Source organism: Eleutherodactylus coqui, chromosome 4, assembly GCF_035609145.1.
Source record: "Eleutherodactylus coqui strain aEleCoq1 chromosome 4, aEleCoq1.hap1, whole genome shotgun sequence".
In the NCBI taxonomy this organism is placed as follows: Eukaryota; Metazoa; Chordata; class Amphibia; order Anura; family Eleutherodactylidae; genus Eleutherodactylus; species Eleutherodactylus coqui.
The window spans coordinates 209,009,431-209,114,291 of record NC_089840.1 but is presented as its reverse complement, the minus strand read 5'-3'; the positions used below and the strand labels follow the sequence as shown (position 1 = coordinate 209,114,291).

The window sequence follows — 104,861 nt, the reverse complement described above, 5'->3', positions numbered from 1 at the left end:
CACCTGGTTTGCTACGCCTACTGAGGACAGGTCTTCAGAGGGGGAGGCAAGTGCAGCAGCAGGGCAGGTTGGAAGAGCCAGTGCGGTGGCCAGTGGTAGAGGCAGGGCCAGACCGAATAATCCACCAACTGTTTCCCAAAGCGCCCCCTCGCGCCATGCCACCCTGCAGAGGCCGAGGTGCTCAAAGGTCTGGCAGTTTTTCACTGAGAGTGCAGACGACCGACGAACAGTGGTGTGCAACCTTTGTCGCGCCAAGATCAGCCGGGGAGCCACCACCACCAGCCTCACTACCACCAGCATGCGCAGACATATGATGGCCAAGCACCCCACAAGGTGGGACGAAGGCCGTTCACTGCCTCCGGTTTGCACCACTGCCTCTCCCCCTGTGCCCCAACCTGCCACTGAGATCCAACCCCCCTCTCAGGACACAGGCACTACCGTCTCCTGGCCTGCACCCACACCCTCACCTCCACTGTCCTCGGCCCCATCCACCAATGTCTGTCAGCGCACCGTCCAGCCGTCGCTAGCGCAAGTGTTGGAGCGCAAGCGCAAGTACGCCGCCACGCACCCGCACGCTCAAGCGTTAAACGTGCACATAGCCAAATTTATCAGCCTGGAGATGCTGCCGTATATGGTTGTGGAAACGGAGGCTTTCAAAGGTATGATGGCGGCGGCCCCGCGCTACTCAGTTCCCAGTCGCCACTACTTTTCCCGATGTGCCGTCCCAGCCCTGCACGACCACGTCTCCCGCAACATTGTACGCGCCCTCACCAACGCGGTTACTGCCAAGGTCCACTTAACAACGGACACGTGGACAAGCACAGGCGGGCAGGGCCACTATATCTCCCTGATGGCACATTGGGTGAATTTAGTGGAGGCTGGGACAGAGTCAGAGCCTGGGACCGCTCACGTCCTACCCACCCCCAGAATTGCGGGCCCCAGCTCGGTGGTGGTATCTGCGGCGGTGTATGCTTCCTCCACTAAACCACCCTCCTCCTCCTCCTCATACGCAACCTCTGTCTCTCAATCAAGATGTGTCAGTAGCAGCACGTCGCCAGCAGTCGGTGTCGCGCGGCACGGCAGCACAGCGGTGGGCAAGCGTCAGCAGGCCGTGCTGAAACTACTCAGCTTAGGAGAGAAGAGGCACACGGCCCACGAACTGCTGCAAGGTCTGACAGAGCAGACTGACCGCTGGCTTGCGCCGCTGAGCCTCCAACCGGGCATGGTCGTGTGTGACAACGGCCGTAACCTGGTGGCGGCTCTGCAGCTCGGCAGCCTCACGCACGTGCCATGCCTGGCCCACGTCTTTAATTTGGTTGCTCAGCGCTTTCTGAAAAGCTACCCACGCTTGTCAGACCTGCTCATAAAGGTGCGCCGACTCTGCGCACATTTCCGCAAGTCCCACACGGACGCTGCCATCCTGCGCACCCTGCAACATCGGTTTCATCTGCCAGTGCACCGACTGCTGTGCGACGTGCCCACACGGTGGAACTCTACGCTCCACATGTTGGCCAGGCTCTATGAGCAGCGTAGAGCTATAGTGGAATACCAACTCCAACATGGGCGGCGCAGTGGGAGTCAGCCTCCTCAATTCTTTACAGAAGAGTGGGCCTGGTTGGCAGACATCTGCCAGGTCCTTGGAAACTTTGAGGAGTCTACCCAGATGGTGAGCGGCGATGCTGCAATCATTAGCGTCACCATTCCTCTGCTATGCCTCTTGAGAAGTTCCCTGAAAAGCATAAAGGCAGACACTTTGCGCTCGGAAACAGAGGCGGGGGAAGACAGTATGTCGCTGGATAGTCAGAGCACCCTCCTGTCTATATCTCAGCGCATTGAGGAGGAGGAGGAGGAGCATGAGGAGGAGGAGGAGGAGGGGGAAGAGACAGCTTGGCCCACTGCTGAGGGTACCCATGCTGCTTGCCTGTCATTCTTTCAGCGTGTTTGGACTGAGGAGGAGGAGGAGGAGGAGGATCCTGAAAGTGATCTTCCTAGTGAGGACAGCCATGTGTTGTGTACAGGTACCCTGGCACACATGGCTGACTTCATGTTAGGATGCCTTTCTCGTGACCCTCGCGTTACACGCATTCTGGCCACTACGGATTACTGGGTGTACACACTGCTCGACCCACGGTATAAGGAGAACCTTTTCACTTTTCATACGCGAAGAGGAAAGGGGTTCGAGAGTGATGCTATACCACAGGACCCTGGCGGACAAACTGATGGTAAAATTCCCATCCGACAGCGCTAGTGGCCGAAGGCGCAGTTCCGAGGGCCAGGTAGCAGGGGAGGCGCGGAGATCAGGCAGCATGTACAGCACAGCAGGGGAACACTCTCTAAGGCCTTTGACAGCTTTCTGGCTCCCCAGCAAGATTGTGTCACCGCTCCCCAGTCAAGGCTGAGTCGGCGGGAGCACTGTAAAAGGATGGTGAGGGAGTATGTAGCCGATCGCACGACCGTCCTCCGTGACGCCTCTGCCCCCTACAACTACTGGGTGTCGAAGCTGGACACGTGGCCTGAACTCGCGCTGTATGCCCTGGAGGTGCTTGCTTGTCCTGCGGCTAGCGTCTTGTCAGAGAGGGTGTTTAGTGCAGCTGGGGGAATCATCACAGATAAGCGTACCCGCCTGTCAACCGACAGTGCCGACAGGCTTACACTCATCAAGATGAACAAAGCCTGGATTTCCCCAGACTTCTCTTCTCCACCAGCGGACAGCAGCGATACCTAAACAATACGTAGGCTGCACCCGCGGATGGAAGCATTGTTCTCTATCACCATCAAAAACGTGGACCTTTTAGCTTCATCAATCTGTGTATAATATTCATCCTCCTCCTCCTGCTCCTCCTCCTGAAACCTGACGTAATCACGTCGAACGGGCAATTTTTCTTAGGCCCACAAGGCTCAGTCATATAATTTTTGTAAACAATGTTTATACGTTTCAATGCTCATTAAAGTGTTGAAACTTGCACCTGAACCAATTTTTATTTTAACTGGGCTGCCTCCAGGCCTAGTTACAAATTAAGCCACATTAACCAAAGCAATTAATGGGTTTTAACTGGCCTCTTGGTTGGGCATGGGCAATTTTTCTGACGTACATTAGTACTGTTGGTACACTAATTTTTTGGGGCCCTCGCCTACAGTGTAATCCAATTAATTTTTTGCCCACCTGCATTAAAGCTGACGTTACATCAGCTGTGCTGGGCACTGCAATGGGATATATTTATGTACCGCCGGTGGCTTCCTGGCACCCACCCATGCTGTCGGTCCACACGGAGTTGTAACTGCATGTGTCCACTTCTAAAGAACCCCAGTCTGACTGGAGCATGCAGTGTGGGCCGAAGCCCACCTGCATTAAACATGACATTACCTCAGCTGTGATGGGCACTGCAATGGGATATATTTATGTACCGTCGGTGGGTTCCAGGGAGCCACCCATGCTGTCGGTCCACACGGAGTTGTAACTGCATGTGTCCACTTCTAAAGAACCCCAGTCTGACTGGGGTATGCAGTGTGCGCCGAAGCCCACCTGCATTAAACATGACATTACCTCAGCTGTGCTGGGCAATGCAATGGGATTTATTTATGTACTGCCTGTGGCTTCCTGGGACCCTCCCATGCTGTCGGTCCACACGGACTTCACAATAGGGAGTTGTACCTGCCTGTGTCTACTTATAAAGAACCCCAGTCTGACTGGGGCATGCAGTGTGGGCCGAAGCCCACCTGCATTAAACATGACATTACCTCAGCTGTGATGGGCAATGCAATGGTATATATTTATGTACCGCCGGTGGCTTCCTGGCACCCACCCATGCTGTCAGTCCACAGGGACTTCACAATAGGGAGTTGTACCTGCCTGTGTCTATGAATTAAAAACCCCGGTCAGGTTGGGGCATGCAGTGTGGGCCGAAGCCCACCTGCATTTAATCTGACGTTAGCTCTGCTGTCCAGGGCACTGCAATGGGATACATTTATGTACAGCCGGTGGGTTCCAGGGAGCCACCCATGCTGTGGGTGCACACGGAATTCCCATTGCGGAGTTGTACCTGCCTGTGACTATTTATAAAAAACCGCGGTCTGACTGGGGCATGCAGACACCTTGACAGAATGAATAGTGTGTGGCACATAGGTTCCCCATTGCTATGCCCACGTGTGCAGCTCCTGATGGTGGTGGCACAGGATTATATTTCTCATTGCTTCTGTACAGCATTGTGGGCTATCGCCCCGCCCCTTTTAAAGAGGGTCGCTGCCTAGCCATGCCAACCCTCTGCAGTGTGTGCCTGCGGTTCCTCCTCATGGCAGACGCACTTATAAATAGACATGAGGGTGGTGTGGCATAAGGGCAGCTGAAGGCTGGGCAGGGACACTTTGGTGTGCGCTGTGGACACTGGGTCGTGCGCGGGGGGGGGGGGGGTTGGGCAGCATGTAACCCAGGAGAAGTGGCAGCGGAGTGTCATGCAGGCAGTGATTGTGCTTTGTTGGAGGTAGTGTGGTGCTTAGCTAAGGTATGCATTGCTAATGAGGGCTTTTCAGAAGTAAAAATTGTTGGGAGGGGGGGCCCACTCTTGCCGCTATTGTGGCTTAATAGTGGGACCTGGGAACTTGAGATGCAGCCCAACATGTAGCCCCTCGCCTGCCCTGTCCGTTGCTGTGTCGTTCCCATCACTTTCTTGAATTGCCCAGATTTTCACAAATGGAAACCTTAGCGAGCATTGGCGATATACAAAAATGCTCGGGTCGCCCATTGACTTCAATGGGGTTCGTTACTCAAAACGAACCCTCGAGCATCGCGAAAATTTCGTCCCGAGTAACGAGCACCCGAGCATTTTGGTGCTCGCTCATCTCTAGGAAAAAAGCAAAAAAGCTCCGTCACTAAGGGGTTAAACTGTCTAGTCTAACTTTATACCACCTATTAGTTGGCACAGACACATTTAAGCCATGCCTTCTTTTTCACAAAGCTATGTCTCTTTGTCAGATGCAGCTAAAAAAAAGTCTCCAAAAGTGTCTAAAACGCATGACAATTCTAACATTGACTTGCAGGAATGCTGCCTTCCAATAAGTGGCACTGCAGAGGTATTGTTCCATTTCCCCTCTTTAAGTAGAGGAGCATGGATGGCCTTATAAGTCTCCTCCCACACCTTCTGGGCGCTCTCCTTAAAGAGAAACAATACCCTACCTAAAACACATGATAAATGGTGCAAAGCATGCAATACAGTTTTCTGGTGCAAAAAAAAGCCCTCACACAGTTCCACTAATGAGAAATATCACATCAAAAAAGTTATGAGTCTCAGAACACAAAGCAATAAAAAAAAATCTTTTAAATTTAACAGTAGAAAAATAGCAAAATCTATATAAATTTGTTATAACTAGAGATGAGCGAGCGTACTCGTCCAAGCTTAATGCTCGTCGAGTATTAGGGTACTTGAGATGCTTGTTACTCGAGGCGAGCACCACGCGATGTTCGAGTCAATTCCATTTCCTTCCCTGAAAGTTTTGCGCCATTTTCTGGCCAATAGAAACGCAGGGAAGGCATTACAACTTCCTCCTGTGACGTTCCAGCCCTATCCCACCCCCTTGCAGTGAGTGGCTGGCGAGATCAAGTGACCCCCGAGTATTTAAAGTGGGGCCGCCCACGGCTCGCCACAGTCACACACTGGGAGAGATCAGGGACAGTGCTGGTGCTGCTATAGGGAAAGTGTTAGTGTAGGATCCTGTGTACAAGAACCCCAACGGTCCTTCTTAGGGCCACATCTGACCATGTGCATTACTGTTATGGCTGCTGGTAGCAGTTTTGCAAATTTATTTATTTTTTTGTATATCGGGCGTGCAACCCCATTACAGCTATAGCGTTCTCAGGCTGCAGTCTGTACTACATAGTATAGGGACAGCGTTGCTGACATAGGGAGAGTGGTAGTGTAGGATCCTGTGTACAAGAACCCCAATGGTCCTTCCTAGAATATGAGAAAAACGAAAAAAGATCCAGCGCTCCAGAGAGACTTTTCTGACTCAATTAATCAAAGGCTCCTTGAATATCCATAAATACTTTTATTGAAAATATGTCCAAATGTGTCCGACGCGTTTCGTCGCATAACAGCGACTTTTTCAAGTGCATGGTCCTTCTTAGGGCTACCTGTGACTGTGTGCATTTTACAGGTTCTCTGATGGGAGTTGTAGTCCATCACTATTGCATAGCTAGGCCGGTTTGCAGCCTTCCATATAATTTTTTTCTGGCTGCAGTTAGCATTACATAACCACTGTCAGCCTTCAACAGTACGCCAATAATTACAACATTTTTTACACCGCTGTGTCTGCCGTCAACTTCACGCACAGCGTACGGCGACAGCCCCTGATAGAGGGAAAGTCATATACACGCTATATAGGCGGTATTCTTTTTCAAAAAATTTTTTAAATAAAAGCTCCTTCTTACTGCTACCTGTGACCGTGTGCATTCTACAGGTTGTCAGATGGGAGTTGTAGTCCATCACTATTGCACTTAGGCCTGTTTGCGGCCATCCTGACTTTTTTTTTTATGCCTGAAGTTTGCCTTACTAGACTGCTCTCAGTGACAAAGTCTACGCACATAATTCCAAGATTATTTACACCGGGCTGTGTCTGCAGTGAATTAGAGATGCACAGCGTACGGCCACAGCGACTGATAGAGGGAAAGTGAAATGATATACACAGTATTTAGCCTGTATTCTTTGACCAAAAAAAACAAAAAGCACCTCAGTTGGGCTACCTTTGACTGTTTAAATTTCACTGGGTGTCTGATGGGAGTTGTAGTCCATCACTATTGCACTTAGGCCTGTTTGCGGCCTTCCTGACTATTGTTTTCTGCTTGGAGTTTGCTTTACTAGACTGCTCTCAGCGACAAAGTCTACGCACATAATTCCAAGATTATTTACACCGGCCTGTGTCTGCAGTGAATTTGACGCTCAGCGTACGGCCAACACAGATACTTATAGAGGGAAAGTGATATACACAGTATATAGCCTGTCTTCTTTTTCAAAAAAAACCCCAAAAAGCTCCTTCGTTGGGCTACCTCTGACCGTCTGCATTTTACTGGGTGCCTGGTGGGAGTTTTGGTGCATCAGTATTGCCTTGCTAGGCCTGTTTGCGGCCTTTCTTCCATTCTTTTCTGCCTGTAGTTAGCGTTACGATTCCGCTCTCTGTGTGAAAGTGTACGCATATAATTGCATAATTATTTACAGCGGTCTGTGTCTGCTCTATTCTTAATCCACCATGCTGCGGGGTAGGGGTAGGGGTCAAGGATGTGGATGCGGGCGAGGATGCGGAGTTCCAAATGAGGGTGTGGGCAGAGGCCGAGTTCCTGGTCCAGGTGTATCCCAGCCGGCTGCTGCGGGATTAGTAGAGAGGCAAGTTTCTGGGGTCCCCAGCTTCATATCACAATTTTTGGGCCCATGTGGTAGACCTTTATTGCAAACAGAGCAGTGTGAGCAGGTCCTGTTGTGGATTGCAGAAAATGCATCCAGCAATGTATCGGGCACCCAGTCTTCTACGCAGTGCACTGCTGAAACTCTGAATCCTCTGGCTGCTGCTCTTTCTTCCTCACAGCCTATACTGCTGCTGCCCATATTGTGTGGGCTGAGGCCTATGTCCCGGGGGAAGTGCAAGTACGCCAGGTTGGGGCTGTGGAGCTTTTTCCTGCTAATCCAGTCATTGAAGCGGGGAAAGGAAAGCTAACTGATTTAATGAGCCCGTCGCAGATGAACTAGCATCGAAGTCCGCTTCATGCCTATGATTGCTGAAGCTGTTGGCCCAGGCCTATGTCGTCGGCGTGGTGCAAGTCTGCCATGTTTGGCCGCTCTGATTTACTTATTGTTCATGTCTTGGGTTGCCTAGGACCCACCTATGCTGTTTGTGCACACTTAGTTCCCATCGCGGTGTTTGACCTGTCTGGCACAAAGACACTGACTGACTTGGGTAGGGGGCAGAGTGCAGATGGCTTTCCCCTTGCAGTGTCGATTGAGCTATGCGACACCTAGACAAAATGAATACTGTGTGGACACATGGATTCCCCATTGCTATGTAACTCATGCCCACGTTTGCAGCTCCTGACAGAGGTGGCACAGGATTGGAATGAAGATCCAATGTCAATTTCTCATCAAATCTTTACAGCATTGTGTTCTCTACAGCATTGTGGGCTATCGCCCCGCCCCTTTTAAAGAGGGTCGCTACCTGGCCCTGCCAACCCTCTGCAGTGTGTGCCTCTGGTTCCTCCTCATGGCAGACGCACTTATAAATAGACATGAGGGTGGTGTGGCAGGAGGGCAGCTGAAGGCTGCACAGGGACACTTTTGTAGAACATAGCTGTTTGTATCAAGGGTGCATATCGGTACACTGAATGATCCCTACATTAGGAACACTTACTCAATATTGGGCTGGTCCACATTTGTGGGCAATCATAGCTTTCAAATTACAGGGAACAGATTCCACAAGGTGGCAAACATTCTCCACAGTCAACTCAACCCATGCCCGCTGCAGTAGCTCCGTCAGTTGATGCACATTTTGCGAATTAGTGGGAGCAGATCTCACAGCCCTTACTAGTATATCCCAAAACATGTTCAATGAGGTAACAGTCCAGTGAGTTTGGGGGCCAAGACAGTGTGGAGAATTCATTGTCATGTTCCTCCAACCACTCCCTAGTGATCTGAGCTCGATGACACGTCTCGTTGTCTTATAACAGGGCCCTGTAGCATTCATCATTCAAAGATTGTGGTATGTTGACCAATGGTACTAGCCAGGAGACCGCTTCCCAGACCATGATACTGCTACCACAAGCCTGTTGAATCCCAATGGTACACCCACGGGATACGACTTTAGGCTGTTTATGCCAGATGTGGACCTAACTATCCATATGGTTCAGCAGAAAATAAGACTCATTACTCCAAATAACCCCCTGCTATGTGTCCAAGGTCCATTGACATCTTACCTGGGCCCATGCAAAGCATTGTTGATGCACGGGGTCACTAGGAGCACACTTGTGAGTCTTCGGCTGTTGAACCCCAGTCAATGCAAAGTACATTATATGGTCATTGTGAAAATTTATATAAGTTACCCACTGTTGGACTGCTGGCTCAGTTGGTCCACTGTGACAGGTCGTTGCTGAGATACCAGATGTCTCGCCGATGCTTGCCTCTAGGATCAACCACATGCGGCCTGCCTGTCGTTTTGTTATCTTCTGTTGGATGTTTGTCCATGGTTCAATCAGTCTTAATACCGTGGTTTGGGAACAGCCAACAACTGCAACTGTTTCAGAAATATTAACACCACACCTGTAGGCACCAACAATCATTACTGTCAGATGTTGCCTTCTATTGCACAGAGAGGTCAGCACATTATCTGAGAACAGATCAGGACACAGATGCCATGCGGTACTGCAATACTGATCACAAGCTGTCACGTGCCAGCTGGGGCTAAGTGTGGGGCTGTACCTGGGTCTCCCCTCCCACTCATCGGGGGCCAGTCGCTCACCGAAGGGACAAAAGGTTTCAACAAGGATTTGTGGAAAACCCTATGCACTTTCCACGTGGCTGGCAGCTCAAGTTCGTAAGCGAGTGGGTTAATTACCCGCGTGATGGTAAAAGGACCTACAAAGCGCGGCGCAAGCTTTAAGGACGGGACCTTCAGTCTTAGGTTCCTGGCGGACAGATACACCTTCTGACCCACCTTGTAAGGTTCAGAAACTGAGAGGCTTCTCCCACTGCGCAGCTGCATGCGAGACCCCACTACTTCTAGATTCTTTTGCACTCCCTTCCATACCCCCTGCAGCACATCGTTGGTGACATCAGCTGCAGGACAGGCAGACAGGGTAGGAAGAGAAGTCAGAACACAGGGATGCCCTTGTGATTCTGGCAAGTCGGTAACAAAATCCACCGAAAGGTGCGACCGGGGGCGCGATGGCACAGGCAATGGTCGCAGGGGATCCTCCAGACGCCGCCTGCGACTCTTGCCGCGAGCGCAAACAGAGCACCCCCTTACGAAATCACATATCTGATGAGACATGCCAGGCCACCAGTAGAGCCTGGAGCAGAGATCCAGCGTCCCTTGCACTCCCGGATGACCCGCGAAAACTGACGAGTGGGACTCTTCAATAACTGTGAGACGTAACGATTCAGGCACAAACCATCTGCCCTCGGGACCCCCTGGTGGAGCGTCTTGCTGAGCACTCTGAAGGCGGGGACTGAGCGCAGTATCTACTGAGCCGAGAGGAAGGGGAGCAAGATGGCTATGGCAGGATGGTCCCCAATGAGTCAGTTCCCGGGTGGTCCAATTGAATTGGGGGATGTGCAACGCCAACCACGGCATCCCTAGTACCATGTCTACCGACATTTTCTCCATCACCAGGAATGATAGATCTTCCGAGTGGAGACCCCCCACCGTGAACTGTAACACTGGGGTCCTCCATCGTACCAAGCCCATAGCAAGAGGGGTAGCATCAATGCTAGTAAACCCGAATTGGCGTCTTCAGCGCCACAAATTCAGCCATCAGGGGTCTAACGAAACGCATGCTTATCAGGTTAGCGGCTGCTCCGGAATCAATAAACGCCTGCCCTGGGCGGGAAAAGTTCCGGAATCTAACCTGACAAGGTACCAGAAGTTTAGGAAGTACCTGTAGTCCTAGGCGATCCTCCCTGCAATCGCCTAGGACTTGGAGTCTTTCCGCCGGTTCAGACTGTGGGCGCTGAGGCCTCAGGGGGCAGGTTATCACCCGATGTCCAGCTTTCCCGCAGTAGAGGCAGAGATGATGCAATAAACGAAAACGGCGACGCTCCTTGGGGTCCAGCGGGTCCACCTCCATAGGCTCGGGAACAGAGACTGGTAATGAAGAAGGGGGAACAGGACAAACAACCTCCCGCTCTCTACGGGCCTGTCTATCTTGCTTCCCAGCCCTGAGCCTCCTATCCACCTTCACCGCTAGCTCCATAGCCTCCTTTAAGGACCCGGGAATGGGATGGGAAATTAACAGGTTTTTAACCGTGTCCGAGAGGCCCTGCAGAAAAACGTCTTTCAGAGCGCTATCGTTCCATGCAGTATCACCCGCATAGCGTCTGAAGTTGGAGCAATAATCCTCCACACAAAGCAACCCCTGATGCAATGCCAACAGCCGAGAAACCGCCAACCCCGCTCGGTCCGGTTCGTTGAAGATACCCCGAGTTCCAGAAAAAATGCGTCCACGGACTGCAGGCAGGGGGAACCCTCAGGGATGGAAAAAGCCCCGCAGCAGGGACATCATCAGCCCGACCCTCTGAGCCTCCGACCCGGAAGAACGGGGACGCATCCAAAAAAACAAGCGACACGCCTGTTGGAAAACGAAAAACTTGTTCCTCTCCCCCGAGAACACCTCGGGAAGAGGGCACTTGGGTTCGGGACTGGTTGAGGTGTCCGGCCCCTGCGACAACCCCCGCTGCTCCTGGGCCGCCATTCGAGTGGATAAATCCTGGACCAGGGCTTGCAGCTGGGTTGCGAGGGAGCTGATCGCCTTCATGGAAAACAGTTTTAAGGGCCAGTTATTATGTTATGGCACTCTGACCCCCTGAGCGCCAGGTGGGGTGCCCTGAATTTCCCGCACCCCACTGTCCCTGCCTACTTGCCTCGACCCTGGCTAACCCCAGGCGGACAACTGGATGGCAGTCCCTACCCTGGCTAGGGACCTGGCGACTACACAAGATGGAACTACCTAACAGGGGGCAGAGTGCCGACAAAGGAGGCAGATGGAGATACCAACAGAAAATGCTGAGCTAAGACAAAGCTTGGGAAGGGAACTGACTAGCAACCTAGCAAGCTGACTGAGGAGAACCAACAGACAGGACAGACTAGCAGCTAACAGAACCAATAACTGGCCGTGAGCTCAGGTCACTGCCAGCCTTATAAACAAAAGACTCCACCCAGGGGCGGAGAGTGGGAGGAGCCAACTCCCCAACTCAAGCACAAGAGAGAGGAAGGAATACGGGCGGACCCGCCTACGCCGCCGCACACCGGCCGCCCCACGTCCCCAGGAGAGCCCTGACGTCACAGCTCCAGGATGCCGGAGCGGCGCGCGCTGACCGTGGGACCCCGCGCCGCACTGCATGGTAACAGATACTAGGTTATCAAAGGTGAGTTGGGGGCTTAAGGTTTCTAAAGACGGCAGATAGACTAAAACCTAGAGTCTAATCTGGTTCCTCCTTGGAACCTAAACTGGGCTCTTTCAGCACTTTCAGATCCTCCTTTCAAACCTCTAGATTCAATATCAATTAGGTATTTAACTCTTGAAACTGTCTTTCTAGTGGCCATCATTACAGTTCATAGAGTTAGTGAACTTCAGGCCTTGTCAGTCCAACAACCATTTTGTAGAATCAGAAAATAAGATCATGTTCAAATACGACCTCTCCTTTTTATAGTTGTGTGGTATCACAACTTCACAGATCCCAGGGTATAGTAGTTCTTTCTTCTCTGATAATCCAAAGAATGACAAGGAGTGAACCTTCCATTGCCTGGATATCAGAAGGTCTGTCTTAAGGCCCATTTAGATGGGACGAGTTTCGGACAAACGATGGCTGACACTTGTCCCGGCACATACTAGCCCTCGTGCTGCTGCACGGGAGCTAGTATCGCTGGCTCACAGCAGGGCCGCTGGAGAAGATTTCTCTTCTTGCTCTCCCTCGCCCCTCTTCATTGACTCAACATAACGGCCGTTCAGTACTGAACGGCTGCTGTTTACACTGAACAATGATCGTTCAGCTCATCGTCCATGGTTTATGCTGCATAAACGATGGACGATGAGCTGAACAATCAACATTCAGTGTAAATAGCAGCCATTCAGTACTGAACAGCCACTATGTTAAGTCAATGGAGAGGGGAGCGTGAGGAGAGAAATCTTCTCCAGCCTCCCCGGCCCCTTGCTGGCTGCTCTGTGAGTGAGCCAGCAATACTAGCTCCGGTACGGAGTGAGCATATGGGTCTCTCTAAATGGGCCTTTACAGTATATCAGTTCCACAAGACAGTGGAGGAAAGATAAGAGTTTGTTTCTTCAGTTCCTGGGGGTAACAAAGGGAAGAAAGCGGCAAAGAGCTCTATATCTATGTTCAATCTTTTTTATTGAAGATATTTTAATTTTCAATAAACAAACAAGTCAGGTCTCGCAGGACCACATAAAATCAAGAAATATATATAAAAATAAATTACGAAAACATAACTGACCGAGCTCAGACTTTGTGCGAAAATAAAATTTTCTTTGCCTATCTTTTCACGTGGTTTGTTAATACTTCAAATGATCTCCTAAGAATTAACCATATCCATGCAGGCTTATCTTCATTGATAACGTATATTGGTCTAGGCTCCAAGACGAATGAAGAAAAAAAAAAAACACAAGAAAAGAAAAGGAAGAAGAAGGAAAAAGAGAACAGGGGGTGGGAAGGAGAGGGAGGGAACATATAAGGTATCCCAGCAAGGAGATGTCAACCCTCTGGCCCCCGGAATCCAGCAACCAGAGATGAAATAGTTTGAGATTAGAAAGAAAAAATAATTAATTGCGTAGAATAACGGAAGGAAAGATTGACTTGTGGGCAAGGGAAGAGCTCTAGATCTATGTGGATCCATTCACCCATGACAGAGGCTTATAAAGCTCTTAACAAACCAGCCCCAGAGGGACTCAAAGCCCATTCCACCAGGGCAATATCTGTTTCTTGGGCAGAGTAGGCCTCTGCATCCATAGACCAAATATGCAGGGCTGCGGTGTGAAGAAGACTACATACCTTTATTAAGCATTACAGGTTAGATGTTCTGGCAGACAAGGACTTAGCCTTTGAACGCAAAGTCCTGTCTGAGGTAGTCCCGCCCTAGATTTTTGGTTTCGCTGGCATGTCTCAGGTGTTGCTGTCATGGAGACAATAGGGAAAAGTTAGATTAGACTTACCAGTAATCCTTTTTTCGGGTAGTCTCCACAACAGCACCCATATATTCCCCCCCCCCCCCCCTCCATATTTCATTTTTTGGCTTTTCGCAGCTAGTTAAGCATAGTTATTTTAGTTTCAAATTAAGTTCCTACCTCCTAACGGTTCGTTGCTATTACTGGGGAAAGAGGGACCTTTGACACATCTCAGTGTGCTCCTGTCCTATCAGATCATTTCAGCTGGTGCTGTCGTGGAGATTACTGGTAAATCGAATCTAACTTTCAGCATAGTAATGCAAGATATTTCTACATAAACATATGAATAATGCAGAAACATTGTATCCGGCACTTGTGACAAATGTAACGAATGCCCGCTAGTCCAGTGAATAGGCAATTTCCCCCCGAGGTTGTTTAGGTAGTAGTGTACTACTGCTGTCATTAGCTAATAAACCAGATCAATCACCTTTCAGTGATAGTCATCAGGCAGCCTGAAGGCTCTGTACTTCATAGGGCTTTCAAGCACTTGACAGATGACAGTGCTTGCTAAAATAGGTAGGAGGATGGATTGCATGTGCTTACATGAAACAATCAAGAGAAAAGGCAAAGGATTGTACAAACAATGGGACCAGCCCTCCGGATAGATTTATGATGCTTGTACATCCATTGAGAGTATAACTACAACTCTGGGAAGAACACCCGCAGGTATCGGCTAATTTACTGCACCACTCGTGCAACTTAATACCATTTTGTAGAGAAGTTTATAAGAAAAATGAGTCCCCAAACCTTTGGAATTACCTAGATTTCTGCGTAAATAACCAATAAAATGTGGTCTGATTGTTATATAAGTTCCAACTGAAATCCCAATCTAATTAAGGCCCCTTTACACTGAATGATAGATGTTCTGATTACACTAATTATTGCTTAGTGTAAATGCTGGCAACAACTGAACGATGAATGATTCGTTCGTCATTCAGTTTCTGCAGGCCTAAAAGTCAAATGATGATCGGCCTGTATAAACAGTTCATATACGAACAATGGCCTGTTTACTGTGAATGAAACTTCAGCCCGCCCCACCTCAATTCAGCAAGTGATGCTCGCTTCTGTGTGAAAGCACAGGCAATTATTGATGGCACAACCGCCATCCCGTGTAAAAGGACCTCTTTAGGACGAGCCAATTATCATTTGAACAAGCGAATAACGTCATCGTTAGCTCGTTCGCTCTCGTGCAGCTTGATTAGACAGGCAGATACATCGTTGGCTCATTCAAAGCAGAATCGCTCAGAATCATTTAGTTTTTCACATTTGCCATATAAGTTAATGAGAGAGTGAATGAGCACTATTTAAACCGAATAAGTGAATGAGTCAATGATGGATTTTATACCTGCGTAAAATGAATGATGAATGAAAAGTGAATGATTCTCATTGGTCGTTCACTTGCTGGCTCGTAGACTGAACAATTATAGTTCGCTTTCGCTTGTTTGAACGATTTTTTTTAACAATAGTCATTCAGTTAAAAAGACTCTTACTAGTAACACACAAACTGTTCTACCATTCATGTCTTTTTTTGTGCACACTGTGTAAACATCTACAGTGTAGGGAGAAAAAATATGTGAACCCTTCAATTTAATTAACTGTAGATTCCACTTCAGCAGCAATCACCCCCACAGTACCATTTCCTGTAACTGCAAAATGTTGAGAAGGATCTGGCAAGAATAAGGTATATGTGACTTGTGCAACTGCTATGGGTGCCAGCCACCAGCTTACAAGGAATTTGGGGTGCAGTCGATCGCCTCTCTTTCATTCTTTCGGCCAGACGAGCCTCCTCCATGTAGCATGCAGTAGCTACATGAATCACCCTCCTTCTAGTTTTGTGAGGCGCACTATTACATTATGGCGTATTATTACCTAAATGAAGGCACTTTTATATTATGGAGGCACGAAGGGGTACTATTTACTTGTGGAAGCACTATAACTGTGGGCAGTAAATGGCAAATAGTCACCAAGTGGACACTAGAAAGAAGGGCAGTAAAGAAGCAATGAGTGGCAATGCAGCACAAGGAGCACTGAACATAAGGACACTCCAGGAGCAATAAATTGCAAATTGTCACTGAATTCAGTGCTTTCTTATTGCCCTTTTTCTAGATATTGCCTTTTAAGCCTTGTTCACATCACATTATTGACCTGCGCTTTGCATGTACGACGGGAAAAGCTCCCAAAGTACATGGTAAGTATATTCATAGGTCTTAATTCACCCAAGGGAGGCCAAAAGAATCATTCTTTCTATTGTATGGCATAACATTGTAGACTTTGCTATTTCATAGAAAGAGTCCCCTATAAATAAAGAATGTCATCTTAATGGTTAAAAGGAAGAGGGTTCCCTCTGTCAGCCCATCAACGCCCACAGCAAAACGATCGCTTAGTTCTACTACTGTTTTTATGTTATGCGCTTTGTTCTGATGCTGTATTTAAGTTATGACTTTTGTTCTGGTACTGGATATATGTTCTGAGGTTGGTTTCTACTGTATATATGTTACAAGTTGGGTTCTGGTGCTGTATTTCTGTTATGAGCTTGCATCTGGTTATTTGTTTCTGTTATGAGCTTGGTTCTGGTACCATATTTATTCACTGCGCAATACCGGTGTGGGTATGCTACCATCTTGCTGCTTCCTGCACAAGTAGACTACAGGCAGACTACTCATCAGAACAATATGTATATAGTTTTGTTCTCATGAAGGGGAGGGGGTGAAAAAAAATTGCACGTGGGGTGCTATCTAACATAAGGTCGGCCCTACGGAGGAATTCTTTAGTTGATTTACTTCTGTGCTTTGGGTCATTGTCTTGTTGCATCACCCAATATCTCTTTAGCTTCAGGTCATGTTGCCCTTACATTCTCCTGTATAATGCTTTGATACATCTTAGAATTTATTGTTTCTTTAGTGATTGCAAAGTGTCCAGAGCCCAAGGCATCAGAGCAGCCACAAATCATGATGCTCCATTTACTGTGCTTCTGAGTTACCTTGAGGTTTTGGTGTTGGTGTGCAGTGCTTTGTTTTTTTTTTGAAAATCAGGGCTACCATCCCACCTAAATTGATGACCAAATCACCAGAGCCACCAGGATAGCCAGGAATCAACTACTCCAATACACAGAGAAAGAGAAAAATGGACGTGTGCCTCTAGTATTGACCTACAATTCACAGCTAGAGGTACTAAGGAAACTGTAAAGAAATGCCATCATACCCTACACAAGGATGACCGTCTGAAAACCATATTTCTGAATCCTCCCCTTCTGTGTTACAGGCAACCTCCAAATTTGAGGAACTTTATAATCAGGAGTGCATTACCCTCTGACACACAAAAAGGAACTTATCCCTGCAATGTAAGGAGCTGCAAGACCTGCTCACATGTACTGACTGCGGACAGGACACAAATCCCCAACACACAGCAGGACTATAAGATCCCGGGGATATTCACATGTTCCACTCCCAATATTGTGTACCTGATCCTGTGCAGTGAATGTCCTTTTGGGGGGCTTTATATTGGAGAAACAGGCCAAAAACTGAGAGCCAGGATGAGATCTCATAACTACTCAATTAGAGAGGGAAAGACTGGATTACCTGTGGCAAAACATTTTTGTGGTCACGGACACAACATAGAGCAGATGAGAATTATCATAGTGAAGGGCAACTTCATGCAGCAGCATCACAGAAGAATTTGGGAGTATAAATTTATGGCCATTTTTGATACCCTCAATAATGGAATGAACCTCATAGTGGGGTTCTTGCATCAGTGGAAAATATGAAAGGTCTGAAGGAGGTCAAGAGGGGTGTCCTTAAGGAGAGCACCCACCAGGTGTGTGGAGACACCTGGGGGGGGTGAGTGGGTTGGGGGATGGCATTGTTTCTCTACAAGGAGAGCCCCCAAAAGGGGTGCTATTCCCAATCCTTGTTTTACAGACTTGGTAAAAATTCATACATTGATTTGAAGGAATGCTGCCATCCAATAGGTGGCGCTGAAGAGGTAATCTTCCAGTGTTCCATCTTCCTTGTTTGCAAGTCTGAGGGAGCGATCTTATATTCCTTGTCACTGGACTTTCCCTCATTAGTAAGGGACAGGAATCCTTCCATCATTGCCAGGAAAGGTGCAATTTGTTAGTGGAAATGCTGAGAGTTATTGCAGTTTTAAAAGGACACAATCCTGTGTCCGTTCTGAGGCGTGGTGCTTTAGTCCGCCGAGCGGACATAACAGTTGGGCTTTTGTCTTATCTGTACATTAAACATTTTCTAGAAAACATTGTTGAACATCCATATGGTCTCATTCCACTTGAGACAATCTGCAATGGGGATTTTATGGACAGTAGTGGCTTCCTTCATGATGTCCTTCCATAAACACCATTCTTGTTCAGGTTTTTTGTAATAATGGACACATGACAGATGTTTTTGCAGTTTTTAGAGTCTTCCTTAGGTCTTTTGCTATTACCTTTGGGTCTTTTTACACCTTTTCCTATTATGAACCTAACAAGATGACCACTCCTAGGAAGAGTAGCATCAATCCTGCATCTTTCTACATTTGTAAATAATTTGTCTAACCATGGATTGATGTACACTGAGTTCTTTAGTAATGCTTTTGTAGCTTTTTCTAGCTTCATGCATCTCTGTAAAACATCTTCCGAGGACTTGCGAGAGTGCTTTGAATCCACGCATGGTGCACACTAACCAGTCTTTCTTGAGAAAAGATGTCAGCAATTAGGCTTTCTGTGCCTTTATTTAATGGGGAAAAGCACATGTAAAACCAGACCTCCAATCTCATCTCCTTAATTGAAACACCAATTAGCACTTGGAGCCACCATTAGCATAGAGGTTCACTTACTTTTTCTCTATACACTATAGATGTTTACTGAATGTGTTTAATAAAAGACATGAATGGAACACAACTGTTTGTGCATCATTAGTTTAGCTAGAACCTGACAAAATGTCACAAAATGAAACCATTCATTTCAATGGTTTCATTTTGACTAGCGTGTTTCTTGCGCAATATTACTATGCACGAGAAAAGATAGGGCAGGACCTATCTTTCTGCCTTTTTTTTAACATTGTGCAATATTTAAACAGTAAAAAAACCAAACTTTTCACGGGTTCATGTGCAAAGACGCTCCGTAGCAGTGAGCGTATTTGCACATGCGCAAGTGTGTTTAAGCCCTTACTTGAATGACTTAAAGTTGATTCTTCCTTGCTGCAGTATGCCCCACCCATGCTCTTATGTCTGCTCACGCCCTCTGTTACTTCTGATGGGAGACCCTTATACACACAATTGACCGTACTTGGAATAGGTTCCAGAGTTTAAGGGTTTGTATACTACAAGTCCTTTTAGATGAGCCTTTTCTTGTTCGAATGAGCAAGTAACGCCACTTCTAGCTCATTGGCGCTTGTGCAGCCTGTTTAGACAGGCAGAGGCATCGTTGGCTCATTCAAAGTAGCATCAATAAGTATCGTTCAGTCGTTCACATTCGCTGTATAGGTGACTGACAAGGCCTGAACGAGTGTTGTTTAAACCATGATAAGTGAATGAACCAACAATGGTTTTTATGCTGCATAAAATGAAAAGCGAATGATTCTCATTCATCGCTCAGTTGTTGGCTCGTGTTTAGAATGTTATCGTTGAACGATTTTTTGAATGATCATTCCATCTAAAGGCACATGATGTCTAGCATCCAAATGTATAGGACATTTGGGAAGGGAAGTTTGAGTATTTTTTTTGCTTGTTTTTAAAGTATACTATGTGTTTATAAAGTGTTATCAATCAATATATGATCATACCTTATAAACCATCCCACTCATTCCTTGCTGTTGCATGCTACATAGTCTAGCTGTGGTATGTGCTTCCGACAAGGATCTTATGTTATGTAGCGCTCCTATTCACGTGTTGGATACCCGTACTGAACATGGCAGTGAGAGGGGGTCCTCGCTGCAGCCACGTCACAAGCTCTCGTTCTCCCTGTCCCATACTTTGCACAGAGGGCTAAATTAAAATAAAACATAGATAATATATGCTTGTGCAGTTTTACATTTTGGTCTGCAAATGTGGGTTTTTATATAAATGGTTCTATTCAAAACTATCAAATTTTAATAAATAAAGAAAACAGAATTTTTGGTGTTTTTATTTTTAATTTATTGCAACCATGATGTGTTTCTGTATACTTGCTGATGTAACACTTCAAATCCCAGCGTGTGATTTACGGTGTTAATTTGTGAGGGTTCATGAAAATTCAAATAAAACAGCAAATGTAAGTTATGATGTCATTAGTAAAAGTGTTTGTGATAGAGTGCAGTTAGAAGAGCTGTTTGACCAAGTATTATTCTAGTAGACCACGTGAATAATTTAGAAGGTGCAAAGGTGAATTCACTGCGACGTGATACAAAAGAACCAAAAGTAAACACCGAACCTGTCAGAAAGTGATGGAAAAGCTAATGCAGGGAACACACACAAAAGAAAATACAGTCCGCATCCAAACTAAATAAACAAGTGACGAGCAGGAGGAGTAGAAATGTTCCCAGCTTCTCTACTTCTACTGTACTTGGTCCACTGATCTGGTCTAGGAGGCCATGGTCTTTCATGGAGGAGGATCACACTCAGGGTTCCTTTAAGGCGTGGTGACAATGTATTAGGCACACGGGTTTTGCGAATGTAATACGATGTACCAATCTGCCATAGGCTCCCATATTGCCACTCACACATACTGCGCACAATAAAGATCGCAGCGTGTTCTATCTCAGATTCTTGTTGATTATTGTTTAGTCTAAATGCATGACCCAAGTGAACGATGAACTTTAAATTAATTTGTCCTTCAGTTTTTGCATACATAAAAACCTAACAACAATCGGCCCGTGTAAACAGGCAGTTGTTCAGCTATCAATGGCTGCCTGTCTACTGCAAGAGGAGGCAGGCAGGCCAGGATGATCCCCGGCGCTTTCCACCTCCATTCACTGAACAATAATTGTTCCAGCCTAAAAGCACAGGAGCGATCATCACTGGGATGGCATCTGCACTTGACAGACTATTCCATAGAAAGATGCAAAACAATCCAATTGCAGGAATACAGCTTTTTGTGGAAAAACTTGCTTTTTATTTTCTTGTGGTGCTTGAATAATACAGAGAACGCGTTTCGGTTATGAAACCTTGTTCACCTCTGACTAACAAATGCATAATGCAGACCTTAAAAAGGTTTAGTGAAAATAAGTGAATTAAAAACACATGTGCAATTAACCCATGGCAATCTGTTACTTCAATTACCAGAGCTCGTTCCTCCTGCAGGAACTTGCCCTGATCATTTTATATATGCATGACACATTATATGGTATATAAGAATAGCATATTCATATACATATACTGAGCGCTCCGCTGAAAAGAGTAGAGTATGAAAACAATACATCATTGTTATAGAAACAAAAGGAAAATAACCTTTCTGACAGCAATATTAAATCAAGACACAAATTATTAGTATGGAATGTTATTACCAGCGATATATAGTAATCCATAACGCTACACCATACATGTATGGTGTAGCGTTATGGATTACTATATATCGCTGGTAATAACATTCCATACTAATAATTTGTGTCTTGATTTAATATTGCTGTCAGAAAGGTTATTTTCCTTTTGTTTCTATAACAATGATGTATTGTTTTCATACTCTACTCTTTTCAGCGGAGCGCTCAGTATATGTATATGAATATGCTATTCTTATATACCATATAATGTGTCATGCATATATAAAATGATCAGGGCAAGTTCCTGCAGGAGGAACGAGCTCTGGTAATTGAAGTAACAGATTGCCATGGGTTAATTGCACATGTGTTTTTAATTCACTTATTTTCACTAAACCTTTTTAAGGTCTGCATTATGCATTTGTTAGTCAGAGGTGAACAAGGTTTCATAACCGAAACGCGTTCTCTGTATTATTCAAGCACCACAAGAAAATAAAAAGCAAGTTTTTCCACAAAAAGCTGTATTCCTGCAATTGGATTGTTTTGCGTCTGTCAGAGCCAGAAGTAGCTGGATGGCAATCAGCTTGTGAGTATACTTGCTAGCGGAACTGAGGTGTGCAGCACATGAAGACAAGGTGGGACTTTTTATTTATTCCATAGAAAAACATCCTTAGGGCTCCTGTCCACGAACATATAGGTAAAACGCTGCTGGTCTTCCCGCAACGTTTTACCAATGTTTGTAAACACCGGCTTTTCAGGGAGAGACTGCATATACCTGCGAGTGTGCTATGCATGCCCTCGTATCCCATACACATGGACAAGTGCAGTGTGACTCTTTTTTTTTTATTTACGCTTCATGCACTGCCTATACCAATGTACAGGGCTCACGCTGCATTATACACAGAGAAATAGAGCTTTCTGCGATCAATTTCTTGTGTGTATGCATACACAGTTTCTAAATACACATGTGCATGTGCAGCAGCTGGGGCCGGACCTTTGGATGGAGAAAACAGCAGGGATGCAAGATGGTGCGAATTCACGATGGCACTACTGTCTCCTCCCGGTACCTCCGGCTACATGCAGGGGAATACAATTAGCAAAACCGTGCTACTGAACTCTTGGTACTTATCGTTTCACGTGACGCCAGTGCCTCATCACCCGAGTTGAATAAATGAGTCCACAGTCAAAGATGTAGTTTTAAACAGGAGGCACACGGTTTTCTTTTACTCACAAATTCCACCTTTGATTTTCCAAAAACAACATACGACAGACAGTCTTAGGTACAACACTTTGGTAATTAAAAGTCACTCTTCTCCTGTAGTACAGTCATCATCAGTGTCAGTTATCTGATGGTAGAACTCTTGAGGGAACACTCTGGTAACGGAAGGCAAACACTTATTCCTCATTCACCACTCATTACAGCCCTGAACTCGCTTCTCTAGCAGCATTCTTGTGGTGCAGTTGCTTACGTGAAACTTGTCCTCCAACCTACAATAGTGGAGTCAGTCCCTTCCCTCCAACAATACAGGATATGGTCTCTGAGCTCCATTCCCTGGAGGGCATACTTGCCATTGAAATTGGGAAAAAGGGCCCAGGCAGCAGCAGCAGAGCCACCTGCTCACATGTCCTCCTCCCCCGACTACATCTAACGGCTAATCGCACCACTCAGAGCAGGATAGGGAGACAGACACACCAACACCACCAAGCATGGTGACACTAACATTAACACAGTACATAGACCACAATACACACAAAAACAAAGACAATCCAACTGGGGTAGACAAACACCACCTAGAGGTACCCTAACTATAGGCCACCACACATGGATTAATGAAAGTCCATTGACTTTCATTGATTCTATTCACTATGATTATCCGGCCCTGCAACGCACGCGTAATACACAGTGAAAACACGGTCGTGGACATGAGCCCTTAGGCTGATCCAAAATCTAAAAATGAGTGGGTGGCCTAGTTTCCGCATTGCTATAAATACACCACATGTAGAGGCATTTATCATCTGCTAGTACATATTTTGCTCGAGATTATGTGGTTTTAGGTCTGTGGTTTCTCACCATTGTTCATTACGTCTAGAAGTCTTTCTTGTGGAAAATCCAGTTCCTTGCGGTAGTTGTAGAATTGCCTCATCAGTGGATTTTATGACTGCATGAGATTATCCATTGTGTGGATTTGTGATCTGAATACCACCATATATGTTTATCCCTAGAGCCACAAAGCCATTTCCTTTACCTGATTGTGCTTTTAAGGACTTTCTCACCATCTTCTATGGAGCATTCCTGAAAGATAAAATTGCATTCGCTTGCCCTTTTCCTGATCTTTTTATCACTCAGGCACCATTAGAGGTGATAGTTTTGGTGGAGTCACTATGTTACTGAAATTTGGAGAAAAGAACTTGCTCTTACTAGATGGAAAAGCCATGTTTAAAGAAAGCAGATTTATAAAATGGCCTGCAGCAGAATCGGTGCTTCTTAGGCCGGCTGTCCACGGGTGATGCAGTATCCTGCGGCGAATCTCCGCCGGCCAGCCCTATCTAATAGATAGGCTGACTGCGGAGAATTGGGGCAATTCGCAGCACGCTGTGAATCGCCCGCTGCAGGCGGAGAATCGCAATGATTCTCCGCTCGTGGACAGGTGCTGACGCTTTCCATAGCAATGCTATAGGAAGCGTCGGCCGGCGTGATTCGCTGGCGGTTTACCACCGGCAAATAAACTGCCGTGGACAGGGGGCCTTACTGAAGTAGGAGGAACTTTATAAAGTTACACTACACCTAAAAAAAGTATCAGTTACTTTTTAAGTGGGGAGAAAAGGGAAAAAATGCAATTGCACCATCTTTGGTGGGTTTAGTTTTTACAGCATTGACGGAGCTGTAAAAATGACATATGATCGTTGTTCTGTGGGTCAGTATGATTACAGTGATACCAAATTTATATAGGTTTTTAATGTTTTTTTATTTTGAAAAAGTAAATAAAAGTTTTTCTTAAACAAAAATTGCTTTCCTTCGCCATATTCTGAGACCCGTCACTTAAATTTTTTTCATTGACAGGGCTGCATGATGACTTGTTTTTTTGATACGTAAGCTGTAGTGAAAAAGATTGGTAGATGGAATTCGAGAAGGTTCCAGACTTATGTTCGACCAGAGTTAGTTGAGTGATTTAGGATATAAAAAAAAAAAAAAAAAATTTATATATTCCGTAGAATTTTAAATAACTGAAGTGGGGGTGGGGGATTACTATGGGAAATGATACGTGATTTCTATCCTTTTACAGGTCAGGAGGTACCGGCGCTGGTTTGGATCCTTGGACACTCGTATGTGTACTGGGCAGCGGAGCGTACCAAGGTCCGACCAAATGGCAGGCAGTTGGGATTTAGGAGGGAGGTAGCGGTGCTCCGGTGGTTGGGGATCAGGGGCATGAAATGGTGCCAAGTTTTAAAGGAGGTTGAGAGGTTTGGGCGCGTAGACAGGTGCCCGGACATACTGGTATTACACGTGGGGGGCAATGACCTGGGAAGTTGCCCTGCTCGGGAATTGAGGCGGGATATCCAATACGATTTCCTGCGACTGAGAAAACTTTACCCAAACATGATCATCGTTTGGTCTGAGATCATCCCACGGAAGCAGTAGTGATTTGCCAGGTCATTGATAGCCGTTAACAGGGCTAGAGTAAAAATCAATAGGCACATTTCGGCATTTGTAGCACGGAACGGGGGGGTCTGCGTGCGGCACACGGAGTTAGAGAAGGGGGTTGGAGAGTATTGGGCGGATGATGGTATACACCTGAATGATGTAGGTGTTGACATTTGGGCTGTGGGGGTGCAAGAAGGAATTGAAAGGGCGCTGGTATTGTTGGGGGCGGCGCAGGCTAAGGTTTAAGCCGTGCTTGCTGTGGCGGGTGGGGGGGTCCTTGGAGTCGGTGGAAATTGTGTAGGGGGGGAGTTGGGTGGGCATGGTCCTACCTGTTAAGACTCCCTCCTCTGTAATCGGTGTAGTATCTGGTGCAGGGACTTGGCTGGTAGTGGGGGGCAGTAGACCCTCCGCCGGCTGTAAGCCCCAAGTGTGGTAGCCACCTAAGGGCGGCTTGCGTTGTCCCTGAGCCTGTCTACGGCTGTGGGGCAGCGTGTATTTGGTTTGAGTGTGGTAGCACCAGATTGTGTGACTCTAAGGACTCCCCCCTCGTTATTTCATAATGATTGTGTTTTTTCTGTTAAAAAGGCTGCTGTGGCCAATAAATTATCCAAAAGAAAAAGGTGTTTGTCCTTATTGGGAAGGGTACAAGAAGAGGGGCATTCTGGTCTCCAGGCGTCATGAAAATGATCCAAGTCTCCACTTTATTGTTAAGGGCTAATTCCCACGAGCAGATTTCCGCCGCGTATCACGCAGCGGAAATCCGTCACATTGCCCAGCAGCTATTAGGTTCTATTGAACCTAATAGCACAATGCTCATAGTGCGGAATTCCACCGTGGAATTCCGCATCGTGAAATCATACATACTTACCCGTGGCATTTTCTATTTTGCCGCTGGTGTCGCGCGTGGATGGCTTCCATTGCAGTCAATGGAAGCCGTCTGTCACGCTATCTTTTCCGCTGTAAGCACAGCGGAAGATAGAGCGAAACCGCTTCCCCACCTACCGCCAGCCGCGTCACATGACACTGCCGGCACGTCATGCGCTCTACTGCGCATGCGCATGGGTCTCTGGGGAGGATGCCGTGACAGGCTCCGCTGCGGTATTCCACTTGCGGAGCACGGCACGGCCGTGGGCACTAGGCCTAAGACGCCTTACATTATTAATCGTCAGTAGAGATAAGTGAGCACACTCGTCCGAGCTTGATGCTCGCTCGAGTATTAGGGTGCTTGAGATGAACACCACACGGTAACTCACAGCACCTTAGGTCACACAAGGAGAGCCTGGGATTGAGCCTGACCCTGGGTCCGCTCATGTGCTTCCCACACAGAGTATTGCTGCATTGTGGAGATGTGTAGAAGTGCTCGCACCTGAGTCCCCTTTATGCCTACTTTTTCGGCTCCTGACAATTTTTGTGATGGAGGTGGCACAAGATTGGAGTGATGATGGGCCTGTGGAACTTTTTCCTGGCTAATCCAGTCTTTGGAGCGGTGAAAGAAAACGTAACTGATTTATTGAGACCTTCACAGGTGTACTAGCATCAAAGTCCGCTTCATGCCTGCGATTGCGGAGGGTGTGGGCTGAAGCCTATGTCCTCGGCACAGTGAAAGTCTGCCATGTTTGGGCACTCTGATTTCTTCATGGTTCATGTCTTGGGTTGCCTAGGACCCACCTATGCTGTGGGTGCACACAGACTTCCCATAGCGGTGTTTGACCTGTCTGACACAAAGACACTGACTGAGTTGGGTAGGGGGCATTGTGCAGATAGCTTTCCCCTTGCGGTGTCGATTGAGCTATCCGACACCAACACAAAATGAATAGTGTGTGGGCACATAGATTCCCCATTGCTATGTAACTCGCGGCACCTTGGGTCACACAAGATGGAGGCTGGGAACGAGCTTGACCTTGGGCCCACTTATGTGCTTCCCACACTGAGTATTGCTGCATTGTGGAGATGTGTAAAAGTGCTGGCACCTGAGTCCCCTTTATGGCCACGTTTGCAGCTCCTGACGGAGGTGGCACAGGATTGGAATGAAGACCGCGCCATTTCAAAGAGGGTCGCTGCCTGGCCCTGCCAACCCTCTGCAGTGTGTGCATCCGGTTACTGCTCATCCAGTACGCACTTATTAATAGACATGAGGGTGGTGTAGCTATGAAGCGAGCGTGTGGCATGAGGGCAGCTGAAGGCTGCGCAGGGAAACTTTTGTGTGTGCTGTGGACGTAGGGTCGTGCAGGGGGTTGGGCAGCATGTAACCCAGGAGAAGAGGCAGCGGTGTCACCCGCAGGCAGTGATTGCCCTTGGTTGCAGATAGTGTGGTGCTTAGCTAAGGTGTGCCTTGCTAATGAGGGTTTGTCCAAATTAACAATTGTTGGGGGGGGGGGCAGACTATTGCCCCTATTGTGGCTTAATAGTGGGACCGGGGAGCCTGAGATGCAGCCCTGCATGCTGCCCCTGCCCTGCCCTATCCCTTTCTGTGGGGTTCGTTACTCGAAACGAGCTCTCGAGCATCGCGAAAAGTTCGACTTGAGCAACGAGCACCCAAGCATTTCGGTGCTCGCTCATCTCTAGGTACAATCCATTTAATAAACTGAATGCTATGTGAGGCTGCAATTATCCCCAATGAAATCTAGTTTATGGGACCCCAGATATTCTGCTGTACCCACTCTAGTAACCAACGGTCTATGAAAACTGCTTCATCTAAATGGGCCAGAAGTCTTAGAAGAATATGTATGGCCTGTATATATTATATCTTTACTGTCAAAAAGGTTTTTTTTTATTGTTTTAAAGAAAGTTTTGGATTTATCCTAAACTGACATTAAACGTTTTACTAAAAGAGTATATGACACTTCCAATATCGATCAGTAAAAATGTATTAAAAGCTGTTTGTTCAATCCTGGCCAGCAGGATTCTGGCTTTGCTGGAGAGAGGCCTGTGATGAGGGTCAGAAACGCTATCTTTTCTCCTTAGGGAGAGCACCTAGACGTTGAGTGAGGAAGCTTAAAAAGCCATTCATGCACTTTAGAGTAATATACAGATAAGGGAGCTAACTCAAACCCTCCACAGTACCACCTATTTCTTCAAATTAACGTTAGACTCTTTATACAAGCCTTGTAACAATAACCAGGAATTGAAAGCAAAGACAGCGTCCTGTGAAGGGGATTGGATCTTTGTGGCAGATAGTGGTGTTACCCGGAGGCGGTGAATGGCCTTCGTCCCACCTTGTGGGGTGCTTGGCCATCACATGCCTGCACATGCTGGTGGTGGTGAGGCTGGTAGTGGTGGCTCCCCGGCTGATCTTGGTGCGGCACACGTTGCACACCACTGTTTGTCGGTCGTCCGTGCTCTCACTGAAAAACCTCCACACCTTTGAACATCTAGCCCTCTGCACAGAGGCTTGCCGCGAGGGGGCGCTGTGGGAAACAGTTGGGGGATTCTTTGCTGCACACATAGGACGGTATAGCTGCAATGATCTGCAGTGGGCCAGGAAATATTTGCGTACTATTTAGCGATGAGAGTGAGCCCTCTGCCTAAGTCATTGCACACATATAACGGTATAGCTGCAATGATCTGCAGTGTCCCCGGAAATATTAGAGTACTATTTAGCGATGAGAGTGTGCCCTCTGCCTAAGGCACTGCACACATAGAATGGTATAGCTGCAATGATCTGCAGTGGGCCAGGAAATATTAGAGTACTATTTAGCGATGAGAGTGTGCCCTCTGCCTAAGGCACTGCACACATAGGACGGTATAGCTGCAATGATCTGGAGTGGGCCAGGAAATATTTGCGTACCATTTAGCGATGAGAGTGAGCCCCCTGCCTAAGGCACTGCACACATAGGGCGGTATAGCTGCAATGATCTGCAGTGTCCCAGGAAATATTAGAGTACTGTTTCGCGGTGTGACCTCTGCCTAATGCACTGCAGACTGAGAGCTGTAATGCTCTGCAGAGATATATATATATATATATATATATATATATATTAAAAAAAGGTGCACTACTGCTCCCAGCCAGCCACAACTGTAATGCACACGATGGGGAGTAGCCCTAAGAAGGACCGTTGGGGTTCTTGAAGACAGGATCCTACTCAAACACGTTCCCTATATAAGCAGCTCTTTCCCTCAACTCTGCCTAATGCACTGCAGAAGGAGAGCTGTAATGCCCTGCAGAGAGATATATATTTAAAAAGAAAATTGGTGCACTACTGCTCCCAGCCAGCCACAACTATAATGCACACAATAAGGAGTAGCCCTAAGAAGGACCCTTGGGGTTCTTGACGACAGGATCCTACTCTAAGGCCTCATGTCCACGGGCAAAAGAAGAATTAAAATCTGCAGCGCATTTTAACTCTTCTCCCGCACGCGGATCTGCACCCCATAGGGATGCATTGACCACCCGCGGGAAGATAAATACCCGTGGATGGTCAATAAAAGTGATTTTAAAAAAAATGGAGCATGAAAAAATCTGGACCATGCTCCATTTTCGTGCGGGTCTCCTGCGGGGACGGCTCCCGCGGGCTTCTATTGAAGCCTATGGAAGCCGTCTGGATCCGCGGGAGTCCTAAAATAGGAATTTAAAAGAATTAACTCACCCGCAGCGGACCGGGAAGGTCTTCTCTTCCTCACGGCCGGATCTTTCTTGCTTCGGCTCGGCGGATGTGCCCGGGGCATGCGCGCGACGTGCCGCCGGCGTGACGAGTTCATCCGCCGGCCGAAAAAGAAGATCCGGCCGTGAGGAAGAGAAGACCTTCCCGGCCCGCTGCAGGTGAGTTAATTCTTTTAAATTCCTATTTTCAGCGCTCATGTCTGCGGGGCAGGAGGGACCTGCTGCAGATTCTCCATGGAGAATCCGTAGCGGGCCTGATTTTCCCCGTGGACATGAGGCCTTACACTTTCCCCATATCAGCTGCAGTACTTTCCCTAACCACTGCCAGCATGCGTCTGAGACAAGCCGTGGGCGGGACCATTTTAAGTACTCGGCGGTCACCTGATCGACCCAGCCACTCACTGCTGTTGGCAGGCAGAGGGCTGGCACGTCACAGCAGGAAGTGGTAATGCCTTCCCCGCATGTTTATTGGCTAGAAAATGGCGCTAAACATGCAGGGAAGGGAAATGGAATTGACTCGAGTACCGCGTGGTGTTCGTCTCGAGTAACGAGCATCTCGAGCACCCTAATACTCAGATGAGTGTGCTCGCTCATCTCTACTCGTCAGTCTGTTTCCTGTTTTTATACAAAACCTCTTCGTCTTCTGTACTTGGTTACTCTTCCTGTCCCAACCTTCAGCTTTCAGGTAGTATGTTGTGTAGACTGGAGGACACACAATGTTAGTGACCCTAGAATAGAGACTGAACCCCCATAACACTTGTCATGTAATGTGAGACAGGATTTGGCATTATGGGTGGAGTGATATGTTCTCTGTTCTCTGTATGTGGAGTCCACCAGAGTTTCTGTCCCTCAGCAGCTGCCACCATGTCTTTAGGAGATGATACACATCTTTATGTATGCAGGATAAGTCTATTTGTACTTCTGGAACACTAATCAGCAGCAATCGCTCTCATTATGGCCAGCACATAAGACGATAAAAAACAAACATCACAATATCTATATTTTTAATGTCTTTATTGAAATAGCAATAAGCAACATTGTAATAAAACATTACCGGCCCTTTAATAAATAATAGAAGGCTCTCAGAGACTCTAATGTCAGCCCGGTGGAGACCACAGAACTTGCTGCGCCCGTTCACACCATTGTTCTGAGATGAGAATCCCTGGACCCCGAGATCCAGAGGAAGGCGAAGAAAACCCCCGGAAAGTCATCAGGGGAAAAAAAATTCCTTCCTGACCCCAGATGTGGCGATCGGATATCACCCCGGATCTAATCTGTCCTGCTGCCTATTGCTGTATCTGTATATTATTATAAGCTCAGGATCCTGTAAAGAAAGCGACATGTTATACAACCTGCTCCTAAGAGCTTACAATCTAGTGTACAATAGAAACTCTGCTCTTAAGAGCTTACAGACTAATATGCAGTAGAAACTCTAGTCCTAAAAGTTTACAATCTAAGGGCGCGCCCAGATGTCACACATCGTATAGCTGAGAAAGTGTGTACGAGGCCTCAGCACTAAGCAAGGAGTCGCATACTTGGATTCGTCCTCTTCAGGATGTCAGGCTGAAATGACACAAGGTGGTTCAGCATTAGAACTTTAACCAGCTGCACCAATTGTGACATCACATGATGTCTATGATGTCATCTGCTTGTCATGTCGCTGCTGTTGTGTATAAAGTTTGAAACATTAACCCTTAGTGACCCAGACTGTTTGTGCCTTAATGGCCAACTAGTTTTTCTATTTTTTTCATCATCGCATTCCAAGAGCCATAACTTTTAAATTTTTCAGTCGACACCGCAGTATGAGGACTTGTTTTTTGCAGGACAAGTTTCATTTTTAATGACATCATTTTTACATATGTATAATGTACTGTAGAACCTTTATTAATTATTTAGGGGGATTGGGGGTAAAACAGAGAATTCTGTCATTTAGTTTTTTGGATTTCATTTTTATAATATTTTACAAAATACATACCATGATAACATTATTCTCGGGGTCAGCACGATAGGGAGCCCAGTACTATGAATAAAGCATTATAGCTGGGGGCCATGTTACAGGTTTTGCATTGGGCCCCAGAAGCTTCGAGTTACGCCTCTAGTTGAGAAGAAAGAGATAAAAGGTAGAGAGTGGGCGGGGTTAGTCAGTCTAGGCCTGGAGCCTAGTCATGGAGTCAGCTGAGAAGACAGCCCAGAGATAGAGACCAGGGAGGAACCAGCCGAACATATACACTAGCCAGTGCGGTGGGAAGTAACATCTAAGTGTGAGTATGGAAACAAGTTATGCCGGAGAGTTAGCAGAAGAGAGAAAAGGAGAGGGAGAGAGGAGAAGTCAGAGAAGGAAAGGAAGCCATGTCAGCAATTAAGGGCCTAAGATACAGTCCAAAGCCAGGGAGGGAAGCTGGAAGCCTCAGTAAAGCGTACTAATCCCCTGAGCCAAATACAGAATTAATTCAATGTCTGCAAATGCAATTCAAATTCATCGCCTTCCTCAAGTAAATATGATCTAATCTGTGTAATTGCTGCAATGTCAAGTACTCTTTCAGAGCTCTCTCAGAGCCACCCTTGACAACCATCTTATTCCCCGCTGCTTTATCCTTATCGTTGGTCTGCACTTGATCTAGCTCACTGCAGATCATGCATATGGCAGTACACTGAGATTGTCCTGCTCCTTATAACTGAGCCTTGCGGCCTTCATATTCTGCCATAAAGGCTGTTAGGTGGCTTATGTACAGGAATATTCTCCCATAGTAGCAATACCAATGAAACCCAAGATATCTTTTTGTCAGATTTGTATGGAATACTTGGCCTCTTGACAAAACGTGATATACATGTAAGTCTTATGTGCACAAGGTGGAGTATTGAGTGGCTTGGGAGTGGAGTCCACTCTATACCCAGTGGTTATCAGATGTTTCATAGTGTTTACATGATCGCAGGGTGATGATGGCTTCCCATGGCAGCTTGGGGCCTAATGAATAACCATGGATTTCAGCAAATATCGGAAGCACAATATACTGTACATTTTATTGGACAAGCAACCAAAGGATCGCAAGTTTCCTGTGGGGACTGAAAATACAGTAAATATGAGTTTGATAAATACTACAAAAAATAAAAAAATCTTTTCCAAGATGTATTTATATAGTTTTTAAAATTCATTTATATATTGCATGCATATTCCACAGCGCTGGACAGATTGTCATCACTTACATTATGTTCTATCCCCATTTGGGCTCACAATCTACTTTCACCTATTAGTATGGCTTTGGAGAAAACCCACACAAACATGGGGAGAACATACAAACTCAATGCAGATGTTGACTTTGTTTTTGATTTGAACTTAAAGGGGTTTTCCATGGAAAATACTATTGATAACCTATCCTCAGGATAGGTCATCAATAGCTGATTGGCTGGGGTCTGTCGCTTGGGACCCTGACCAATCAGCTGAGTGGGTGCATGCTGTCAGCGCCGCAAATACACAGAGGTCGGAGTGGAAGCAGTGGAAGCAGCGGTGCCTGCAGTTACAAGCACCAGCCACTACACAGAGGTCGGAGCAGAGACTTCCACTGCTTCTGCTCCGACCTCTGTGTATTTGCAGTGCTGACAGCTCAGCTGATCGGTTGAGGTCTATCACTTAGGACCCCAGTCGATCAGCTATTGATGACCTATCCCGAGGATAGGTCATTAATAGTATTTTCCACGGAAAACTCCTTTAAGTCCCCAGCATTGCAAGACAATAGTGCTAACCACTAAGCCACCATGCTACCCAAAACATTGCCTTATTTATTTCACATGGTAATTGCAGTCAGAAGAAAAGGACACAATGCTAGAATTATGTTTTTTGGGTCACTCCATTGCCAAAAAAAGATTGAATAAAAAGCATTTAATACATTAGATGGCACATTAAATGGTACCATTGAAAAATACAACTCTTTCTGCAAAAAAAAGCGAGCTCTCAGCGACCTTTCACATGGGAGGTAATCTTCCACAACAGCATTGCACAATATGCCCTCTTTTAGAATATTCAGCACAATTGAAAATAGCAGAATCCTGTCTGCAATTCCGCATTAAAAACCACAGTTAGCGGTGCGGATATTGATGTGGAATTCAGGTATGGCATATTCTACAACGCTGTTAGCTACAAAAATATTTATTGTAATCTCATTTGTTAGGTCAACAGTAGAGATGAGCGAGCGTACTCGTTAAGGCAAATTACTCGAGCGAGTATCGCCATTTTCGAGTGCATGCCTGCTTGTCTGAAAAGATTCGGGGGCCGGCGGGGGTGAGCGGTGAGTTGCGGGAGTAAGCAGGGGGGAGCGGGGGTGGGGGGGAGATCTCCCCCCCCCCCGTACCCAACCGCCACCCTCGCCGGCCCCCGAATCTTTTTGGGCAAGCAGGCATGTACTCGAAAATGGCAATACTCGCTCGAGTAATTTGCCTTAACGAGTACACTCGCTCATCTCTAGTCAACAGCTTAAAGGGGTTGTCCCGCGCCGAAACGGTTTTTTTTTTAATTCAATAGGCCCCCCGTTCGGCGCGAGACAAACCCAATGCATGGGTTAAAAAAAAAAAAAAGTTTAGTACTTACCCAAATCCCCGCACTGCGGCGACTTCTTACTTACCTTACCAAGATGGCCGCCGGGATCTTCACCCACGATGCACCGCGGGTCTTCTCCCATGGTGCACCGTGGGCTCTGTGCGGTCCATTGCCGATTCCAGCCTCCTGATTGGCTGGAATCGGCACACGTGACGGGGCGGGGCTACGAGGACCAGCTCTCCGGCACAAGCGGCCCCATTCACCAGGGAGAAGACCGGACTGCGCAAGCGCGTCTAATCGGGCGATTAGACGCTGAAATTAGACGGCACCATGGAGACGAGGACGCTAGCAACGGAGCAGGTAAGTGAATAACTTCTGTATGGCTCATAATTAATGCACGATGTACATTACAAAGTGCATTAATATGGCCATACAGAAGTGTATAACCCCACTTGCTTTCGCGGGACAACCCCTTTAAGCAGCTTAGTTTGGTGGATCTCACATTACTGGGGTTCTATGCAGTGCGGAATAAATGGTGGCACGTCCTATCTTTTGGCATTCCTCAGAACGCATTGCCTATTGTTTTCAATGAGACAGTAAAACAGTGCGATGTGAGGTTTCCCGTTGAACAATGGGAAACACTTGAGGATCACTACTTCACAGAAATGATGGGACGTGCTTTAGCTAGAAAACCGTCTCGCTTTGACGTGAAAACGCACGTTGGCTAGCGCGATATCTGGCCGAGTTACTCAGCTCGATATCGTGCTCGCTCGTGTGTAGGTAGCCTTATGATGTGAAAAGGTCCTCGTATCTGTAACAACAAACTTGAACACATTGCAACATATTTATTAACGACCTTCCCCTTAATTTGCCTTCTCTAATAAAGTGTGTCGAGAGAATACCAGCTCAGTGATATGGATGCTTCTCAGGATATTCTTCGTCCTAATGAGCTGCTATAGCTATAATAAATGATTTGAGGAAGAAGAAAGAGACAGAACTGTAGACTTGCAGTCATTCCCTGCATCTGGATCCAGTAACACAGGAAATTAAAACCGCAAGAGTGTCATATTTAGAGGATACTTTACTCCGACCTGTTCACGTTTTTGTATCCTGTTAAAAGTTACTGTTTTTCTTTTTGCTCAAATTTACTGTGAAAATAGCATGTAACATTATAGAAAAATGCTGGCGTATTCTGTTCTGCCGAAGAAGATCCAGGTGGATTCTTTTCTTCACAGGGGCATCAGGATGCAATAGGATAGGTGTTGTGTTGTATGTTGTTTTAACCCTTAAAGACCAGGTGCTTTTTGGTTTTTTTGTTCTCATTTTTCCTTCACTGCATACGAAGAGCTCAATGTTGTGCTCCTGGGACCTGTAGTTCCATGGGTTTCCAGGAGCACACTGCTGCAGTTGTGGTTGATTTGGCTGGCTGATGAGTTCTCCAACCAAGCAGTCACCATCAGTCTTCTGCAAATAAATACCAGCCGCTCTTACTAGAGGGTGCTGGTCATTTTGCTATTTATCCATTTCCTTCTCAAATCTCTGGTGCTTGGGGCCATGTATTTTCTATTTTGGTGTAAGTTGCATGCATGAGGTTTTTGGGTGGAATTCCCTTGTTTGTTGATTTGAACAATGATGTGTTCAGTGTCTATTTACAAGTGTTCAGACTTTAGGTGTGAACAATGTCTTGTTCTGTGTCTGTATGCAGAGTTGATTTTCTGTGTGCTGATGTCTCTGTCTGTAGGTCAGTAGATGCCTGTTGTATTATTTCCCTTGTTTTGTGTTCCTGGCTGTTACCATCTAGGGTGAGCCAGGCCCCTACATACCAGTTTGGGGCCGTCTCTATTGGAACAATTGCTCCGTGTCTAGGCAGAGTTCTCCTTTTGTGGCTGTAAATAGTTGTCTTCTTAGGGCTCCCACACACTTGCGTTTGCGTTTTTTTGTTAACGCGATTGTCAATGGGACTTTCTAATGTTAAAAACACAATGCACCAAAAACGCAAGTTGCATTGTGTTGTGTTTTTAACATTAGAAAGTCCCATTGACAATGGCGTTAACTAAAAACGTAAGTGTTTGGGTGTCAGCAATGCTTTGTTTTTTCAGAATAATCTCGCATCGCATTGCTGCTGACTATGATAAAATTGCGAAGGCTGTCAACTGTCAGAAACAGCTACTAGCCGCCAGGTATTAAGTGTGCTTGGCTGACTAGGCCAGTTCATACAACCTCTTGCAGCCTATAATGGCTATAACCATCATAGGTTGTTAAAGGGTCAAGGTTACTTTTTTCTCTAAACTGGAAAAAACAAACCTGTACTTGCTAACAGGTTGCAAAAATGTGGTGTGAACCTATCATAACTGGAAAAGATTATTTTTCAGTTTCAAGAATACTATTTAGCAGTGATGGTGATTGGAGTTGTCACCATGATTGCTAAGCCCTGTGACTGCTAAAAGCAAGAACTGCAGGGAGCTGTGGAATTTCTAGGACCCTGCAGACCATGTAATGTTTCACAAAAGCAAAAATAGGAGCTGAAATTAAAGCTGCTGCTTAGGGGGAAGTAAGTAGGGAATAATACTTGATTATTTCCACAATGATGGATTGTACACTTATAGTGACTATGGTGGCTATTCTGAACTGACCAGAAACAGTATCTTTTATGTGATCATTAATCCCTATAGCAGCTTCTTTTCTGTAAGCAGAGTAGCTCTGTCTCGTGTAATATCTATTGACTTGGTGAGGCAAACATATTACCTGTAGGGTGATAAGCAAAACAGGTGACCTGTCTTCACGAAAATTTCCTGTCCCTAGGTTAGGCTATCAGTGTGTAATCTGTGGGGACCCTCAAGACCCCCACCAATGGGCAGAACAACTAACTAACACTGAGCTGTATATGTCCTTGTGGCTGGGTCCGGTACTTCAACTCAGACAAAGGTGTACAGCCATGAGTGGCCTTGTGTTGGATACCGCAGTGAATTTGCTACAAGCGCCACTTCTCTTTCTGCTGATCAGAGGGAAAATTAAGGCTTGGATTCCGCAATTCAAGTCCGCCCGTGGACATTGGGCCTAACTGTTGTATAAGACAGCCCCCCACACCATCACATCCACAGTGGGGGCATTGTGCAGCTCCACAGCAAAGGCAGGATTGAGGTGTTCACCCTGAGGTCTCCAGACATGAACATGGCCGTCGTCAGTACCCAAACTAAACTGGATTCGTCGCTAAGGACAACCCGGTTACACTCCATAGCGTCCATTTTCGTCATTCACAACACTGCAAACGAAAGCGGTGGTGGATGTGAAAGGCCGTACATGTGATGGGCGCCATAAAACCAAATGTCCTTCAGCCAAGTGCCTGGAAATGGTTCCGACAGACACAGTGGTCTGTAACGATGGCGCCCCCTGTCAGAATGTATTTATATCAGGTATTGCCCTTGATCCGGCCCTCACTGTTAGCTAATGGAGAGGGATCTTAAAAATAGGCTATTACTCTGGTTCCCAAATATGTCGCAAAGTATCTGAAAAGGAACTGACAGGAAAAATCAACATCACATTTACAAGCAAATTATACTGTAAGCGATTATATTGGTCGATCCTTGAAGAAGAATCATGGAAAAATCGCCGCATGTCCTGTTTTTATAAGGGCGGTTTCACATTTGCGCTCATGGTACCGCTCTCCTGCTCTGTTCGGGGGCAGGAAAGGGGAATCCGTGTGGTTGAATGTCTCCATCTCAGTACGGAATCGAACAGCGCTGAACAGACCCTGTTGACTATAATGGAGTCGGGTTAGTTTCCACTCAGCTACACGGCATTTAGCTGGAAGAAAAAGCGATTTTTCTTCTGGTATTTTAAGCCGGAACTGCAGCGGAGCCTCTGACCGGAGGTCCCGGCAAAGATGTTAAACCAGCCTAAGGTTACATCCATACGGGCGGGCGTGGCATCAGGCACATAAACTGGGCCCGATATGGCGCTCGTCAACATGTGCTTTACCTGTGGAGTCGAGGTGTTTTTAATGCAAAAACACAAGAGATGAGCGGGTATACTCGCTAAAGGCAATTGCTCGGGCGAGCATTGCCTTTAGCGAGTACCTGCCCGCTCGAGACTGAAGGTTCGGGTGCCGGCGCGGGGGAGCGGTGAGTAGTGGCTGTCAGCAGAAGGGAGCGATGGGGGGGGGGGGGGGGGGGGAGGGGGAGAGAGATCTCCCCTCCGTTCCTCCCCGCTCTCCCCCGCGGCTCCCTGCCCACCGCCGGCACCCGGACCTTCAGTCTTGAGCGGGCAGGTACTCGCTAAAGGCAATGCTCGCTCAAGCAATTGCCTTTAGCGAGTATACTCGCTCATCTCTAAAAAACACCTCACATCACATCCGTCGGAGGATGGGCAGGTGTTTCCCGTTGATTTCAATGGGAAACATCACATCGCAGTCGCACGGCGTGCTTGAATGTCCCAAGGAAAGCAATGGGCGATGCATTGTGAGGAACACGAAAAAATAGCACATGCGTCGATTTTTTTTTTTAACCTCGCATTATCACTGTGAGGGAAAACATCGCTCATGTGTATGACGCCATGTTCCTCCTGGCATTTGTACATATCGCAAGGCGCAAAACTTGTGCGAGATTCACGCTCCTGTGAATGTAACCTATTGTCTCGAGAAAAATCGCTCGTGTGAATTAACCCATTCAAGTGAGGAGGTTATTTAAGCAAACGAGGTTTGTCCATATTGGAATCGAAGAGAACCCGCACAGGAAATTGGCCAGTGTGAATCCACCCTGCTGGCCCTGTTGGTCGCCATCACACCTAGAGACAGATTTTAACCTGAAGCAATAATGACAGGTTGGTAAGTGGTTGGATATTCTTTATTTCAGCTCCCATGACACAGTAATGTGTTTGTACGTCGTGTATTACTGCAGGGTCTCTGCCCATCGCCCGGCTGCAGGGTGTCACCTCACGAGGGGCCGTATGGCGACCTCACTCCTTCCCACCATCACTTCACCTCACCACACACCAAGGTGCACAACTGTGCACCGCCCCCCGACCACCGCGGCTTCTCATTGGTGGCGGCGCAGGTGACTGGCAGGCTCGGCCCCGCCCCTCAGCGCTGCTTGCAGTAACCCGGGCAGCGGCATGTAATAGATGAGTTGTATGCAGTCCGTGCAGCATGTCCCGGGACAGGGGGGTCCAGCTGGCACCCTCCTCGCTGGCACTGGTGCTCTGCAGACTGGATGGCACAGGGACGGCGGACGAGGAGAAGGGCACTCAGGTCTTCCAGGACTTCCAGGCTGCAAATGCGAGGTGCTTCTGGAATAGGAGGCTGGTGCGGGCCGTGGCGGAGGTGTCCTTCCAGGGCTGGCTGGAGAGCTGGGTGCTGCTGGTCCAGGGCCAGAGTGCCAACCTGGAGGTGCTGCGAGATGCCTGGGTCAGGAGGGCACTGAGACCCCCGGGGGGCTTCCTCATCACTGCACTGGGTGAGTTATGGGGACACTGCAGTAAGTGCTCTTCCAAGTATTGCTGTGTATTACCAGTATGAAGATGTGGCTTATTGTACTGGTGGTACAGTAATCACTGGGACCACCTAAATCCACTACTACAATTTATTGTCTGTTCTCTATCAGGAGGGTCGCTGGTATTTGTACATTTTTTTCGTTATGAACGCTGGTTATGTATTTTTTGCGGCATGTTCCCTGTATGGCGCTCGTCACACTGGTTGCCCTTTACAATGGGGCATCTTATGGCAGATCAACATGGTGACTAAGAGTGAATATAACGGGGGCGGATCAGGTTCCCATCGTTTTGACGTTAGCGATCGCATACCATGCTATTTTTGTTGTGGTGGACCGCCTAATGGGGCGCAATAGCGCAAATGGGGCTAAATGGTGACTGAGCGGTGGACGGGTCTTTTTAGTTTCTTACGGGATTCGCATTCAGCACTTGGGAGGTCCGGTGGAAAAAAGAAAGAAATCCAAACCGTGATCGGGTTCAGAGCCGAAATATTGCAAAAGAATGTGAACCTGGTCTAATGTGCGTGCTGACGAATGAGATGAGTGGCGGCAATAGATCTTTGGCGCACTGGAACTTGTGTATGGTTAGATGATGGCTCAGCAGATAGCAGTCTAAGGGCTCCGGCACACTTGTGTTTTTCTTGCACGTTTTTTCATGCGATATCGCTGCGTTTTTTTCACGTGAATGTCAATGGGACTTTCTAATGTTAAAAACGCATGGCACAAAAATTGTAAAGCGCCAACTTGCGATGCGTTTTTAACATTAGAAAGTCCCATTGACAATCGCGTGAAATAAACGTGCAAGGAAAACGTAAGTGTGCCGGAGCCCTAAGGCCGGCTTCACATGAGCGTAAGCGCTACGTTTTGCACTATGACCGAAGCTTTTTTACATGCGTGTCGGCGTAATCCACTGTACTTTCTTCTTTTTCCAGCGGAATTATTGCACCGGTTTACAGATCTTTTTGTGTACTGCTCGCATCCCCCCCCCCCTTGAGTTCTATGGTCAGCACTCCATTTACTCTCAGTGGGGCTGTGGAGACACTGGAGCGGCACCCGTTGTGGGTATTTCCGTCAGCCCCGTTGAAATGAATGGAGTGCTGACCCCGTATGCTCAGCCCGCGCTCCCTTCGTGTGCTGATGTCCCTCTGGAGAAAGAAGTGATCTCCGGAGATCGGGGGGATCTCAGACCCTACTGATCAGCAGGTTATTCCCTATTCAATGTGAAGGGGATACCTTGTTATCTTGGTACAACCCCTTTAATGACCGCCTAAGAATATGTCCGCACGGGGCCGATTTGCTGTGGATATTTCGCACAGAAAATCTGTAGAGTTTACAGAAGGAGCAAAAAGGATGAGATTTTCAAAATCTTGTCCACACGCTGCGGGAAAAATCTACTGCGGAAATTGACATGCGGTGCGGAATTTAAAGTGGCAGTCCGGGCCTGGAGAAACAAAGATGGCCACTCCAGCCTCCCAGACTACCTGTGTATTAGTATACATCAGTAGTCTAAGGCCAGATTCAAACAAAGCTATTTGCACAGTGTATTCTGCACAAAAAATTTGCGCGCAATATGTAATGAATAGAATGCATTGATTTTAATGGGCTCATTCACGAAAGCGCATTTTGTTCGCACAAGAATATACGCACCATGCTCTATGTTCTTGTGCATGTGTATAGGGGGAAAAGCACATATTGAACTCGTTACACTTTTGCACATTTGCACATTTCATTGAATGCATGTTTTTTGGGGCATGCAAATGCGCACGGAAAAAAGTACAGTAAAACACGCACATGCAAATATACATCGCCCATTGTGCAGATGTGCACATAAACATGCTTGCGCCTGAGTGAGACCGGCATAAGACACTGCACCTGCTTTGATTGACCAGTCAGAGCAGCATATAGCGTCTTAGACTACCAGTGTGTACTAGGCACAGTGTGTACTAGATAGTTGGAAAGCTGGTTCGGCTATCTTTGGGGGGTTTTTTGGACTGGAGGGCTGCTTTAAATCCGCAGCATGTAAATGAAATCTCTGGATTTTCGGTGCGAATTCCATATCTTCAGATGAGGGGGTGAATTCCACAATAATATATATCAGGCTGTCATTCCCGCCCCCATATTGCGCTCCCCATCATGTAAAAACAGCCTTGCATCACTTCAGAGCAATTCAGTCCCAATCAAGTGCATGGCATTAAGCTGCAATACTAGGCAGAGCCACTATGAAATGAACAGTGCTGTGCCAGGTTTGCAGTGAAGAGACAGTACTCACTCCAGTGCCACAGCCTCTTCATACAGCTGATCAATATGAGTCCCGGGTTGCAGACCCCACTAATTTACTAGTGATCACCTACACTCATCGGGAGTGCTGGAAAACCCCTTTAATCATAATGAGCTCTGCCAGGGTTCCTGCGATTTTGCATAGCACTGCTCTCTTTAAATGGGTTATGTCCAGCTGGAGGTTCTGCCACAGATGCAGCCGAAAATACCAGAAGTAGGAGCGTTACATGCAGCACTTTTTCTTCCATCCAAAAGCTAGGCGGAAAGCAGATGAGACCTCATTATAGTCAATGGGGTTCATTTGGCACTATCCACTTCCGTCCAGAAACGGAGCCATTCAGCTGCGGGGATTCTTCTTTCCTGCTCCCCGAGCAGCGCAGGAAAGTGGAATCCTCAGTGCAGATGTGAAAGCACCCTGACAAAAGTGTGAACACAGCCGCACAGCACTGTGAAGTATAGCACTGTTTTTGCATCACTTTCCAAAGTTTGTAGAAAAAAAACAAACTACGATACAAAAAATAATACACAATACTGAAACATGAACACGTGCCGCCTGAATTACGTATACGCCTGCAGTCCGACTATGCCCATAATACTCGGGTAGCACTCACACTTTGTAAGACACTATGGCCTCCTGCACACGGGCGGAAATTCCATGGCGGGATTTCCCGTAGAATTTCCGCTCGTGGAAGCTGCCATAGGATTGCGTTAGCAAATGCAATCCTAGGCAGACGGCCGCGATTTGTCCGTGCGAAATCTCGCGCGGCAAACAAATCGCGGCATGCTCTATTTCTGTGTGGGGCTCGCAGAGCTGCCGGCTCCAGTCTGCGCATGTGCCCGCTGCCCGGCAGCCGGCACATCAAACAGCCAGAGCCGAGGAAGCAGGTGAGTGCTGCGCTGGTCCCTGTAGGGGCGCAGGACGGGTCCTGCTGCAAGAATTCTCACAGCCGGATCCGACCCGGCTGTCGGCAGGCGGCCTATTTGGGGGTCAGAGTTGTAAGTTAAGGGGGAGGGATTGTTTCTATAGCCTCATTCATGGGATATTGTCTGTAGACAAGCGAATGTAAACTGTCTCCTCCGCAGCTGTGCTCCCACAGACATGGAACCTGATAGTGTGTGTGTGTGTGTATATATGTATGTATGTATGTATGTATGTATGTATGTGTATATATATATATATATATATATATATATATATATATCATTCCTTTTAGACAAGCTGATTTATTATATGAATGGGTAAGTGACATCCCCGCTAGCTCCTTGGCTCTCATGCAGCCCGTTTATACAGGCGGATACATCATTGGCTCGTTCGAAGAGAATTGTTCAGTCCTTCACATTCGCAGTATTAGTGACTGAACGAGCGCTGTTTAAACCGAAGGATAAGCGAACGAGCTAACGATGGTTTTCATGCTTGTATAAAACAAAAAACGAGCAAAAAGTGAACTATTATCGTTCGATTGATGGCTCACGTTAAGGCTGAAGATATCATTCGCTTAAACAATAACCGTTCCGTCTATAAGCACCTTAAAGTGAACCGTTGGAGGGTCCTATAAGACAACATCGCTGTCTGCATGGAGCTGAGTAAGTTCTCTGATACAACAGTAAGGCGCCTACTAAGTAGCATTAAAGCCCCAGTCCTGCAGCGGCTCCACTCGCTAAGCTGTCAATTGTTGCTTGTTGTGTACACTGGATCTGCTACTTTGTATCGCCTGGCATTAGCAGGCAGGTTTCATACGGCCCTGAGCTGCATTGTACATATTCAGTGGAAGGAATGATTAATGTAGTACACAAGCTGCTCCTTCGTTTGTTCAGAGCTCAGAATGTATTCATGCAGTATGTGCCGTACTGATGGACAAATCTGAGTGTGACAAGCGCCGGACGTGGAGCCACGGGTGGCTGCTGCCAGACTGCCGATTTTATTATGTTGTAACCCATTTACACAGAGTTGTTGCCAACCTACGGGTGCTGAAATGATCTCACTACTTGGGATATTGAAATGGGAGCGCTGGAGATGTGCACAATCTTGGCTTCTGCTGCTCATACTTCAAGACGTGCCTGGGCTGAAATCTACGGAAATGATAGGGATCCCAGAGCTCAACCCCCCCAATAATCAGCAAGTTATCCCCCATTCTGTGCATGGGAAATAACATGATCCTGTGGGTGGGGGATAAGCTGCTGAGATTGAAATAACACTTTTAATGTTTGTTTGTACAAACGCTCGTTCCCAGTGGAAGCATGCCCTGTGATCGCCCAGCAAATGAGGAAACGCTCGCTTGTCAGTGATCAAATCTTAAGTGCAGGTATAAACAGGAATGTGCTGCCAACAATAATGAAACTGAATGTGCTCCTACAATCACACTAATGATCGTTCGGTCACATAGACTACCACTGATTGCTCTGCGTAAATGGAGCCAAACAAGCACCAGTTGACTTCCAATTGATATTGTCAGTCAGCTGCCAGTAATGGGTTTAAAAGGCTTATCCGGGCTTTAAATGCCGTAGGATGGGCCATTAATATCTGATCGGGACCCCCGGCGATCAGGTGATTGAAGGAGCTGCAGTGATTGTGCCAACACTGTGGCCTCTTCAGTTTTAACATCAGAATGCCTTTGTTATGTCTGAGTTAGGCGCAAAATATCTCGTTGGAACGGGACAGAATTATATTCTTAATAGAACACATATAGGCACGATATATTAACACTAAGAACAAAAATAGGAGTAACAAAACCAAAAAGTTGGGGAATGGGAAGTCTGACCCTAATTTACTAATGCAATGAGACCCTACCAAGATGTGGAGCACTCGACTTGATGAGGGTGACCCTACTTGTGGAACCTGGGGCAACCCTGACTCTCCTCAGTCAGAAAACATGATGGTTGCTGCAGAAAACAATGAGATATGATGTAGATGGAAACAAGCATACAATGAACCATATGAAATACAGTAGTCAGGAGATAGATGTCACAACACCCCAGAATATGCTTTACACCAAACAGACTTGTATGACAATGGAGTTAGACAGGAGTCCCCAACATCACCAGAAACATCTACAGACTAGAAGTATAACCGGCGTCCTCCATGAGGAGCGAGAATAAATGTGTACGGACAGCCACTGATTGGCTGGCTGAGATAATAGCCACCCAGCAGGCCAATCCATCCACACACTCACAGAAGTGCTCATGTTGGCGACCAGCGCTGAATTGACAATGAGCATGCGCTGGCATGTGGGTCACATGGGCTGGAGCTCATGGTGGGACGTCATTCCAATCCAGATCCAACACAGATTTCGATCTGTGAAAACCATATGGTTTTATAGTGGCTGTTCTGAGTATTGCAGGCTTGTCCCATGCAATGGCTGACTTTTCCTGTGTTTTCCATAGTGAGTGGAAAAAGCCACAGCCAGAGGCCTTTGGAGGCGGCTTCTATCTAGGAAGAACAAAACGGTTGAAGGTTGAAATTCTGATCCTTCTTTACCCCAACGACATTTGCTGGGGGCTAGTCAGGAGGTCCCCATATATATACTGTATTTAGTCGGTTCTGCCTAAATTGGCCGGTTCAGATAACTTTTCCCTCTTGTGGATGGGGGGCTTTTACATCAATGCAGCCATACACTTTTCAGTCCATATTGTTTCTAGCATACAAACTGGACATACATGTTCGAAGACACTGGACCAAGGGAAGAAAGATCTTGATCCCTGCCAGATGATGATGGTTTGTCATTGACGGTCCAAAATGATCATTTGTTGTTAAATTTAATTTGACAAATGATCATTTCGGTTGAAATTGTCCATTTTGATCAGTGTTAGGCCGGCTTCAAATGGGCAGATTCTAATTGCGGAATCCACACGGAGGATCCACAGCAAAACACAGCCATTGCAAAGCATGTAAATTCACTTTTTCGCTCACGCTTGCGGATACGAATTGCGTATTCCATGAGCAGAGGAAAAATTGCAGCATGCTCTATTTTGCTGCGGACATCAATGGAGGCGTTCTGAACCTACAGCTCATTCGCAATTAACATTGCGTATGGGCCACGGGTACCCGCGTCATCGCTAAGCAAGTGTGTGTTTGAAAAAAAATCTACTGCACATGACCGATGGCGAGCCGCTGCGGTCATACGCAATACAGAAACCACAGGTACGCAGGGTCATCGGCCGGGCTCGCAGTCGGATTCTGCTGCGTGCCTCCTGCATGTGGTATCCGATCTGCCCGTGTGCAGCCGGCCGAAGACTAATGTCTGTGATCACCTTAAAGTTGTATTCACACTGTGTTTGCAATGTATGTTTGGTGTAAGTTCGCAGCATATAAGTCAAGTGTATCCATAGGCCCCCAATCATCCGAAAAGAGTGTCGTTTGTCCTCAATTGGGTTGCTGGATGGAATCGTGCATTGGACTGCACTGTTCTATCCAGAGTCCTCCTGGAAAAGATGTATGCTGTGCGGTATATTTGTTTCCTTTCAGTGGAATTACATTATTTCTTTATTCTATAAGCTTGATTCAGTACATTTCGACCGACTCCGACCCCAGCAAAATGGGACTACGACTCCACCGCCATGCTGGAACATGTTAATCTCAGATCAGTTCCCAGAAGTTGTAGCCTTCAGTTTTTACATTGTCTGTAGATCAGCGCAGTAACCTGCGTCTCTACCCGCCTTCCAGCCTTTACGTGATGCAACACTGGATCTATTCAATGTAACCGCAATATATTGCCAACTGGAAGTAGATTCTGTATGAAAAATGTGTTTCTCGCAGCCTAAGAATCAATGCCTGTTCTAGAAGTGAGGTTATTAATTGGTGAGACATCTTGCAGTTTAAAACCCCCTCTCGCTGGATTGGAGGCAGGGCTGGAGAAATTCCCCGACCTTCACCTATGTGGATGTGATATCCTTCCTTTGTATCAAACCTTGTAAGATCTGAATGTAAGAGGGTGCTGTAAAGTGCCGACCTTTACTGCACTACAGAATATTCTGCAGCGTGCTGCGCAATATTCCATCCCGTGTGAAAACCCCATAAAGGTTGTCAGTGTGAATGGGCCTTTAATCGTGGATATAACAGACATCCATGTAAGCGCTCATTCACATGCGTGTAATACGCAGTGTGGAATCTATATGGATTTGCATTGGAAATGCATGCATGAAAAATAACAGGCAACATGTCCTATTTTGCTACGTATTCTGGACCATTTGCACGCTTGAAAAATGCTATTAATACGCATGCAAAAAACAAAAACGCAAGAAGGGTCGAATATACAGTGAATGCACAGTGTTTCAGTCCGTAAAAACACTGCTTATTCACGGACCAAAACTGCATTCATCTGTGTGAATAAGGCCTAATACTGCGGTCTATAAAGGCTCCTTTAGACTTGCGTATGTGTTTTTGCGCGTGCTTAAGCTCAACGCATTTGCAATGTGAACGAGGCGTTTCTGCGTGCGTATCAGCGTGTTTGACTGCACTTTTTGGGTTCTCGGGTCATTTTTACATGAGCATGGGCCACCCCCACCCCTCCCCCTCCCTGATTTAAAAGGGTATTTAGTCTAATGAGGTCCGATGCGTATTTTCCCCCTTTTGCGCTGTATTGCATTTGCGCACCCCCCTTAGACCTCTGTGGTATCCCATTGGCTATGAAGTTCCATCTTTACTGCTCTGCTGATGCAGCACAGGTTGGGTAATGAGACCCGGGAACAAGCTTTATCTGCTTGTAAGGTAATATCCTAGTGAGGATTGGCATCACAAGTACCTTGTAATGAGATGTATTCCGTTTCAGTGTGATTCTCCTCTGCTTAATACTAAACTGTCTTTGTTTATGTACTGCCAGAAGTGGCCCAAGACCACTTATAGAGGGTCAACATGACTGACATGACGCATCGCGCCTATGTGTTATCAGTTGGCTTTTCTTTATGATCATTCATTGCACGGGGGTTAGACTGAGCAAGGATTTAATTTGTGTTCTGTTTAAATTGTATTTTAGCACAGAAATCTGCACCAAGCCTGTTCACACCTTAATAACCAGGCCAAATTCTGGAAATCTGACATGTGTGACTTTAACGTACAATAACTCTGTAAAGGTTTTGCATATCCAAGTGATTCTGACAGTGTTTTTTTGCCACATATTGTGCTTCATTTAGGTTGTAAAAATAGAACAATAGAATTTGTGTATATTTATTAAAATGTAATCTTTATTGGATAATGGTGATCATGTGACCGGCAACCGCATACAGCGGTCCCCAGTGATATCTCTCTGCTCTCGGCTACACATGCTAGCTGGGAGCAGAGGGATTTTAAATTTCCCGTCATGCGAGCCCTTTTGGGCATGCGCCCAATATATGATGTCTGGCACACATTCGCAGAAGGCGACGTCGGGTCCGCAAGGGACCAGAACATCACGGAGGACGGAGGTGAGTATCATCAGCTCCCCGCATGTATTTGATCTATGAGGGGAGTTGAATCTTTAACTTTTATTTACTTTTTTTTACCCTATTATGCGATTGCCGGTATCTGGTGGATACTGGCGATCGCGTGACCAGGTGGTGGTTTTCTCACGGACCCCCATGACAGCTCCAGGTTGTTGGCTATCTCCAGTAACCAAGAGCATGGAGCTGTCACGTCCACAGCCCACGTGGCTTTAATCCCCAGAGCGAGCGTGTTTTTACGGCCCCGGGGATTCAAGCCCACTAAAGAAGCATGTAAAAAGTCTAAGGTTTGGTCATTAAGGGGTTAATACTCTCTCAAACTCCTGAAGCAGAGCTGAGTGGGTCACACTGCCCTGGAGCAAGTTTCCAGGTAGACAGCCAGGTGAAAGTGCGTGGCCGGGGAGGCAAATCAGAGGCCGCAGAGTCACATCCCACAAACTTCTGGCATCATGGCACCCAGGATAAGACCACTGAAGGTGACGCTGCAGCTTCTGATTAGCTGCAGCAGTTATGTTCTTCCGTCGGGCTATCTACCCAGACTCTAGCTCTGGGGCAGTGTGAGACGCTCAGCTTCAGGGATCCAAGAAGGGGTGGTATTATCTTTTTTTTTTTTTTATTTTATTATGGGCTCAGCTGCTAGAAAACTTTTTATACTAATGATAAAACCCTTTTAAGATGATAGGTTGCAAGATCAATCTGTTAGGATTAGCAGCATCTGCACTTGCTGCTGCATGTCTGGGATCTGCACTCGCTGCCTTTTGCCTAGGTCTGGCTGCTGGCAGACTCCCCGCCCCAATCAGCTGCTGGGGCGGGAGTTCTGACAGCATTTAAACGTGCCTGTTTCTCTCTAGCATTGCCAGTGTTAGTTTTGGATTTCCTGCTACACCAGCCTACTGCATACTTCTGTCTCCTGACTCCTGTTACTGACCTTCTGCCTTTGGACCTGACGTTGCCTTTGCCTGACCCTCTTGTACCGCGTACCCTCTTGTTGCTGACCCGGATTGCCTGACTCTCCTTGCTGTTGTTTGTTCCAGTCCCTGTCTGTTCGTTAGTCCCCGTGTCCCCCTTCCTTAGTGAGTGTAGGGACCGTCGCCCAGTTGTCGCCCTGGGCTTAGCCCAGGGGGGCAAGTAGGAAGGGACAGGGGTTGCGGGTATTTTCAGGGACCTCCAGTTTCCCGGACCCCGCGTCCTGACAGTAACACTGGCCGAACGGAAGTCGGTTCCCTACATCCGACCAGCAACCTTGAAACCCACTATGGAGGCTGTGGCAGCTTTAGCCAACCAGGTACAGACTCTGACGGACCTGTTCCAGGACCTGACTGCTCGCCTGCAGCTTCAGGAGCAGCGAGGGGCTTCTAATATGATGCAGCTCCCTGCCACTCCTGGTATGGTTTCTGAACCCCGAGCAACACCTCCTGACTTCTTTTCCGGTGAGAGAAGTCAGTTTTTTGTGTTCAGAGAAGGCTGCAAGCTTTATTTTGACCTCCGACCCCACACCTCTGGCACAGAGTACCAGAAGGTGGGTTTCGTGATAACTCGCCTGAGGGGAGAACCCCAAAATTGGGCCTTCTCCCTACCAGCTGACTCCCCCACCCGACTGTCACTAGACGCCTTTTTTGCTGCTTTGGGCCAGCTGTATGACGAACCCGACCGTGCTGCCTACGCTGTCGCCAAACTGTTGTGCCTACTTTTCCAGAAAGTTCTCCTCTACTGAGCGTAATTATGACGTAGGTAACCGGGAGTTACTAGCTATTAAATGGGCTTTTGAGGAATGGAGGCACGTCCTGCAAGGTACCCTCCATCAAATCACTGTACTTACAGACCACAAAAGCCTCATGTATCTAGACTCCGCCAAGAGGTTGAATGCTCGACAAGCCCGCTGGGCTGGGTTCTTTTCACGGTTCAATTTTGCAGTGACTTACAGAACTGGTTCAAAGAATGTTAAAGCAGATGCCTTGTCTAGGAGTTTTTGTACCCCGGAACCTGCAGAATCCACTGAATTTGCATTCAATATTCATGACAATTCGTCTTCCCAAGTTTCGCCGTTTCGCTGTAATTATGGTTTCCATCCTCGATTTGCACTCTCTACGCCTCCTGTTTCGAACACTCCACCCGCTAATACTGCTATTGATGAACTGTGCACAGTTTGGGCCCAGGTTCATAAGAACCTTCAGGGTTCCCATGAGAAGGTACTTAGGCAGTCTAATAAGAAACGCACTATCACTGCACCTTTTTTGGTTGGGGAGCAAGTTTTATTGTCTTCTAAGAATTTGAGACGGAAGGTTCCGTCTTTAAAACTTGCACCGCGGTTTATTGGTCCTTTTTCTATTTTGCAGGTTATTAACCCACTGGTTTATAGATTGTCTCTTCCGGGCTCTTGGAAGATTCATAATGTTTTTCATAAAAGCTTGCTAAAAAGATATGTGACTTCAGTTTTGCCCACCCGTGACCCGCCCTCTCCTACGCTGGTGCAAGGAGAATTTGAATTTGAGGTGGAAAGTACTGTTGACCCCAGGCGGGTTCGGCGCTCTATGCAGTATCTGGTCCACTGGAGAGGGTTTGGCCCTGATGGACGGACTTGGGTTCCTGCCAGAGATGTTCATGCCCCACGTCCGGTCCGATTATTCCACAGGGCCCTCCCTCTTAAGCCAGCTCTGGGTCTTGGGGGTCCAGTGTCCCCCCGTAGAAGGGGGGGTACTGTTAGGATTAGCAGCATCTGCACTTGCTGCTGCATGTCTGGGATCTGCACTCGCTGCCTTTTGCCTAGGTCTGGCTGCTGGCAGACTCCCCGCCCCAATCAGCTGCTGGGGCGGGAGTTCTGACAGCATTTAAACGTGCCTGTTTCTCTCTAGCATTGCCAGTGTTAGTTTTGGATTTCCTGCTACACCAGCCTACTGCATACTTCTGTCTCCTGACTCCTGTTACTGACCTTCTGCCTTTGGACCTGACGTTGCCTTTGCCTGACCCTCTTGTACCGCGTACCCTCTTGTTGCTGACCCGGATTGCCTGACTCTCCTTGCTGTTGTTTGTTCCAGTCCCTGTCTGTTCGTTAGTCCCCGTGTCCCCCTTCCTTAGTGAGTGTAGGGACCGTCGCCCAGTTGTCGCCCTGGGCTTAGCCCAGGGGGGCAAGTAGGAAGGGACAGGGGTTGCGGGTATTTTCAGGGACCTCCAGTTTCCCGGACCCCGCGTCCTGACACAATCCCTGCTTGGTTCAGGTAGCTGGCTCAAGGTTGACTCGGCCTTCCATCCTTCTGAGATTGGTAAAATGAGTACCCAGCTTGTTGGGGGGTAATAAATAAATTATCTGAAAGCGCTGTGGAATAAGCTAAACAAATAACAAGTCTCCCCCAACCCTCTTTTCTTCCACTTTCGTTTGTTTGAACGATTTTTGGAGCAATAATCGTTTCGTCCAAATGCACCTTTAAGCAGGGATGGGATTTACGCTGCATTCACACGAACGTATATCGGCTCGGTTTTCACGCCTAGCCGATATACGTCGTGCTCCTGTGCAGGGGGGAGGATGGAAGAGCCAAGAGCAGGAACTGAGCTCCCGCCCCCTCTCTGCCTCCTCTCCGCCCCTCTGCACTATTTGCAATGGGGAGAGGCGGAATAGGGCGGGGCTAATTCTCGCCACTAAGCCCCACCCGGCCCGCCTCTCCCCATTGCAAATAGTGCAGAGGGGCGGAGAGGAGGCAGAGAGGGGGCAGGAGCTCAGTTCCTGCTCCTGGCTCTTCCATACCCCCCCCCCCCCTGCACACGAGCACGACGTATATCGGCTCGGCGTGAAAACCAAGCCGATATATGTTCGTGTGAATGCAGCTTTAGAGATACTGTGTAGTTTTGAAAGTTGCTGAAAAACCACACTTTTTAGCAGTGTTTTAGGTATGTTTTCTTGAGAGATGGTGGTTATTTTCTTGTAAGGGTGCTCGGACATGCTGTGAACGATCCGTGGTAATTGCATTTCTGTCACCGCTAATTGCTGCGCTACACCTGGATTTGCTATTGTTTAAATTGGCAAGTCCGGGTGCAGTCCGGTAATTGGTGGTGAACCGTGCGTACCCCCCTCCATCACCCTTAGGGCCAGTATTGCACAGCGCTGTCATGATTTAGAGCTAATTGCCGGACTGCACTTGCAGGTTCAGCCCGGCAATTATTGGGAAGATGCCGCCGGCGGCCGCTAGTGCTTTTGTAATGCAACCCTTTTTAGGCACAGAATTCTGCAAATGTCTCCACAACTGTTTCCAATTGAAATTCTCAACAGGAACCAGTGGTAATAAATCCAATATTGAATGGCCGGGCTCATTAATTGTGTGCCTGTGATTAGAACGTGCTGTTGATGGGTGTGGACTCCTCGCTATTCATACGGGAACATTTTATATTGAATTAGTAACATAATCTGCTGGTTGTTCCTGTACGTTCAGGATAGAAAAGTCCAGCTGTCTCATTGTAGGATATGTACTTATAAAAAAGGTATTTGTCTCCTATCGTCGATTCTTACAATAGACCCTTGTAAACAAATATATTGCAAACTGAGGGAAGCAATGCTGCTAACTTGGGTTTTGTAGCTAGTAAACAGTGGGAGCTGTTCCTGCAATACCAACCCAGGCCACTGGAGGAGCTGTCTGCTTCCGGCGAACCTCCACTGACCAATAGTTCAGAGCTGGACCACCCATTTAACGTGAAGCGATAGCTACAGAGCCGTAGAAATGTTATGCCAGAAGCGTTAACTGTATTTTGAATTATTTATGATGGAAAACCATTTAAGGAGCTGACATAGGTTGTATGCACAGATCAATGTAACATGTCTTAAAGGGAACCTGTCACCCCCCTACAGCGTCATAAACTAAGATATGTTGCTGTTGGGGAAGTAACAGGGAGTCGGGTAATGTGTCTTTTTTCTGATCCCGAGAATGGGGGACCCGTGTCCCTATTTCTCAATGTAGGGTTGTTTTTGCCCTTGGCAGTGAATGGACTGCTGGCCGCGTATATGCTGCTGCAGCTCCATTTATTTCAATGGGGTTGACGTAAATGGCCAAGTACTCTATCTCTGTTGGCCTCATTGAAATGAACGGAGCTGCACATGCGGATCCAGCAGTCCATTCACTGCGATGATACAGTGATGGGAAGAAGCAACCCTGCATTGAGAAATAGGGGGTCACAGTTCACCCATTTTCGAGATCAAAAGGGGTCCCAACGGTTGGACACCCACTGATGGCATCTGTTTTGGATTGGTGAAAACTTTAACAAACTTCTAGTCTCCGGATTACGACTTTAACCACTTGTGCCGGTGCACCACTTCTTGCATCGGCGCGTGCGGACTGGCGTCTGTATTGGAATACTTCTAGGAGGATACAAATGAAACTGCGATACAGCAATGACTTGTCCCTGTGCACTGGAGGCATGGCCGGTGAACATTTTGGGCAGCTCCCCTCATTCAGTCGCCCTGGGAGTTTTGAGGAATGCAGTCCTTATAATTTAGGTCTGAAAATTGTACTGGATAAAGAAGTCTCAGACCGTCAATGTATAATTGTAAAAATATGCTAACCAAAGTGGTGACCTTCTTTTAAGAAGAGATTGACCTTGTACCAACATTCATCTCCGAGGGACGGCTGGAAGTGTAAATATAATTATCGTGATGTTAACATTTTATTTCCAGAAGCATTCCACTGAAGACCTGCCCGCCCCGAGATCATTCCAGGATGTCACAGGCCTCCTGCTTATTAAGCGGGATCTGTTTGCCTTCTACCATGTGGTTCGCTCTTTCACCGGGGGCCTCTATACATGGCTTATGCAATGCACATATCACAGATGTAGGAGCTGGGCTTCCCACTTACATCCAAACTTTGTGTCTTCACTGCATTCCCTTTGCAGGGCTTCATCTGTGAAGTTTGTCACTTTTGATGCTTCCGCTACAGGTTTAAGTAAGGAACGTTACATATAAGGTCCATGTGAAAATGTCTTAAGACACGCAGTAACAATGAAAGTCTTACAGCCCATTCTGGGAGGCGGGCTCTGATTATGATGAGGATGTACGCGCTATCTGTTCTTTCCACTTGCCAGCGAACGCTATATCTGCCTTTATTTATAAGCAGGTTGCACGAGCGAACTCGGTCATTGTTTTGTGTAAAAACATCCTTAGGCTGGTTTCACGCAGGGTGGATTTGCCGCAGAAATTCCGTTCGGAATTTCACTGCGGCACATCCGCCTACGGCCACTAATCCCGGGATTAGCCTGCCATGTGAACGAGATTTGTCAAAAATCTTGTCCACACGGGTCGGCCAATCCATCGCGGCAAAGCCAGGCTGCGGTGCGAATTTCCTGGCCGCATCATGTCAATTTTTTTTTTCTTTCCATTGCGGCTGCGCTGTTCTCTATGGGAGCGCTGGCCCCAACAGAAAGGCATGCGGCCAAGCTGCTCCAAAACCCGCGGCTAAGTTTGGAAATCTTGCGGTTTTTCGCTGTGGCCAAACCGCGAGATTTCTCTCGGGACCCTGCCTTCACACGGGTGAGAAAATTGTGCGAGGTTTGTGCGTTGCGATGTTTTATGCGGGAAACAAATTGTGGCCTATCCTATCTTTGGGCGTGCCCTTGCATCGCAATGCCCATTGTTTTCAATGGCGCCGGTGGCAGCATCGCACCACCTGCTAGGTGCATTCAAGTGCGATGTGATGCGAGGTTTCCCATTAAAAATGATTGCTACTTCCCCGAAGTGATGGAAGACTATTTTGACACAAAACGCCTCACATCCTCTGGGGAAATTGCATGTTGGGGAGCGTGATATCGGGCCATGATTCACGGCCCGATATCGCTCTCGCCCATATGAAGTTAGCCTTAGGTCGGTTTCACACGAGCACCAATCTGTTGCGGCTTTTGTGCGTTGTAACTTGCACAAATATAAACTCCATTCTTTTCAATGGCATCATACACATAAGCGATGTTTTCCTTCACAGTAATGCTGCGAGGAAACAAATTGTGGCGTGTCCTATGTTTTTTTTCCACCTAAGTTCCTTGCAACGCATCACCCATTGATTTAAGTGGGACCTTAAATGCATTGTGATGCAATGTTTCCCATTGAAGCCAATTTAAAACTCTTCCGATCCTCTATCGAGCGTGAAACTCATGTGAGAAGATTGGAATTCCACAGAAGCGATGTGAGGAACCTGAAAACCTCTGCGCATCCGCAGGTAAAATACATGTTGATGAGTGAAATATCAGGCCCAATTCCTCGAACCGACATGGCGCCCGCCCTTCTGTAGTTAGCCTTTGCTCTCGAGACAGGCGGATGCATCGCTGACTCGTTCAAACAAGAATCAGTCAGCCCCTTGTTTTGCGAATCGAGCGTCTGAATGATGGCCCGTTCGCTTATCGCTTGGTTTAAACACCAAATGATGATTTTTATGCCTGCACAAACTGAACAACGGGGATTCTCGTACATCATCCAGTCATTGGCTCACGTTTAGACATGAAGATTATCGTTCACTTTTGCTTGTTTTGAACGATAATTGTTCCATTGGGGTGGATTTTCACGCTGCGGTAACTTCGTGCTTCCAAAACCCTGCCCATCTGTGACAGCCGAACGCTGCATGATCTTGTGGATAACGTAGGCACCATTGGTTGCCGCGGATGGGCAGGACTTCAAATACACAAGGAATTTCACTATACTACAGTTACAAGAAAAAGTAAGCAAACCCTTTGGAATTACCTGGATTTTTGCATTACCTGCTAGTAAAATGTGGTCTGATTGTTACTAAGTCACAATTATAGACTAATACAATCTAAGTAAACTAATAACAGATAAACTGTTGTATCATTTATTGAGCACATTGGGTTAATATCTACAGGGCAGGGAGAAAATTGAAGTAAACCCTTGAATTTCAGCAGTATTTCTGCGATGCCTTGTGTGCACAGCCCTCTTCAGGTCATGCCTCAACATCTTGAAGGGATTAAGATCAGGACTCTGTTTTGCTGTTTCCAAAAAATAAATCACATCACAATTCATTAGTAGACAATGGGGCTTATTTATTATTCAAAATACAGCAGAATATCGTCTTGCATGTTCTTTCCGCCTTGTATGAAAATGGGCGTGGCCTACATTTCACCGAAGATTGTGCCAAATTGCACTAAAATTTTGGCACAATTTTTGGTATGAACAAAGCCAATTTATAGTTGGTCTAAACTTCTAGACATTGAGTGATAAGGCTGTGTTCACGCGGGTTGGATTTGCTGTGGAATTTCCGCGAGCATTGAAAGACATGCATTGTCGCTTTTTCATTTACACTCGTGGATACGAATTGCGTATTCCGCGAGCAGAAGAAAAAATTGCCGCATGCTCTATTTTGCCGTGGAATCTGCTCGGACGGCCTCCATTGATGTCAGTGGAGGCTGTCCGACTCGCAGCCCATAAGTAATTTACATTGCGTAGGGGCTGCAGATACCGGCGTAATCACTAAGCATCGGCCACGGGAAATACAAATAAGCAAAAAGAAAAAAAAACCCCTGTACTGTGCATGGTCGCCAGCGAGCCATTGCAGTTGTTTGCAATACAGCAATTTTTAATAGGTAGGGTTGCTGGCCGGGCTCATAGCCGGAATACGCTGCGGGCTTCCCACATGCGGAATCCAGTTCACCTGGCCTAAGTTTGCAGTGCCTAACTTTTAGACCGTACTAGTAATAAAGCCCTGCTTTTTTTCCCCAACATTTCACTCAGCGAACACATTTTATACTTGACTGAATTTTGTCCGAAAAACGTATCAACCTGACCCCCCCCTCCTCGCCCACCGTTCTCTTCCTCGCCCACCGTTCTCTTCCTCGCCCACCGTTCTCTTCCTCGCCCACCGTTCTCTTCCTCGCCCACCGTTCTCTTCCTCGCCCACCGTTCTCTTCCTCGCCCACCGTTCTCTTCCTCGCCCACCGTTCTCTTCCTCGCCCACCGTTCTCTTCCTCGCCCACCGTTCTCTTCCTTGCCCACCGTTCTCTTCCTAGGATCTCCTCTTACTAGGATGTATGGGCAATGAGGAGGGGGTTTAGCATGCAGCCACTGGTCCTACGGTATGTCAGCAGAACTGCTTCTAGTTGGCTCTAGACATTTAACAACTGCAGGCTGAAAGTTTTCACTTTCCACCAATCTATTTAAGAGCCTGTCAGCTGCTTTCAGCCTTATAAGCTACGTTTATGGGTTTATAGTAGCTGACCCGCTGTGTACGGGGATGTAAGTTTTATTCTCTCCTTCACTCACTGCTCAATGCATTCAGCAGCAGCTTTGAGCGCTCACACCGGGAGAACAATAGGGGAAGTAAGTATAAAACTTACACCCCGGACTCAGCAGGTCAGCTACTTTGAGCCCATAAGCTTAGCTTGTAGTAGCTGACAGAGTATGTTTAAATTGCCCATTCAAGTTGGCTGATCATGCATGCCAGTTTATACCAATACCAGCCTAATACATATGAATGCGTTAAATACTGACATGCCATACCTACATACCAGAAGTATTAATGGCAGTCCTGTTGACGCACCCGCCAGTCACTAGAATGATAGTGCACTCTGAGCGCTGTTCTCCTTGGGTTCCCGTCGGCAGTTCCTGCAGCATTTGAGTTAGCTGTGTTTGGGCTGCATGTGTTTCTTTTCTTCTTTTATTAGCCTGTTACCTTTTTTACCATTTGTTCTGATAATGTCTGGGATGTCCGATGTCAACAATCGGTGCCCTTTGGGTTTCTTGCCACGTCCACACCTCCTGCCGTTCTGGTCCTTGTATAATATAATGGAGATGCTTTTCCATATCTGACTTAATTCCTATTAATATTAATAACCTCAGCATATACACATGGAAATGTTGGATAATACACAACTGGCTCGGGTAGGCAGGGGGTCCCTCATGTTGTTCATGCAAGTAACTTGGTCCCCGAACATCCTTTTTATTTGTTCCCTTGTTAGTCTATAGCAGAGCCCATATTTTAATGTAATTGTGCTCATGTTATAACGTGTGTTATCTTTCCCTCCAGCTTCCAGTCATAGGAGTGAAGTTCTTGGTCAGCTTGGGACTCCGGTTTGTGATCTCCTAATTATGTGTTCCCTGAAGACTAGTTTAGTATGCGAGCTCGCTAGGAGCCGGTAACCAGATAGTGTATTTTTGTTTCCATTCTGTTTCACAGGCTTTTGGAACAAATCGTGTAGTCTTGGGTGAATTACATTAGCATCTATATAAAGTCAACCTAAACCCTCCCGAGTCAGGCAGGATTTCACAACTTTTTATCTTAGTTTTTTTTTTTTTTTTTATCTACAAATCTATATTTGGTTAGAGAAAGGAGTCCTGTTGTAATGTGTACACAACATTTCTCCACAAACTCCAAAAATTACCAGTAAACATTAGTCCTTGCCAAGTTTCTTTGGAAAAGTTCCTCTGTGTCTCACCCAGTTCTTCCATACTTCTAAATGGCACATCTCTTGTATTACTTAATAACATAGTTCACCCAAAAGTCTAATAAAGCTCCGTGAACATCATCTATATAGCAACTAGAATGGCAACTACACCTACTGGCCATAACATTGACATCACTTGCTTAATATTGTGTGGCTTCCCTTGGTGCCAGCAAAGCAGCTGTGAGCTGTAAAAACATGGACTGCGCAAGATTTCCGGTGGTGTCTGGCGCCAAGATGCTTGCAGAAAGTCTTGTAACTTGCAACATAGAGCTTTCATGGATTGAACGTGCAATGATGAGCCTTGGGCGACCCATGACTGGTGCACTGGTTGTTCTTCCTTGGACCTCTCTTGGTAGGTACTAACCACTGTATACCGGGAAGACCCTATAAGAACTACATTTTTGGAGACGTTCTGACCCAGTTTTTAGCCGACACATTTCGAGACTTGGTATTATAGGCAAAGTTCCAGTTGGGAACTTCGCCTGTAATACCAAGTGGGACCACTGCAGTGGGAACAGAGCTGTCTGCTTCCTGCACACATCAGCTCCATGCACGAGTGAACCGGCCCAGCAAATACTGATCATTAGGGGCTGAGGGCGGTGGACCCCTGATGATCTACTATTGGTGGCCATCATTTGTGTACTGTTGACAACCCATTAAAAGGGAAAATTAATTTCTCATAATCTTCTGATCATCCTTCTCCAGTATAATCTTATATGTAAAGCCAGATCAATTCCGCCTATGATTTCATACAGCATTGTCGTCAGACACCTTGATAAATGGGCCTGGGGCCGGCGTTTCCAGAGGGAAATAAACATTCATTTTCCATAAGCCAGCTATTTATTTTGTTACATGAGCAGATGTGTGGTGAAAAGGTGGAGAATGACTATTTTGTACATTAGATTCCATGTATGAATTGATCTCGGGGTCAGAAAGATAAATCTCTGGTTTAACTTCAAGTCGAAGCTCATTTGCATTTTCTTGGACTTCAAAGCGCTTGAGAAGAATTCTACTTTGTACAAGTGCTATAGGGTGTGGGGATCTGGCAGAAATGTCCATTTCCCCTGAGCAGTGTTTGGTGTATTCAGTTTCCGAGGGCCAAATCCTGCAGCAATTTATACCACGTTTACCCATGGGGCGCATTTCCTACAGGCTTTTAAAGAGAAGTGTCAAATTGTGTTTACCATAGGAGAGGGCTGGAACTTTTTTTTTGAATTGCTGCCATAGGGATCTGCTAATGGTATGGACCTCTGCTGTGCATATGCTAATAACCTCTTCCACTACTTGTTAAGGACGGATAACTTCCCCCAAAGGCTATGCTTCTACTTTATGTACTCCTTATGGAAGCCATCTGATCAGATCACGCAGTCTTGGTGCAAGTTACAGCCCGAGGGCTTCTGCACTAATGTAGCTAATAAAACGGGATAGAATTTTCTTGAGACCACTTTGTAACTAATTCTTTATCCAGTACGACGTCAGTGTTTTTATTATACATCATACACTAGAGGAATTGTAAAGTATGAGAAAGACTATAACAAAAGCTACAACAAAAATATATATAAAAAACAAAACATATATATATATTTCTGTTCACAGCTTATATATATTCCACAGCGCTGAACAGGTTATCACCATCAGTCCCAGCCTCTGTAGATCTTACACTCTCTAACATTTCTATTTAAAGGGAACCCGTCATGTCCCCTCAGCAGCATAAGTTATGGAGTTCTTAGGGGACGTGACAGGGAGCCGGGTGAGGTATTTTTATACTCATCCGTCCATTCCAGCGGTATCTCCCTCTGAAGTTTACACACGGCACAAAAATCTGACTTTTCAGAGTCCCGTGTGCGCACTCTATCATAGACTTTGGTAGGGGACCGCGAACAGGACTCTGAGAAGAGTCAGATTTTTGTGCCGACTTCAGAGGGGAACACCACTGGATTGCAGAAGCGGGAGGGGGGGGGGGGGAGTATAAAAACACCCCACTAGCTTCCTGTCGCGTGCCCTAACTTCACCGTTACTTATTTTATAGTGCTGTGGGGACATGACAGGTTACCTTTAAGACTCACTAGGGACAGTTACAAATGGTCCTTTTACACTGGCTGAGCTCTTTGACCGAAGTAATGAGCGATGACTGACACACATGTCGATCAGTACTCATTTATTTTTCTTTCAAGGTCCTGGGACCAAGAATCGACTTTTGGGGACAAATGATTAGTACTACAAATATTCATCCCCATAGGCCCTGTACACATGGGGAGCATTTTTATGCTTTCTCAAACTTAATGATAAGCTGATGGACGAGCATTGGCTGATCATTAGTCCATTTACATGGACTGATTGTTTGACAAACAAACTTTTGGAGGAACGCTTGGGCCCAATAATCAGCCCGTCTAATGCCGGTTTCAGGAAAATAGAATCTCCGCTGGTGAACGGTTCCATCTCTGAACGGAACCAAACAGCGCCAGGGGGATTCCATTGACTAGAACGCGGTGCACCAGCTTTTCCCCCACCTGCCCGACTTGTGGACCGAAGAAAAAGCGCTGCATGCAGCGCTTTATCTTCTGGTTTTTTCAGACGGATCTGTGAGGGAACCTCCGGCCCGAGATTCCGATGCAGATGTGAAACCGGCCTAAAGGATCTTTTGAAGGTAATTAACCTATCATCATGTTTTTTGAAGTGTGGAAGAACCCAGAGGAAATCCATGCAAAGATAATGTGAACATTCACACTTGGATACAAGATGTGATATGGGTGGGCATGGAGACTCTAGTACCCTGTTGTACTATCTCTAGCTTGGATACAGGATGTGATACGAGTGGGCATGGAGGCTCTAGTACCCTGTTGTACCATCTCTAGCTTGGATACAGGATGTGATATGGGTGAGCATGTAGGCTATAGTACCCTGTTGTACCGCCTCTATCTTGGATACAAGATGTGATATGGGTGGGCATGGAGGCTCTAGTACCCCATTGTACTACCTCTAGCTTGGATACAGGATGTGATACGAGTGGGCAAGTAGTCTCTAGTACCCTGTTGTACCATCTCTAGCTTGGATACAGGATGTGATATGGGTGAGCATGTAGGCTATAGTACCCTGTTGTACCGCCTCTATCTTGGATACAAGATGTGATACAAGCAGGCATGGAAGCTCTAGTACCCTGTTGTACCGTCTCTAGCTTGGATACAAGATGTGATATGGGTGGGCAAGGAGATTCTCATACCCGGTTTTAGCACCTCTCACTTGGATACAAAGTGTGATACGGGTGGGCATGGAGGCTCTAGTACCCCGTTGTACCATCTCTTAGTGACCGACTGTCATATATTATGGCCGTCATCCGTAACCAAACTAAACTTGTATTTGTCACTGAAGACAACCCGGTTCCACTCCATAACAGTCAAGTTTCATTGTTCACAACACCACTGAAAACGGAGGTGACAGTGAGTGAGTGTTAAAGGCCGTACATGTAATGGGTGCTGTGAGACCAAATGTCCTTCATCCATGTGCCTGGAAATGGTTCTGACAGACACAGGGGTGTAACGGTTGTGCCATCTGTCTCTGGATGGTGAACAACAAAACAGTTGGAGCTGCTCCTGCTTGTCAGACAATCTACTGGTGGTCTGTCGAGGGCGTCCTAAGCCCGGTCATCTTGTGTGTGTGCCCTCACACATCCACTAGTCCCAACACTTCCTCAGTCTGGTCAGAACGGCCCAGGTGGGGGGCAGTTCATTGACACAACGATCCAGCTTCTCCCATCCCAATACTGCGCCCCTGTCAGACTCTGGTAATGAGGTGACATCTCTTTGATAGCATTGTAGAAGCATCTAGTGGTCAACAAGCTCTACACAAGGGAAAAAGAGGCCACAACACACAAGGAGCCTCTGAGAGCCTTTTATAGGCCGAGGTGGGGGGGACCACTTTTAGGGCCTCAGGTGGCAAGACTGTTCATCCAATCACACCACAACTCTCATCGTTTGCAAATCTGCCTAAGATGTAACTGCATGCTGAGTTTTGCAACAAATTGACAAGTTTTAGGTACATTTTTTTGTTGTTGTTGACAGAGTGTATATTATTGGTACTGTGTTGTCAGTGTATTCTGTGGAATACTGTTAGGGTGCCTGTCCACGGGCGTGATTGCTATGGAAAGCGCTGGCACCTGTCCACGAGCGGAGAATCATTGCGATTCTCTGCTCGCGGTGGGCAATTCTCAGCGAATTGCCCCGATTCTTCGCGGCCAGCCTATCTATCAGATAAGGCTGACCGGCGGAGAATCGTCGTCGGCTCCTGCGGCTCAGATCTGCCGCGGGACTTCGCATTGCCCGTGGACATGGGCCCTTAAGTGTTGTTTAGTAGAGACAGTGAAAATTACACTTTTAGAACATATGAGACAGTAGGTGGGGTCCTCTTTATTGGAGCCCCCTCCTCCCTTATCCAGAAGCGGCTCTCTGCAGGGTTTACATTATTGCCATCATAAATAATGGGTGTCTTTTCATCGGACAGAAAAAAACACTTTTAAGCCAAGAGGTGACCATAGAGTTCAGGAATGGTTGTTTTTGTCAACATTGCACTTGATATTCATCCGCAACTGACTATATCGATTGTTTCAGGAAAACTTTCCTCTAATGTTTATGGGCAGCTTAAAGGGGTTGTCCCGAGGCAGCAAGTGGGTCTATACACTTCTGCATGGCCATAATAATGCACTTTGTAATGTACATTGTGCATTAATTATGAGCCATGCAGAAGTTATAAAAAGTTTTTTACTTACCTGCTCCGTTGCTGGCGTCCTCGTCTCCATGGTGCCGACTAATTTTCGCCCTCCGATGGCCAAATTAGCCGCGCTTGCGCAGTCCGGGTCTTCTGCAGTCTTCTATGGGGCTCCGTGTAGCTCCGTGTAGCTCCGCCCCGTCACGTGCCGATTCCAGCCAATCAGGAGGCTGGAATCGGCAATGGACCGCACAGAAGAGCTGCGGTCCACGGAGGAAGAGGCCATCTTCAGCGGTGAGTAGAGAAGTCACCGGAGCGCGGGGATTAAGGTAAGCGCTCCGGTGAGCTTTCTTTACCTCCCTGCATCGGGGTTGTCTCGCGCCGAACGGGGGGGGGGTTGAAAAAAAAAAAAACCCGTTTCGGCGCGGGACAACCCCTTTAAGTCTGTGGTTGGAGCCTGTGAGTACACGATTGTCCAGTTACATCACTATGTTCCTTTTTAAACATATGTTCCGTCATTATACTGGCCACAATCCAAGAAGGAAACCACAAGGGTTTACTGATACTAACTATAGTGTTACATCCAATCCGTGTTTAGCCAGTAGTATTTACACGTGTTTATAGCTTGTATGTCCTAAATATAGTCAATGCTCCATTTTAGTAGCTGTAAGGGAAATTAATATAATCACATTTTATCTTAAAAATAAGTTGTACCAGACTGCAGCATATTGCATGGCGGCGGCGGTTTGGTCCGTGCGATATGACTGCGTATTACATTGCAGAATGTTGAGAGCTCTGTAACACAAGAGCTGACATTCTCTAGCTGCAACAAAAAAGCTGACTACATGGCTTCCTCCAGCTGTTCTGATGTGACAAGTCCACAAATGGAGACCTGTTTGCTGATAAATTCGATACATTGAAGCTTCGGGATAAGTGGATAGATTCCTGTAATTTCAGCATAAATTATTTCATCCCCCTTTTCATATGTGTCTCCCTGTCCAGAGATTCTCACATGATAGAATAATTACTTGAAGGCATAATTGTAACCTCAGTCATTAGAAAGTTGTGTTCTAGAGACATAGCTAGGGTTTCCTGCATTCAAGGCACAGATTGTTTGGCAACCTGCTCCCTCTACCTTGTGGCCCCCATTTGTAATAATGTTCTATGTGCTCCCCCCCCCCCCAATTAGTAGTAATAGAGTTCTATGTGCCTATGTTTTAGCGCTCGAACTGTCTACTGTATACCCCGCTCGGAGCGCTCAGCTGTATACTAGCTGAGCGCTGCAAGAACACAGAAGAATTATGCAGAAGATAGCGGTTCCGCTTATTCTCTGCATACAGCGTGAGCCTTCATTTACACTTATGCAAAGTGAACGCTCAAAACTGTCCCTCAAACTGCCGTTTGAGCAAATTGCGAGCGATCATCTTGCTGTGTAAATGGGCCTTTAGTAAAAGGGGGTGGAAGAGGCACCCACTGTTAGCCTGGCAGTGCATTGAGAGAGACCAGGATCTGCCTGAGAGCATCATTATTATAATTCACAGTGCGGCAGATTGAAGTGGGGCAAAGAGAAGGAGGAGGAGGATTTGGTGGGCTTAACTGTCACAGTGGTTGAGCTGGGACAATGTATGACTGCCCTGGCCCGGCACACAGCGCCGGTGGTTGCTACTTACAGAGGTAACATAGTATGTTAGGCTGAAAGAAGACTATATCCATCTAGTTCAGCCTGTTTATAACCCACCACCCCACCCCCTTCTGAATTCATGAATGGGTGAGTGCTGCCTCTGATTGGCTGAGCGCAGGGACCAATCAGAGGCAGCTCTTAGCTGTCATTCAATAGCTGAGAGCTGCCTCTGATTGGTCACAGTGCTCAGCCGATCAGAGGCAACCTATTCAGCAGAGAGGTGAGTATACATTTTGTTATACACTTTTAAAGGATGGTTTTCAGGGAAGGGCTTATATTTTTAGCCCTTCCCCCGAATATTACTACAGCGCTGGCCGGCAGCCCATTGCTTTCAATGGAACCGGCTTTTTGGTGGCTCCATTGAATTCAATGGGAGAACATTGCGCTCCTCTGTGACAGCTGGGGCACAGCTGTGGCGGAGGATAGCGGGCAGCGCTTCTTTTGAGCGTCAAAACGCTCTTGTGACCAAGCCCTTTTCTGCGTTTTTTCCGCTGCAATGCCAGCTTCGGTCACACGATTTTTTTGAACACATCAGTTATGCGCACAAAAAAATCGTACAACAAAACTCCCGTGTGACTCCCGTATTCCATCTGGACCCAGCGATTTGTCGATTTATTTATTTATTTATTTTTGCCATTTTTTTTTTTGAACCAGCTCCGCACTTCCTCCTGTGTTAGTCAGGTGATATTTAGCAGGTGGGGGCGTTTTAGGTATTATTGTACCTTGACGCCACTGGAAGCTAGGGGTTTGACAGGAGGAACACCCCTGTCACACCCCTAGCTCCCGATTTAGCTGCATTCGGCAAGATACTTGAAGGTCCTTTAGCAGTCTCTGCATACAGTTCCCCATTGCAGCTCACCTGCCAGTGGCTCTGTGCTTCCGCACCCTCACAGCTACGAGTTTTGTAGCCAGCAGTAAGTTAAGTGCACCCCCTTCCTGATTGTGAAAAGGGGTATCTGGACAGCACATGAGAGGCCACAGCCGCACATGCAAGCATGGCAGCAGCGCCGCCGAAGGCACGCTTACAGCTGCGAGGTCCCTTCAGTGCCGACAGCCACACATCACTGCACAGTGGCGACTGCCGTCTGCGTTGTCCTCTGAGCCGACAGCTGTACAGGGCAGAACTGCGGAAAAGGGTGACTTCCAGGAGCGGGGAGTGCTGACAGCCTCTCATCAGTGCACACTGACGAATGTAGTCCGGTTGTCCTCACTGCCGGCAGCCGCACAGGGCACAACAGCAGGGACAGCACACATAGAGCAGCAGGGTCCTGCCCCAGCCCACAGCCACATATGGGGCCACTGATTTACACCACCGCCCTCTCCAGTTTCTAAGTAGCCTAACCTCTCCACAGGCTACATTGAGCTGACAGCAAAGTCCTCGCAATCCTGACGCTGGTAAAGGATCTTCAAGGACCTTGACGAATTCAGCCAGTTTGGAACTAGGGGTGTGACAGGGGCGTTGCTCTGTCAAACCGCTAGCTTCCTGGTGGCGTCAAGGTACAATAATACCGGTGTTTTATTCCCCTGCATCTCATGTGACATTTTTTTTATCCGTGAATACACTTGAGAAAAAACTAATAGATTCGCCCCCCCCCCCCCCCCCCAATCGTCTTCTATGATTTCTCCTGAATTATTTGTTAAAGGGCCAGTGCTCTCAGTGCAAATCCTTTTACTATTTATATAATTAAAAAATAGTTTAGGGTTATTTTTGCTCTTTGGCAATCAGTCTCTCTGCCTCCTTGGCAGTTTTGATCTTTTCCTTACATAATTTGTTCTTTTCCCTGTACGTTTTTAGCGCTTCTTCGCTGCCTTCTAGTTATAATAACTTAAATACTTTCCCTTTTTCACTTATTGCCCCCCTTACAGCCTTGTCGAGCCACATTGGTTTCTTTCTACTTGTAGTTATTTTATTTTTGAAGGCTATGAACTGCTGGCAGGTAATTAGGATGTTTTTAAACTTTTCCCATTTGTTGTCTGTACTGTTATTTTTGAGGACGTTGTCCCATTTATGTTGCCAAGAGTTATTCTGAGCTGATCAAATTTTGCCTTACTGAAGTTCAGGTGATGTGTGTGCTTGCTGTGGTCTACAGCAGTCGGGTAGTTTGGTTGGGCTGTTGCACTTCCCCCACCTTCCATCTTAATTGTGCCCAGGGCACATTCTCCACCTGCCCCAGGTGCCTTCTCCTCCTGTCCCCCCCTCCCCCACTCTGTTATGTTAAGGAGGTTGGAAACAATTTACCAACATGCTGATAGAAACAATTACCCATTATCTCTACTGTTGGTCATTTATAGTTGGATTTTGCCACAAATTGATGTGTGCAACTTTGAGGCTGGGGTCATACACAGCATTTTGTAGCATTTTAATGCAATTTTGAACAGAATTCTTTTTCTATCAAAAACAATGCGGTCAGATAGTAAGGTCTATAGTGATATACAAAATGCAGATGGGACAAACTTTACTGATGGCATGGTGCAGAAAGTTTTCTTAATTACAGTGATACCTTGGGTTAACAGTGCCTCAGCTTACAAGCTTTTTGACTTGAGAGCAGGCTCTCTCCCGAATTTTTGCTCTGTTTTCAGAGCAAAAACTTGGGTTAAGAGCCTTGCAGCCGGTGGCCCCATTGAAGGCAATGGCCTGCCAGAAACCCCTACAGTGATTTTTGGGGAAGGGCTTTAAATATAAGCCCTTCCCTGAAAATTTTCCCTAGGTTTAGTAAAAAATATATACTGACCTGTCCGGGGCTTAGGCGTGTCTAGCCGCTGCTTGTTCTCCCTGCATTTTTAATCCCTGCCTGCTGAAAAGCTTCAGAGCAGTGCAGGGAGAACAAGCGGTGGCTAGACACCCCTGAGCCCCGGCAGACAGGTGATTATATGTTTTTTTTATTTTTTTACTACAGCTATGGATGATTTTCAGGGAAGGGCTTATATTTAAAGCCCTTCCCCGAAAATCATTACCGGGGTTGCCGGCAGCCCATTGCTTTCAATGTGGCAATGCCATCCCCATTGAAATCAGTGGGAGAGCTTCACGATCCGGAACGGATTAATGGCTTTTCCATTCATTTGAATGTGGAAAATTGATTTGACTTATGAGTGTTTTGGTTTAAGAGCTCTGTCACAGAACAAATTAAACTCTTAACCCACTGCATTTTGTGTTGTCCCTCTGTTAGGCTGCCTGCACATGGGCAGGCCGGATTCCGCATCATCCCTCAGCTGAATCCAGCCCTGTGCCTGGCCGGCGTCTTCTATTCTGTTCTGTGGATGTGCCGGTTGGCGCACATGTGCAGTACAGAATAGGCCGCACCGTCACTAGGCGATGACGCAGATCCCGCAACCTTTCCACAATGACAATTGCGAAAGGGCTGTGGGATGGATGGCTCCCATGGACTTCAATAGAAGCAATTTGTGCGGAGGCCGCACAAGATCGCAGCATGCTTTGATTTTTCCTCCACGAGCGGATAATCGCAATCGATTTCCGCTCGTGGACATGAAATCACATATTTCTATTGCATGCTGTGGGTGGCATTTGCGACGGAATCTGGAGGCGGATACCCGCTACGGATTCCGCAGTGCAAATCCACCCATGTGCAGCCGACCTTACTCTTCCTGGAAGAAATCTATAAACGAATGCATACGTAAGTGTTATCCCTCCACCTGTCAATGGGGCGTGACTCTATACAGGCTGATACTGTCCAATCCGTGGAAGTTTGACTCTGAGCCTCTGCTCGCTCATTGTTGCTCCATCATTGGTGCATTTTATTTTTCGATGTGACTTTTAAACACTGCTGGAAAAACGACAACAAAGCCTTACCATCATTTATAGTTATGCCCTTGTGAATGGGTCCTAACATGACACTTCCCTAAGGTCGGCTTCACACGAACGTATGCACATTTGCGCGTGCCTTAGTGGAATGTTTTAGCGCTACGAACAAGGCTTTTTTGTGCACGTATTGGTGTCTTCTAAGGTACTTTTTCTGCTCACAGGGGCGCACAGAACACAGTGGTGCACTGATTGATATGGCTAATTTGTCTGAGTTCCAGATGTGTTTTTTCCAGTGGAAGTGCGCGGTGTTTCAGGCATGTCTTTGCGTTTTGCGTGTGCGTCTCTATAGAGACATTTTGGTACGCAAATGCGCAGCAAAATTAAAATGTGATTGCTTCCAGTAAGAGAAGCCAAGTAATCTTGTAGATAATGAGACCTTTAATAGCTAACAAAAATACATGATGTTAATGCGAGCTTTATCATCATCGCTATTACATCATGTACCTTTGTTAGCCATTAAAAGGTATCATATCTACAAGATTACTTGGTTTCTCTTGCTGGGAACAATCACATTTTGCTCTACTGGCTAACACCGTACCAAACCTTTTTCATTGCAAAAAAATATATAAAAATGTGGATGAACCCCTGGAAATCTCTGGGTTCTATTCTATGTACATAGCTGAGGTCTTGTGTGGTCTCTGAGAGTAAGGCATGTCCTGCATCTCCGAACACAAGAATATAGCATATAATGTGCCGACCACACGTTCCCTATCACGTTACTGTATCTCCGCCATCTAATCCATATTATTATAGTCTAATTCCACTCAAGACCGGTTTAGCCCAGATGATTATTTTGGCAGAGCACAGCTTATAAAATATATCACATTTCTTGAATGGGTGAGCGCCTGCTGAGAACTCTCCATTCTCTCCAGCCCACCTCACCATTAAAGTCGTTGTCTAGTATTAAAGAAAAGTATCCATGGAAGGGTGTGTGCAACAAGCTTAGCAGCTTTCACTTTGTGGGGCCCGGGCAATCATCTGAAGGCTCTGCGTCCCACTCATGACACCCTCAGTAGGACATGTCCACTGCTGGGGAAATGTAGTATTAAGGCCTCCTTCACACGGGCGACACCACATCGCTGCGAGAAAGTCACAGCGATACTGCATCGCTGCACCATATGATATTGCTGCGATTTTCTCGCAGCAATACCGCGATTTTGTAGCAGTACAAAGTCGCATGTGACGCTACAAAATCACGCGACTTTGTAGCATCTGCTACTGTCAAAGTTGCATCGCATCGCATGCAAACCGCGTTTTCGTGCGATGCAGCAGAGAGGAAGGCTCCATAGAGAAACATGGGCTACAATACCTCGTGTGTCGCGGGCATATCGCCGGACCTGCGAGGTTTGTGTGTCGTTTTGTAGCATGCTACAAAACATCTCGTGTGTGAAGGAACCCATAGGAAACCATGGGCTTCACATACATGCGATTTGTAGCATCGTAACAATGCTACAAAATCGCGCGACTTTGTCACCCGTGTGAAGGAGGCCTAAAGGATAGACATTCGCATGAAAGGTTGTCCTAGAATTACAAGGACTGCACACAGTCTGCCCAGACGGGAGCTGCTTTTAAATGGGGGGGGGGGGGGGGGAGTCCAGAGTGTGGGACCCCTTACTATGATGCTCATGTTTGGTCATGTTTACACCTGCTTTCAGATCTTCTGTTTTGCTGCTCCATTATGGAAGCAGGAAAGGGGAATCTTCTGGCCGAATTGATCTGTTTCATGAGGAAACCAAACTGGGTCAAACGGACCCCAATGGTTTCTGTTTGGTTTCCGTTCAACTGTCTGGCATCTTACTGGATGAAGAAGTCCTTCGTGAAGAACTTTTTCTCCCATCACTTTATGCCAGATCTGTGATGAACCTCCGAACGGATGTGACGATAGGCTTAACAGGGCTTATGAACAGGGGATGCTATCTTGTCATAACCCGTAAACCGTTCAGCTTGGTGATTTCTCCATCTTAGACATCTATAGTACAGTGTCTGCTGGCTGAGGAACATCTCTCCATGGCGCCTAACCTGCCCGGCCCATACATTACAGTTACATCACTGGGTCTGTTAGGTGATCCACCTTTGCAATGGTAAATGATTGTTGTTTAGTAGCGGTGTAAATGGGGGATGTGCTGCCGACAATGATGAAACTGTATGGGGGATGAATAATTGTATTAGGCCACCTTCTCAGAAGCGTATGCGTATTTGCATGTGCCTGAGCATAGCGTTTTTGCTGAATGAATAATGCTTATTTTGCGTACACATCGGCATGTTTTTCTGTACTTTTGCGCCCGCAAATCTGCACCAACTGAAATGGCTAATTGGTCCAATGAATTCCAGATGCGCAATTACAGTGTTTCACGCATCTCCTACCTTATTGCACTTATTTGTGCATCCCCATTGACCTCTATGGAGACTTTTGATGTGCAAATGCGCAGGAAAATAGAACATGCTGTTTGTTTTTTTTTGGGGGGGGGGGGGGGTGTTGCACAATCAAAATGTGCAGAAGGAAATACTCACACGTGAATGAATCTATTGAAATTAATGGGTTCCATTCTCCGTATGTTACGTGCGCAAATAGTTGATCGTGTGCCTGCTGTCAGCACTGCAACTGTTGGGGGAATAGAGCGGAAGCTACTGCTCCCACCACTGTTTGGCCACCTGCTATCAGCACTGACTACTAATTAGCTCATGAACTATTGATGATCTTTCCTGAGGATTGGTCATCAATACCCTTTTAAGATGTCTATGAGTGCAGCGTAGTGGTGGGAAAACCTAGATAGTGCTGTAAGTAGGATACAGGAGCTGTGGAATGACTGCCGGCTCCTACTTCCTTCTGCTGGTGGATCCAATTTGTCCTGCTAAATAATGGTTTGTTCACATCACTGTTGGAGGCTCTGAATTCTGTTAAAATCCAGGACATAATAGCACATTATACTATAGCGCAGCATGATATAATAGTGCAGCGTGATATAGCTATAACTGAATGAGCCCGAGTATAATCAGTAGGATTCTTTCGGCCAAAGGATTCCATAACGGGACAAAAACATGGAAACTACAATGCTGATGTGAACGAAGCCGAACATAAAAATAAATTCTGATGGTGATAATAATAATCTTTATTATATAGCTCCAACATATTCCAGTAACAATATACAAGGAAATTGCTTCTATTGCAATTCTCTGTTCCATTATGTAAAGCGATTCCAAACCATATCTTCACTTTACATACCGTCGCCTACTTATCCACGGCTACTTTTGCGGCTTTTGTTTCATAGACCCTTATACTTTTCTGCTATACTTGCATAATGTTTTCCATAAGTTCTCCCCACCCCCAACCACAGCCCCTGTGAGCCATTTGGTGCGGTTTGCCTTGCATCCTGGGCTAGGGAGGAATCTATAAACCTCTCTGGGGTGGTAAATCCGCAGGAGGCCTCTTCTCTGCTCTTTCCATTCTCCTTTGGCATGTGAGCGGCTCAGGGATAGCCCAGGAGCTGCTGCCGCTGCGGCTGGAATTCCTCAGGATACTTTAGCTTGGGAGCATGTGTTTCAAATGAGCGTACTACACGTTGGAGACCTTCCACTTCCATGCGGCTCCTGCTGGGTTTTTTTCTAATAAGCTTTCTGAATGGTTCTGGTTGAGAAGTTTAAACAAACTGCTCTAAAAAGTAGCCATTCCCACATGTTGTAAAGCTGAGGCTGCCAGAGCGGGTTGCTGCTGTTTTTGTTACCAGGTTTTATGGGACTAGTGGTAATGCCACTTCCCTTTTTTGAAGTTTGTAAACTTTTTGTATCACTAGTTTAACTCTTTCCTTGAGTTGATATTCACTTACTAAAGACCAACCGCGTCATTTGCTGGGCAGCATTGAACACGAATGAGGGGCTCTGACCACATGTATTTATATTCAGCGTTTTATTGGCTAAATTATAGTAATGACTGCTGTGGAAAGGTTTTAGGCAGGCGTGGGAAAAATGCTGTAAAATAAGAACGCTTTGGAAAATAGAAGTGTTTAATATTTTTATCAGTTAACAAAATGCAAAGTGAATGAACAAAAGAGAAATGTAAATCACATCAATATTTGGTAGGACAGCCCTTTACCTTCAGAACAGCATCAGTTTTTTCTAGGGACATTTGCACACAGTTTTTGAAGGAATTCAGCCAGGAGGTTGTTCAAAACATTTTGGAGAACTAAGCACAGATCTTTTGTGGATGTAGCTTGCTCTAATTCTTCAGTTTATTCATTTAATCCCAGAGGCAATGGATGACGTTGAGATCAGGGCTTTGTGGGGGGCCAAATCATCACTTCCAGGACTCCCTGTTCTTAATGACATTGGCTGTATATTTGGGGTTGTTGTCCTGCTGAAGAGTCAATTTAGAGCCAATCAGACACCTCCCTGATGGTATTGTATGATGGATAAGTTATCTGCCTATATTTCTCAGCATTGAGGACATCATTAATCCTGACCAAATCCCCAACTCCAATGTGGAACTGCAAACCCAAACTTGCAAGGAATCTATACCATGCTTTACTGCTGCTTGCAGACACTCATAATCCGGCCACGGGTAACACAGTGAACGCTTTCCATAGCAGCACCCAACGTTTATGAGCGGAGAATCATAGAGATTCTCTTCTCGCGGGATTCAAATTGTGGCATACCGTGACTCTCCTCCCTACTCTACCGTGGCAGAATATCGCTAGCGATATTCCATCACGGCTGTGGACAGGGGGCCTAACTCTAACCCTCCATCCAAGGCAAAACTCACTCCCTATGCTGCTAGGACCTTGCTGCAGGCAGCCAATCAGTAGCTTGTGGGCGTAACTGGGTGGATACAGCCCATCGATAGGTCTCCACCCATACTTGTGGTGGAGACAAGATACAATAGTACCTCCACCACATTGCCTGCAGCCACTGATTATTGTACTGCTCTCTACCATGCTTCACTGCTGCCTGCAGACACTCATTATTGTACCACTCTCCACCATGCGTCACTGCTGCCTGCAGACACTGATTATTGTAATGCTCTTCAGCATACTTCACTGCTGCCCACGGACACTCATTATTGTACCACTCACCACCATGCTTCACTGCTGCCTGCAGACATTCATTATTTTATGACTTACCACCATGCTTCGCTGCTGCCTGCAGACACTCATGATTGTACCGCTCTTAACCACGCTGCACTGCTGACTGCAGACACTCATTATTGTACCGCTCTCCGCCGTGCTTCTCTGCTGCCTGCAGAAACTCATTATTGTACCGCTTTACACCATGCTTCTCTGTTACCTGTAGACACTGATTATTGTAATGCTCTTTAGCATGCTTCACTGCTGTCTGCAGACACTCATTATTGTACCGCTCTCCACCATGCTTCACTTCTGCCTACAGACATTCATTATTGTACCGCTCACCACCATGTTTCATTGCTGCCTGCAGACATTCATTATTGTACCCCTCACCACCCTGCTTCACTGCTGCCTGCAGACACCTATGATTGTACCGCTCTTCACCGTGCTGCACTGCTGCCTGCAGACACTCATTATTGAACCATGCTTCACTGCTGCTTTCAGACACTTGTTATTGTCTACAGACTCCTGTCTTTGGCCTAAAAAGCCTCCACATGAATGAAAAAGCTGAATACCTGACTATATCACCAACCCACCTGGGACAGATGAGCAAATGGAGTGCATGACAGTGCAGGCAGCCGCTCCTACACAAATGCAATACAAACAAAAAGCAAAAGTCTGCACATCCAATAAATAAGGTTTCACATCTGCCCTGGGGGTTCCGGGAAGCAGGATGAAACCTAACGGACCCCATTGATTATGCGCTGCGGAATAAGTTGGCGCTATACAAATAAAGATTATTATTATTATTATGGGGTCTGTTTGATTTCCACTCAGCTGTCCCGCTTTTAGCTGGAAGAAAAAGCGCTGCATGCAGCTCTTTTTCTTATGGTATTTAGTGTCTGATCTGCGACGGAACCTCCAAACGGACGTTCCAATGCAGATAATAATAATCTTTATTTGTATAGCGCCAACATATTCCGCAGCGCTTATGTGATGTGAAACCAACGTGAATTGGGTCAACACAAATTTGATCAAATTGTACACTAAGAACCTTGCATTTTTTTAATGCAGATTTTAAGCGTGAGTGCTGAAGCAAGTGTTTGTTGCTGCATGTGTTGCAGCCATGGCTTATGCTTCACCTTCACACTGAATTCATTTGTTGGATGTGCAGACTTTTTTGTTTTTTGTATGCAATGCTTCTTATGTACTTGATGTTTCCTATTCTCACCAGTGGCAGGAAATCTGTACAGAGCTGATGCTTTTCAAAACTGATGCTTTGTAACAGTGTTTCCAGGAATCCTTTGTGTAACAAATGGCTTGGATTTCTGACTGATGGCTATGACATAGATGGATATATTGTAGCAAACCTTCAGATTGCTGCTGATGTTTTTGGGTGATATTACACTGCAGCTGATTCTCCTGCAAAAGACAGGCAGAGCTCCACTGATCACAGCTGGCACCTGTACTCCTCAATGTAGGAGTCTGAGGAGTCCAGGTGCTGGCTGTAATCTGCGTTTCTCTGTCTACATTTTGGAGGAGAGGAACTCTTTCGTGTAATCGCACCCTTTGCCATAGAGGATTGCCTAGATAACCTGGCTTGGTAGCAGGATTAGGTATGTATGTGTTTTCTCAGACTCTGAATGTAATTACACTTGAAGATATGTTTTCACTAACAACAAGCTGCTCTTTAAAAGTTGTACTTTTTTGAACCATGAAGTATTAGAAAGCTGCTTGGTTACATGAGACTACTAGTTGCATAAGACAACTGAACATGGACTATGTAAGACCTCATGTCCACGGGCGGATCAGATTCCACATGCTGGAGCCCACAGCGGAATCCAACCCTGCCAGTGGCAGAGGAGACTGCGGGTGTTCTACTTACTCATCTGGGTCTTCATTTTCTTCCCTGCGGATGTGTGCAGAAGTGCCAGTGGGTCACTGTCAAACAATCGCGGTGGAGTTTTAAATAAAGAAAAAACTCCTGCTTTCCCACACATTTTGTGGCTCGTCCACAATTCAATTACAGATGGGCCGTGGATCGGACGGCTTCCATTGACCTCAATGGAAGCTGTCCCTGTGGGATCCACAGTGAAATTGAGTAATTTTTTTTTTCTCAACAAATGTCCACAACTCAGATTTGCCCGTGGACAATGAAAATCGCTCAAAGCCGTCTTTTGAGTAATTCTCGTTCTGTCTAAATGCAGGGACATCGTGCAGTTTTCGTTCATGAGTCACTGATCGCTGAATTCTAGTGTGCTAGAATTAAGCAATCAGCTGTTATCAGCAGAGTCAGCTGTTATCACAGGTGGCTCTGCTGATAAGATTCTCTGTGGCTGTGTCCTGTTGTGAATTCACAGCGGGACACTGGCAGTCAGAGCGGAGAAGAATACAGCTGTTTGTTTATGTATTCTTCTATCAGTGACCGCGGCAGTGTTCCGCTCCGCTTTCATATTCTATAGTAGCTACTTGAGCTACTATAAAGTATGTAAAGATGATCGCTCAAAACTGTCAATCAAGCTATCGTTTGAGCGATCATTTATCAGTGTAAATGGGGCTTTAAGGGCATTTTACATGGTCAGACAATTGGGCGTGAATGTTTATGGCAATGCTCATTTGCCCAATCCTCATGTGAGCATAAAAATGCTTGTGGACAGCGCTAAATCTTCCCATGTGAATTGTGCTACTCACATCTCCCTGTAGTTTACTATGCTAATCTGTCCTCCATAAATGACAGCAAGATATAGAAATTGGATCAGGCGTAGACCAAAGTGGTCTCCATTTGACTTGTTGAAACCTACAGTTCTGTCTGACTCCTGTTTTTTGCCAATTCGGATGGGACCCCAGGAGAGTGAGGCAGAATTTACACTGTATTTATAGTGAGTACCCAGTCTAAGGGTACTTTTACATGGGCTGATGGGCGCCCGAGTAATCGTTCAAAAGAGCAATTATGGGCGACTGTCGTCCCCTGTTAACACAGGATCCGACAGGGCAAGTGAGCAAGCGTCTCACGCTTGTCAGAGTAATTTAGTTTTTAGCTCACCTAAAAACCAAACAACTGTCAGCTCATTTAAACAGGTGATTATTCATCTATGAACGACTACCTGTTTATTCTGAATGGAGGCGGCCGTCCGGAAGAGATCTCTAGTGCGCTCTGCCTCCATTCAGTGAGTGACCATCGCTCCTGTGTGAAAGCACAGGAAACATGAAAGTTGAGATGCCTGACAGTCGTCACATGTAACAGTACCTTAAGTAGGCAACTGTCTTCAAAGAAGCTCTCCGAGGAATTTTTTGCCCTCCATTTGTAAAGTACATTATATAAAAGATAGTGCTCTTGGGACTCTTATGGGGGTGCATTATTTAGTGTGATCCGGTCCACCGATGTTATATAATACTTGGGCTAGCTGAATCTGGACTGCAAGTCGGCCTCTTTATGCATTTCTTTGGGATCCTCAATTGTGATTCTCATAGGACTACATAGAGAGACCGATTTCTGGTCCGTACAGCAGACTCTGTAGGATTTGGTTAGTCCAAGAGGGAGAGTCACGTGGTATAGCATCATTGTAGAGAATTCACCAACAGAGTGCCACATAAAGGAATAACCGGTACTACCTTTTACTTGCGGGGCGAGGGTTATACCTCACTCTGTATTTTAATGGTCTTTTACCACTGTGATCTGTTCATGGGATGAGGGATCTTCTCATAATAAACATTTCTTAACTATTCTCATAGGGATAATAATTTGATCCCTGGCTTTCTACTCCTGGAAAACCATGGCTCTCTGGCACAAGGGCCCACAGCCCCCATTTCCTCCTCATCCTCATAGTCAAAGGTGAAAAAATAAACAGTGCCCACGCTTTTTAAACTAAAAGGGGGTGACTAAAAGACCCAGCATAGACCTTCAATCAAAACCCCATCCGCATGGTTTTGTGGGATTGGTGAAAGCAGTTCATACTCGCCAGGGCCTGGGAGGATCAGTGTTCCACTTTCCATCAATAAACCAAGAGCTCTTGTGTCGGTACTTTTTATTAAATTTGTAAAAAATAGAAATTCTGGAATGTCCTAGAATTTCATGCCATGTTTGGGGAAGGGCCCCTATAAGAAGAAATGAGTCTGTTTATGATAGCCATTAGGAAATAAGTATTTTATATTTGCCTTGGCTTTTTCCAGGACCTCCTTGTAACTCACTGACAAAACATTTGGTGTCTCCCACTGACACACCATATCCTTGCCTTGCCCTCTTTCTGCCGGTGTCGCCCAAGGCTCAGTACTAGGACCCCTACTCTTCCCCATCTACACCCATGGTCTAGGACGGCTCATACAATCCTATGGCTTTCAGTACCATCTTTATGCTAATGACACTCAAATCTACCTCTCAGACACTCTGGGATTCTGGATATCAGAAACCTAACATCTGGGCCAATCTGCTATATCCTCCTTCTTCTCTTCCTGCTTTCTAAAACCTCACATGGATAAAACATTATCATCTTTCCTCCACCTCAATCTACACTTGCACCAAATCTATCAATCACTATCAAGGGCTGCACACTCTCACCAGTTCCACAAGTCCTTTGTCTTGGTGTTACATTAGACTTTGCCCACTTCTTCAAACTACACATACAAGCCCCTGCTACCTCCTACCGTCTCCAGCTCAAAAAATCTCTGGGATACGATCCTACCTTAACCCTGAGTCAACAAAAATGCTAGTGCACGCCCTCATCATCTCCCGTCCAGTCTACTGCAACATTCTCCACTGTAGCCTTCCTTCTAATGCTCTTGTGACCCTCCAGTCCAACCTCAACTATGCTGCCTAGTTTATCCACCTAATCCTCCTCTCACCTCTTCCAATTCCTTCTCTTGCTGCCTTTTAACCAAAGGATCCAATTCAAGTAATTATCAATGCCGTACAAGGCCGTCCACAACATGTCTCCTCTATACATCTCTTGACCTAATCTCCCGATACCTCCCCACATGTAACCTCTGGTCCTTGCAAGACCACCTCCTCTACTCTCCCCTAGTGTGCTCCTCGCATAATCACCTCCAGTATTTCTCCCATGGGCCATCTATAGTCTCCAGTATTTCTCCTATAGGTCATCTATACTCTGGAACTCGCTACCTCAACACTTCAGACTCTCAATCACCTGGGAAAGCTTCTAAAGGAAACTCAGACCAGCCTACAACCTAAAGTATCCTGCTATCACCACATTACCAAACGAGCACCTTCCCCTTGTAGACTGTAAGCATTTAAAGACCGGGTCCTCTCTTCTTCTGTACCAGTCTGTTGCTCATTTAGTTTGTTATATACTGTAAACCTTTTTCAGATGTACAACGCCCGTGGAATTAATGGCACTTTAATAAGACATAATAGAGCCATGCAAGTTCTGCAAATGTTTTCCAAAAGCAGTGAGGCATGACATATCTGGTTCTAATCTAGAGGACACGATTGTGTGAACATGAGCTGTCCATCTGATGACTGGTTACTCACGACATGATGAAAGCTCTGTGGTGTAACTGCATTTATGGTAGGGGAAAATCACCCCCAACACAGGGCGCTACAAACAACTTGGCTCAAAGAATACAAACTGATTTTGGATTGCTTTATGTTGTTGGCTTGTACGCATCCTGTTTCTCATCTACGTTGTTTGCTAAACACCTGACTCTTTAAAAAAAAAATCATAACTTTTTTTAACCATCAGCTGTCTGAGGGCTTGATTTCTGCAGTATAGGATGTGTTTTTCAATGGTGCGATTTAATATGCCATATAATATACTGAAAAACATAAAAAAAAACGTTTTAAGTCGAGTAAAATAGGAAGGAAAAACGTAATTCTGCTATCTTGGTGGGGTGTTTTTGTTTCTATAGTGTACACACTGCAGCAGAAATTACATGATAACTTTATTCTATGGGTCAATATGAAAAAATATACAGTGGGGAAAAAAGTATTTAGTCAGATACCCATTGTACAAGTTCTCCCACTTAAAAAGATGAGAGGCCTGTAATTGACATCATAGGTAGACCTCAACTATGGGAGACAACATGAGAAAACACATCCAGAAAATCACATTGTCTGATTTTTAGCGAATTTATTTGCAAATTATGGTGGAAAATAAGTATTTGGTCACCTACAAACAAGCTAGATTTCTGGGTCTCACAGAGCTGTAACAACGTTTTTAATATGCTCTTCTGTCCTCCACGCATTACCTGTAGTAATGGCACCTGTTTAAACTTGTTATCAGTATAAAAGACACATGTCCACAACCTCAAGCAGTCACACTCCAAACTCCACTACGGTGAAGACCAAAGAGCTGTCGAAGAACACCAGAAACAAAATTGTAGCCCTGCAACAGACTGGGGAGACTGAATCTGCAATAGGCAAGCAGCTTGGTGTGAAGAAATCAACTGTGGGAGCAATAATTATACACTGTGTTTCCCCAAAAATAAGGCTCTGTCTTATATTAATTTTGGCCCCAAAAGAAGCAATAAGTCTTATTTTCAGCAAGTGTATAATACCCTTTCAGCTTGCCTAGCTAACATACACTTAATTCCTTTATTGACATACTCCAAACCTAGTTCAGCTACCTACTCCTTTATTTTAAAGTGTCTTTGTCCTTTTTTGAGTGCATATATGTTAATAAAGTATACAATTTATTATTTTGTGTTTTGGGAGGGTATAACCATTAGGCTATTCTCTTGCCTCTGGCAATTATCTTGGTAATTGTTTGTTTAGCCAGGTATACCCTAGGGCTGTCTCATTTCCTTACAATTTATCTCCGGGGAGGGGTTGTTATACTCACCTAGCAGGCTCGGTCCAGGTCCCTCCCACTGATTTCCGGAGTTAAATCACTTCCTAGTTATAGGATTCACATACAATTAACATCTTTATCGCCTATGCACACCCGCACTGTAAAGGCCCATTTAGACACAACGATTATCGCTCAAAATGCGCTCAAAAGCAGTCTTTTGAGTGATAATCGTTGTGTGTAACTGCACTTACATCGCGCAATTTTTGTCCCCCCCCCCCCCCCCCCCCCCCCCAATCCCGTCGTTCAGCTGTATCCCACTCCCCAGCTGTGTTCTCCATACCTGGCACAAAGCGCTTGACTGTATAACAGCTCCGTGCAGAAGACAAACGGGGACACCCCGCTTGTCTTCTGCATCCTCCGCTGGCAGTGCAAGGTGATCACTCAACTTGAGCGATCATCTTGCACTGTAAATGACACAACGACGATCGCTCAAATGTCGCTTGAGCGACATCTTTTGAACGATTATCGTTGTGTCTAAATGGGCCTTTACCTAGAGCTGCTTACCGCCATGTGACTGTGTACCAATTCTTTCCACCTCAAAGGAAGTTATTAAACATGGCTATTGGGCATGGCGCACTGGGGTGACCCAGCCTCTTCTACTCCCCCATATCCCCATCCCCACCTCTACTCTCATCACACAATTTGACCAAGACTTATTCTACTTGACATTAGATTTTGATCAATATACTTTCATTGACCCCATTCACCATGTATTACACGCTCATGTGAGTCCGGCTTAAGCTGTACATTTGTGGTGTTTTAACGAGCATTATTATTAGCATGAGATGTGAAAAACAAAAACCTATCTATTTACAAAGTGACAAAAGTGCCTGCAATGTAAGCAATTATGGCATTGTAATAACTCTATAACAAAAGTTTTGTAGGAGACTTTTTTGTGTACCCAAGTTTTCAGTTGCCCACATTGTTGATGACTCTACGGCAGGGTGGTTCCGCATAGTGAAATGTGCCGGAAGGGACCTTTGTGACGGGTAAACGTCTGGTTTATAGGTCAGTAGTATGCTAAACGTACATATGCTGGGGTAAAAGGTCACCACATCCTAACTCGACACCTGGGGAACACATTGACACCGCGTCATGTTGATGTATTGCTGTGTTGCAATTTGTAAAAAAACATTAGCAAAAAGTTGACTCTGTGAGGTTGAACAGTATCAGAAGATAAACATAGCCAGATAATCCCACCAACCATTGGTTGATTGCAATCATCCATGTTCAGGAGGTCCACCACATTCATCAATATCCAAGACGAAGCATCAATTGGTTATAAAGCAGACACTGTTTTTCACATATTGGCATCCATTATGGACGTCTTTCTTAAGGCACAAGAAAATAACAAGATTCCTTGTAGGAACAGAGGTAGCAGATGTAAAGCAGGAAGGAAAAAGCATGATATGGGCCACAGCTGTTTTCTCATTTGCAGAAATGTAAAGCATATGGCAGCTTGTTCCCGGGACACGCCAGTCACCTTGTTATGATTACTGGTAGGAGGCATCATGGAGAATGTCAATGAATGCTACAGTTGGTGATTGTTTTCTTTCGAGAGAGGAAGATCTCCAGATTACCAACCAAGTCTAAAACTTGTAAAAAGTTAGTCAACGCCAGATACATCTGGTTCGCGTGTTGGACGTTCAGCAGCTCGCAGACTGAAGTTTTTGTTTTTGCAATGAAGCCCACTTTTCCAGAAGCCTATTTGCAACGTCAAAATAGGCCTCTGGATTCTCAAGCCACATGGAGATGCCGCCCACCACAACTATACTGGGGATTACTGCTAGTAGATTTTTTGATGAAACAAGACACAGTTGTTTGCTGCTGGGCCAAGAGTAGACATTCATGTAGATCTGGGTCAGAATGGTCAACCCTGGTCTGAGCATTGCACCAGAATTAGGTACGCTGCAATTTTTTTACATGGACAAATGGTCTGTGAAGAAAATCGCACATGTGAATACACACACGGGACACTGATGTTAATCGCCTGTGTGAATGAGCCCTTAGAGAACAGAATGTTCAGTTTTTTCCATTGCAATGCATAGAAGACATTATACTCAGTCTCCTTCCACCGAGATACATTTAAAATGAGATCTACAGCTTCCAGCCTACAGTTCCTCATTGGCCTATATGGAGTAACTGCTAAAACACACTAAAAATGGGACTGAATGCCTTTAACAGAACCTTAGCATTTGTTAGTACTACATAAATTAGACAGTAAAATACTTCTACCATCTAAGGATGTGACATTGAAAACCGATATATCGATATATCGCTAATAAAGATGAGCGAGCATACTCGCTAAGGGCAATTACTCGAGCGAGCATTGTCCTTAGCGAGTACCTGCCCGCTCGGAAGAAAAGATTCGGATGCCAGCGGGGAGTGGCGGGGGAAAGCAGGGGGGAACAGAGGGGAGATCTCTCTCTCCCTCCCCCCCCCCCCCCCCCGCTCACTCCCGCAACTCACCGCTCACCCACATCGGCACCCGAATCTTTCAGGTACTCGCTAAGGACAATACTTGCTCGAGTAATTGTCCTTAGTGAGTATGCGCGCTCATCTCTAATCGCTGATGCTTTGGCGATACTTTTCATGGATATTGGTATGTCCGATATATCGGTAACATCGATAGTTTAAGGCGATATAATATCAATTTTTTTTTTTTTTTTTTGTAGTCCGGTGACCATATTCTCTTTCTTTACATTCTGCCCTTTCCTCTGTAGTTTTGCTCGCGGCACTAATGAACTAATAAACAAGTTCTAGAAACTTTTAGAAAGTGTGAGGTGACTCTTTGTCACCGATAAGGTTTGCTCCAGGCAAAGAGACTCCCAGAAAAAGTGGGGTCTTCGGCCCCTTCTCCACATGCATTTGCTCATCGCGTTAGAGGCAGTCTCTAAACGCTTACGTCTAATGCGATGGCTGGGGGCAATGCTTTCTAAAGGAAGATGCGTGAAGCTCTGTGTAATTTCACTGGCAAAGAACTAATTGGCCATTTCAATCAGTGTGTTTGTTTGCCACCCGCACATGTACCTGCCCTGGGGGCAGAAAAAGCATAGTGAGATATGCTAAAACACACGCAAAAAGGAGTCGTTCGGTGCACAAAAATGCAGCGCTGAGGTGCACGCAATTGTGGTTACGCTTGTGTGAAGCCAGCCTTAAAGGGGTTGTCCCGCGCCGAAACGGGTTTTTTTTTTTTCAACCCCCCCCCCCCCGTTCGGCGCGAGACAATCCCGATGCAGGGGTTAAAAAAGAACACCGGACAGCGCTTACCTGAATCCCCGCGCTCCGGTGACTTCTTACTTACCCGGTGAAGATGGCCACCGGCATCTTCTCCCTCAGTGGACCGCAGGGCTTCTGTGCGGTCCATTGCCGATTCCAGCCTCCTGATTGGCTGGAATCGGCACGTGACGGGGTGGAGCTACATGGAGCTACACGGAGCCCCATTGAGAAAAGCAGAAGACCCGGACTGCGCAAGCGCATCTAATTTGGCCATTAGACGGCGAAAATTAGACGGCAACCATGGAGACGAGGACGCCAGCAACGGAACAGGTAAGTGAAAAACTTTTGATAACTTCTGTATGGCTCATAATTAATGCACAATGTACATTACAAAGTGCATTAATATGGCCATACAGAAGTGTATAACCCCACTTGCTGCCGCGGGACAACCCCTTTAACCCTTTCCAATCCAATTTGTATTCTGGTTTTCCTATGGGGCTTACTCTATTTCTATTTATACAACGACGCTATATGCTGGCTAAAGCCAGTACTGCATGAGGTGACACTTTGGATAGGCTCCGACAGCAGAGAGGCTGGCAATATACAGTAAGAGAACCCCGATGGACGTCTTCCAACATCGAAGCTGTACAGCCTTAAATCATAATGTCTTCAGAGGTCAGACAATGGATTGGAAAGGGTAAATCCTGCCATGCACATTAGATTTTCGGCTTGAGAGGTTGACCATGTAATGGGTATGGTGCCTCCCGAATCTCCCAGAAGCTTCGGGCAGTTAGATTTCAGTATACCCCGTCCCTCTGTTCTTGGGAAGATAAAGCTGCGGCTCCAGGAGTTTGGCAGAAACTTTCTTCCTGCCTTCTGAATACACAGATAACTGGCCCACTACGAGTTGTGTTTGCTGACAACTGTCTACTGTGTATTGCCCGCCGAGGCCGGGCTCACGCGACCAAACGGTAATACGCTGCATAGAGATGGGAGCATTTTACCGGCGTAGGGAACTGCTTATCCCTGTGTATGGTCACATCATGCACGCGTGTGCCTGCATATGAGCAGCGTATTTAACGAATGCTGCCGTACACTGGCCGCCTCCTGGTTTCTTCTTTTTTTTTTTTTACGCCGTACCAATATCCCATATGCTGCCATGTTGTCGCTTACACTAATTGCGCTAAATATGCACATAAGAACAAATCACAGCGTATTACACGCCAAGATAGTACATAGCGATGGACAACATGCTCATGTGAGTCCACTGTTTGAGATTCTATCTAAACGGTTAATATAGAAGGATGAAAAGAAATCGCATACTGGATGTAAACGTGGATTTCCATAACTGTTTTTGCAATGTCTGGTCAGGCACAGAGCCTGGTATAGAAGTATACATTCCTGTTAAGTAGATGAGTAAAGACAACCCCACTTAATATGTCTGCACCGTCACTTTAAATAGGTGATCACGTTACACGTTCCTATGTGCACTGAGATCATTCATTGAATAGAGAATGGGGTTAGGTCAGGTTAAACTCTATTCTGTCTTCAGGACGGGGTAGACACAGACACAATGTTCCACCAGCCGATAGAAAGTTCTCTATTACACTTTGAAAATGTGTAGGAATATCCACCCCATCCCAGTTGGCCAAGTTAAAACTTTTTTTTATCAGTATCTATGATGACGGATTGTTTATGTCTCATGAATGATAAATGCTAAACTGCATCACTCTTTATCACATCCACCATCATTGGTTTTATACGTTTTAATTTTTTTCTTAACTCTCTTAAAGAGGTTTTCCAACTTTCAACTGTTGATGGCCTGTCTTCAGGATAGGCCATCATTAGTAGACTAGTGGAAATCTTCCACACAGGACCCCTACCGATTAGCTGTTTGCTGGGCCAGTGCTTTCATGCACGGAGATGATTTCTTCTGGAAGCATACAGCTCCGTTCTCACTATAGTGGTTCGGCTTGGTATTGCAGGTACGTTCCCATTCAGTAAAAAGCTGGACCGCTACAAATGCAATGGAGCTGTGTGCAGAAATTGGCTCTTTGCACCCTTGCAAATTACTATTGATGGTCTATCCTAAGGACCCCTCTTTAAGGTCAATGGGTCAAAAAATGAATACAAACTAATGTAAATGTGAATCCGGAATCAAGAGGCCAGGGCCAAAGTGGATTGTGTCAGATCACAAAAACAGATTACCCTAATCTTCTCAAGGCAGAAAAAGGCTGGAAATGGGCCGATTGCAAGATCTGCAGGAGGCTGTAGTGATAAGAGACCAGAAATTTTTGGATTTGTTGTCTTTAGTTAAATTGATGGGTTTGTAGCTATCGAAGGTGCGGAAGGTAGGAGTCAGATCCAGGCCCTGGCATCTTTGCCACATAAGAGCACACCGGTCTTATAAACCGTGCATGGTACGTGTGGGGCGTTACACTATTTGCACTGAGATCAGGAAGCTTCAAATCCCATCTATAACTTGTTTAACCTCTTTTGGGCGCTGGCTTTTTTCTTTGCAACTTTTAATACTCATTTATCCCTTAACGTCGCTGTCTGAGGGCTTGTTTTTTTGCAGGACAAGTTGTATTTTTCATTGGTGCTATTTAATGTATTGAAAAACTTTGAAAAATATTCTAAGTGGAGTAAAATGAGAGAAAATCAAAACAAAATTCGCCGTCTTTGGGAGTGGGGAGCTTGTTTCTATGGTATAGACTCTGTAGTAAAAATGACGTAATGTTATTCTGTGGCTCAGTCCGATTACTATGATACCAAATTTATATCTTTTTTTGCTGTGCCATCAAAAAATGTCATTTATTTATATTTTCTGCTGCCATCTTCTGACAGCCATAACTTTTTCTTAGTTTTTTTGTTAACCTAGTTTTTTATGGGATGTCCTTTGGTTACCTTTGGTACCATTTTTGAAGTGCATATGACTTTTTGATCCTTTTTATTATATTTTGTTCTTGGAGATGGGGTGACCAAAAGGGCAATTGTGATGTGTATTTTTTTCAGGGTGCGGGGTAAATGGTGGGTTTCTTTGATGAAGCAGACTTTTATGAACGGAACCGTACATCATGGAGCTGTAAGGGGTAATTGTAAGGGAAATCCATTGAGGAATACCGTAGTAGTGCCAACCAACCCACTGCAGGTCCATAAGAGATATCTCTAGAGGCTGCACCTCCATATCCGCTCCTACACCATAGAGCTCACCATCTAATTTCCCTTCATGGACCATCATTCTCATTGAGTAAATCCAGAATTCACCTTTTACTGGTATTTATACACAAATTGTTTTGGAGTTCCTGCCCATTATAACGGGACTCGAGCGGCTAAGGACAACCACATTTTTTCGGCTTGCGTAATTAAGAGCAGGTGAGGTTCTTGTTCCAGTCATTACGGAGTCAGATGGAGCCCACGAGCTGCCAGAGAGGAATCGATGGATCGTAAATACTGAAGTTAGTTGCAGCTGAATGGGTTTGTTATGACTAACGGGTTACCCTTTCACCTACGTTAAGTGGCTTTCTCAGGACATTCTTGTCTCATGGCGGCTGGTATTGGGTTTCACAGCTGACAGGAGTTCACACAGGAGGGAAGGGATCTGAAGTTTGTCTTTCTTTCCTTCATACAAAGACATTTCCCTGATTTAAACACCTGAAAGTGGTAGCTTAGCAACTCTTCGGGATAAAAGGCTCTTGGAAAGCTCTCGATAAACAGGCTTTGTTGAAGTTGACAATGGCAGGCTGTAAAACAAAGGTCAAGCGTAATTTAACAGTACCCCCCTACGATGTGGCTCTGTCACGATCAGTGCATTAGGAGGTACAAGTCTGCTCTGTCCTCACACTGTCAACACAAGCTCTGTTTTCTTTTAGGTCGGCTGCATCTAGATAGATTTTTTTCTTTTTTTAATTAAAGGGGTTTGTTATAGATTTGTATGGGATATTGACCAGATAAGCTATAGAAGTCTGATCAATGGAGAACGGAGTGGTTGGAATGTTAGGAAAGCCTATATCGTCATAGAGATTCAAGCTTCAGAGCATAGTAGTTCTGTAGAAACTGTCTGGGTGAGAATGCAAGGAGAGAACAACAGAAAGGACACCATTGTAGGGATTTACTATAGGCCGCTGGAAAAGCAGAAGATATGGATAAACTCTTTCTACATCAGATGGCCAAGCTCTCAAAAAAGTACAATATAGTGATCATGGGAGATTTTAACACTCAAGACATTTGTTGGGAATCTCTCTCAGGTAAAAGTAATGGATTCTTATCCGCTCTTGCTGACAACTTTATCTTCCAAAAAGTAGAAGAGAAAACAAGGGGGTCTGCTATCCTGGACCTAATTCTTACCAACAGGGAGGAAATGGTTGAGGACGGCAGCGATTGTATTATCATTGGATAACAAGGGGAGGAAGACCTGAGAAGACTCAGACCTCAAGGTTAGATTTCAGAAAGGCAGATTTTAATGGACCCAGAAAGAGGGAAGGAAGAATCCAATGGCTGGAGGTTCTTAAGGACAGAAATGTCAAAGCACAATTGTTAACAATCCCTAAAGGAAGGAAGAATGGGAAGCATTTAAAGAGACCAGGATGGATGAACACAGAACTTCCACACATGTTAAAAAAGAAGAAAAATATGTTTATCAAATAGAAGGAGGGGGGGAAATATCTAAAAAAATATAATATATATAATACGGTCTGCAGAAACTGTAGGGAGTGTCAGAAAAGCCAAAGCTAATAATGAATTGAGGCTTGCAACAGAGGCCAGAAGCAATAAAAAAAGAATTTGGGGGAATGTCAAAAGCAAAAGAAAAGTCAAAGATGCTATTGGATGCTTACACGATGAAAATGGTGAATTGGTCAAGAATGTTGTTAAGAACGACGAACCTTTAAATTCCTATTTTGTATCTATTTTCTCTCACAAAGTAGATGGAACATCAACTGTGCTATTGGGGGAATAAAAGAATGCAGGTTATCTATAAGCAGAGAGATAGTGAGGGAACACTTGGCTAATACTGCGTTTACACGAAACGCTATCATTCAGAAAATCGTACGAACAAGTGAACCTGAGCAATATTCACTCAGTTTAAATGACTGAATTCTGCAGTGGAAATCTGTACTATTTTCACACCAACAATGCAGATTTAAAAAATGCAGCATGACTCTTCTGCAGTGGATTTTTTCTGCTGTAAGTGAATGGCATTGGTTAAAACCCCATTCACGTAAATTGTTCTGTTCTTAGCTGCAGAATTTCGGCATGAAATCTGTAGTTGGAAGTCCGTACAAATCTATAATGTGTGAACTTACCTTTAATAGGCTCTTTACTTACTTTTTATGGGGCTAGTTATATGTAATTCAATGAAAACCTATAAGGAAAGGAATAATGCAGAAGATTATATGAGCAAGCAACTTTTATCTTGAAAATACTCAATGTCTCACATCATATTGGCATTTGCCATCTTCTAGGGTAAAGCTGTCTAGGGATTACAGGACAGGGAATTGATCGGATAGTGTTCAAACTGGGGGGAATAGTTTTCTAAGTTTCTTATAACTGTATGAAGGTGAGTGTAGATAAAGTTACAGTGCTATTACACCTCTAGGTGGTGCTGTGGAGCATTTACACATTTGTGTCATGGCTGTACCTGATGATCAGAAACTGTATGGTGCCAAATCATTGCCCTAGAACAGTGATGGCGAACCTTTCAGAGACCAAGTACCCAAACTGCAACCCAAAACCTACTTATTTATCGCAAAGTGCCAACACGTCAGGGGGCGGGACTTATCACAACATATGATTTTTACTTCTGTCATTTATAAAAAAAATAGACAGCCGGCAGATTTTGATTGCTTTTTGGATGCAGAAATGCTGCAGAATTTGCCACAGAAATTTCTGCTAAGGACATTCTGCAGCATTTCTGCCACGTGTAAACATACCCAGCGGTAATAGTGACCCCCCAAGGCAGCCCCAGCGATAACAGTGACCCCCCCCACACAGTGGCCCCAGCAGTAATAGTGACCTCCCACAGTGGCCCCAGTCGTAATAGTGACCTCACACAGTGGCCCCAGTCGTAATAGTGATCTCCCATAGTGGCCCCAGTGGTAATAGTGACGTCCCACAATGGCCCCAGTAGTAATAGTGACATCCCACAGTGGCCCCAGGAGTAATAATGACATCCTACAACGGCCCCAGTAGTAATAGTGACTTTCCACAGCAGCCCCAGTAGTAATAGTGACATCCCACAGCGGCCCCAGTAGTAATAGTGATATCCCACAGCGGCCCCCAGTAGTAATAGTGGCATCCCACAGAGGCCCCCAGTAGTAATAGTGATATCCCACAGCAGCCCCCAGTAGTAATAGTGATATCCCACAGCAGCCCCCCAGTAGCAATATCGCCCCCATGAGACCCATATACTTACCCCTTCCTCCTCGTGGAAGCGCCACTGCTCCTTTGCTCAGCGCTGCTAGCAGCGCTGATCCCAGGTGCACACTGTGACGTCCGTGTGCTGTCTGACGCCCCCTCCCTCTGCTCTCGCAGAACCTAAAAGGAGACATTACAGGAAAGGGGAGGAGGATCCTGGCTGCACACTGACGTCACAGTGTGCGCTGGGATCAGCGCAGCTGAGTGAAAACTGGCAGGGAAACTGCGGCCCCTGCCAGTATTCACTAACAGTGAGTGGCCGACGGCTCTGTGTGCCAGCAGTGTTCTACGAAGTATTACACCATGTAACACACTTTTTATTCCCAGGTGGTAACTTTTAGTTCGTTGATGTCTTATGTCACAAATATTTTGAAAATATATGTCAGTAGATTTTACCTTTTGGGTTTGGGGTCAGAAAACCAATTTTTTTTCATTTTATCCTTAATCACATAAAATCAATAAACTTAATTTGGATCAAGTAACATTAGCATTAGAGCTGAGCGAGTATACTCGTTAAGGCGATTTACTCGAGAAAGAGCATCGCCTTTTTCGAGTACCTGCTGGCTCGTCCCTGAAGATTCGGGGGGAGGGAGGGGCGCGGGGGTTAGCAGAAGATTGCACAGGGGATCGGGAGGAAGAGAGAGAGAGATCTCTCACTCTCCACTATGCTCACTCATCTCTAATTAGCATTCATTCATACACAAAGCACACTAAGCAAAAAAAATCCTTTTTTTTTTTTTTTTGCTCCCAGGATTTAACGCTAGTTTTGTTTTCTAGGTTATATGTAACTGGTAAGATGCTTTTTTTAAAACTTTTTTGATTTTGTACCAACTGAGCTGCTATTTTAACTGGCACTGTATCCTATGCATCATATTACTGCATGCATCACACCCAATCATGGCAGATTGTAAGTGTGTCATTGCATAAAGTGCAATTTTTGCAAGTCTGGAGCTGCCTGGAAATCTGAAGAAAACTTTCTGTTGTCTGCAGAGATACAGACTTTAGGACGAGCTAAAATACAGGCTCGGTTTAGTAAGAACCAAAGCACCTCACCAGCTACACGGGACCTAGCGTTAAATTCTTAGGAACAAAAAAAATGTTTATTACCTAGTGTTAGTGGTAAGACTCTAGAAATGATGCTTCATCTATTGGGTATCTCTTGGCCTTGTGGTTTAAGTTGAGAATCTTTGAGAATGATATAAACTCTACAATCCTAGCACGTAAATGCAGGTTTCTATTGCACAGTGTTTTTGACATCATTTTAGGGTTTGCATCACGGTCTCTTACTCTTGTTTTTTTTTTGTCCTTGCAGGCGATGTGTCTCCAATGCAGATGAATCCGGTATCTCAGTCTCAGTTCATCCCCCTGGCAGAAGTCTTGTGCTGTGCTATATCTGATATGAATGCAGCGCAGATTCTAGTGACACAGGAATCCCTAATGGAGCAGCTGATAAAACATCACCCAGGTGCTGACCATTTGCCGTCTGTATTTAGAATATGTGTAATCTATATCCGTGTACTTGAGGCAGCCACCGAAGTAGAGTCTTTAAGGCACGCACATACATTTGTGGCGCACTGTTTTTTAGGTACACCGCCCAATTTTCGTAAAGATTTGTTCGCTTCTAAGCACTTGTAATGGCAAAAGGCCAATAAAAATTAAGAAGAACTTTAAAACTAATAGGATTCTTCAAACCACAAACTTTTTATGGTTTTAAGTTTTCTGCATGCTGAAACTGAACGACGGACGAGAGTTGAACGACTTCTCATTCGTCGTTTAGTCGCTGCATGCATTCATACTGAGCGCTGGATCGTGGGAATCCGAACCACAATCGTTGTGTAAAAGCACCTTAAGAGGGCCATCAATTAATCATACAGATCTTAAAGGGAACCTGTCATGTCTCTAATGGTGCCCAGGCTGCAGGCACTACAGTAGTGTGACAGACACCCTGATTATAGCGGTCTATCACTTATCCCAATCACTTCAGCAGTATTGGAAAACTTTAAGGTTTGCAGCAAGTCACAGAAATTAGTGCAACTCATTAGTATTTCTATATTCACTGAACACCTTAGCCTCCTACCACTGATTGACAGGTCTCCACCTCCGTGAGAGAAGAGGGTGAGCAATGGATATGCGTATTAATAAGCCAGTCAGACTCGTGTCTGTGGTTTGCTGCAGGCATTGAAAAGTAAAGTTTCATTTACACGCAAAGACAAACGATTAAAAAATGTACAGTTCTGGCGATCATTTTGCATAAAGTGCTAATGGACACTAATGCCCATTTGCACTTTATTAGCTTCATTTACATATAAGCTAGCCTCTGGGAGCTTCTTGCAAAACATAGCTCTGCAGTCAGCTGAATACAATGTAATCAGCCGCTCCCGTGCAGAACACAGCGTGCAGCCTGTGTTATCTCTCCGCCTGAACGATGGATTGTAAGCTCGCCTTAAAATCATCGTTCAGCTGAAGAGTGAACGATTATCGCTCATATGCAATCATTTGAACACATTTTGAGCGATAATTGTTGTGTGTAAATAGGGTTTTTGTTTTTCAAAAATCTTGAAGCGATCAATATAAGCCACAACCACTGAAATCTGTATCTCTGTAATACTGCAGTGTCCACAACCGAGGCACCATTAGGGACCTGACAAGTTCCCTTTAACCTCATATTTGAGTTAATTTATTAATACACTGCATTATTAATGTTGTACTTGACTGGTTGGGAATAGAAACAGCTGACTGCTTGTTGATGGACTCTTTGCCAGGCAGGCAACTGTACATTGTTTGTGTAAAGCACACCCAACACGGATCCCAAAGTAATATAGCTGATGAGGGACAATGCTCACATACAACTATTAATCTACAAAGGAGAACCAAATCTCCAAAATTCCATCATATTTCTATGCTTATTATATGCACTGAATTAAGAATCCTACTTACAAGTACAGAAGTCTGCATGATGTGAGAAGTCTAAAGTACGTGTACAGGGATTCATTATACAACAGATTACATACACACAAGCTACAGGGGGTGGACAAAAATATGGAAACGCTGTATGAAATGCCTGCCTTAAAATCGGTCTCTATATGTTTTATTGAAATATAATTTATAATCCCATGTAACTTAGGTGGAGGTAATATGACACAGATGCTGCGGGGCTACCACATAATTGTCTATAAGCAGATCAAATGCAGAGACTTACGCACCCTAACGCACATTTCACCCAACTTCATCTGCCGGCATGTATTGGGAAATAACAGTGTAGTGTTAAATAGGCCATAGGCCAATCAAAAGTCTCCTCCGTCATCATGTGACTTTGTCCAATCACATCTACTAGGAATATCTGCAAATAAGGGAGCGGTGCATGCATGCACATCCTGTTTCATGCTACCGCAGAGAATGACGTGACGCCGCCAAAACTGATACCATTCCTAGAGATACTGTATATATGTGCACTTTTTTGAACCGTTATTGCACTTTATTACAAGATGAGCTTTTCTGGTTCTGGTTGAAATTATTTGCCTTTTTCAATAGAACAAAGGTCCATTACTTTTATATCTGCGCTTCTCTTGTTCTTCTCCAACTTTTATATTGCTTAGCAGGCATTTTTTTGTAGGTCTGCATGTGTGCGTCCCGTCATCACCATAATAGCCACGCTGGCAGCATCACCTGATCTGTGTGGCGTGACTGGGAAGTCGGCTCCTGTCAGGTGATGCTGGCTTGCGCATGCGTCGCTTCTTCCTCCTGAACCTTGCTGATAGACGTATGCTTAACTTGTTACTGTTTAATTGGCAACCACTATAAGAACAGGATCTGTGCTGACAGCTTTACATAGGAAGTCTATAGGTACACGAGGCTCCGTTTTTTGCTTGTGCCTGCACTGCTCCCTTGTTTAAAACTGCATTGCCATTCTTCCTGATTGATCTAAGTCACGTGATGACGCCGGAGAACTGTGATTGGCCTTAGGGCTCTTTAATCCTACACTGTGATTTCCCAATACACTCCTCCTGACAAGGTGGGCGAAACATGTGTTAGGGCATGGGGGTCTTTGAATTTGATTTACTTATAGATAATATGTTTGGTGTTCCATCTTTTTGTTAGAGTACCCACTTTATTCCCTTCCTTACTGCTATGTGACAGAACGCTTTGGTAATTTGTATTCTTCTGAGTGGTAGCTATGGTGTTTAGTATATAGATAGCTTCTTTGTGATAGTTTACATTTTTGTTATTGTGCTTATTGTATTTATTAGAGATTATGGTTTTTAGAGATTCCATACTACTTTTTAAATAGTTTTTATAATTGCTTGTGTAACGGATACTTTTCAAAAAGTGCAAGTAGGTACTGAAGAGACCCTGAACAAACGATGTGCTTTTTTTAGGTATCGCTACGCCATCCCAGGAGATTTTGTACGCTACTCTTGGAACGCTCATCAAGGAGAGGAAGATATACCACACCGGAGAAGGCTACTTCATAGTGACTCCTCAGACTTACTTTATCACTAGGAAGCCAGTGCCAGTCAGTAAGTGTGGGGCAGCAGAGGAGATATCTGTTTCTCCACCGGCCATCACTTATCTTGTCAGCATGGAGAGTTGTGCCGATCTAACCAAAGCTAATGTTCCTTCAGTATCGCACTGCAAGTCCTGCAGCTGCTTCTCTGAAAATTCCATCAATAATATACTGGGGCAGCAATCGATCAATGAGGGTAATGGAAAGGAACATAAGTCAGTCAAAGATTCAAAGCCATCTGTTCAAAACCAGACAACATCCACATCCCGAGACACATGTACTAAAACTAAACCCCAACATTCACTAAAGGAAAAAGAAAAGTGCAATAAGAAATTTGGAATCGGTCTCTTTTGGCGTAACGTTGCCAAGAAAGACAAATCCAAAAAAGAGTTGGTGAGCTTCGCAGCACAATTTCCACCCGAAGAATGGCCAGTACGGGATGAGGACAATTTAGATAATATCCCTCGTGACATAGAACATGAGATAATTAAACGCATCAACCCTGTACTAACTGTGGACAACTTGATGAAACATACAATAATGATGCAGAAAGCTGAGGAACAGAAAAAGTATTTCAGCAAAGGTACCTCAACAGAGGTATTAAAAAACAAAAACGTACATAGCAGAGGTAGTAAGAAGAAAAACAATAAAATATCAAAGCACCACAAAAAAGTGCAATCGAACAAAGAAAAAAAATGGAAAGACGTGTGCCCCCAAAAGTTGGCAACACAAGTAGATGTCGCAAAGGATCCTCAGCAGCACTCCACCGTGATGGATACAAGGGTTCCAGATGTAGCCACCATTGATAACGAAGACCGTTGTCAGCCTGATATGTACAAAAAGCAAATCGGTAATCCATTTGAGGGTATTTCCTACAGAGATAACAACATTAATATCAGCGCATGTAAACCTATAAAAGAGGTTAAGAAATGCCGATCTGGAAAGGACAGAAAAAATATACCACGGCCAAAGTCGCTAGACTGCTCGGGTTTAAATGTTGGAACCAGACATCTAAAAGCAGAAAGGCCTGAAAACGAATATTGTGAGGATTTGTTTCACGATGAGATGGTGCCGATAAATGAAAAAGACGATTTAAGAGAATACCCTCCTAGTTACCCTCAATGCAGTACCCTGAGGATAGATGATAAGTTTAAGCACAATAAGGAGCACAGCTCCGCACTCGGTTTACCAGGTGAAGGAGCTCCTCTGTTTGGGGACAACCAAGCAAACTTATTAAAATCAGAACGGACTTGGGAACATGAAGTAGGGAGTCCTTATTCTGCTGTGTCCTATTGTAATAAGATGACCTCAATCAACGAACCATTACAACATGCGCAGACAAATCTTTGTAAAAGCATAGGAGCTTCCAAAGTTTCTGGTAGATCCAACGTTGGGGCGTTAGAAAAAAACGAGTCTGAATCCCATGGGAGTTATTCAGCAAGTGAAATGAACAGTAAAGATTCACCAAAATACTCAGCATTTTCAAGTTCTCATAATGAAGAGCATGTCGAGGAAGATCAGGTGTTTTACAAGAAGGAGGAAAACGATGATGCCTCAAGTTCCTTCTACTTTGAAGGAGACACCGATGAACATATTGGTCTATGTCAAAACCTTGAAACATGCAGGGAAAGTAGGAGCCTTGATATGCATAATTTGTATGATCTACATGAGGAAAGACCTGCTCCACGAGAAACCTCTCCAGGTCACTGGGACTCTACCAGGACATCAATACATCAGTTTTCTTCAGCTAGCCATCACCAAGACGAGTATACCTCTTCTGTCTTTTCTTCTGATAGTTCTCAATGTTATACCAGGCCTGCTTTACTTGTAAAGGGAAGTTCTTGTCAGCCGTTGTCTCCATATGCTCTCCACCATCAAGAAGTAGATGCCGGTACTGCTGACTCTACTCAACCTGACCTTTGTGAAGGAAGTATATTTGATTACTGCAATTCTAGTGACTGTAACTCTATGGCAGAGACTGTCCAGACATCCATTAAGGGGAGTGATGAGAAACATGTGAAGAACTTGGGACAACAGTCGGGGGAAGGCAGGAAATGTTGTGAACATACCTTGAAGATATTTAACACAAAGACTAGTCCATTGGAAGCTAGCCAGAATGAGAACCATAGCACCACCGGAGACAGTGGGATTGAATCTCCACGGTAAGATAAGAACCTGTTTCCTTTTCATAAAATGTGATCTTTTTTATTACTTGTCTGTATTAACCATTTTAAAGAGATTGCTACAAGTACTTACCAGCCGTGTGGAATACTGATGTAGGTGGGAAACAGTGGAAGAACTGCTTTATACACTTTTATCCATATAGTAACTCAAGGTACTAGCGGCTGCTTCCGATGTGACCTTCAAACAACCTCTACCCAAATGAGCCCAAAGTGAATTGGGTTGAGGGTAGCCAATAGAGGAGGATGTGCTAAAACTTCCCAACGATAAGTACCGTACAACTTCATTCTTCTAGACTAAATTTTTAGTGATGGTATATGTTGAACATAGAATAATTAAACAGGAACAGAAAGCTGACAACACTCTGATATGTGTTAGCACTAGAGATGAGCGAGCGTACTCAGATAAGCACTACTCGCTCGAGTAATTGGCTTTATCCGAGTATCGCTGTGCTCGGGGCTAAAGATTCGGGTGCCGCTGCGGCTGACAGGTGAGTCGCAGCGGAGAGCGGGCGGGAGAGAAGGAGAGAAAGATCTTACCTCCGTTCCTCCCCGCTCTCCCCTGCAGCTCCCCGCTCCGTGCCGGCACCCGAATCTTCAGGGACGAGCACAGCGATACTCGGATAAAGCAAATTACTCGAGCGAGTAGTGCTTATCCGAGTACGCTTGCTCATCTCTAGTTAGCACCACTGGTGCTGGAATAGGGTCCAAATCCAGAAAATAAAGTATGGAACTCTACACACAAAAATGCACTTGAATGGTGAGCATCAAGCTTTTTTTTTTCCACCCACTCCACGATGGTGGAAAAAGTTGCTCCTGTATATAACCCCATTCAAAATAACGGGGTTCGTGTTTGTGCAAGAGTTATGAGTCTTGCAACGCACAAAGCTTGTGCAATTTTCATGGACATGTAAAAGCAGCCTAAGGTTTTTGTGGAGGTTTTTCATGCAGCTTTTAAAAAAATGAAAGCCTTAAAGGGGTTGTCGCGCGAAAGCAAGTGGGATAAGTGCAGGATAAGTCTATTTGTACTTCTGGAACACTAATCAGCAGCAATCGCTCTCATTATGGCCAGCACATAAGACGATAAAAAACAAACATCACAATATCTATATTTTTAATGTCTTTATTGAAATAGCAATAAGCAACATTGTAATAAAACATTACCGGCCCTTTAATAAATAATAGAAGGCTCTCAGAGACTCTAATGTCAGCCCGGTGGAGACCACAGAACTTGCTGCGCCCGTTCACACCATTGTTCTGAGATGAGAATCCCTGGACCCCGAGATCCAGAGGAAGGCGAAGAAAACCCCCGGAAAGTCATCAGGGGAAAAAAAATTCCTTCCTGACCCCAGATGTGGCGATCGGATATCACCCCGGATCTAATCTGTCCTGCTGCCTATTGCTGTATCTGTATATTATTATAAGCTCAGGATCCTGTAAAGAAAGCGACATGTTATACAACCTGCTCCTAAGAGCTTACAATCTAGTGTACAATAGAAACTCTGCTCTTAAGAGCTTACAGACTAATATGCAGTAGAAACTCTAGTCCTAAAAGCTTGCAATCTAAGGGCGCGCCCAGATGTCACACATCGTATAGCTGAGAAAGTGTGTACGAGGCCTCAGCACTAAGCAAGGAGTCGCATACTTGGATTCGTCCTCTTCAGGATGTCAGGCTGAAATGACACAAGGTGGTTCAGCATTAGAACTTTAACCAGCTGCACCAATTGTGACATCACATGATGTCTATGATGTCATCTGCTTGTCATGTCGCTGCTGTTGTGTATAAAGTTTGAAACATTAACCCTTAGTGACCCAGACTGTTTGTGCCTTAATGGCCAACTAGTTTTTCTATTTTTTTCATCATCGCATTCCAAGAGCCATAACTTTTAAATTTTTCAGTCGACACCGCAGTATGAGGACTTGTTTTTTGCAGGACAAGTTTCATTTTTAATGACATCATTTTTACATATGTATAATGTACTGTAGAACCTTTATTAATTATTTAGGGGGATTGGGGGTAAAACAGAGAATTCTGTCATTTAGTTTTTTGGATTTCATTTTTATAATATTTTACAAAATACATACCATGATAACATTATTCTCGGGGTCAGCACGATCCGAGACACGAAGTTTAGACGGAGCTCTATAAAGGCTTGTTTTTTTGTGAGATGAACTCTAGTCTTCATTTATCCAATTTTTGGGAACATATAAGGTTTTGATTGCTTTTTATTTCAGACTATATTAGACAGTATATCTGCTGAATGTAGTCAGGGAGCAAAAAATTCCCTCTTACTTAAACAGAATAGTCAGCTTTTAATTTGGTATTCTAATAATGCTCTGCATGTTCGCAGAGAAACTGTTTCTTGTTTTTCTTTCCCACATGCTTCCCGGTTTTTGATCCCGATAAGCCGATTTCCTTTTTTTCTTTCAGTATCCACCCCAAAATTTATAAATCAAGAATTTATACAAAAAAAATCTGCAATTTTGATATGTTTTTAATGTTATTTTTAAGTGTTCACTATGCAGTATATATAACATGTTAATATAATTCTGCAGGCCAGTACGATTACACCAATACCAAATTTATATAGTTTTGGGGGGGTTTTGGCAACTTATTTTACACCTTTTAAAGAAATTTACTTTCTGTTTAGCTAATTTTGCCATGACCGCGGCGTGTAAAGAGTTAAAGGGGTTGTCCCGCGAAAGCAAGTGGGGTTATACACTTCTGTATGGCCATATTAATGCACTTTGTAATATACATCGTGCAATAATTATGAGCCATACAGAAGTTATTCACTTACCTGTTCCGTTGCTAGCGTCCTCGTCTCCATGGAGCCGTCTAATTTCAGCGTCTAATCTCCCGATTAGACGCGCTTGCGCAGTCCGGTCTTCTCCCTTCTGAATGGGGCCGCTCGTGCCGGAGAGCTGCTCCTCGTAGCTCCGCCCCATCACGTGTGCCGATTCCAGCCAATCAGGAGGCTGGAATCAGCAATGGAACGCACAGAGCCCACGGTGCACCGTGGGAGAAGACCTGCGGTCCACCGTGGGTGAAGATCCTGGCGGCCATCTCAGCAAGGTAAGTAAGAAGTCGCCGCAGCGCGGGGATTCGGGTAAGTACTATCCGTTTTGTTTTTTTTTTACCCCTCTATCGGGTTTGTCTCGCGCCGAACGGGGGGGCTATTGAAAAAAAAACAAAAACCGTTTCGGCGTGGGACAACCCATTTAAGTGGATCCAGCAGAAAGGAGAAGTAGAAGTGCTTACTTCTTGTATTTTCCTTTTTTTTTTTTATTCCACTTTTTGACTATAAATAAACCTGCCAGGGACCTGTGTGTGAAACCTCCCTAAGGCTACACTCCCTCCGGTGAGAAGCTCACGTAAGTTTTGTGCGTTGCAAAATGCACAAAACTCGCACTTATATGAATTCCATTCTTTTGAATGGACTTATTCACATGAGCGATTTTTCTTTTTTTTTTTTTTCTTTAACCTTAAAGCTGTTATGATAAAAGTAGCAGCCTGTTCTGTCAATTGGGGTTTCCTCAGACCTCCTCGCCCATTGCTTTCAATAGGACCTTTAAAAGACATCGCATGCCACTCGCATGCTGTGTGATGTGATGGTTTCCATTGAAATCCATGGGAAACGCTTGCGATCCTCTGACCAGCCTGAAATCACAATTTCACAGAAGCAATAAGAGTTGCATCGGCGTGAAGAATGCGTATCGTCCCGGGTTTCATGGACTGATGTTGCGCTCGCCCGTGTGCATGCAGCGTTATTGATCTACGTATATAATGCAGATAATGCTGCCCAGAGCCACGAGCCTGTAACTCCCCATGTGCATTCAGTTTTCATAGCATTGCTACTTGTGCGGAGACGATGTTGAATAAACACACGATGTTCTTACACTCTGCCTTTTGTCTTCCCTCAGGACTCGGGTGAGTCTGGCATCTAATAATTCTGTGATTTTTGAGAAACTAAAGAAAAGGACATTTCTGCAGAACCTGGAAGTGAATGTTGGGAACAAGAATGAAGGCCTGTTGACTTCTAGCTCGCTCATGCAGCTGACCCCTGCTATGAATGTATAGAGGATATTCCCAAGAAGAGACATTAATGTAGCAAAATACCAAACTATTAATGTTTTGTACTTTTTCCTTCCAAACGTGTACAAAAATGATTCCCTCCGCGGGCGTTATGTACAAGAGCCGTGACCTCAGCGCCTCACACTTTTTTTGTAAACTTTTAAGTGCCTTAATTACAAAGTAATATTCTATTGTTAATCAAGCCTATAGGAACTACCTAAATGTTATCTCTTTCCTGGAAGACCAGGGCTGAATACATTATCTGTTTGATTTATATGTAGCGTTAAATGTTTTTTCTATAAGGCTCTGTTCACATCTGCGTCGTGGTTTCTGTTGTGTGGAAATCATGACGCAGTTCTTGATCGGTCACAGACCCCATTGGTTAGTATGGCTTTAAATCCCGGCTGATGGTAAAAATATGGCGCAAGATTAAAGCTCCTGCAATCACGCAGGAGCCGGTTGGGTCCTCGGCTGTTAGTCCCCGCCAATAGAAACCGGAGGAGAAGACTCTTTTCCCCGCCGAGGTCTCATGATGTCACGGGGGACATAAATATTTAAAAATAGTTACAAAAATAAGTTTTAAAAAAAATTACATTTTAAAACTATGCAAATTATATATCAAAACATTTGAAACAAAATGAGGAACCCATTCCTGTACTTTATTTTAGTATAGCAAAAGCAATTTTGGTAGCTGCAGAATAATAAAATAGGGGCATAAAACCACCACATGGGTAAAATCCCTAAAAAGTATGTGGTCCTTTTGGACCAAAACATTCTGGTCATTAAGGGGTTAATGGAGCCACCACCATAGATGTGACCAAACCATAAGAGACCTGATTTGAAAACCTTAAAAAGCGTACCAACACTTTCTAGTTGTGACATATAGTAATGTACACACGATGAGCCCCTGATAATGCATGAGGTACAGCGAGGAGCAAGCGCTGTGACGGGAGAAGCAGTCTGCAGAATAGAATGGCTTCTCCATTCAGCTCCTAGGGATGGCGGCATGCATATGAGCGGGACGAGACAGCAGTAAAACACACAAGGGTAGTGGGGCATGGGGTACCCGGCTGTTAAAAATTAATTACATGCAAGAGTGACTGACACTTATTAATAAACTGTAATATGGGAACAGAACCCAGTGTCTGCTGAATTTTTATAGAGAGAGATTCAGACACAGCTGGATGGAGCGCCCTCTACTGTTATGCAGCATCTGTCTTCATCTAGCTGCATAGAGGGTTTTTTGTAATGTATATAATAGGCTAATAACATGCATTGCAAAAATGTATAGAATTGCCTTTTCTATACATTAAACAACAAAAACAAAACTGCATTTTGAACAATCTTGTGCTTATGTGATAGCCAATGTGATAACCAGTGAAGGTGCAAATCAGTCTACTTATCCAAAATGCCATTTCAGTGCTGGCACTTCCATCCAAAGTTCTGCCCACTATGTGTCTCCCTTCCTTCCTACTGTTTGTTGTAATGTGAAGTCTATCCTTAGACAATGAGATAGATTATAGGAAGTCAATGGGAAGGAGAGAGACAGAGAAACTCATACAAACTTGCTGCTGCAGCTAATAGTGCTTACTGTCATACAGCTACTGCGGTTACATCTACACTGCTCCGTACTGCTGTATATCATCGTTTTGGGATGCCACTTATGCGGGTATGCTACATAGCGATAAAGAAGATATTGTGCTCTCCTGTGTGTGCAGTGTATGAGAGTCATCATAGGAGCTAGTCTCCACCAACCAGCTCAGGGAACCCAACAGAGAAACTGAGCCTTTAGAGGAGAAAACTGGTGCTAAATGCAATATAATGGACAGGGATACTGCTACTCCTCATATACACACGGCAGCTTATTCTGAGGCGTCATGGGCAAGCATTGGGATGCTTTACATTTTGGAGTATTTGCAAGATGCTTAAACGCTAAGTAGGTGGACGCATCCCATCTGTGCCTTTTATAAAGTGCTGTCATACGATACCTCCTGCTTGTAGACAAAGGGCACAACATCTTTCAGCCTCTGGCTACATTTAGCCGGCCGCATTATGGTTACAAGACTCCAATTCCCAGGCAGTGCGTACACTAAAATGTGGCCTTTCCTTTGATTGTTTTTTTGGGTGTAATCACTGCGGGTAGCAATAAAGGGTAATTTCCCAAGTGCCTTTATCCTGATTTTATGGTGGTAGTTCAGTGCGGTCAGCTAAGCTAGAATCCAAATACTGTGTACCACTGCCATCCTCTAAGAATTTGAAACCTTTTACCTATGAGAAAAAAAATTGTATTCGCTTCCACATAAATAAGTGAAATATTAGCCATATTTTCTTATGCATGACTTCAAAGAATTACTACTTTAAAATGAAAATTCTATTTATATTTTATAAAATGTGATGTAAATTGAGATTAGTTTCTTCAGTGTCGGGTGAACTTCATGTAAATTGTATGTAAATCTGTAAAATAACACTTGTGATACTGGTTTCAGCTTTGTTACTGAAGGATTAAAACCAACAGGAGAAATGCTGGCATGATTCACAATTTGTGGCCTCCTCCATATGACTTTTATTTCTTGAGCTGCATCTACTCAGGTGATGCCAATTGTGGCCGAGATTTTTGTGCACAACTCGCATGGACGTCGTACATTACTACACACATTTACACAGGATCGGAGGGAACTCGCACAAATATTGCCCTTGAAAATACACTCTTAGGGCTTATTCAGACGACCGCATATCACGCCCGGCCGATATACGGCATCCCTCTCTGCAGGGGGAGAAGGCTGGAAGAGCCGGGAGTAGTGCTCTGAGCTCCTGCCACTCGGCACTATTTGCAATGGGAGGGGGCGGAGCTAAGTCCTGGAACTTAGCTCTGTCCCATCTTATTGCAAATAGTGCAAAGGGGTGGAAGCTTAGTGCACTGCTCACGGCTCCTCCCCCTGCAGAGAGGGATGCCGTATATCGGCTGGGCGTGATATGCGGTCGTCTGAATAAGCCCTTAAAGCTATGGATGTGCTATAAAATGTCCACAGTGGACATTCTGCAGCTGAAAGTCTGTACCAGGACAAGCACGTTTTGGATGATTAAGGCTCTGCAAGTGTAGGGTCCAGCAGCACTCCCTTCTCTATTCCAACCCAGACAGGGTGGGGAGGAAAGAAAATGCAAAGCTGTAGGTGGGAACAATTAACCAAAAAAAAAAACAAATTAATCCAATAGTCATAGATATACGGCAGCATAAATGGTAGATAAAAATATCCAAACCTTTATTGTTCCAGACAGCCTGTCTACGTTTTAAATATAGAACAATAAAGGTTTGGATATTTCTTATCCACCATTTATGCTGCCGTATATCTATGACTATTGGATTTTTAAGGTTCTGTGGGATTTGCTGAGGAATGTCCACAGCATGAAGCCGGCCTCCAGACCCGGATTTTGTCACGTATTTATATGCAGAATTCAGGCCATCTATGAGAAGAGGTGAATTCTACATGGGTTTTATGTGGAATATTTCCGCAGCTTGCGGATAGGATTTTCAAAACCTCAACCACTTTGTTGCTACTGTCAGTGCAGCAGAATCTCCATCCGGAGGGTCCGCACGGAAATTCCTGGCTGGACCCTTCCCTTAGGGTGTATTCACATGTAGCCGATTTGCTACAGTTTTTCGATAGTGTGGATTTTGC

At 45.5% G+C, this 104,861-nt stretch overlaps 1 protein-coding gene across 1 annotated transcript; it reads left to right on the top strand.

The window, feature by feature from the left end:
• Positions 1-39,270: 39,270 nt before the first annotated feature.
• STOX1 (storkhead box 1) lies at positions 39,271-103,703 on the top strand. Its single transcript, XM_066600643.1, has 4 exons — positions 39,271-39,593; positions 91,738-91,890; positions 94,802-97,091; positions 101,034-103,703. Exons 1-4 carry the CDS (start codon positions 39,287-39,289, stop codon positions 101,188-101,190), a joined length of 2,907 nt encoding a protein of 968 aa, XP_066456740.1. The 5' UTR covers positions 39,271-39,286; the 3' UTR covers positions 101,191-103,703.
• Positions 103,704-104,861: the final 1,158 nt, after the last annotated feature.

What these genes read in the sequence shown, in the direction of transcription:
- STOX1 (XM_066600643.1), top strand. Translation starts at nt 39,287, where the DNA reads ATGTCCCGGGACAGGGGGGTCCAGCTGGCACCCTCCTCGCTGGCACTG. An exon ending in CTTCCTCATCACTGCACTGG is followed by an intron (nt 39,594 to 91,737) that starts GTGAGTTATGGG and finishes TTGTCCTTGCAG; the next exon opens with GCGATGTGTCTCCAATGCAG. An exon ending in AGTGGGATTGAATCTCCACG is followed by an intron (nt 97,092 to 101,033) that starts GTAAGATAAGAA and finishes GTCTTCCCTCAG; the next exon opens with GACTCGGGTGAGTCTGGCAT.